Source organism: Schistocerca cancellata, chromosome 3, assembly GCF_023864275.1.
Source record: "Schistocerca cancellata isolate TAMUIC-IGC-003103 chromosome 3, iqSchCanc2.1, whole genome shotgun sequence".
Classification (NCBI taxonomy): Eukaryota; Metazoa; Arthropoda; class Insecta; order Orthoptera; family Acrididae; genus Schistocerca; species Schistocerca cancellata.
Genome location: NC_064628.1, coordinates 704152683 through 704296861, shown reverse-complemented (window position 1 = coordinate 704296861; position 144179 = coordinate 704152683). Strand labels below are relative to the sequence as shown.

At 43.3% G+C, this 144179-nt stretch overlaps 1 protein-coding gene across 1 annotated transcript; it reads right to left on the bottom strand.

The window, feature by feature from the left end:
- Positions 1 to 64305: 64305 nt before the first annotated feature.
- On the bottom strand, positions 64306 to 117373 carry LOC126175700 (uncharacterized). Its single transcript, XM_049922635.1, has 7 exons — positions 117092 to 117373; positions 115750 to 115907; positions 114585 to 114750; positions 114394 to 114506; positions 97917 to 98103; positions 86628 to 86764; positions 64306 to 74017 (listed from the first exon to the last, which is right to left on the bottom strand). Exons 2-7 carry the CDS (start codon positions 115896 to 115898, stop codon positions 71755 to 71757), a joined length of 3015 nt encoding a protein of 1004 aa, XP_049778592.1. The 5' UTR covers positions 115899 to 115907; positions 117092 to 117373; the 3' UTR covers positions 64306 to 71754.
- Between the last annotated feature and the right edge of the window lie 26806 nt (positions 117374 to 144179).

Sequence of the window (144179 nt, the reverse complement as noted above, 5' to 3'; positions counted from 1 at the left end):
GTTTGTGGGCTGACGGTTGATTTAAAATCTAGGCTGAGTCTCAGTCCACCTAAAGGTTTAGTAAGTACCACCAGGGGTGACGGTCATTGGATGGCCAACACTGATTTGATGATGTCACTGTGCTGCAACTCTGTGGCAACCCAGTCCTGTAAAGCATAAGGGACAGGGCGAGCACAGAAAAACATGGGCTGGACATTGTTTTTCTATGTCACATAGGCCTTGAACCATCGGGCCTTGCTTGAACTACCATGGAACACAGAACTGTACTTATCACATACTACATTAATATGGGCCAGAAACCCAGATGCATTAATTTGTGACACTGCCCATGAACTGAAACTCCAAAAAGGTCAAAGCTATCCATACTAAACATGGTAGTAGAAAGTGAGAGCACAGCACTTGACATAACACTGGTTTTTTAGTAACACGGAATGTGGCTGGTAAACTGCATACCTTAAGCTCTAGAACAGGTTGTCCATTGTATGTTGATGATGAGTTATGTAGCCACTGACACTGTGGGATACCAAACCATTCATACATAGTGCAATTGAGAAGCACAACAGAAGCATCAGCATCTTACTGGAAATAAGCACACTTGTTGACGACACACAAAAGAACATACAAATTTTTGGATTGCTGATTAATAAGTTCAGGGTTTGTGTCCTAGCAATCTGACAAAACAACAACAGGATCAGTGGGCTGTTATATAGCAAACAGAGTATACAAGTCATTAGAATCACTCTCTGTCATGGAATGTGTGGCCTCGTTTACCACATGAGAAATGCTTAGCATTGTGGCATGGGCACTGTGACCTATCATGTGTTTGAAATCAATGTGGATGGGACCTCCACAATTGTATAGGCTGCACTGTGACCTGATGGTGTGACTGATTTGCACATGACCTAGATGTTGGTGAACATCTGACCTGAGTGGGGGAGGGGTGTTGGCCCCTGAACTGTCTTACTCTTGACAACAGATATTGCAGGTGCTCAAAAATCATGCTCAGTTACATCAACAATGTCCTGTGACTGAATAATTGACAACATTGTACTGAAATCATGGTTTGGATGCTTTCGTATGGCAGCATGAATACGAGAATCAGATAAATTTTGAGGAATTGCATCTCTCATCATAATGTCACTGTAACTTAATCCACATGAACACTGAAAGTGACACTGCCTAGTAAGACCATAAAGTTCTGTTATCCACAATTTGTAAGACTGCCCTGGCTGTTGTTTTAATCTGGAAAACTTACAAGCAGCCACTACATGCAACTGTCATTTAAAATGATCTGACAGTTTGTCAGCTTACTCTTTGGAGGGGACCTCATGAGGCTGGAGGCTGACGATCTGGAAACAGTTTTACTACTAACTGGAATACATGTGAGCCTATGGAAGAAAGAAAATGATAAATACACTGGCTACCTGTTATACTGCAGGCATTGAAATGCATCATCAACTGCCCAACATGGTCAGTCCAGTCTTTGCTTTGCTCCAGAAACTCTCTGAATGTAGGCACTTAACCCTTTGTTGAGCTGTTTCCAATTGAACAGGCTGGGGTGGTGGTCATTGTGCTGCCATGATTCCTTGCAGTGATTGTAATAATTGTTCAATCCTTTTTCCCTGCAACTGTATAGCTTGCAATAAAAACAGATCTGGAAGAGACAATATAACAATACAAACAAACAGAAAATAGCACTGCTGCAAGATAGGGTTAGCTACACAATGTACCATAGTGAGTTAATTACAAGCTGCATCCTTGGTGTGACTTTATGTGTTGTGTCCAACTTCATGAGGACTGAGGTGGCTAGCAATAATACCATTAATTACAACAAAACTTATCTTTGCTCACCAGGCTTAGCTGTAGCTATGGCTTAGCTGTAGCTATGAAACTGCACACATGGGCTCACAGTTCAGAACACACTAAATGAGCCACAATTACAGAGTGGCACATGGAAACAAGTTCAGAATGGTTGTGCTGTGGTTTCACTGCACTCACTAGAAAATACAAGTTTGTAGCCACTTTTGACATAGTTCTGAACATGTTGGCATGTAAGCACAGTTCTCAGGAGACAAAAGTCTCTTCACTCCCCGACAATTGACAGGGGCTTTATCACAGTGAGTAGACAATACTCTGATAGGAACTTCCTAAAAGTCAGCAGGATCTGACCTCAAATAGAACTGCTCTTCTAGAGCAACACTATTTCAGGGAAGAGGCATGGTGGTGGTCCCTTGGACATAGGGGAGGCACAGCGTATTCCTAGCATCTCACTAATAATGATAATAATAATTTTATTGTCATTTGGCCATTACAGCAATAGATGATGTCATATATGTACTAAAATACAATTAATAGTTTGAAAGAAACAACAGGTTTGTTGTTAACATTATAGTATTATATTACAGTTGATAAATTCTTTTATATCATAGAATGGATGGAGGACTAGCCAGTCATGAATTGTTTGTTTGAATAATTGTTCGGGTAATTCTTGAACAGATTGAGGAAGATTATTAAATAATTTGTACCCCATGATTTCATAGCTGTTGAGTGACTTTGAAAATTTGTGGTAAGGAATATAGAGGCACCTATTCCTTCTTGTATTGTGGCTATGTACATTTTCTCTGGTTTTTATTTCTGGTAATTTCTTCTTTGTATAAATTAGAACATAGTATATGTGCATATTTATAACAGTCATGACTTTTTGTTCTCAGAACAATGGTTTACAGTGTGCCTTATATGCAGAACCAGTAATCATCCTAATAGCTTTTTTTTTTTTTTTTTTTTTTTTTTTTTTTTTTTTTTTTTTTTTTTTTTGCAGTATTAATATATCATGTACACAGCTAGAATTCCCCCACAAAATAATTCCTTATGTCCTTATGTTATTATACTTAGAAAGAATGAAAAATAGGATGTTCTAACATATTTTTCAGGAGCACAATCCATACGTCGCCTTAACAGGTAAATAACTCTTGGCAACTTACAACTAATATATTGTACATGTTGACCCCAAGATAATTTATCATCTATGTATACTCCCAAAAATTTGACATAACTTGGATCATCTGACAGAAGCTTATCTCTAAGACTACAAACCATCTGCTGTGTTTTGTTTTCAGTCAGCAGTAATCCATTTGCCTTGAACCAATAGGATGCTTGGTCAATTATCTTTGCTGCACAAGTTTTAAGGCTATTGAAATCATCACTAGCATGAAGGAATGTTGTATCATCTGCATGCGACACAGTGGTGGACTTGATAAATGATGGCAGATCATTTATCATTATTAGGAATAAAAAGGGGCCCAATACAGATCCCTGTGGAACACCTACCTTGACTTGTTCTTTACTTGACATTTCTTTCCCTACACAAACAACTTGCTTACAATTCTGAAGATATGATTTTATTAATTTAAGGCTGTTATGTCTAATGCCATAGAATTCCAGTTTTTCTAAGAGTGGCTTATGCTTTACACAGTCGAAAGCTTTGCTTCAATCACAAAATGTGAGTTGAGCATAGCCCTTACCCTCAAACACTTGATGTAAGTATTTGACTACAAAGACTATAGCAACCACAGTAGACAACTTTTTCCTAAAACCATATTGGGATTCACTAATTATTCCTAATTTTTCAAAATAAACAGATAGCTGTTGGTAAATTACACATTCCAGTATTTCAGAAAAAGCTGGGACTATGGAGATTGGTCTGTAACTGGAAGGTGAGTCTATATCTCCCTTTTTGTATATTGGAACTACCCTAGCCACTTTGAGTTCTTCGGGAAAATATCCATCAGATATGCATTTATTTATACAGAATGTTAAGGGGTACACAATATAGTCTATTACTTTCCTTAGTATATTACAGGATATGTCATATATATCTACACTGTCTGAACATTTCAACCATTTTACAATGCTTAGGACAAGACTAGGTGAGACCTCGGAGAACATAAACGTACCTGTGTCTGCTGGTGTCCTGCAAACATTTTTAGAAAGTAACTCTGATGCACTGATATCAGGTTTGATTATAGTATTTCCTACATCTTAAACAGATTTAATAAGAAATCATTGAATTTTTGCGGACTTACATTGATTTTTTTGCTTCTTACATCTTTAGCAGCACCGTTTATTAATTTCCATGCAGTTTTGCACTTATTTGTGGAATTATCAATGGTATTGAAATTGTGCTTTTTTGGCTTCCACAATGGCTTTTTTACACTCATTCCTGCATTTTATATAGGCTAATATGGCATGTTCTGTTTTCTGATTGCTACATATATTGTGCAACACCAGAACTTGGTTTTTCATGTTTGATAATCATTTAGTGTACCATGGATATTGTCTGTTTGTAGCCCTGTTTGTAAAGCCTTTGTCAGTTAATTTGCATTTCTTTATGGGGATGTTGTCATGAAATTGCGTCATAAATGTTTTAAAAAATCTCTCAAATAATAGTTTCCCTGACAAATCAGCACTAAGATTATAACTATACCATGACATTGGTTGAACCAGTCTCTCTCTGCAAGGGAGTTACATAGCTGAACAATTTTTTCATCTGTGACAGGTCTGGTGATTATAACTTTTGGGACAGGCTTAGGAATATTACTCTTATCAATACAGAACCTACTTGTATAGTTTAAAGATACAGAATCATGATTTGATGCCTCATGATACCTCATTGTTGTGTAGTATCTCCTTGGTGATCAACACCTCTTGTGCCGCTCTCGATACTTGACGACAGAGATATACATAATGTATAAGTGCAGGTTATGATACATGGACCTGTCATGTGGAAGTTTGAGTCTAACCTTGATTCATGCATGGATCGCCAAAGTCGTTAAGGCAACTGCTTGTGTAAAGTGGGAAATCTGGGTTCGAGTTCCATTCTGGCACAAATTTTCATTGTTGTCATTGCAATATACAAGGGTTGGAACTTAAATAGTGGCAACTATTTATTCACAACAGATACAAAAGAGTTACACGTTTGCACCTGTTATGTCCTTCAAAGTAGTCACCAGCGTTGTGTAGAACCTGTTGTCAGCGATGTGGAAGGCATAGTATACCATTAGCAGAGCCTGTTCTGTTGATGGTGCGAATGGAGTGGTCTAAAGTTATGGTGATTCTCATGTACAACTGTGATGGTGTTATCCTAATGCATTATGTTCCTCCACAGCAGACCATCAATGCACAATATTACTGTTCATTTTTGGAGCATCACCTGTGACCAGCTTTGCAAAAGAGGCGGCGACACTTCCTGCGCAACCCACCCATCATTTTGCACGAGGATGTGCGGGCGCATACAATGCAAGCTGTGGCTGCTCTGTTCAGTCGATGGGACTGGGAAGTACTGTACCATCCACCATACTCCCCAGACTTAAGTCCTTGTGACTTTGATTTGATTCCAAAGATGAAGGAACTACTTCATGGCATTCGCTTCAGACCTGTTCCAGAGATTCGACAGGCAGTAGACCAGCCATCATGCCTGTGATGCAGGGTGACTATAAGGCAGAGGCTGAAAAAATATGTTTTGCACTGTCTCTGCTCCTATTGGATCAACACTGCTACTCATGATGTTTGATGTCTATACATACATGTATGCTGCTTTATATATGTGGTTCCCTCCTAAGAGTTATTAGGTACATTTTCTCTGATGTTTCAGCAAATGTTTGCAATTTTGCTTTTTCAGTGTGTAGCTGGAGTCAGCCTAAACAAATATTGCTCTCAAATCTTTCTTGTGATGAGTGGTGTCAACAGAAAGCACTGGTTTGTTTCCCATTACAATCTTCATGAGTAATAACACCAACAGATGTTCATATACAGAGTAAACGTAAAGTCTCTATTTCTAGCTAAATCTGTTTTTATGACAGGTAATCTGACAGAACACTCAACAGAAGAACAAAATTCTACTATTTGTGCACATACAAACAGGTATGGAAGGATTTCATTTGTAGATTTAGAAAACCAGGTCTCACAAATTTTGTAATAAGGAATTTCATTAACAAATTCAAATATATGAATAATGTTGGTGATGAGGAATGTTATGGGAAGTTGTCCAGAATTCAAAAAATGGTGAGACACCTAGAGGATGCAATCACCTCAACCACTTTGCATCTACTGGTAGACTTGAGTACGGAGCTAGGTATTCCACAGTCCACAGTTTGCAAAACCATGCAATACATGATGAAGCCATGCATACAACACACAGATTCCACACAAGCTTAAAGCTGAATATTGCGCATCCTGACAGGCTGCGTATTATGATTTATTAAAAGCTGTGGAGAACAACAATCTCATTACATGTGTTGATTGGTAATGAAGCAACATTCCACACTTGTGGACACATGAACAGAGATAATTGCAGAATCTGTGCAACCAAACAGTCACACACACTGCAAGAGTAGCAACATGGCAATCCCAAAATGAATGTATTGTTAGGGATGACAGGTACTACTGCCTATGGCTCCTTTACAATTGTAGACAGAACATTTAATGGAGACATATACTTCGATATGTTGAAAACCTTTTTGGAGCCACAGTTGGTACAAGACAGGGTTAAAGAATAACTTGTTTTCTACCAGGATGGAACACCACCTCACTTCACCTCAGTTGTTCATGATTATCTGGATGTATGTTTTGTCCAGATTGTATGTGGTCCTCAAATGCTGTGAGCACCTCACTCTCCAGCCCTGAACCACTTAGATTTCCTTGTGAGGGAGTTTATCATGGCTAAACTGTACCAGATGAGGATTAATGGTGTAACACAACTGAAACAAAGTAGAGACACAGTTGATCAGATCTCTCCAGCTATGTTGGATAGAGAATTTTGTTCTGTATAAGAACACTGCCGGCTATGCCTAGACTTGTAGGGCGATCACATTGAGATGTATTGATTTGTGGTTCTATTGTGATTCACATTGTGTTATATATCACAGATGTGTAATAAATCTGTGTGTCCTCAGAAATATATAGAGACTTTATGTTCACCCTGAACTTTTTAAATTATTGTGAAGCAATAATTTGTAGCCAGAATGAAATTTTCACTCTGCAGCAGAATATGTGCTCATATGAAATTCCTGGCATATTAAAACTGTGAGCTGGACTGAGATTCGAACTCGGGACCTTTGCCTTTCATGGGCAAGTGCTCTATCAGCTGAGCCACCTAAGCATGACTCACAACCCATCCTCACAGCCTTACTTCCACCAGTACTTTGTCTCCTATCCTCCAAACTTCACAGAAGCTCTTCTATGAACCTTGTAATACTAGCACTTCTGGAAGAAAGAATACTGCCAGGACATGGCTTAGCCACAGCCTACAGGGATGTTTCCAGAATGAAATTTTCACTCGCAGCAGAGTGTGTACTGATATGAAACTTCCTGAAAGATTAAAAATGGGTGCCAGACCAAGACTCAAATTTGGGACCTTCGCCTTTCACGGGCAAGTGCTCTACCAATGAAGCTACCCAAGCACAAATTATGACCCATCCTCACAGCTTCATCCTCCCAAGTTTGAGTCTTGGTCTGGCACATAGTTTTAGTCTGCCAGGAAGTTTAATATCAGTGCACATTCTGCTGCAGAGTGAAAATTTCATTCTGGAAACAGCCCCCAGGCTGTGGCTAAGCCACGTATCCACAATATCCTTTCTTCCAGAAGGTTCACAGGAGAGCTTCTGTGAAGTTGGATGGTAGGAGACAGAAGATACTGACAGAAGTAAAGCTGTGATGACAGGTTGTGAGTTGTGCTTGGGGAGCTCAGTTGGTAGAGCACTTGCCCACAAAAGGTAAGGGTCCCAAGTTCGAGTCTCGGTCCAGCACACAGTTTTAATCTGCTGGGAAGTTTCAATAGTTATCTCCTATTGAAACAATCAAACTTTTGATAGTTAATGTCTAAACAGAATAAAAACTTTTATGGAGTGTATAGGGTGGCCAAAGATACTCCAAAAATTGTATTCAACATTTTTAGACAATGTAATCTTTTTAACCTTTCTCTTCATTTTATTATGCCTTTGTCCCATATCAGCAGAAAAGTCAGCACACTTATGAATGGATTTGTCATGGTTAGTTGGAGGTGTGGCCAGATGCCCATCATGTAATCACCCCATCTATCCCCAACCGTCCCCCTATGACGAAATATGTCTACCCCAACTGTCTGCTTGCAGTATGGTCATGTGAAAATGAACACAAGTTTTCAAAATATTTGTGAAACGTGAAACTGAGGCAGGAGTTGGGTACCAACCTAGTAATCAACTAATGGGATATGAGAGACCACCTAAAAACAACATCCAGGATGGTTAGCACTGCAAACCTCATCATTAATTCACTAGGCAGATTTGATGTGAGGCAAGCACCCCTCTCCATTCCAGAACTGGTGCTTAGCATGCACAGTTATCTGAGAGGGTTTTGTGACAATGTAATCTAAATACTGAACAGGATATTTTAAACTACAGTTCAATAAATGCATTCAAATATCAGAAAACATGTCACTATTTTTCAGTACTATGTGTAAAATAGTGAAGCAGCTGCAGCTATTGCAAAAGGCCATGGGAATTAGCGAGCTCAGCACTGATCAAATGCTTTATGTCAGATGCAGCAACCCCACTGGCTGAGTATGACTGCTCAATAGGCAAGAGGCCAGCACTGCAACAGTGGCTACATGACGGAAAGGCAGAATTAGCAGAACTATTGGAGAATCAGTAGCCTGGTTGCTACACATCCACACCACTGGCTTGTTAGGGGATATGTGGTAGAAAGTAGTGCTTTGCGATACAAGTACACACCAAGCTGGTATAAATACTTGTCACTTTAGTCAATGGTACCACAGCCTGGCTGCCACGATATATGAGGCTAATGGTTCTACTAATAGACATCATGAGACTTGGCCTCCACTAGCTGTAGGCCTACTGCTGGCTCTAAGTCCAGTGCTGTGGAATTTACATTTTCCGGCCACCTCTCAGCTCATGTCAGCCACATCCAGCCTTCTGCTGAGGGCTGTCTTCCTCCACAGGATCCATGGCAGGATTCTGTGCTGCCCAGTGTTACCTCCCTGAGCCGCAGAACTGTGCACAGATAGTACACATGCTGCTACATACTGTGCATGTCAGCATTCCTCCAAAGTCTCTGTCTTCACAGCGGATACATGCGGACACATGCGGACGTGCATTGTCCTGTTGGAACAGCAAGTTCCCTTGCCGGTCTAGGAATGGTAGAACGATGGGTTCGATGACGGTTTGGATGTACCGTGCACTATTCAGTGTCCCTTCGACGATCACCAGTGGTGCACGGCCAGTGTAGGAGATCGCTCCCCACACCATGATGCCGGGTGTTGGCCCTGTGTGCCTCGGTCGTATGCAGTCCTGATTGTGGCACTCACCTGCACGGCGCCAAACATGCATACGACCATCATTGGCACCAAGGCAGAAGCGACTCTCATCGCTGAAGACGACACGTCTCCATTCGTCCTTCCATTCATGCCTGTCTGCGACACCACTGGAGGCGGGCTGCACGATATTGGGGCGTGAGCGGAAGACGGCCTAACGGTGTGCGGGACCATAGCCCAGCTTCATGGAGACGGTTGGGAATGATCCTCGCCGATACCCCAGGAGCAACAGTGTCCCTAATTTGCTGGGAAGTGGCGGTGCGGTCCCCTACGGTGCTGCATAGGATCCTACGGTCTTGGCGTGCATCCGTGCGTCGCTGCGGTCCGGTCCCAGGTCGACGGGCACGTGCACCTTCCGCCGACCACTGGCGACAACATCGATGTACTGTGGAGACCTCACGCCCCACGTGTTGAGCAATTCGGTGGTACGTCCACCTGGCCTCCCGCATGCCCACTATACGCCCTCGCTCAAAGTCCGTCAACTGCACATACGGTTCACGTCCACGCCGTCGCGGCATGCTACCAGTGTTAAAGACTGCGATGGAGCTCCGTATGCCACGGCAAACTGGCTGACACTGACAGCGGCGGTGCACAAATGCTGCGCAGCTGGCGCCATTCGACGGCCAACACCGCGGTTCCTGGTGTGTCCACTGTGCCGTGTGTGTGATCATTGCTTGTACAGCCCTCTCGCAGTGTCCGGAGCAAGTATGGTGGGTCTGACACACCGGTGTCAATGTGTTCTTTTTTCCATTTCCAGGAGTGTAAATCATGATCAAGACTGTTTTTGATAGTAAAGAAATGAAATGTGTCTTGCAGTACTACATTTTATAACAATTCCTGCAGGCCATTCCTTATAACAATGTCTGAATGTTGTGCATTTGACTGTCAGTAAAACAGTTATTTGTTCATTCCCTGTAGCCATCACAAAAATGCGAACTGCCTCTTGAATGACAAAAACAAACATTCTTCTTGCACCAGGCACACCAGACAAAGGAAAAACTGATGCAGTCAGGCACTTAGCAGTAACCACTATTTCTTTTTTTTTACAGAACTGTGATTGAGTCAGAAATGGTCCTGGCCATTGTTCTGCATATTGTGCTGCATACCAGGCATACTTGGTCAAATTTGTAAAATGTGGTGAGGAAAACTGGTAATGTACAAATGACTGGAGCTTAAATATACTTCCTGTTCTGCTGATAAACCTGAAATGAGAAGAGGTAATGGAAATTATGTTGCCTAATAACTTCCTGAAAAATGCATTCCACTGTCAAAAAAATTCTTTATCGAGAGGTTGAATGGCACTAGTAGTTCCAGGCAGAATCCACATTACATCCACAGATTTTTGTCATCCTTCACAAAAACAGAGGCGTTGTTATATCCAGACCATGAAATCAACAAAAGCAATTAATTATTTTCCACATCTAGTAGGAATATGTTTGGAACGATGGAATGAAATGCTGGAAATTATTCTTTCCCATTTCTCCAAATTTTGCTATGTCGATTTCAAGATTTTTCCAACTCAAAAACCCATTTTTTATTTTTGGTCCTAATATGCCTTGCAGTTCTTGAAGGTAGATATACAGCTGCAGAAACAGTAAACCACTCATACTTATCACTGACATTATTGCTTATGAATGTGTCATTGCATTCATTGATGCATCTTTTTTTTCACCCTGAAATTATAATGCATGGTGTGCACGCACTTCTTTCAGGAAACCTGACTGATCAGCATTATAAACAACAGTTGTAGGAATAATGGCAAGTTTTGTCTTTATGTCTGTGGTATCGATGGAATGCCATGGCATAGGTGCAAGTTCATAGGTTGGCACTACGACACCAACGAAAGCGCCCTCTAGCTGGCACTGTTCAGCTCTACGAGTGCCGCTGCGGATTCTACCTATTTGATCAAGAGCAGACAGTCAGGACACTTGACTTCAGCTTTGCTTCGTATAGAGAGACTTTGCTCTATTTACGATGGGTCTAAGGCTTTGCACCTATGTACAAAGTTATGTATGCCTCTGTATATATTCAGGCACCAGTAAGCCACTTTTACTTACTTGCAGTACTGATGTGTTTTACCTCACCTGCTCCTACTCGCTTCCTTCATTTGGCCAACCTTTCAGTTTTTAGGAGCAGACCCATGCGCTGCCTTCCAGGCAGGATACAAAAACTGGGGACAAGGCTAATTTTTTTTTTCCCCTCCTATCATTTCCTTTTTTGATTGGTACTGCATTAACTTTTTTGTGATATCCCCATGTGACTGTGTGAGTGTATAACTCCTTCCACCTTTCGCTATATAGACTTTCATTTGTGTACACCATGGCTTTGCCACAGGAAGAGGCTTTGCTGTCCGATCTTGTACGTTTTCAGGCTCAGCAAGTGATGCAGCTGCTTGCTGCCTTAAATGGACTGGTCACACTACAAACTGCAGCTACTTTGGCACCTCTTATGCCACCATCTGTGCCGACATCATCACCGACGGCACCGCCATTTCGTGCCTTCAATCCTGACGTTGAATGCTGGCCAGAATACATTGCCCAGCTCGAGGCACACTTCGCAGCATACAACATACCAGGTACAGAATGGCTTGCCTTTTTCATTGCCAATGCAGGTGTTGTGTTATAACGTGTGCTTGTAAAACTGTTTTCCGCCACCTGCCCAGAAACTAAAACTTACAAAGAAGTGATTGATGCTTTGAACTCCCACTTCCATGACAGAGTAAATGTGGTACCTGCACACTACAAATTATTTCATCTCCAGAGTGGACCTTCAGGGACTAACTTCTGACTGCGACTTTAATTGTTTATGTGGATGCTCACATGCAGATATAATGATTAGAGATGCTATTGTGCAGAATGTGGCAGATCACCGCATCTGCGAGCAAATCCTCCAGTTTAAAAACCCATCTTTGCAGGGAGTAATGGACTATTCACAATATACATAAATGACCTTGTGGATGACATTGGAAGTTCACTGAGGCTTTTTGCAGATGATGCTGTGGTGTATCGAGAGATTGTAACAATGGAAAATTGTACTGAAATGCAGGAGGATCTGCAGCGAATTGACGCATGGTGCAGGGAATGGCAATTGAATCTCAATGTAGACAAGTGTAATGTGCTGCGAATACATAGAAAGATAGATCCTTTATCATTTAGCTACAAAATAGCAGGTCAACAAATGGAAGCAGTTAATTCCATAAATTACCTGGGAGTACGCATTAGGAGTGATTTAAAATGGAATGATCATATAAAGTTGATCGTCGGTAAAGCAGATGCCAGGCTGAGATTCATTGGAAGAATCCTAAGGAAATGCAATCTGAAAACAAAGGAAGTAGGTTACAGTACGCTTGTTCGCCCACTGCTTGAATACTGCTCAGCAGTGTGGGGTCCGTACCAGATAGGGTTGATAGAAGAGATAGAGAAGATCCAACAGAGAGCAGCGCGCTTGATTACAGGATCATTTAGTAATCGCGAAAGCATTACAGAGATGATAGATAAACTCCAGTGGAAGACTCTGCAGGAGAGACGCTCAGTAGCTCAGTATGGGCTTTTGTTAAAGTTTCGAGAACATACCTTCACCGAAGAGTCAAGCAGTATATTGCTCCCTCCTACGTATATCTCACGAAGAGACCATGGGGATAAAATCAGAGAGATTAGAGCCCATACAGAAGCATACTGACAATCCTTCTTTCCACAAACAATACGAGATTGGAACAGAAGGGAGAACCGATAGAGATACTCAGGGTACCCTCCGCCACACACCGTCAGGTGGCTTGCGGAGTATGGATGTAGATGTAGATGTAGACTTGCTAGACAGACAAGATACATTAGACTTGGCTACTTCCGCATTTGATGAGACTCCGGGTATGTGTACTGTTAGCGCAGCACAACATATGCCCTCCCGCCTGGCCCCAGCACAGCCAGCCACACCGCGCCGCTCGTGCACATGTAAACAAATTTCACATCTGGCACCTACTCAGAAACTGAAATCAGGTCCGAACTGCTTTCGTGCCCACCCACGGGGCAGTTGCCCATCCCGACAACCACAGTGTTATTTTTGTAGTAAGAAAGGACATGTGCAAGCTGCATGTAGTAAGAGGAACTCTAATTCAAAACATGTCTCCCACTTGCGTGACTCGCGTGGGCATCACTCCAACGGAAACTACCATGATCAGGATTCACACCAGCTTATGGACATAAATGGCATTTTTTCAAAGCCTTCTGCTTCACATGTGTCAACAGCCTGTCATGTGGATCAAGTTTTGCCACAAACTTCCTCTTCCATTCAGCACGATGCGAGGAACCTTTTTGTAACTTTGCACATTTGTGGACGTTCTGTTTGCATGGAGCTGGACACTGCTGCGTCAGTTTCTTTACTGAACAAATCAACGTATGACTTGCTTGGTTCGTTCCCACTTCATCGTTCGCCTTCCACACTGACTGCATTCACTGGACAGGAAATCTCAGCGCTCAGTGTGTGTAGTTTGCAAGCCACATATGGTGTAATGACACATACAGTGTCTTTCCATGTGCTTCACTCTAGTGATGCTACGAACATTTTTGGCATGGACGCATTTGAACTTTTTGGCCTCGAAATTCATGAGAATGAGAATGAGAATCCACACTAGTGCCCATGCAGACAGTGTTGCAGCACTGTGCGATGATTTTGCTGAACTCTTTTTCTGATGGCCTTGGTTGTGGCACAGACTTTGCAGCACATGTTGTAGTTAAAGACAATGCCATGCCTATTTTCCGGCACGCATGCCCGGTACCACACACAGTGCATGACGCTGTAGCTGCAGAAATTATGCATTTGCAAGGCAGTGGTGTCATTGAACCTGTTTCTGCTTCGCCATGGGATTCGCCTCTAGTGTGTGTGAAGAAACCAAACGGTCGTCTCCATATCTGTACTGACTTTAAGGCTACAGTAAATCCCCAGACAGTGGTAGGTACATTTCCCTTACCAGTCCTGAAGACATTTTTGATAAGCTTGGTGCGGGAAAATTCTTTTGCATGACTGTCTTGCAGGATGCATACTTTCAGATTACACTCAACGAACAGATGCAGCGCTATTTTGTGATCAACACCCACCTTGGATTGTTCAAGTTTCGCCATCTTCCATTCGGTTGTGCTTTGGTTCCTGCTATTTTTCGGTCTTATTTGCAGCAGTTGTGTGCCACAGTCCCTCATTGGTCCAACTATCTGGTCGATATAGTTGTATCAGTTCGCACCTCTGACGAACATTTACACAATTTGTGTGCCTTATTTATTGTACTTTTGCAAGCAGGACTGAAGTGAGACAAGTGCAAATTTTTTCAAACTGAGATTCAGTATTTAGGACATATGATTAACAGACAGCATATCTACCCCTCGCCATCACAACTCAGCGGAATTAGAGACTTGCCAGCACCCAGGAACTTGAAAGAACTTCAGTCTGTGTAGGGAAAAATTATGTATTATATACCAAATGCAGCACAGATTGTAGTGCCTTTGCATCACCTTTGGCGTAAGAACATTCCTTCCATTTGGTCTCCGGAATGTGACGCTGCTTTCCAAAAGCTCAAATCTGCTTTGTTGAGTGATCATTGTTTGATTCCTTTTGATCCCTCCAAACCAGCTGTTTTGGCTCTCAATGCATCTTCTCACGGCATCGGAGCAGTTCTCATCCACAGCATTAATTCTGCCGATCGCCCGATCACTTTTGCGTCCAAGCTGCCCAGCAAAACTAATCTCAAATCGAGAAAGAAGCTTTAGCTATTGTCTATGGAGTGACAAAGTTTCATGATTTTTTGTATGATTGCAAGTAAGTCTTTGACGTCATTGTTTCACCTGTCAAAGCCAGTTCCAGACTGTACGGCACAAAAGTTGCAACGTTGGTCCTTGTTTTTGTCTAACTACAATTACGAAATCTTGTTTTGGCCTACAGCCCAGCATGGCAATGCTGATGCTTTGTCTCGTCTACCTCGGTCCTGATGCAGTGTTTGATTCTTCTGAACTGTCATGCATGTTTATTGATTCACAAGATAAGGAATTAGCTAATGGTTTTCCGATGGATTTTCGTCGTATTGCTTCTGCAACTTCCACCGATGCTTCTTTGCAGATTCTTTTGCAGTATATTCATACTCAGTGGCCTCCATCTGCTACGCAGATTTGTGAACCACTTGTTCAAAGTTACTTTGCGCAGCGTCACAACTTGTTTGTACAGCACAGTGTTATCTTGTTACGAACTGACAATGATCAGTCTTGTGTGGTTGTACCTTGTTTGTTACAGTCAGAAATCATCCGTTTGCTGCACGCTGGTCATTGGGGTATAGTGTGGATGAAGCAATTAGCATGTCGTCACTACACTTGGGTCGGCATTGGTAAACATATTGAGAATTTGCTTGCTAACTGTCACTCTTGTGTAGAGCATCAATCTGCTCCCCACCAGCGCTTCTTTGCATTGCCGACTCCTACTGCGCCTTGGCAACACGTTCATATTGATTTTGAAGGTCCTTTTTGGGACACCCACTGGTTGATAGTTATTGATGCATACAGCAACTTTCCTTTTGTTTTACCTATGTCTTCTACTACATCTGCCAGTACTATTCCGGCTTTGACGTCTATTTATTGCATTGAGGGCCTTCCTGACGGTTCTCTGACAATGGCCCCCAGTTCATGTCCTCGGAGTTTGAAGCATTCTGTGCTGCTAAAGGCATTCACCAACTGACCTCAGTCCCATTCCACCACCAATCAAATGGCGAGGCTGGACGCTTTTTGTGTACGTTTAAGTTGCAGATGAGCAAGTTGCGCACCACGCACTCTCACAAGCACGCACTCTGGACTTTCCTTGTTTCATTCGCTCCCAGCTGCACAGTACCCATTCCCCAGCAGAATTGCATCATGGCCACACCCATCGGTCCCTCTTGTAGCTATTGCACCCACCGCCGTGCGCTCCCACTGCTTTGCCTAATTCTGGCTTGGCGCCACATGCTTTGGTGTTCTACTGTGACACCGGAACAAGATTCGTTTGTGCCGTCCTCGGTTTTCTGCGGCTGGTTGTTTTCCGGCAGAATTGGAGGCTTCGCGGCTCCTGCAGCCTCAGCCCACGACTCCACCAACGGCACCTCCACCGCTCGCGCCTATGCCGCGATTGTGCCTGCCGTTGTCTCCGCTGTCGGTCCGGTCACCTGCACCGGACGGGCACCTCTTGCCACCACCACTTGCCACCACCACGGCCCCACCTCTGGCTGCCACCACCGCCACCGTGTTCCTCCGCAGTGCCAGAACCTATGAACACTGAGGCTGCTGTCACGCAGCCGTCGCTGTCGCCCATGGAGATCGTTCCTCTGCCTCCTCATTCGAGCATACCCAGTGGCGGTTCATGGCCTGGGCAGGTTTTCCACAGGGCGTTTTCCTCACCCTCTCGTAAGGAATTCGGGGTCGTGGGTGGACAGCACATCCCAGCGGTTCCGCTGTCTGCCCCCTCAGCTGCACCGCCTGTGGGTCCCTCCACCCGCCGTCTGAAGCCTTACTCAACGACAGTGTGTTGTTTCAGGGGGGAGGAATGTGGTATCGATAGCTACAATGCCACGGCACAGGTGCAAGTTTGTAGGCTGCACTACGACACCAACGACAGTGCCCTTTAGCCAGTGCTGTTCAGCTCTATGAGCACCGCTGCAGATTCTACCTATTTGATCAAGAGCAGACGGCCGGGACACTTCACTTCAGCTTCACTTCATATAGATACTTTGCTCTACTTACGATGGGTCTAAGGCTTCGCACCTATGTACAAAGTTATGTATGCCCCCGTATATATTCTTGCACCAGTAAACCACTTATACTTACTTGCAGTACCAACATGTTTTACCTCACTTGCTCCTACTCACTTCCTTCATTCAGCCAACCTCAAGTTTTCAGGAGCAGATACATGCACTGTCTTCCAGATGGGATACAAAAATGTCAGCTATGAATTTCTCTATAGCATCAGCTATCACTGGTAGCTGCTCTACACGTTTACGTGACGTAAACTTGGTAACTTTGCGACATTCTATTGTAAACAATTGCTTGAACCTGTGCAGTAAGGTCAACGAAGTCTGGATATGAGCAATGTTCATGTCAGATGGAATTCATAGATCTCCAGCAGTAATAGTGCATAGCCTCTGACGAGCAGTTCTAAATCTTTCAAAAAGTTTTTCATTCAGGTGATTTCTGGTTTCTGTTTGGCGCATATTTCTTACTGCATGTAATTCATTCTTCCATTTGAACAGTTAATGCTCTGATTTTATGAAATGAAAATGTCTTTGCACATTACATAACTTCAAGCATTTTTTCCATCCTTTGTTTAACAAATACTTAACTGCCTTTTCTTTGCCACTGAAAGCTATTGAAATATGTGGTCTTTTTAGGCTTGAAAGGTATTCTTCTGTTACTGGCACAACTGATGTTGGCCGGCCGCGGTGGTCTAGCGGTTCTGGCGCTGCAGTCCAGAACTGCGGGACTGCTACGGTCGCAGGTTCGAATCCTGCCTCGGGCATGGGTGTGTGTGATGTCCTTAGGTTAGTTAGGTTTAAGTAGTTCTAAGTTCTAGGGGACTTATGACCTAAGATGTTGAGTCCCATAGTGCTCAGAGCCATTTGAACCAACTGATGTTGTCCAAGCCACAATTCATGGAATCATCACAATTATTTCCTATTCTTCTAATGTATCCACAATTATAAGTGAAATGTCAATATCATTCAAATGAGTGTCAAGGAAATCAACCAACAAATTACACATATGTACTTCCTCAGGAGAACTAAGTGATTTCAGCTGGAAACCACATTATTCATATTTCATCACTGCTAAATTGAGAATGTTAATTGGATTCCACATTACTGTGAAACTGGAAGAAAAAAATAGGTACTAATAGCAGATATGCCTTATGAAAGCACAATAAATATTAATTCAGCTTTATCTGTACTGTCAGTATTAACCAATACTGCAAAAAGCAAACTGATAATTTATAATAAACGTTATTTTAGTGGCTAATTCGAGAGAATAGTACCTGTGTACTGTAGTGTCAGTGAAACTATCAGTGAATGGTAACCTCAAATGTCCTTTACCAATTACGATCAGGTTGTGTCGTTTTTTTTTTTTTTTTTTTTTTTTTGTGGTTTTAGGGCGCAAAACTTCTATGGTCATTATCGCCCAGCCCGTGACTTAAGACAGTAAAAAACCGAAATTGAAAACCAGCAGCAATGGGAACAAAGTCAGAAAATTGGAGAAACTAAAAATAGAAGAATGCTTAAAAATCCACTACAGAAAGGGGATGGTTGTCCCCAAAAAAAGCTTCAAATGACTGACGTCATTTCACTGTCACTAATAAACTGGAGAACGCGGTCGGCTGAGCGCATGTCATCTGCTAAAATCGACGATAGATCAGGCGATAGCTGTAGACGGGAGCGTAACGGATTAAAATAGGGGCATTCAATTAAAAGGTGTCTTACCGTCCACAGCTGAGAGCAGTGGGGACAGAGTGGGGGAGGATCGCCGCTTAAAAGATGTCGATGGCTGAAAAGACAGTGCCCTATCCGGAGTCTAGTTAAAATTACCTCCTCCCGACGATGCGTTCGGGAGGAAGAGGTCCAAGCGCAAGGAAGGGCTTTCACTTCCCGCAATTTATTACGGGGAAGTGCCAACCAATGCGCATGCCATAAATGAGCAACTTGGTGACATAAACCGCTCCGTAGATCGGTGAAGGGAAGCGACTGAATAGCTGGCCGAGGAAGAGAGACTGCAGCCTTGGCCGCTATATCGGCCGCCTCATTCCCACAGACACCAGCGTGTCCCGGGAGCCAGAGGAACGCCACCGAGACGCCCCCCAGGTGGAGCAAGCGCAGACAGTCCTGAATCCGGTGGACCAGAGGGTGCACAGGGTAAAGAGCTTGGAGACTGAGGAGACAGCTGAGAGAATCTGAGCAGATAACGTACTGTATCCGCTGATGGCGGCGGATGTAGTGGACAGCCTGGAGAACAGCGTAAAGCTCCGCAGTATAAACCGAACACTGGTCGGGAAGCCGAAAGCGATTTGGGGTGTCGCCAACAATATAGGCACTCCCTACACCTAACGATGTTTTCGAGCCGTCGGTGTAAATAAATGTGGCGTCCGTCATTTCTGCACATAGAGCAGCAAATGCCCGATGATAAACAAGTGTAGGGGTACCATCCTTGGGAAATTGACAAAGCTCACGGAGCAGGCAGATCCGGGGACGGAGCCAAGGCGGTGCTGTACCCGAAGTTGTCAAGAAGGTTTTAGGAAAGCAGAAGGAAAGAGAATGGAGCAGTTGACGGAAGCGGACTCCCGGGGGTAGTAGGGAGGAGGAGCGGCCTGCATACCCTACATCAAAGGAGGCGTCGAAAAAAGGGTCATGGGCTGGATTAGCAGGCAGGGAAGACAGATGGCTAGCATAACGACTCAGGAGGACTGCTCGCCGATTGGACAGCGGAGGTTCAGCAGTCTCAGCATAAAGGCTTTCCACAGGGCTAGTGTAAAAAGCTCCAGACACTAAACGTAATCCACGGTGGTGGATAGAGTCGAGACGCCGAAGAATAGACGGCCGAGCAGAGGAGTAGACTATGCTTCCATAATCCAATTTCAAGCACACTAAGGCACGATAGAGGCGGAGAAGGACCACTCAGTCCGCTCCCCAGGAGGTACCATTCAGGACACGGAGGGTGTTAAGCGATCGCAGACAGCGAGCCGAAAGATAGGAAACGTGGGAGGACCAGCATAGTTTTCTGTCAAACATAAGACCCAAGAATTTAGCGACATCTGAAAACGGAAGGTTGACAGGACCTAGATGTAAGGAGGGCGGAAGAAACTCCTTACGTCGCCAAAAATTGACACAAACAGTCTTACTGGGTGAGAAACGGAAGCCAGTTTCGATGCTCCATGAGAGGAGGCGATCGAGACATCCTTGAAGACGTCGTTCAAGAAGGCTGGTCCGTTGAGAGCTGTAGTAGATCGCAAAATCGTCCACAAAGAGGGAGCCCGAGACACCAGGAGGGAGACAATCCATAATTGGATTTATGGCGATGGCAAACAGTACAACACTCAGCACGGATCCCTGGGGTACCCCGTTTTCTTGGGAGAAAGTATGGGAGAGAGTAGTGTTCACCCGCACCCTAAAAGTGCGCTCTGCCATAATTTCGCGAAGAAAAAGGGGCAGCCGGCCTCGAAAGCCCCAAGAGAACAGTGTGCGGAGGATGCCTGTCCTCCAACAGGTATCGTATGCTCTCTCCAGATCAAAAAAAATTGCTACCGTTTGGCATTTCCGGAGAAAATTATTCATGATATAAGTGGAGAGAGCAACAAGATGGTCAACTGCAGAACGATGCTTCCAAAATCCGCATTGGGCAGGTGTTAAAAGACCTCGGGATTCCAGCAACCAAGCTAAACGGTAATTCACCATACGCTCCAAAACCTTACAGACACTACTCGTGAGAGAAATGGGGCAATAGCTAGAGGGGAGATGTTTGTCCTTTCCAGGTTTCGGAACGGGAACGACAATAGCTTCCCGCCACCGTCTGGGAAAGGTATTGTCGGTCCAAATTCGATTATAAGGGCGAAGGAGGTAACGCAGACTATGGGTTGATAAATGCAGCAACATTTGGACATGGATACCATCCGGTCCTGGGGCGGAGGAGCGAGAAGAAGAGAGGGCATGTAGGAGTTCCCGCATGGAGAAAACAGTATTGTAGCTTTCGTGATTTTGAGAGGAGAAAGCAATATGTCGCACTTCTGCTGCACGTTTCTTCGGGAGAAACGCTGGCGGGTAATTTGAAGAGCTCGAAATCTCAGCAAAGTGCTGACCCAACGAGTTAGAAATTGCGACGGGGTCCACTAAGGTATCATGCGCGACAGTGAGCCCAGAGACCGGGGAGAAACTAGGCGCGCCTGAGAACCGTCGAAGCTGACTCCAAACTTCCGAGGAGGGAGTGAAGGTGTTAAATGAGCTAATAAAGAATTTCCAGCTTGCCTTCTTGCTATCGCGGATGACGCGACGGCATCGTGCATGGAGCTGCTTATAGTGGATACAGTTGGCCAAAGTAGGATGGTGACGGAAAATGCGAAGAGCACGTCGCCACTCACGTAGTGCGTCATGGCATGCCTCGTTCCACCAAGGAACTGGGGGGCGCCGGGGAAATTCGGAGGTGGGTGGTATTGAACGTTCCGCAGCTGTAAGAATAACGTCGGTAATATGTGTGACCTCATCGTCGACGCTGGGAAAGTGACGGTCATCGAATGTCGCTAGAGACGAAAAACGTGTCCAATCGGCTTGGGCAAATTTCCAGCGTCGCGAGCGCATATATGGCAGTGGAGGCTGCAGTCGAAGGACACATGGAAAGTGGTCACTCGAGTGTGTATCATCAAGGGCGAACCATTCGAAGCGCCGAGCTAGCAGAACAGTACCGACCGCAAGGTCCAAATGAGATAAATTTGACGTGGAGGCAGACAAAAGTGTGGGGACCCCAGTGTTGAGGCAAACTAGATCCGCTTGGTGGAAGACGTCTAGCAATAGAGAGCCACGTGGACAAGGATGTGGAGATCCCCAAAGCGGGTGGTGGGCATTGAAGTCCCCAACCAGCAAATAGGGGGGTGGAAGCTGACCAAGAAGATGAAGGAGATCAGCTCGTGCCATTGGTGTGGATGATGGAATGTATACAGTACAAAGAGAGAACGTGTATCCAGAAAGGGAAAGACGGACGGCGACAGCTTGGAAGGAACTGTTTAAGGGGATTGGGTGATAATGGAGAGTATCATGGAGAAGAATCATGAGTCCTCCATGGGCTGGAGTGCCTTCAACAGAGGGGAGGTCATATCGGACGGACTGAAAGTGAGGGAGAACAAAGCGGTCATGGAGACGCAGCTTTGTTTCCTGAAGACAGAAGATGACCGGCGAGTAGGATCGTAAGAGGACCAACAATTCATCCCGATTGGCTCGAATGCCGCGGATATTCCAGTGGATAATGGACATGGGGTGAACAGAAAATGGAGGAATGTGACCAAAGTTGCTGTCAACTCAAAGACTGCTCGGAGCTAGCAACTGACAGCATGGAATGGCATTCAGCCGAAGGCAGAAGATCCTGATCCATAGGTTGGTCAGGAGCAGCCCCTGCCACCAGCGATCGGCCGGTTGACCGGCCACCAGCAGTGCGCCTCGGTGACACAGAAGACGGCCGAGGGCGATTTCCGCCAGGTGGTGCTGTAGATGGGACACGCCTTGGCGGAGAAGGAGAGGAACTGGGTTTCTTTGTAGCCTTCTTGGAAGAATGATGTTTAGATGAAGGAGGAACCGATGGTTGGGAAGTTGCGGTACGTAAAAACTCTTCACGAGTATGCTCTTTTTTCGAAGACTTGGCGTCCGACTTTTGGGCTCGAGATTTAGCAGAACCCGACGAAGGGTGAGCCATAGAGTGGGCAGGCGAAAGTGGTGAGGTTGAACGAGCAATCTTTGCGCTGGCCGATCTGACGACCGTGGCACTAAAGGTGAGGTCGCAAGTCTGCGTGGCCGCCTCCTTTGTTGGCCGAGGAGAAGCAAGGACAGTGCTGTATTTTCCTATCTGAGGCATGGTGGCCTTGCGACTGGTGAATAATTTTCGAGCAGCAAAGGTCGACACCTTTTCCTTCACTCTTATTTCCTGGATGAGCTTTTCGTCCTTAAAAACGGGGCAATCTCGAGAGGAAGCAGCGTGGTCACCCATACAGTTGATGCAGCGAGGGGATGGAGGTGGACAAGCACCCTCATGGGCATCCTTGCCACACGTAACACATTTGGCCGGATTGGAACAGGACTGGCTGGTGTGATTGAACCGCTGACATCGATAGCAACGCGTAGGGTTTGGGACGTAAGGGCGAACGGAAATTATCTCATAGCCTGCTTTGATTTTCGATGGGAGTTGAACTTTGTCAAATGTCAAGAAGACAGTGCGGGTTGGAATGATGTTCGTGTCAACCCGTTTCATTACTCTATGAACTGCCGTTACGCCCTGGTCAGACAGATAGTGCTGAATGTCTTCGTCAGACAATCCATCGAGGGAGCATGTATAAACGACTCCACGTGAGGAATTTAAGGTACGGTGCGGTTCCACCCGGACAGGGAAGGTGTGGAGCAGAGAAGTACGCAGCAATTTTTGTGCCTGGAGGGCACTGTGTGTTTCTAACAACAGGGTGCCATTCCGTAATCTGGAACAAGACTTTACAGGACCTGCAATTGTGTCGACACCTTTCTGAATAATGAAAGGGTTGACCGTGGAGAAGTCGTGACCTTCATCAGTCCGAGAAACAACAAGGAACTGTGGCAACGATGGAAGAATCGTCTGTGGCTGAGACTCAGTATACTTACGTTTGTGAGCAGACATAGTGGAAGGTGAGGAAACCATTGCGGAAGAATCCCCCATGATTACCAGCGTCTCCGATGGCGCGCTCCTCCCTTGTGGGGGCCCTCTCTGAGGGCACTCCCGCCTTAGGTGATTGTTCACACCTCAGGTCACACCTCCCGACAAACGGACGGAGGGACCAATCGGCATTTTCGGAAGGTATCAGCTCGGGTAATCACCCCTCCCTGGGCCTGGCCGTTACCAGGGGGTACGTACGTGTCCTACCTGTCTACCCGGGGCAGGGAATTACGCGTTACCCCGTCACCGGCTACGCACAAAAGGCGTGGGTCGGCCTTCAGACACGCACAGGGAGGAAGAAAGAGAAAGGGAAAGGAAAGAAGAGAGGTCTCAAACGCCGCAGCGGAGAAAAGGGTAAAGAGAAGAGGTAAGGAAAAGAGAAGGACAAAGGAAGGAAGAAGACATAAAAGCAAGGAAGGCGAAGAATGCAGTACATTTACGAGCGTCCGTCTCCGGACGTAGGCACAAACCATACTCCCAGATGGGGAGAAAGGAAAGGAAAGAGCCAGTGGTGAGGGGAGGAGGGGCGAAGATAGGGATGGGGAAGGATGCGGAAAGGGAAGGTATGCAGCCCGGAAAGGAAGGAAGGCCACATTAGCTCGGGGTCCCGTGCTCGCTACGCACGTATCCACAAAAGAGTTGTGGACCCCCTGGGGGGGCAGGTTGTGTCGTGTTTCCTATTTACAAATGTACCTCTGGCCTTACCTCTGTGTGTGCGTGTGTGTTTGTGTTTAGTATGAGCGCACGCGTGTGTGCACACGTGCCTAGTTGCGCATGTGCAGTTTTCTGCAGTGCCATTAGGGGTGTACATTTCTACCACCGCCTGGTGTGCTACAAATTTGGCAATTTTGAGCTTTTTTTTTTAAATATTTGGTATGCCTCCTAGCATCTAAAATTTTGACAGTGCATTTCTTTCGTTGCCTTCTTCCGTCATAAAAATTTTCCGGTTAGGTTTTGACATGTCTTATTGGATAATTCCCTTGTCAGAGTAATGACAGCTAATACTACCTCCAAATGGACACTTCAGCCTGCCCACCCTTGGTCCTCCAACAATTGCACATGCATCCACAGAAATCTCAACATGAAACTGATACCTGGTCTGAAGGTTGCCAATACTGCAGTATTTCACTGCCTGTACCACTTTTAATCTTGTTTTAATATAATTCCTCTTTCAATAAAGATATCAGTCATTTAGGGTGTGCCTCATTCCATAAATCCTCCTTACAAATGCAAAATATTTATAGTAATCTCATTTATAGATTATGAAGCTTATTCTTAATAGGCATTCCTTCTCTTCCATATGTTGTTGTTATTGTTGTGGTCTTCAGTCCTGAGACTGGTTTGATGCAGCTCTCCATGCGACTCTATCCTGTGCAAGTTGCTTCATCTCCCAGTATGTACTGCAGCCTACATCCTTCTGCATCTGCTTAGTGTATTCATCTCTTGGTCTCCCTCTGCGATTACCCTCCACACTGCCCTCCAATACTAAATTGGTGATCCCTTGATACCTCAGAACGTGTCCTACCAACCAATCCCTTCTTCTAGTCAAGTTGTGCCACAAACTCCTCTTCTCCCCAATTCTATTCAATACCTCCTCATTAGTTATGTGATCTACCCATCTAATCTTCTTTCAAAAGCTTCTATTCTCTTCTTGTCCAAACTACTTATCATCCATGTTTCACTTCCATACATGGCTACACTCCATACATATACTTTCAGAAACGACTTCCTAACACTTAAATCTATACTCGATGTTAACAAATTTCTCTTCTTCAGAAACGCTTTCCTTTCCATTGCCAGTCTACATTTTAAATTCTCTCTACTTCGACCATCATCAGTTATTTTGCTCCCCAAATAGCAAAACTCCTTTACTACTTTAAGTCTCTCATTTCCTAATCTAATTCCCTCAGCATCACCCGATTTAATTCGACTATGTTCCATTATCCTCATTTTGCTTTTGTTGATGTTCATCTTATATCCTCCTTTCAAGACACTGTCCATTCCATTCAACTACTCTTCCAAGTCATTTGCTGTCTCTGACAGAATTACAATGTCATCGCCAAACCTTAAAGGTTTTATTTCTTCTCCATGGATTTTAATACCTACTCCGAATTTTTTTTTTGTTTCCTTTACTGCTTGCACAATATACAGATTGAATAACATCGGGGAGAGGCTACAACCCTGTCTCACTCCCTTCCCAACCACTGCTTTTCTTTCATGCCCCTCGACTCTTATAACTGCCATCTGGTTTCTGTACAAATTGTAAATAGCCTTTCGCTCCCTGTATTTTACCCCAGTCACCTTCAGAATTTGAAAGAGAGTATTCCTGTCAACATTGTCAAAAGCCTTCTCTAAGTCTACAAATGCTAGAAATGTAGGTTTGCCTTTTCTTAGTCTAGCTTCTAAGATAAGCTGTAGAGTCAGTATTGCCTCACATGTTCCAACATTTCTACCGAATCCAAACTGATCTTCCCCGAGGTTGGCTTCTACCAGTTTTTCCATTCATCTGTAAAGAATTCACGTTAGTATTTTGCAGCTGTGGCTTATTAAACTGATAGTTCGGTAATTTTCACATCTGTCAACACCTGCATTCTTTGGGATTGGAATTATTATATTCTTCTTGAAGTCTGAGGGTATTTCGCCTGTCTCATACATTTTGCTCACCAGATGGTAGAGATTTGTCAGGACTGACTCTCCCACAACTGTCAGTAATTCTAATGGAATGTTGTCTACTCCCGGGGACTTGTTTCAACTTAGGTATTTCAGTGCTCTGTCAAACTCTTCACACAGTATCGTATCTCCCATTTCACCTTCATTTACATCCTCTTCCATTTCCATAATATTGTCCTCAAGTACATCGCCCTTGTATAGACCCTCTATATACTTTTTCTACCTTTCTGCTTTCCCTTCTTTGCTTAGAATTGGGTTTCCATCTGAGCTCTTCTCTTCCATATATAAAGCAGCTATAATTTAATAACAAGACTATGTAAAAAAAACTGCCTCTCATCAATTACCTTACACCCAGTACTATTCATAATTATGATTATTATATCATGCTCTCTTCACATCCAGGTCTTTGTGAACTGTTAATAATTGTGAAATCCAAGTTCATCTAAGAATAGGTAAATCTCAACACTATTTTATTCTTCTTTTACTCTCTGAATCAATGTTATCATGATATTACAACTCATTACTTTGTTAACTTATCACTCTGTTAATTGATGCACTTTTTGCCCGACTATTCAACCAAGACTTACCCCTAATAGTTAGTAAAAGGCTCACAAAAATATACAAGATGCTAGCCAACTAGTCAGTGCAGTGCTTAGAAGAAAAACCTTACACGTTTGTCTGGTTCGCAGTCCTTCATTTTGAAAAATGATTTCAGTTCATGCTATATGAGCCTTTAATAACTACAGTATTAGATTCTTTTAGTTCTAGTGCTTTGGGACATGGGATCCCTTTGATTTTTAGTGGACCCTCATGAAGATGAAAAAAATTTCTTTGCTTCTTTTTATGTTTTGTACTTTTGGTGTGAGGTTGTATCATTACCACATCTACCACCTGAAATATTGGTTCCCTAGCATGCTGGTTGTGTTTACGGAGTCTCTGTTAAGCATTTGGGATCAAACAGTCATGCACTAGGTCACTTTGTACAATCATCTGATCACTTTTCATAAGACAGTCAGGCTATTACTGAAAGTAACAGCTCATCTATTACATTTTACCTACTATCTCTAACGGTGCCGATTTCATAATCAAGTGAGGCAGCTCATTCAAAATTTTATCAAAGTCTTACTTTAAGCTAGCCCACAAAGAATGTTTAGAGTAACAGAATGTTCTACAGAGATGGCCTAACACTTCCATTGTGCATGCTGCAGGGTCCCCTTGTGTGTAATATTTGGATACTAGTATGTGTTTAATGTCATGTTGATATAATATCTCTTTGAACTGGCTAATTAAAAATGTACTAGCACTATTGGATAGTAATCTTTTAGGAAATTACCAGTGCACAAAGTAGTTGCAAGTTAAACATTGAACTACTCCCTGCACAGTGACTCTCTCTTTGATGTATACAATTTTACATTTTACAGCAGCATTCTATAATAATAAATACATATTTATATAATAGAGGGAAACATTCCACGTGGGAAAAATATATCTAAAAAGAAAGATGATGAGACTTACCCAACAAAAGCGCTGGCAGGTCGATAGACACACAAACATACACACAAAATTCAAGCTTTCGCAACCAACGGTTGCCTCATCAGGAAAGAGGGAAGGAGAGGGAAAGACGAAAGGATTTGGGTTTTAAGGGAGAGGGTAAGGAGTCATTCCAATCCCGGGAGCGGAAAGACTTACCTTAGGGGGAAAAAAGGACAGGTATAAACTCGCACACACACACATATTCATCCGCATGTACACAGACACACTAGCCCACAAAGAATGTTTAGAGTAACAGTAGGTGTGTCTGTGTATATGCGGATGGATATGTGTCTGTTTGCGAGTGTATACCTGTCCTTTTTTCCCCCTAAGGTAAGTCTTTCCACTCCCGGGATTGGAATGACTCCTTACCCTCTCCCTTAAAACCCAAATCCTTTCGTCTTCCCCTCTCCTTCCCTCTTTCCTGATGAGGCAACCGTTGGTTGCGAAAGCTTGAATTTTGTGTGTATGTTTGTGTTTGTTTGTGTGTCTATCGACCTGCCAGCGCTTTTGTTGGGTAAGTCTCATCATCTTTCTTTTTAGGTATAAATACATATTTAGCTTCTCATAGGCTACTAGGAAGTGGACCAAAATAATCCACTGCTATTAAATACCACAATCCTTTTAGAAAAATAAGACACTCCATAGAAGAAAACATATCCTTCACCTTTGGACACACTAGACCTGTCTAGTATTGATCCTACTATTCTTGTCATGTTTTTAAAATAATAATGTTTCATTTACAACAAAAAGTGCATCTCTTGGAATGCTAAAATAAAGCACTACAATGCTGTGGTAAAAACAGAGTACCTGTATGCCAGCGAATGCCTCTCAATGAATTACAAGTTGGGAAAGCTGGAGATACTAGAAAGAAGAATATTACGGAAAATCAAGGGTCCAACACAGGTTGAAACTGCCTGGAAACTTCGGAGCAGCAATGAAATCTACAAAAAGGTGGAGAAAATCGAGGAGACCATAAAAAAGAGGAGGTTATCATTTCTAGGACACCTGTACAGAACAGACAGGAAACAGTATTAAGAGAAGTGAAATTACCAGAGGATGTACAGGAGTGGTGGAGTTATAATAGAAATGTAATTACAAAAGCTGGAAAAGACATGCTGGCTGTAACAGGAAAGGGACCACCAGAAGATAAGGAGGCATGGTGGTGGAATGAGGACGTCCACAAAGCAATAAAAGTGAAGAAAGATGCAAAAAAACAAAGGGACTTAACAGGAAGACAGGAGGATACGAAAACCTACAAGACTGCAAAAAAGATGGCAAAAAGAGCAGTTGAAAAAGCAAAGGCCAAGGCAATGGAAGAGGTGTATGAAGAGCTGGAAAGAGGACAGGATGGCAGGCAACTCGTATGGATTGCTTAAGCAAGAGATGAGGCGACCAAGGACATAACATCAGTGAGACAGATAAAGGATGAATCAGGTGTAGCATTACATGACCTTGAGAAAACCCTGAATAGGTGGTGGGAGTACTCTGAAAGGCTATTGAATGAGGAAAATGTACGAGAGAAGTATGAGGATGGAGATATAAATGAAGGAATGACGCAAGGTATAAGTAGAGAATAAGTCAAACACGAAATGAAGAAAATGAAAAATGGGAAGGTCCTAGGGGCAGACCAGATCCCAATAGAAGCATGGAAAAGTCTGGGAGAACAGGGAACTGGTATTCTCTGGGATCTAATGCAGAAGATCTGGAAAAGAGAAAGAATGCTGTATGTATGAAAAAGCAGTATACTGGTCCCCATATATAAGGGGGAAGGGGATATCCAAAACTGTGGCAATTATCGAGCGTTGAAACTGATTTACCACACAATGAAAATCTGGGAAAGGGTAATTGAGAAATGAAAATATGGGAAAGGATAATTGATAAGAGGTTGCATCTAGAAACTGAAATATGTGAAGAATAGTTTGGATTTATGCCGGGAGGAGGAACAACCGAAGCAATATTTGCACTAAGGTAACTGATGGAAAGGCACAGAGAAGAACAAGCCAAACTGCATATGGCCTTTATCGATCTTGAGAAGGCATTGAGTGCCACGGCAAGGGATGTGGAGATGTCTGAGAAGTAAATGCCTACCAGAAAAATATATCAGAGTGGTAGAAGACGTGTATGAAGGTGCAATGACACAAGTCAGGAGCAGTGCAGGTGGATCAAAGGCATTTCCAGTGAGAGTAGGACTACATCAGGGATCTGCCCTCAGCCCATATCTCTTTCACCTTGTCATGGACGTACTAGTCAAAGATGTGAAGCATGATGTTTGCTGATGATGTTGTAATCTGTGAACCCACCCAGGAGGTGGGAGGAGGGAGACAAGCTTGAACAGTGGAGAAAAGCTCCAGAGGAAAGGGGAGTGAGAATTAGCAGGGTGAAAACAGAGTATATGTAAACAAAGGATGCCAAAGATCTAAATATTAATCTGCAATGAGAACACCTGATGCTGGTCAAGAAGTTTAAAAACCCAGGCTCTTACATGCAAAGTGATGGAGGACTGGAGGCCAAAATACAGCACAGGATAAATAGTGGATGGATGAACTGGAGGAAACTGAGTGGATTACTGTGTGACAAGAAGGTTAGCTGCTGAATGAAAGGAAAGCTTTACAAGTCTGTGGTGAGGCCTGTGATGCTGTATAGCGCAGAAACTTGGCCAATTACAAAAGCCCAAGAGAAAAAGATGGAAGTGGCAGAAATGAGAATGTTAAGGTGGACGAGTGGGGTGACACAAAAGGATAGATTAAGAAATGAGAACATCAGGGGAGCAGTGAAAGTGGGGCCCATAGGGAAGATCCAAGAAAGTAAGCTAAGATGGTATGGACATGCAGAGAAGAGGGAAGTACTATGTGGGGAGAAGAGTTGAAGACCTAGAAATCAAAGAATCAAAGAGAAGAGGAAGATCGAAACTGAAATGGAAGGACAAGGTAGCAGAGGATCTACAGGAGAAAGGATGGCTCAGGAAGAAGCACTGGATAGGTATTTATGGAAGAGAAGGATCCAGCAAAGCAACACTGACCCAAAATGACGTGGGAAAAGGCTGAGATGAAGATGATGATGATGATGATGATGATGATGTACAGATTGGACAAAAGCAGACTAACCAAAAGAATATTTGACTACCTGTTGAAAAAGAAGACAACAATAACATAGGTTAAAGAAGCTCATAAAGATTTGGAAAGGTTCAACATTCAGAAAGTTCAGATGGTAAATAGGGATACATTTTGCACCATTATTCAAGATTTGGAAGGATTTCAAGTCGAAAGAATCAAGAAGACTGGAAGAGCCTGGACGGATGAACAAAAGCAACAGCACAGCATCCATATGAAGTACTAGAGAAAGAGGAAACTTCAGACAAAGAAGAAATGAAACTGTGGTGTGATCCTAAGTGGTCAATTTGCAAATAAAAAAATTTAAAAACAAATGTTTCATCAAATGTTTTTAATACAGTTTCTCACCCCAAAATGACCTTAATGTTCATGTATATATATGATTAATTCTTTGACTACTGAATAAGGTATACAGATTTTCCAAAATCAGTCTAGACGAAACTTTTAAGTAAAGCACAGTAAAGCATAAAACACCTCTTTACAAATGATCCCTTGTTGAGAAGAATTTTTCGTGCCTTTATCCTCCCTTATTCTCTGGATTATTTTTCCTAACTGTGGCTCGTTGATCTGCTCAGATTTTGTGGCAGCAGCAAACTGTCTGAACTTTCATCAATGAGTTCCAGTATTTAACAAATATATCTTAGTCCTTCAGTGGTTTTTGTATTACTCATGCTTACAGAAAGCAATGCTAAGGCAGCAGGAACACCATTCTAAGAAACTTTTAGGTAAAATACTTTGTAGTGGAGTTTCCAATGCTTAACTCTCAATGATCTGTCATCAAAACACACACTGAGCATTTATTTTAAGTGAATTGCATTGAATCCCTCAGCCACATCTAGATTTATAAAACAGTACTTACTTTGTTATTTTATTGGTGGCCTCATCTTCTATGGTATGTGCTGCTGGTCTTGAATCCTATTTTTTATATGAATAAACATTAAGTGGTGAAAGGATTCAGTTATTCAGGTGATTTCCAAAGGTCATTCAATGAAATAAAGTTTCTGAACTTAGAAACTGTTGGTAAGGCTAGAAACTATCATATGCTTAGGTAAATAATATCAGTTTAAGACTTACCACACTTACAATTAGAATTATTATCACAGTACAAATATGAAGACAAGATACAGAATAGATGGAAAAAAAAACAGAGAGAAGCATATAAAAAGGAAAAAAAGCTAAATAATAATTATTAAATTGTTATTATTACTTCAATAGCTCCCCTCCCCCTTCCCTAATTTCATAATTTTATTAGATATAAGCAAATTTCACTATCCCCATCTCCAGACAGTCTATTGAACTGTCCACTCATACTGAACATTCAGACATCCTTCGTTACACAGCTGATGTATGAAACTGTATTTAATATCCACATGCTTCAGCTGTCTGTGTCCCCACTCCTGTAATAGATGTGTACATGACAGATTATCTTCATAAACTATTTAAATTTTAACAAATATTTTAAATTCTTCAAGAATATCCTCCATCCATAGGGTGTCTGTTGCAACTTTTGCCAAAGCAATATATTCTGCTTCTGCTGAAGATAGTGAAACACAGTCTCTCTCCATGTAACCCAACAAACAGTATTTTCAAAAACCTGGAGTATGTATCCTGTTGTAGATCTTCTGTCTTCTTCACTTCCCCCATCTGAATCAACATAGCACAAAAGAACATTTGGATTTCTCTTTTTGTAACAGAGATCAACATCTAGTGTTCCTTTAATATACTGAAAAATTCTTTTTACACCTTTCCAGTAGCAATCTGTTTGCTTATTTTCAACCACGCCATCACAAGCATCTTCACTAGGTTTGATTTCCACTGGTGGTTTACATGATTTAGTCTTCCATGCTGAATCTTTTCAATATATTTTCAAGATAAACACATGACTAAAACACATTTTGCCATTGGTTTTTTATATATTATTTTAAGAAATGATTTTGGGGCTCCAAGTTCTTGCATTTGAAATTTTAACTTCTTGTTAATATCAGTGATTTCTTTTTACAATTGCCAGTAATTAGAATATTATCTTTATACACTAGCAAATAAGTATTATAATCATCAAAGCTTTCAGCATGGAGACATCTATCAACTTCAGATTGTAAAAACCCAATTTCCTTCATAAAACTATCAAATGTAGAGCTCCAGGCACTTGATGCATATTTCTTCCTAGCTCTTGACCTGCACCTCAAAGATGGCTACAACAGTATACCTCTGTCTATATCAAGCCTACTAACCACCAGCAATACCTCCACTTCAACAGCTGCCACCAGTTCCATACCAAGTATTTCCTTCCATACAGCCTAGCCACCCGTGGTCATCACATCTGCAGTGATGAGTGGTCCCTCTCAAAATATAACAAGGGTCTCCCTGAGGCCTTTACAGAACACAATTATCCTTCCAACCTTGTAAAAACAACAAATCTCCTGTGCTTTATCTTTCCAGTCACCATCATCTCCCAAAATCTCAACATTCAGCCACAGAGGAGTATTCCCCTCGTAACTCAGTATAACCCAGGAATGGAGCAACTGAATTACATTCTCCGCCAGGGTTCTGACTACCTCTTGTGGTGCCCTGAAATGAGATATGTCCTGCCCACTATCCTTCCCACACCTCCCACAGTGGTGATCCGCCGTCCACCAAACCCACTCAATATACTCATCCATTCCCACACAAGCCCTGCTCCCAACCTCTTACCTCATGGCTCATATCCCTGTAATAGACCTAGATTCAAGACCTATCTCATACATCCTCCCACCACCACCTACTCCAGTCCAGTCACAAACATCACCTATTCCATTAAAGACAGGGCTACCTGTGAGACCAGTCATGTTACCTACAAGCTAAGATGCAATCACTGTGCTGCATTCTGGAATATATGCTCTCCCTGGAATATATCTTACGTTCGTGTAACCTTCTCGTCTCAACCTTTTTTTAGTCATTGTCCTCACCCTTCTAGCCCCTTCCCTGTTCCCATTCCAGCACTACACAGCCCTCTATTCCACCAACACACTCAATCTTTTTTACTTCACACTTTTTCCACTCCCTCCACACCCACCCACCACTCCCTGCCATCCGTCTAACCTCCTGACTGCATCTAGCTGCCCTACCCTCTCCCCACCTAGTCCCTGCTTGTTCCCCAGCACCACTTCACCATTCCCCACCCCTACCCTACTATCCCCCCCTCTCCCTGCCCCAGCCTCCTCCTTACCCCCACCCAGTTGCCTCCCCTATCACGCACTGTTGCTGCTGCTCTTAGTGTGGCTTCACCTGCCAGAGACTGTGGTTATGTGTGTGCGAGTTGCATTTGCAAGAGAGAGAGAGAGAGAGAGAGAGAGAGAGAGAGATCTATTTTTGACAAAGGCCTTGTAGGCCAAAAGGTTATTTTGTGACAGTTGTTTTGTTGTCCCTATCTGAGACTCTGCATCTTCACTACATGGTGAATAGCAACTATTCTTTTCACAATATTGATACATTCTGTTCCTATAAAGCTATATTGAGTTTGCATACTGGTCCTTCCTTAATCTTTACACCTTGAGGAGCCTTCATAAACATTTCTTCAGCCATTTTTTCATGCGGGAAAGCATTCTGTACATCCATTTGTTCCATAAAAAAAAATCATGTTCATTCACCATACTAAGAAAATTTTTCAATGTTTTGAGTCGAGCAACTGGAGCATATGTCCCCTCATAGTCATGTCCTTTTACCTGAGCACAACCTTCAGTTCTTTGTCATGCTGACCCTTCACATTTTCAAAATTTTGAGGCAAGTTTTCCACAAATTCCATTCAAGACTAACACTGCATAATCCTTGCAAGTATCTAGGTTTTCTTGTTATTTGGCTTCCTTCAGTTCTTCTCAAGTCACAGGCTCTGAGTTATCTTCAACAGTTTGTTCAGTTCCCTCAAAGTTAGTTTCATTCTGATGTCCTTGTCTTCTGTAATGTTCTGCATTGAGTTGGCCATTCAGCCTCCTTCTATGTCCAATCATCACCATTTGCTTTCACCTTCAAATAGAAACTTACCTTCTTCAAAAATTACATCTCTTTCAAGTACAATCTTCTATTGTTTGAGACACCATAATCTGTAACCAATGGGATAATGAGTCATGAAACATTTTCATAAGCTGGTATCAGAGTTACCTGTCAATAGTTCCTTTGGAATGGGCAAGTAAGCAGCAACCCAAACACTTGTAGTTTGGTAAAACTGGATTTCCTTCGATGCAGCAACATTGCTGGAGTTTCTCATGTAAGGCTGAAGTAGGACTATGATTAATGATAAAAACAGCTGTCAGAATTCCTGCTGTTGACCGAAACTGTTTTTCAAGTTCACATTCAAAAATCATATAATTAGCCTTTTCAATGATAGCATGATTTAGATGTTCTGTCACTCCTTTTTGCTTACTTTACAGTAATTGAACTGCACTCCCTTTTACTCAAAGTGTTTCATCGTTTCATTTGAAATGTATCACAACCATTGCATGGTACACTTTAAAATAATGAAAAATCTCTAACTTTGATTGAAGAATATAATCAGTGAAAACCACTATACACTTCTTTCCATCAAAAGAAAAGAGGTGATAGTAAGCCAAACACTTAACTATGTATCAGTTCAAGTCATCATTTGATTCAAACTTGAGTCTGAATATACAGTAATAATGTTTGTTTAACCTTTATGCAGGTAAAAAATTTATTTACAGTTTCAGGAAACTTTACTTTGCCAGTCCCTCTGCTAGATAATGAAGTTTCTTCATATTTTTGAAGTTAAAGTGTTTATGCCAAAGGTCTACATCACTGTCTGAAACACAAGAACCACACACAGAACTCTTGGTGTGTTTGAACAAAAGACTATACGCTTATACATGCTTGAATCTTTTCTGGGACTACAGCTACAATTTTATCATCCTTTTGAATTGAACCATCTGGATTTTCAGAAACAATGCAGTATCCAGTTGTGGTGCCAAAGAGGTCGACACCAGTATCAATATGGGTATCATCTTTGAACTAAGCTATACATTATCTTTGCGCAGTTCTGCCATCCAATTCTTTGCAAGCCTTGTTTGTGTAAAGAGGTGAATAAATGAACTCCTGATAATAAGGTGTTATTTGGTACAACTGACCCGAGCACCCATCTCACTGGTGACCCCCAATTGTAACATCTTCTGTTTTTGCCGTTTTACAGTGTCTGCGGCCTCCGCGTCATTTATTTTCGCGTGTATTACATCAACACAACATTCGAACAATGGCTTCGGCCCATCGTCTAATGCCGGATTTTGTGATCGACATGCATCGTGTTGCGGGCGATGTACACCCGCCGGGAGTGCAACACGATGCCTCTCACTCGACGATTACGCTGATTTCGCCGGACGTTTTCGAGCCTGCAACAATAAGTGAGGTTAGGAGTGTGCATGACTCCAGCTATCAGACGCCTTTGTTCCCACCACATGTGCCCTCCCTTATCGACGGTGCAGTTACCTCTTACGGATCTCCGTGCAGTGCGAGACCAATGCCAATTTCTGCAAATGCTTCGTTGGACAACCTACCACCACCAGGACAACGATTTGCCATGCCGCAATCCGTGCAGTACCACGCGGATTCCTGCCACGTGGCAGGAACTGCTTTGTTCATAGTCAACCTCCTCAGCATCCAACAACGCCCGCACCTGCCTTGGTTCAGTATCAGCACATGCCTTCCTGCTTCGATACCTCGGCCTGCAACAGGAACAATAGCTGTGCCTGACCTCCATCTCCGTCCTATTGCTATGCCTCAGTGTTTTGTGCCACGACATTCACCTTATCCGCACACCGTTTTGAGTGGAGTGACTATGAACAGTGAACATTCACACATTCCGTCTGACGTTCGACATCATTTTCCACACTGTGCTTCTGAACAGCCCGCACCTCCACAGCCTCCCTGCAACACAGATGGCTCCGGCTCTGATCATACATCGAGCTTTCCGTGGACTAGCACGTGTTTTCAAACTTTTAACTTTTTCTCACCTGTCGCCCCTGCGCTGGCTCCAGTTGAGCTTCTGCTACCGTACTCGGCACATCTTGGTGCCTCATCCGTGTTGGTCTTCCGCGACATGTAAATCCACACACACCCACAACATGTTGACCTTCCGTAACTGCAATTGACACATTACGGTGTCTCACCCACATCGGCCTTCTGCGTCGCAACAGATGCGCTCAACCGCAACACGTCTCCTTCACACTGCCACCCGACCAGCCGTCGTCACCACATACCCTGGAGACACTCTCTCCAGGAATACTTCAGCAACAGCAGCTCGTTTCAGGCAGTGCCCCGATGAATTCAACTCAACCTGTTCTTCCAAACATTCTACAACGCTTACCGACGCTGCCGCCATTTAATCCCGACAGGCAACAACCTGGTTCAAAATTGTGGACGAAGTGTTCGACCATTACAAACTCGACGAGTCAACTAGACTTCTGTTCCTTATCACCCACCTGCACGACCAGGAGGACTTGATTGCTGACCTGGTTGAAGCCCCAGACTTAGCTACCCGGTGCACTCTAGCCAAAAAGACAGTTCTACGTCGGCTTGCGCACTCAACTGAGACAGCAATACGGCAAATGCTCCATGTCGAGCAACTAGGCAACTACAAACCTTCCCGACTCTGGAGACATCTCCGGGCCGTGGTCAGTGACGATCTACTCTCTGACACAGCTCTCCTCACCATCTGGTCAGATAAACTACCTCCTCACATCCGCTTTGCTCTGGCTCAGAGGTCTTTCGAACCTGTTGGGCAACGAATGAAAATTGCTGACAAACTACAAGATGCATCACTGCTCTATTTCGCCAGCCACTGCCTACCTGGCAATTCTCAGGTTCACGCTCTTCGTTCCATGGCCAGATGCAGCTGGGGCCATACTGTACCGACTGTTCTGCTCAGCAGTAAACAAGCAGCTGGGACGTCACCGGCTCCACCCACGGTCACGCCCCCTCCTGCTACTGAACCAGCTGTGGCCACTGAACCTCGGCCACCACCTCTGGCAACGAACTTTCCGCAGGAAATGCAACTGCACTACCCATACTGTTACTTCCACACACGGTTTGGTGAGGCGGCATGGAACTGCAGACCACCCTGCTGCTTCCAAAATGCCAATCACTGGTAGGTCCGGGTGCCGCCTTCTGCGCACAACATGACAGGCACCTCCCAGTGCTCCATTCTGTCCGGGAACAATCGGATAATTACAGACGACTTTATATTAAAGACATTTCGTCGGGATACTTTTTCCTATTGGACACAGGCACTGATGTTTCGCTGCTGCCTACATCCTTAGTGTCATTGAACATCTGCCCTCATCATACTTCACTGCAAGCCGAGAATTCAACTAAACTACAATGCTCAGGTTCAACCTCCCACGTCGTCTCACTCTCCACAAACTGCAAACTCGAGTGGACTTTTTTAGTGTGCATATTGAGGAACCTACACTAGGCATTGACTTCTTGCGACACCACAAATTTTCACCGGACCTAGTGTGAAACACCGTGTTTCATCACCCGTCCAAAACTCACTTCCCCTGTGCTCCATTGAGCAAACCCCCCGTGACTCATCCACACATGCTCATCTCTGTCGCCGACGTTACAAGAAACAATGCATAAGTGCCTAGTCGAGCTTGAAAACGTCGCTCGCCTATGCATGGAAAACTTCGAGCTCTCCCTCCGGCTCCACGAAACTCAGCTCCAGCTCTCCGATGCAGCAGAGGAGTTACAGACACTGTAGCAAGGACAAAGCAAGGTCAGTAAGTGCGCCGAATCTGCTTGTAGTCCCAGAAATCGAGCCTCCATGTGCTTACCTTCCACTACCCCTCACAACTGTGCTATGAAGTCTACCATAATGTGTACTGACAGTTCCACAAGACCACACCCCCCTAACACAGCAGCATTTGACGCTCGGCCGGACACGAGCGCGCATGCGCGACGAGCATCACCTGTTCCCAAACTGACAGCTCCTACCCCTTCCCTCGCGTACATCACCTCAAACTTTGCAACTTCGGCTCCTGCGCGCTGCCGTGCAACTGCCACTAACAACACAAACAGTGCACTCGCGCCTAGTGCTTCGCCCACAACTGTGCTGCCACAGGCCGTGCCCTCGGACAATGGACTCACTAACACTACGCAAGCTCTAGCGAGCTCACCCAACCACGGAGCCACTGCTTCGGGCAGTTGGCCATCTTGTCACGTTGACTCCTACGACACTTCGCTGCCTTGGCTCCCGTCGGATCTGCCGAGTGGCACCGAACACCACGACCACGCCTCGCCTGCCCCACATTGTAGACAAACCGCTTCCCGTGCCGCCGGCAACATTTCCGTCATCACCAATGGCACGGTTCACAAGCTTAGCCTCACGCTAGGCCCCCTGATCTGCAGTAAACCACATCAACTTTGTCCCGAGTGCCTCTCCGACCTTAAAAAGCAGATTTCTGAACTTCTAAGCTCCGGCGTCATTGAACCCTCTGCCAGTAGCTGGTCTATGCCCATTCATATGACACCCAAGAAAGACGGGTCCTGGCACATGTGCGGAGACTACCGTTGACTAAACACACAAACAATTATGGACACCTAACTCATACCCAACATTGCCGACTTTACCAGTTCCCTCGCAGGTGCAATCACGTTCTCTGTCATTGATTGCAAATGGGCCTACCACCAGATCCCCAGGGCTCCAGAACACATTGAGAAGACAGAAATTACCAACCCAATTGGGTTATTTCAGTTTCGATTCATGCCCTTCAGTCTGAAAAACACAACCCAGACCTGGCAATGCTTTTTTTATTTATTTTTTATTTATTTATTTATTGTTCCGTGGGACCAAATTAAGGAGAAGCCTCCATGGTCATGGAACGAGTCAATACATAAAATTATAACACGATATTAGAAACAGATAAAATGAAATATAAAAAAACATATTCAGGTGACAAGTCGTATGGTATAAATGAAGAAAATCAACAATGTAACACTGGAATTTGCTTAATTTTTTAGCTCTTCCAGGAGCTCCTCGACAGAATAGAAGGAGTGAGCCATGAGGAAACTCTTCAGTTTAGACTTAAAAGAGTTTGGGCTACTGCTAAGATTTTTGAGTTCTTGTGGTAGCTTATTGAAAATGGATGCAGCAGAATACTGCACTCCTTTCTGCACAAGAGTCAAGGAAGTGCATTCTACATGCAAATTTGATTTCTGCCTAGTATTAACTGAGTGAAAGCTGCTAACTCTTGGGAATAGGCTAATATTGATAACAAACAACATTAAAGAAAATATATACTGTGAGGGCAATGTCAGAATTCCCAGATTTTTGAATAGTGGTCGACAAGAGGTTCTCAAACTCACACCACATATAGCTCGAACAGCCCGTTTTTGAGCCAAAAATACCCCTTTTGAATCAGAAGAATCACCCCAAAAAACAACGCTTCACCAACAAAGTGCTATTTGACCTAAAATTCTGCTTTGCATACCTTGATGACATTCTACCCCCCATGAACCATGGACCTTGCCGTTGGTGGGGAGGCTTGCGTGCCTCAGCGATACAGATGGCCGTACCGTAGGTGCAACCACAACGGAGGGGTATCTGTTGAGAGGCCAGACAAACATGTGGTTCCTGAAGAGGGGCAGCAGCCTTTTCAGTAGTTGCAGGGGCAACAGTCTGGATGATTGACTGATCTGGCCTTGTAACATTAACCAAAATGGCCTTGCTGTGCTGGTACTGCGAACGGCTGAAAGCAAGGGGAAACTACAGCCGTAATTTTTCCCGAGGACATGCAGCTCTACTGTATGATTAAATGATGATGGCGTCCTCTTGGGTAAAATATTCCGGAGGTAAAATAGTCCCCCATTCGGATCTCCGGGCGGGGACTACTCAAGAGGACATCGTTATCAGGAGAAAGAAAACTGGCGTTCTACGGATCGGAGCGTGGAATGTCAGATCACTTAATCGGGCAGGTAGGTTAGAAAATTTAAAAAGGGAGATGGATAGGTTAAAGTTAGATATAGTGGGAATTAGTGAAGTTCGGTGGCAGGAGGAACAAGACTTTTGGTCAGGTGATTACAGGGTTATAAATACAAAATCAAATAGGGGTAATGCAGGAGTAGGTTTAATAATGAATAAAAAAATAGGAGTGCGGGTTAGCTACTACAAACAGCATAGTGAACGCATTATTGTGGCCAAGATAGACACAAAGCCCATGCCTACTACAGTAGTACAAGTTTATATGCCAACTAGCTCTGCAGTTGATGAAGAAATAGATGAAATGTATGACGAGATAAAAGAAATTATTCAGGTAGTGAAGGGAGACGAAAATTTAATAGTGATGGGTGACTGGAATTCGTCAGTAGGAAAAGGGAGAGAAGGAAACATAGTAGGTGAATATGGATTGGGGGGAAGGAATGAAAGAGGAAGCCGCCTTGTAGAATTTTGCACAGAGCATAACTTAATCATAGCTAACACTTGGTTCAAGAATCATGAAAGGAGGCTGTATACATGGAAGAAGCCAGGAGATACTGACAGGTTTCAGATAGATTATATAATGGTAAGACAGAGATTTAGGAACCAGGTTTTAAATTGTAAGACATTTCCTGCGGCAGATGTAGATTCTGACCACAATCTATTGGTTATGAACTGCAGATTGAAACTGAAGAAACTGCAAATAGGTGGGAATTTAAGGAGATGGGACCTGGATAAACTGAAAGAACCTGAGGTTGTACAGAGATTCAGGGAGAGCATAAGGGAACAACTGACAGGAATGGGGGAAAGAAATACAATAGAAGAAGAATGGGTAGCTTTGAGGAATGAAATAGTGAAGGCAGCAGAGGATCAAGTAGGTAAAAAGACGAGGGCTAGTAGAAATCCTTGGGTAACAGAAGAGATACTGAATTTAATTGATGAAAGGAGAAAATACAAAAATGCAGTAAATGAAGCAGGCAAAAAGGAATACAAACGTCTCAAAAATGAAATCGACAGGAAGTGCAAAATGGCTAAGCAGGGATGGCTAGAGGACAAATGTAAGGATGTAGAGGCTTGTCTCACTAGGGGTAAGATAGATACTGCCTACAGGAAAATTAAAGAGACCTTTGGAGAGAAGAGAACCACTTGTATGAATATCAAGAGCTCAGATGGCAACCCAGTTCTAAGCAAAGAAGGGAAAGCAGAAAGGTGGAAGGAGTATATAGAGGGTTTATACAAGGGCGATGTACTTGAGGACAATATTATGGAAATGGAAGAGGATGTAGATGAAGATGAAATGGGAGATAAGATACTGCGTGAAGAGTTTGACAGAGCACTGAAAGACCTGAGTCAAAACAAGGCCCTGGGAGTAGACAACATTCCATTAGAACTACTGATGGCATCAGGAGAGCCAGTCATGACAAAACTCTACCATCTGGTGAGCACAATGTATGAGACAGGCGAAATACCCTCAGACTTTAAGAAGAATATAATAATTCCAATCCCAAAGAAAGCAGGTGTTGACAGATGTGAAAATTACCGAACTATCAGTTTAATAAGTCACAGCTGCAAAATACTAACGTGAATTCTTTACAGACGAATGGAAAAACTGGTAGAAGCCGACCTCGGGGAAGATCAGTTTGGATTCCGTAGAAATGTTGGAACACGTGAGGCAATACTGACCTTACGACTTATCTTGGAAGAAAGATTAAGAAAAGGCAAACCTACGTTTCTAGCATTTGTAGACTTAGAGAAAGCTTTTGACAATGTTGACTGGAATACTCTCTTTCAAATTCTGAAGGTGTCAGGGGTAAAATACAGGGAGCGAAAGGCTATTTACAATTTGTACAGAAACCAGATGGCAGTTATAAGAGTCGAGGGGCATGAAAGGGAAGCAGTGGTTGGGAAGGGAGTGAGACAGGGTTGTAGCCTCTCCCCGATGTTATTCAATCTGTATATTGAGCAAGCAGTAAAGGAAACAAAAGAAAATTTCGGAGTAGGTATTAAAATTCATGGAGAAGAAGTAAAAACTTTGAGGTTCGCCGATGACATTGTAATTCTGTCAGAGACAGCAAAGGACTTGGAAGAGCAGTTGAACGGAATGGACAGTGTCTTGAAAGGAGGATATAAGATGAACATCAACAAAAGCAAAACGAGGATAATGGAATGTAGTCAAATTAAGTCGGGTGATGCTGAGGGAATTAGATTAGGAAATGAGACACTTAAAGTAGTAAAGGAGTTTTGCTATTTAGGGAGTAAAATAACTGATGATGGTCGAAGTAGAGAGGATATAAAATGTAGACTGGCAATGGCAAGGAAAGCGTTTCTCAAGAAGAGAAATTGGTTAACATCGAATATAGATTTAGGTGTCAGGAAGTTGTTTCTGAAAGTATTTGTATGGAGTGTAGCCATGTATGGAAGTGAGACATGGACGATAACTAGTTTGGACAAGAAGAGAATAGAAGCTTTCGAAATGTGGTGCTACAGAAGAATGCTGAAGATTGGATGGGTAGATCACGTAACTAATGAGGAGGTATTGAATAGGATTGGGGAGAAGAGAAGTTTGTGGCACAACTTGACTAGAAGAAGGGATCGGTTGGTAGGACATGTTCTGAGGCATCGAGGGATCACAAATTTAGCATTGGAGGGCAGCGTGGAGGGTAAAAATCGCAGAGGGAGACCAAGAGATCAATACACTAAGCAGATTCAGAAGGATGTAGGTTGCAGTAGGTACTGGGAGATGAAGAGGCTTGCACAGGATAGAGTAGCATGGAGAGCTGCATCAAACCAGTCTCACGACTGAAGACCACAACAACAACAACAACGATGACATTCTTGTGTTCAGCTCCTCCATCGAGGACAACATTCGACATGTGCAAAATGTTATGAACACTCGCGGCAGCAGGCATCGAGACCAACCAGGACACATTGCAGCTACATCAACCCACTGTCACTTTCCTTGGTTTTCGGGTCTCTGCCAACGGCATTTCACCGCCCTCTGAGAAGGTACAAACAATACTAAACCTTCCCACACCTGTGTCATTCAAAGAGCTCCGGCGCTTTCTGGGGACATTTAATTATTATCGCCGACATCTACCTCGGGTTGCGGAGATTCAGGCTCCACTGATGGACGCCTTGGCAGGCACCCACACTTCTGGATCTTGGACCGTTCCATGGACCTCTGCTATGACTGACTCTTTCACCGCCCTCAAAAGTCTTCTTGCCAAGGCAATATAGTTGCTGATCTCCTTTCATGAGTCGATGCCGTTCATTCGCTGTTAGACCTCTCTGAACTGCCTAACCTCCAACCCGCTGACGAGGACACACAAAACCTGATTTCAGACTCTACCTCTTCACTACACTTCATCCGCACCACCTTCCCTGGCATTTCTGGTGAGATCTGGTGCGACGACATTACGGGCACGTTACGCTCCCTCATCCCAACCACGCTCCGTCGAGCTGTCTTCAACGCACTGCATAATTTAGCCCACCCCAGTGTTCATGCGTCCGCCTTCCTCTACATCTACATCTACATCCATACTCCGCAAGCCACCTGACAGTGTGTGGCAGAGGGTACCTTGAGTACCTCTATCGGTTCTCCCTTCTATTCCAGTCTCATATTGTTCATGGAAAGAAGGATTGTCGGTATGCCTCTGTGTGGGCTCTAATCTCTCTGATTTTATCCTCATTGTCTCTTCGCGAGATATACGTAGGAGGGAGCAATATACTGCTTGACTCTTCGGTGAAGGTTGTTGTTGTTGTTGTGGTCTTCAGTCCTGAGACTGGTTTGATGCAGCTCTCCATGCTACTCTATCCTGTGCAAGCTTCTTCATCTCCCAGTACCTACTGCAACCTACATCCTTCAGAATCTGCTTAGTGTATTCATCTCTTGGTCTCCCCCTATGATTTTTACCCTTCACGCTGCCCTCCAATACTAAATTGCTGATCCCTTGATGCCTCAGAACATGTCCTACCAACCGATCTCTTCTTCTGGTCAAGTTGTGCCACAAACTTCTCTTCTCCCCAATCCTATTCAATACTTCCTCATTAGTTATGTGATCTACCCATCTAATCTTCAGCATTCTTCTGTAGCACCACATTTCCAAAGCTTCTATTCTCTTCTTGTCCAAACTATTTACCGTCCATGTTTCACTTCCATACATGGCTACACTCCATACAAATACTTTCACAAATGACTTCCTGACACTTAAATCTATACTCGATGTTAACAAATTCCTCTTCTTCAGAAACGCTTTCCTTGCCATTGCCAGTCTACACTTTATATCCTCTCTACTTCGACCATCATCAGTTATTTTGCTCCCCAAATAGCAAAACTCCTTTACTAATTTAAGTGTCTCATTTCCTAATCTAATACCCTCAACATCACCCGACTTAATTCGACTACATTCCATTAGCCTCGTTTTGCTTTTGTTGATGTTCATCTTATATCCTCCCTTCAAGATACCATCCATTCCGTTCAACTGCTCTTCCAAGTCCTTTGCTGTCTCTGACAGAATTACAATCTCATCGGCAAACCTCAAAGTTTTTATTTCTTCTCCATGGATTTTAATACCTACTCCGAAATTTTCTTTTGTTTCCTTTACTGCTTGCTCAATATACAGATTGAATAACACCGGGGAGAGGCTACAACCCTGTCTTACTCCCTTCCCCACCGCTGCTTCCCTTTCATGTCCCTCGACTCTTATAACTGCCATCTGGTTTCTGTACAAATTGTAAATAGCCTTTCGTTCCCTGTATTTTACCCCTGCCACCTTTAGAATTTGAAAGAGAGTATTCCAGTCAACATTGTCAAAAGCTTTCTCTAAGTCTACAAATGCTAGAAACGTAGGTTTGCCTTTCCTTAACCTTTCTTCTAAGATAAGTCGTAAGGTCAGTATTGCCTCACGTGTTCCAGTATTTCTACGGAATCCAAACTGATCTTCCCCGAGGTTGGCTTCTACTAGTTTTTCCATTCGTCAGTAAAGAATTCGTGTTAGTATTTTGCAGCTGTGGCTTATTAAAATGATTGTTCGGTAATTTTCACATTTGTCAACACCTGCTTTCTTTGGGATTGGAATTATTATATTCTTCTTGAAGTCTGAGGGTATTTCACCTGTCTCATACATCTTGCTCACCAGATGGTAGAGTTTTGTCAGGACTGGCTCTCCCAAGGCCGTCAGTAGTTCCAATGGAATGTTGTCTACTCCGGGGGACTTGTTTCAACTCAGGTCTTTCAGTGCTCTGTCAAACTCTTCACGCAGTATCGTATCTCCCATTTCATCTTCATCTACATCCTCTTCCATTTCCATAATATTGTCCTCAAGTACATCGCCCTTGTATAGACCCTCTGTATACTCCTTCCACCTTTCTGCTTTCCCTTCTTTGCTTAGAACTGGGTTTCCATCTGAGCTCTTGATGTTCATACAAGTGGTTCTCTTATCTCCAAATGTCTCTTTAATTTTCCTGTAGGCAGTATCTATCTTACCCCTAGTGAGATAAGCCTCTACATCCTTACATTTGTCCTCTAGCCATCCCTGCTTAGCCATTTTGCACTTCCTGTCGATTTCATTTTTGAGACGTTTGTATTCCTTTTTGCCTGCTTCATTTACTGCATTTTTATATTTTCTCCTTTCATCAATTAAATTCAATATTTCTTCTGTTACCCAAGGATTTCTACTAGCCCTGGTCTTTTTACCTACTTGATCCTCTGCTGCCTTCACTACTTCATCCCTCAAAGCTACCCATTCCTCTTCTACTGTATTTCTTTCCCCCATTCCTGTCAATTGTTCCCTTATGCTCTCCCTGAAACTCTGTACAACCTCTGGTTCTTTCAGTTTATCCAGGTTCCATCTCCTTAAATTCCCACCTTTTTGCAGTTTCTTCAGTTTTAATCTACAGGTCATAACCAATAGATTGTGGTCAGAGTCCACACCTGCCCCTGGAAATGTCTTACAATTTAAAACCTGGTTCCTAAATCTCTGTCTTACCATTATATAATCTATCTGATACCTTTTAGTATCTCCAGGGTTCTTCCATGTATACAACCTTCTATCATGATTCTTAAACCAAGTGTTAGCTATGATTAAGTTGTGCTCTGTGCAAAATTCTACCAGGCGGCTTCCTCTTTCATTTCTTAGCCCCAATCCATATTCACCTACTACGTTTCCTTCTCTCCCTTTTTCTACACTCGAATTCCAGTCACCCATGACTATTAAATTTTCGTCTCCCTTCACAATCTGAATAATTTCTTTTATTTCATCATACATTTCTTCAATTTCTTCATCATCTGCAGAGCTAGTTGGCATATAAACTTGTACTACTGTAGTAGGTGTGGGCTTCGTATCTATCTTGGCCACAATAATGCGTTCACTATGCTGTTTGTAGTAGCTTACCCGCATTCCTATTTTCCTATTCATTATTAAACCTACTCCTGCATTACCCCTATTTGACTTTGTGTTTATAACCCTGTAGTCACCTGACCAGAAGTCTTGTTCCTCCTGCCACCGAACTTCACTAATTCCCACTATATCTAACTTTAACCTATCCATTTCCCTTTTTAAATTTTCTAACCTACCTGCCCGATTAAGGGATCTGACATTCCACGCTCTGATCCGTAGAACGCCAGTTTTCTTTCTCCTGATAACGACATCCTCTTGAGTAGTCCCCGCCCGGAGATCCGAATGGGGGACTATTTTACCTCCGGAATATTTTACCCAAGAGGACGCCATCATCATTTAATCATATAGTAAAGCTGCATGCCCTCGGGAAAAATTACGGCCGTAGTTTCCCCTTGCTTTCAGCCGTTCGCAGTACCAGCACAGCAAGGCCGTTTTGGTTATTGTTACAAGGCCAGATCAGTCAATCATCCACACTTTTGCCCTTGCAACTACTGAAAAGGCTGCTGCCCCTCTTCAGGAACCACACGTTTGTCTGGCCTCTCAACAGATACCCCTCCGTTGTGGTTGTACCTACGGTATGGCTATCTGTATCGCTGAGGCACGCAAGCCTCCCCACCAACGGCAAGGTCCATGGTTCATGGGGGGGGGGGGTCCATGGTTCATGGGGGGGGTGAAGGTATGTTCTCGAAACTTTGACAAAAGCCCGTACCGAGCTACTGAAGTCTCTCCTGCAGAGTCTTCCACTGGAGTTTATCTATCATCTCCGTAACGCTTTCGCGATTACTAAATGATCCTGTAACGAAGCGCGCTGCTCTCCGTTGGATCCTCTCTATATCTTCTATCAACCCTATCTGGTATGGATCCCACACTGCTGAGCAGTATTCAAGCAGTGGGTGAACAAGCGTACTATAACCTACTTCCTTTGTTTTCGGATTGCATTTCCTTAGGATTCTTCCAATTAATCTCAGTCTGGCATCTGCTTTACCGACGATCAACATTATATGATCATTCCATTTTAAATCACTCCTAATGCGTACTCCCAGATAATTTGTGGTATTAACTGCTTCCAGTTGCTGACCTGCTATTTTGTAGCTAAATGATAAAGGATCTATCTACCTTTCTGTGTATTCACAGCACATTACTCTTGTCTACACTGAGATTCAATTGCCATTCCCTGCACCATGCGTCAATTCGCTGCAGATCCTCCTGCATTTCAGTACAATTTTCCATTGTTACAACCTCTCGATACACCACAGCATCATCTGCAAAAAGCCTCAGTGAACTTCCGATGTCATCCACCAGGTCATTTATGTATATTGTGAATAGCAACGGTCCTATGACACTCCCCTGCGGCACACCTGAAATCACTCTTACTTCGGAAGACTTCTCTCCATTGAGAATGACATGCTGCGTCCTGTTATCTAGGAACTCCTCAATCCAATCACACAATTGGTCTGATAGTCCATATGCTCTTACTTTGTTCATTAAACGACTGTGGGGAACTGTATCGAACGCCTTGCGGAAGTCAAGAAACACGGCATCTACCTGTGAACCCGTGTCTATGGCCCTCTGAGTCTCGTGGACGAATAGGGCAAGCTGGGGTTCACATGACCGTCTTTTTCGAAACCCATGCTGATTCCTACAGAGTAGATTTCTAGTCTCCAGAAAAGTCATTATACTCGAACACAATACGTGTTCCAAAATTCTACAACTGATCAACATTAGAGATATAGGTCTATAGTTCTGCACATCTGTTCGACGTCCCTTCTTGAAAACGGGGATGACCTGTGCCCTTTTCCAATCCTTTGGAACGCTACGCTCTTCTAGAGACCTACGGTACACCGCTGCAAGAAGGGGGGGCAAGTTCCTTCGCGTACTCTGTGTAAAATTGAACTGGTATCCCATCAGGTCCAGAGGCCTTTCCTCTTTTGAGCGATTTTAATTGTTTCTCTATCCCTCTGTCGTCTATTTAGATATCTACCATTTTGTCACCTGTGCGACAATCTAGAGAAGAAACTACAGTGCAATCTTCCTCTGTGAAACAACTTTGGAAAAAGACATTTAGTATTTCGGCCTTTAGTCTGTCATCCTCTGTTTCAGTACCATTTTGGTCACAGAGTGTCTGGACATTTTGTTTTGATCCACCTACCGCTTTGACATAAGACCAAAATTTCTTAGGATTTTCTGCCAAGTCAGTACATAGAACTTTACTTTCGAATTCACTGAACGCCTCTCGCATAGCCCTCCTCACACTACATTTCGCTTCGCGTAATTTTTGTTTGTCTGCAAGGCTTTGGCTATGTTTATGTTTGCTGTGAAGTTCCCTTTGCTTCCGCAGCAGTTTTCTAACTCGGTTGTTGTACCACGGTGGCTCTTTTCCATCTCTTACGATCTTGCTTGGCACATACTCATCTAACGCATAATGTACGACGGTTTTGAACTTTGTCCACTGATCCTCAACACTATCTGTACTTGAGACAAAACTTTTGTGTTGAGCCAACAGGTACTCTGAAATCTGCTTTTTGTCACTTTTTCTAAACAGAAAAATCTTCCTACCCTTTTTAATATTCCTATTTACGGCTGAAATCATCGATGCCGTAACCGCTTTATGATCGCTGATTCCCTGTTCTACGTTAACTTTTTCAAATAGTTCGGGTCTGTTTGTCACCAGAAGGTCTAATATGTTATCGCCACGAGTCGGTTCTCTGTTTAACTGCTCAAGGTAGTTTTCAGATAAAGCAGTTAAAAAAATTTCACTGGATTCTTTGTCCCTGCCACCCGTTATGAACGTCTGAGTCTCCCAGTCTATATCCGGCAAATTAAAATCTCCACCCAGAACTATAACATGGTGGGGAAATCTATTCGAAATATTTTCCAAATTATCCTTCAGGTGCTCAGCCACAACAGCTGCTGAGCCAGGGGGCCTATAGAGACATCCAATTACCATGTCTGAGCCTGCTTTAACCGTGACCTTCACCCAAATCATTTCACATTTCGGATCTCCGTCAATTTCCTTCGATACTATTGCACTTCTTATCACTATAAACACGCCTCCCCCTTCACTGTCCAGCCTGTTTCTGCGGTATACATTCCAATCTGAGTTTAGGATTTCATTACTGTTTACGTCTGGTTTCAGCCAACTTTCTGTCCCTAGTACTATATGGGCGTTGTGACCGTTTATTAATGAGAGCAGTTCTGGGACCTTTCTATAGACGCTCCTGCAGTTTACTATTAGCACATTAATACTGTTATTCCCTGTTGCATTTTGCCTACTCCTACCTTGCCGCGTCTCAGGAGGCGTCTTGTCGGGCCTAGGGAGGGGATTCTCTAACCTAAAAAACTTCCATGTGCACTCCACACGTACTCCGCTACCCTTGTAGCCGCTTCCGGCGTGTAGTGCACGCCTGACCTATTCAGGGGGACCCTACATTTCTCCACCCGATAGCGGAGGTCGAGAAATTTGCACCCCAGATATCCGCAGAATCGTCTGAGCCTCTGGTTTAAGCCTTCCACTCGACTCCAAACCAGAGGACCGCGATCGGTTCTGGGAACGATACTACAAATAGTTAGCTCTGATTCCACCCCGCGAGCGAGGCTTTCCGCCTTCACCAATTCCGCCAACTGCCTGTACGAACTGAGGATGACCTCTGAACCCAGACGGCAGGAGTCATTGGTGCCGACATGAGCAACAATTTGCAGTCGGGTGCACCCAGTGCTCTCTATCGCCGCCGGTAGGGCCTCCTCCACATCTCGGATGAGACCCGCCGGCAAGCAGACAGAGTGAACACTGGCCTTCTTCCCCGACCTTCCCGCTATTTCCCTAAGGGGCTCCATCACCCGCCTAATGTTGGAGCTCCCAATAACTAATAAACCCCTCCCCCCGTGTGCCTGCTCAGACCTTGCTGAAGGAGCAGCCACATGTCCACTCACAGGCAGAGCGGGCGATGCCACACGGCCAGCCTCCACATTGACCCTCCGCCTCGTGCGCCACGAACGCCTCTGAACCCGCCACTCCCCTTGAGGAGAGGGTGGCCCAACCACGCCCGGTACCCGCGAAGATGTCTCGACAGCAGGGACAGTGGGTGAAGCATGTAACACCTGGGGTGTACCATGCGACGCACCAGACTCCCCACTGTCTGCCTCATTGCGGAGCGCTTTGTGTGGAGAAATGTCAACAAGGACTGCCGGCAATGGGCACGCTCCTGCGTCACTTGCCAACGCTGCAAAGTACATAAGCACACCTCACCCCCCTTCAGAGCCTTTTCAATTCCTCCTGGGCATTTCCAGCATATTCATATTGACATTATCAGCCCTCTCCTACGGCTTTCGTTATGTTCTCTCGTCTATTGACCAAACAACTCACTGGGTCAAGGCTGTCCCCCTCCCCAATATTACAGCAGAAACGGTAGCTCGAGCTTTCATCTAGTTACGGGTATCGCGTTTCGGATGTCCAGCTACCATCACGACTGACCAGGGCAGACAATTTGAGTCAGCCCTGTTCAACGAGATCTGTAACAACTGCGGCATCCGGCGCGTCCATACCACAGCATATCACTCTTAAAGTAATGGGATAGTTGAGCGCTGGCACCACACTTTCAAGGTGGCTCTTCGATGCCACAAATCTCTATAGACGGAGGCCCTTCCCCTTGTGCTACTCGGCATTCGTGCGATCTATAAGGAAGACCTCAAGGGCACAATAGCCGAGTTTGTATATGGCCAGAACATTGCTCTCCCTGGCGAACTTGTGAGCCCTTCCGCTTCTCTCCCTCAGTCTGACTTACCTTCCTTCGTAGACCGCGTCAGACCCCACTTCATCAACCTCCATATCCCTCTGCCTGCCAGCCACTCCCGCCCTAAGGTTCACGTCCTGAAATCTCTTGACAATTGCGAATACGTCATGCTCAGAAATGACACTGTCCGTGCTCCCCTCCAATCTCCATATACCGGCCCGTACAGAGTTCTCCGGCACTCAGCCATTACCTATGACACCCAGATAAAAGATTCAGCTGTCACAGTCTCTATCAACAGACTTAAGCCTGCTCATGTCAAGCCTTCTTCTACCCCCCTTCAGGCCACGACGACGCCACTCACTGTCGTGGCTTACGACACTCCAACCACCCCCTCCAGTTTGGACTTACACACTCAATCGAGTAACCTCCAGAGCCATTCGTCGAGCTCTCCTCCTACCTCGCTCCCTACTCCGGTCTCACGCACTCTGTCAAGTGACCCCATGCTCCCCACGTCGAGCTTACCTATGATCACGCCCTCGCCGCCGGGCCCTTCGACCTCTCCCTCTTCACCTGCCTCATCCTGTCGAGGTTTCTCATGCCTCCCCATCTTGAACGTGCCCTCGCTCGAGGTGTTTGTGCCTGTTCCCACGACATCTCTATAATACTACGCGATGATACACTGTTCGTCGTGTGTTTCCCTTCATCCGGTGCTCATGACACAACCTTCGCCATTCCCTGCCACCTGGTGAAATGTATTCTCCTCTTGCGCGACGTCGACCTGGACATGCATCGTGTGTTCGCCACGCCCACCAGAGACATTATCATCATCACTCTGTTTCTCTCGCAAACTGCCGGCCTACCTGTCGCCACACGACCAGCACACCCAGTACGACGCCCGGCGCGCTTCAACGACTTCCAGGTCCGGTGGCCAGACCTTCCTTCACGACATCTACCCACACAGCTACCCGACGATGCTGTCGAGCTGACCATGGTCCAGCTCCCGCGGACCACCCCTGCCGACGTCATAGTCACCGCCCCCCCTCCCGGGCCTCTCAAGAGTACTCCGTACTGCAGAGGGGGGGGGGGGGGGTTGCTATGTTACACTAATGAGGTCGACACCAGTATCGATCTGGGTATCGTCTTTGAACTAAGCTAAGCATTATCTTTGTGCAGTTCCGCCATCCAGTTCTTTGTAAGCCTTGCTTGTGTAAAGAGGTGAATAAATGGACTCCTGATAATAAGGTGTTGTTTGGTGTAACTGACCCGAGCATCCACCTCACAGTCATTTCTAGTTTACGCACTGACAATTAATTATTTAATAAACCTGACACAACTAGAGCATCTTTTACTTTTATTTGAAATTTCTTTCCATGAACAACGCTTTCAATACAAACTTCTCCAATCTTTCTGGCAAACAAAAATATGTCTGTTTTGGCAACCTTTATACTTACTAGATTTTCCACTTCCTTCACCTTTGTCAAAGGAAAAGATTCATTAACTAAACGTTCTGTTCCCCGCAAGTCTATAAACTGCTCTACTTTGCCATCTGGAAAACTCCCAGTAACAGCTATGAAAGAAAAATTATTTTCACTTTCATCTATTTCTTGCATGTGTTTCTACATTTGCAGCACTGTTACTATTATATTTTTGTGACAATTTAACTTTACATTGTGCCCTAATATAACGTCGTTTCCCACATCTGTAAGAAATATATTTACACCAAGCTTTGGTTGCATTGTGCATACCTTGAGACTTGGTTGTCACTTGATGCTTCCTTTGAAATTCCTGCAAGAGAAATGCTGTACATGAAGACAACTCATTTGATGAGCTTTTGTTACCTTCAGGATTATTACATTTTGCTTCTTCACCTACTAGTCTACCCTTTGCAAATCTCAGTTTCAGTTGCTTAATTCACAAGATTTTCAGAGCAGTAACAACTACTTCATACTCTGGAGGCATTATTAGAAACAAACTGCACATTGGATCAGTTTCTTCAATATTAGTACTTGATGCTTTCATATAGCGTATTAACTTATCAAACTTCAAATAATAATTTTCAAGAGAATCATCATTTGCATTAAACTTCACGGTAAAGAGTGTGTTTCTTAATAAAAATTGATTAGCCATACTTTTTTACTCAAAAGTTTGAGTTAATGAGTTCCACAAATCATACAGTTTCATTGCCCTATGCATACTTCAAATCACTGCCTGAAATTGTTTGGATTATTTGTGACTTACACTTCTTATCACTTTTGTTAAGTTCTGCCAGAAGAGATTTCTTATGTGCATTTCGTTCAGCTGTGTCGTACTGAGTAGACTCTACCACTGCTGTGTAGGGCTTTTCCACAAAACTCAATAATACCAGCTCATTTAAGTATTTCAATCCTAAATTTAAAGTTGCTAAGGTTCAGACAGTGGTATCCTGCACTTCTACATCTCCTGAACCATAACTATCAGTTACATATTGAATTAATTAATTACTTTCTCCACTTTCATTTGTTGTACTGTAAAACCTGGCATGTTGACCCATAACCGGTTGTTAATGCTAGAAATTACCAGACATTTAGATAATTGACATCAATTTATTACTTATCACAGAAGCAATTACAACCCCAGTATAACCCTGAAAACATGCTACAGAACAGAAGAAAACACACACACACACACACACACACACACACACACACACACACAGATTTATTTATATATATATATATATATGGTTATAATAGAAGGAAACATTCCATGAAGGAAAAATATACCTAAAAACAAAGATGATGTGACTTACCAAATGAAAGTGCTGGCAGGTCGACAGACACACAAACGAACACAAACATACACACAAAATTCAAGCTTTTGCAACAAACTGTTGCCTCATCAGGAAAGAGGGAAGGAGAGGGAAAGACGAAAGGATGTGGGTTTTAAGGGAGAGGGTAAGGAGTCATTCCAGTCCCGGGAGCGGAAAGACTTACCTTATGGGGAAAAAAGGACGGGTATACACTCGCACACACACACATATCCATCCACACATATACAGTATATGTGTGGATGGATATGTGTGTGTGTGCGAGTGTATACCCGTCCTTTTTTCCCCATAAGGTAAGTCTTTCCGCTCCCGGGACTGGAATGACTCCTTACCCTCTCCCTTAAAACCCACATCCTTTCGTCTTTCCCTCTCCTTCCCTCTTTCCTGATGAGGCAACAGTTTGTTGCGAAAGCTTGAATTTTGTGTGTATGTTTGTGTTCGTTTGTGTGTCTGTCGACCTGCCAGCACTTTCATTTGGTAAGTCACATCATCTTTGTTTATATATATATATATATATATATATATATATAAAGAATCAAAGCATAATTATTCAATTGTCATTATCACGACAGAAACAACTATATTCCACAATATTTGCACAGTTTGAACTACACTATATATACATGAAGGAATTAACCATATGGGATGGAAATCACAATATGTTGTGCAAATGTGCTGAGGTACAGACAAAGAAATGATTACAATTTCAGAAACATTGAACAGTTTATTTAAGAGAAAGAGCTTCACAAATTGAGCAAGTCAATAATTCGGTCTACCTCTGGCCTGTATTCGGCTTGGCATTGATCAACAGAGTTGATGGGTGTCCTCCTGCTGGATATCATGCTGAATTATGTCCAGTTGGTGTGTTAGATGATAAAAATCCTGAGCTGGTTGGAGGGCCCTGCCTATACACCAAACTTTCTCAATTAGGGAGACATCTGGCAACCTTACTGCCTACGGCAGAGTTTGACAAGCACAAAGGCAAGAATTAAAAAATCTTGCAGTGTGCAGGCGGGCATTGCCTTGCTTGACATGTAAGCCCTGAATCGCTTGCCATGAAGGGCAACAAAACAGGGCATAGAATATCATCATCATACTGCTGTGTTGCAGGTGTGTTGCAGATGACAACCAAAGGAGACATGCAATGAAAAGAAAAGAAAAGGCATGCCAGACCGCTTTCTGGTTATAGGCTCGTATGGCAGGCAACAATCAGGTTAGCGTCCCACCACTGCCTGGGGCATCTCCAGACATTTCTTCGGTCTGGAATCTCACTGAATGGAGAAGAATTTTCTTCAGTGGTCAGTTCCACTTTGTACTGACCCCCAACGGCCACCAACTTGACAACCAGGAGTGATGTTCTGGGGTCCATTTCTTTTGATAGCAGGACCCATTTGACTGTCATCTGTGGCAACCTTAAAGGACAGCAGTATGTCAACAATACTCTGAACCCCCCCCCCCTCCCCCCCCCCCCCACACACACACGAAAGTTTCTGCTGCTTGTCTTCATGTTTGCCAAACCCTGCCTCAGTCACCCAGGTCACTGGATCTCTCCCAACAGAGAACGTTTGGGGCATTATGGACAGGGCACTGCAATCAGCAACTCTATCACTCAAAGCCAAGCCGAATAATTCCTCGCACAACGGCCAGAGGTGGAACAATGTGTTATCAACTTGCTCAATTTGTGAAGCTCTTTCTCCTGAATAAATCATCCAGTTTTTCTGAAATTGTAATCAACTGTTTGTCTGTACATGTACATCATAGCTAACAATGTCTGTCCCATTTGGATAATTTCTTCACAGTGTGTCTTTTTTTTAGTGTATGTAACTCAGTTTTAGGAATTTTATCACACGTATCTGTAAAGAGAAAGCATCTCCACCAAGACTCTGAGTAAATCTTTATACAGAGTGGTCCAAAAAATGTATACACTGTTTTAATTGCTCATAACTACAAAATTTAACTGACTGAAATGTCTCACTTTTGGTGAAAGTGTAGCATATCAGTGCAGTGCATGTATTCGAAGTGGTAACCATTAGCGTCCATAAACAGATTATGCTGCTGGACTGCTGATGAACTAACTACCGTAATATGTCCAGTTGGATATCTGCACCGGAATGTTAATGTTCCCCATAGGTAAAAGTCCAGAGGTATTACGTCTGGAGGACATGATGGATATTCAATACAACTGTCTTGGCCTGTCCGTCATGTGTGCAGATTTTCATTGAGATATTTCCTGATATGACTGTGGTAGTGCAGTAGGGTATCAGCTTGTTGAAAGCAAAATCTTTCATCTCCATACATCTCACTGATGGCAGGCAAAAGGTACATCTCATGGGTTACAATCTCATCAAAGATCACCCCAATAAGATAACTAATGTCACACATTCACTCCCACTAAATTCACAGGTTTGTACACATTGATGTGTGGATTTGCTGTGGCCCAATAGATGGAATTGCCACAGTTTTCTGTACCACTGAGTGTAAGTTGCACCTCATCAGTCCACACAGTCATCTGTCTAAGTACTCCATTGTCGCACACCATTCTACTAAACCACTCGCAGTACTCTATGATCTATGTCATCCTCATTTATTGTGTGTAGCAGTCTTGGGTTTAGCATTTAAACTCTGTAGTCTTCAAAATGCACTGAATGCTTGAGTGATTTGCCCTGGTTTCATGGGCACACTGTCTCACAGACTTCTGTGGTGAGTTAGTAAATTTTAACACTGAAGTTACTGGAACAGTTGCTGTTACCGGTCATCCAGATCATTCCTTTTTTGTAGATCAGTAACACAACATTCAGCTTACTATTTGCCTCAAGTGTACACAGTTGTTACATGTGCAGGTGGGTCTGTTGAAACCTCATCTCACCATTGGCGCTGAACCTCAATGTTAGCATGCTTACACACACATACACTCACACTCAGTCTCACTCACACTCTCACTCTCACTCTCTCTCTCTCTCTCTAATGTGCCATTTCAAAACTGGCTTTCTTTCATCAAATGTCTGCCTTACACCAGCCTTGTTTACTTGTGTAACAAATGCTCCTTCATACAGATCCACCATGCTTTGTAAGAAATTAAAATACAATAATACATAAACATTTTAGAGTAACAATACAAACAGAATAAATAAGACTTTCACATAAATACACATCCTTGTCACTATAGTCCTAGAGCTGCATACAAAGACATTAAAATTGTTGTGTCTAAGTTCTCTAGATGCTGCAAACTGGGGCATGATAAGATAATTATGATACTTACATATCATTTGACAATCAGTAGCTGTATGAAATATCATTCCAAATTATTCACTGAATGCAAATTTCATGACATCACCTGTGGTAGGTATACATGTATTACTAAAATGTGACATGTGACAGTTTGTGCCAGACCAGGACTCAAAACTGGATCTCCTGCTTATCACAAGCTGTTACCTTAAGGCAGATGTACATAAGACTACGACACAAAGAGAAGGACTGTGACATATGGAGTGGGGCTGGGGAGCCTGCATAGATAGCTGAAGTGGTTAAGATGAGCATTTGCGACAAGTGGGAAATCTGGTTTCAAATCCAGGTCTAGCACAAATTTTTATGTGTCACAACTGGGTAATACATCTTCGGCCACTGCAGCTAACTGCAATCAGTGAATAATTTGGAATGATAATTCATAGAGACTGATCATCAAATCATAAGCTGAGCTAGGGCACATGTTGATAAAAATGGTTCTCTATTCCTTTTGGTGGTGTCATTCTCCCTTTAAGTGGGGAACAAGTAATGCTGCTAGCTTAATGGGAGACATACATAAGAGAATGATATATGGGTTGCACCGGAAAGCAAGCACAGCAAGTGAAGGCCACCACTCTTGAGAATTTGGAAATCCGGGTTCAAGTCCTGGTCCAGCACAAAACTTCGTACATCACAATTCGGTAATACATCTACACCCACTGCAAATTCATATTCAACAAATAATTTTTACTGATAATTGTTAGACATTAACTGAAATATCCTGTTAAATGCTGTGACCTGAGCATCACACAGATGTAATGTCTGCCCAGAGCACTTCCTCTTTTGGAAGGCAAAGAAACCTGCAATAGTGGTCAACAACAGTCAAAAAGAGCTGTTACAGTATGGATCTCATTGGTTTCACCCTTCCTGAGACATAACTACTCTACCTCCCACTAAATAATTTTCCTCATTCATTTCTAGTTCAAAAACATTGGATTATGCACGAAGAGGGCAAGCTAGTTCTTTTCAGCTCAGAGAAAAGATTATTTTGTTTTATTGGGTATCTCTTAATTATTTAAAGTTGCAATATTATGAAAACAATAGACTGCTCTCTCTCTCTCTCTCTCTCTCTCTCTCTCTCTCTCTCAGGAGAAGCTATCTGGGTAGTGGAGGTAAGGAGAAGGCTGGGGCTGGGGGGGGGGGGGGGGGGGGGATAGGGATAGTAGGGTAGGGGGTGCAGAATGGTAAAGCGCTGCTTGAGGGAGCATGCAAGGATGAGATGGAGATAGGGTAGGGCAGTGAGGTGCAGTTGGGCTGTTAGACAGTGGGCAAGGGTGTGGGGGGCCAAGAGAGCTGAAAAGGAGAGAAGTACAGAGACTATGGGTGTGTTGGTGGAGTAGAAGGCATTGTAGTGCTGGAGTGGGAGTAGGGAACGGGATACATGGGTGAAGGATTGTGACTAATGAAAGTTGAGACCAGTGGGATTACAGAAACCTATGATATATTGCAGGGAGAGTTCTCACCTGTGCACTTCAGGAAACCTGGTGTTGGTAGGAAGGATTTAGATGGTGCAGGCTGTGATGCAGACAGTAAAGTGAAGAATGTTGTGTAGGGCAATGTGCTTAGCAACTTGGTGGTCCAGCTGTCTCTTGGCCACAGTTTGTCAGAGGCCGTTCATGTGGACAGATAGCTAGCTTGTTGATTGTCCCACGCAGAACACAACACAGTGGTTGCAGCATAGCTTATGCATTACATTATTGCTTTCACTTGTAGCCGTCTTTGATGGGCTAGGTGATGCTTGTGATAGGATTGGATTACATGGTAGTGAGAGGATCTTACGTTTGAGCATATTGCAGGAATATGAGCCATGAGGCAAGGAGTTCGGAGCAGGGGTGGAGTAGGAATGGATGAGGACTTTTTGTAGGTTTGGTGGGTTGTGGACTATCACTATAGGGAGGGTGGGATGGATACTGGGAGGGATATTCCCCATTTCAGCACACAACATATGAAAGGTTATGGGATGGGCCTTATCCTGTTGGATTTCTGGAATAGGTTCACTGTGCCAGGGTTTGTATGTGGACAAAACTGGCAAGTGGTGGAGTCCTTCCACGAGGTAATCCCTGCAGTTCGAAACTACAGTTGTGGAGCCTTTGTCAGCATGTAGGGAGGCCATTCCATACAGCCTAGTTACCCATGGTTGCCACATCTGTAGTGATGAGCAGTCCCTATCCAAATATACCCACAGGTCTCACTTAGACCTTCACAGACCGAAATTATCCTCCCAACTTTGTACAGAAATAGGTCTCCTGTGCATAATCTTTCTTGTGACTCAGTACCTCCCAGGACTGGAGCAACTGAATCACATTCTTTGCCAGGGTTTTGACTACTTCTAATCACGTGCTGAAATGAGGAATATTCTACCCACTGTCCTTCCCACCCCTCTCACAATGGTACTCCACTTCCCAACACATCTACAAAATATCCTAATCATCCCTACTCCACCCTTGGTCTGGACTCCTTGCCTCATAGCTTATACCCTTGCAATAGACACAGATACAAGACCTGTCCCATAATCCTCCCACCACCATGTACTCCAGTCTTGTCACAGGCATAACCTTCCCCACCATCAAAAGCAGGGCTATTGTGCTGCATTGTGTGTGGGCATGACAACCAATAAGCTGCACTAACAGCCACCAACAAACTGTGGCCAAAAGACAGCTGGACCACCAAGTTGCTGAGCATGCTGCCCAACACAAGGTTCTTCACTTCAATGCCTACTTCACAGCTTGTGCCATTTGAATCCTTCCTGCCAACACCAGTTCTTCTGAACTGTGCAGCCCTAACCTACTATTGGCCTCCTCTCTGCCCCAGCCTTGTCCTTACTCTCACCATCCAGATTGCTTCTCCCATGATGCACAGCTGCTTGCAGTCCAGCCTCAGTGTTTATTTCTGAGAGAGTTGTGCTTGCATATATACATGTGTGTTTACTTTTGAAAGCCTTTTGCCCACAAGCTCACTTTTTGAGCTGTCGTTTTGCTGTGCTTGTCTGCAGCTCAGTATCTACCCCACACAGTAAATAGCAGTCTTCCGTGTTCATAATATTGTCATTATTCCATCCTTAATTTTCCACTGATTTATTAAAAATTGCAGTTTACATCTCTGGCCTCAAAAGTATTCTTTTTTTTCTGTCTTGGGTTACATTTGTTTGTTCAAGCATTTGCCTTTTAACTAATGGTAAACCACCAATAAATTCAGTTGAGACAGCTAATTCTTATTCTTGGATGTATATTTCTCTTTGAAATCTGATTGTTCTAAACTATACAGGGTGTTCAGAAATTCTCGTTACAAACTTATAGGATTTGTAGTGGGGAGAGAGTGCAGAGTATTCTGACTAGGAACCCATGCCTGGAAAAGTACCATTTCCATGCTACAGCCATCTGAAAAAATATTTGCTAGGTATGTATGTATGTGACGTGTAGTCATGGTGGAAGATGGTTACATCTGATCGGATGAGGTCATTCGGCATCCATCCTACCTCTCTGATCCTCCTGTGAGTGTTAGAGCAACATTGTTGAGTACATGTTTGCAGAATACAACAAGATCCTTCCAAATGGCAAATCTCGTGGTAATGGAAGAGCTGCTCTTTGTCTTAATCATCACCATTCTCCACAATGTCTGACTCCATCAGATAGCCTTTTCCACCAGAATTATGCAGTAGCTTCAAAAAGGGTAGTACCTTCATCATCAGCAGATGTGACTGGTGCACCAAGGAAACACCACACACCCTAACTGGAAGAGGCCATATTGCATCACGTTTAGGGCCAGTCAACGAGTAAAAAAGGAATTTCTTTGGCTATTAATGAATGGGACTGTGAAACAAGTGGTGTACTGTGTCACAGGCAATCAATTACCTATAAAAGTGGCAGACTTGCCATCTTTTCAAATGGCTGTAGCACGGAAACTATAGTTTACCCTCTACAAGTACTAGAAGTTTGTCATGGGAATTTCCAAACACAATGTATGTACCTCAAGGGAAATATAGTAGAACCACATACTTCCTTTTTGGATGGTAACAGGGAGGGCTGTATCAACCCAGAAAGTATGTAGCAATATCCACACAATCTGGTCTGAAAACACCCATTAAAACTATAACCCCCCCCCCCCTCCCCCCCACTGCTGTGCACATATGAGGACAAGGGAACACCAGGAATGGAACCTGGATCAGTGGTGTCAGGCTCTCTTAACCGACAAGTTTACGATTTATCTGAGGCCTGAAAGTAATCACAAAAACGTGTGGAGACATGAAGGTACCAAAGCATGACTCAGGTATGTAGTCCCATGCATTCATCTGGGAGATGGATCTATCATGCTCTAGGCCAATATCACATACAGATGTCTGACATTACCATTATTTGCATGCTGTGCAGAACAAAGACAGGATCCTCAAACCTGCTGTTCAGTCATACAATCAACATTTCACCAATGGTTTGTCTTCCAAGGGAATAATACTTGAGTACACTGCATACCTCATGAATATCTTCCTGGAGAGAGAGGAACCAACCAAATAGAATGGCCTGCAGTATTGGTGATGTGAATCTGACTGGCTTTCAGCCACAGCCTTCATCAGCAAAAGATAAACTCCAATCATAAAAGTAAGCAATCACACTTCATGCATACGTAACCACAAACTCCAGCATCTCAGGCCATGTGTGCATAAGGTGTGCTTGCTTATGTATTTCTATTTAGCTATGAAGGCTGTGGCCAAAAGCTTTATGTGTGTGTGTAAATTGTGCCTGTCTGCAACTTAATGTGCCTTCTTTATGGTAATCAACAATGTCTTCCTACATTGTTGATATTCCTACCTGGAGTTCCAATTTTTTGAGGTGCAGATTTTTTGCAAGTGCAAGTGTAGATAAAGCCAAAAACATTTATTTACTGCAATGATACAGTAAACTTAATGTAATAAAGAGAGAGAGAGAGAGAGAGAGACACAGATATGGGGAGGAGGACGGGGGATGCATGCATTCACATACATGTTTATGTATACACTTGCACACAGCCTCTACAAATGACTGATGCATCCTGAGATCTGGAAAGATTTTTAGATGAATGAATTAAAAATTACTGTTCCAGGAGGGATCAATTTATGCTTACAGCATCACCACAAGACTCCTCCTCGGCCAATGGATTATCTAAGGAGGCCCTCCATCAAACAGCAGAACACACTTAGCAGCAGTCTCAACTACCTTTTGCACGGCATAACAATTGTTCAAGCAGGTTACAACACACAGGGTGGAGGAACATAGTACTGAATATTACCAAGCTGCAGATTTTGATTCCATAGATATGTAATTTCAAACAGACTGCCTCTATTATGGTTTTTGCTTTGGCTTCATTCCACAGTAATTTTTGTGTGTTTGATATAGCTTGTTATTTCCAGATTCCCTGGAATATATACCTAGACACATTTACAGATATGTAAGTAGTGTATATTTTTGTACTATATTATTTATATTTTATGACACAAAAATAGGACAAGTTATACTGTAATTTCATCAATAGATTACTGCTAGCAGCTAAGAACATAGAAATGACCTGGGAGAGGAGTTAAACATTTCTGTACAATGCCAACAGTGCTATACCACTTGCAACTGAATGTCTGTGAGTATTACTTACAAGCTCCCCCAAGATATTAGGCACTGCATCACAGTCAGTTTAATTAGTACATTCTCTACTTTTCAAATGACAAACTGATTGAAGAATTATTAGGTATTATGCATTTTTTTGTTCCTAGGTTGCAAAATTTAAATGCATTAACAGGGCTGTTGCTTTTGCACAAACACGCAGTCCAAACATGAGCAATGACACACAAGGACAGAAATTTTTCAACCACATTATTAGTACTTTACCAGCTTGCACATAAATAGGCACAACAGTTATTCAAGATAGTAAGTTTATAAACATACTTCTACGAGGCTTGATCAAGGAGAGGATTCTCTGCATAAAATGCGTTAGTGCACTTCACCAATTTTTATTGCAATGGCAGTGTTGCAGACAAAAATTAGGTTTAATCAGGAAACATTATCTTCACAAAATGATCCAGTTTGCATTCCATGAATCTTTATTACAATGGCAGTGTTTAATTTTTATATTACACATTATTCTCCATATCAAATTCTACCAATATTTACAATATGGGAAGAAGTCACATACATCTTGTACAAACATGATTTTGTGTATACTTGATTCCCTTATGGCTCACAGCATCATGATTCAAATCTGTTAGGAACTTAAAAGACAAATTAAGAGCTATTCCAATTAAGACACCCAACCTGGTACGAGTCTGCTGTGGGCAATGCAATAATGCAACTTCTTCATAAAACAGAAAAGAATAGTCCAAAATGGAACACACAACTTAGTGTAGAATAAACACTTACTCTGCAAATAATACTTAACTTGTGCTAGTTTATTTCATACATTCAACTGGAATACTAAAAAGGGCAGTCTAAATGTGCACACTAATGCTTTCTGAATCAACTGTCCTCTCATTTAATTCCCATCATTCACAAAAACATTTCAAGGAATCTCAGAAACTAGAGGGATGTCAGGAAACAAAAAAGGTAACAGCTTATCAAAGAACACACACTGTATGTTGGGGATAAGACACATACACTGAACACCTGGTTTCAGACCTCTGCAGTTAGCAATTATAGCTAAAAAGTTATTCTTTCCAAGTACATTACACCAATAAAGAAATTTATCTTGGGTGTTTGGTAAAAGGTTCCACCTTTTGAAGCTATAGTAAGAAGAACAAAGAAGATAGAAGGCTGTGGAAAAGGAATGTGATTAATAAATGAGGCCATCACATGACAAACAAGAAAAGTTGGATGGGGGGAGAGGGGGGAAAGAAGAAGCTGTGAGCCGGTTTTTTTCCTTTTAGTATCCCACTGTCAGTCTGCACAAGCCATAGTTTTCTTAACAGTACCCTCTCCCTCACCCCTAATTATATCTCATAAGTTATTTTTGTTTAGTTTTTCACCCCACAAATGATAATCGTAATTTCAATGTTTTGTCAATTACACAATTTTCACCTTGTTCTATTAGCATAGTTATATTGTCAACTATTTTTAAAACTGGAGGTAGTTTTCATAATGAAGTCTAAATGAGTTTTCCCATAAAGGTCAGAGAAATATTATTACTTGAGAGAATTGTGGTTATCTTCAGAAACAGTTATAAACAAAGTCTTGCATAGTGGACCATATTTGACCTACATTTTGCACACTAAGTAACTGAAGCTGGTCAAACTGCAGTGCTTTTTCAACGCATATTGCATATTTGTGGTGAAGAAATCTATCAGGTAACAATAACTTCATCTGCCTCTGCTTTTTAGTGCCTTTTCCTTGTTCTGTCAGGTAAAAGCTGTATTACTTCGGATGCTCTCACCAAAATGAGTCAATATGAGCAGTTTGAATTCTGTGCTGCTTTATAGTTGAAAGATGATAATTTTGTTGATTTTGCATTCATTTTTCAAATACTTTCAACCAACTAAGCACAATATGGTCACTATATGGATGGTGAAACCAAAAACCCTGCTGTTTAATTCTAAGTGGGAGCAATCAGCACATAGTGGCTGCTTAATATTAATGTAGAGTGATCACCAATTTTACATTATTTGCTTCCCTACACATTAAATTGAAACTTCTGATCTTTAGGACCACTAATACAAAATTTATATGTTATTGTTCTGGTATATTTGTGTTTCATATGAATGTAATTATCAACACAATTAAATCTGTAATGATATATAAGCAAAGCAAACCTACCCTCTGTCCCTATCTTTTTAGCAACGAAAGTCCATGCAAGGGGTTTCAGTCATTATTTCCCCCTAACAAAGTATGTTCTTACTTGCGCACTAATAAAATTTCACCAGTATGATATAGCTTCTGGCTACTCAGTAACAATGAGAATCTGTTTCTTGTAAGGTTACCCAGTGGTTGCACAAATTGTAATAATAAAGAAATCTTATACTTTCTTCTTGGCATTCATTTGGGACAGAACATGAATTCCTACAAGACTGTACAATAATGTCACTGAAAGATAACAATAAATTGCTGAAACAAGCTATGTGAATATTTGTAGTAAGTAGCCAATCTTGACATAATGATTACTACACAGTTGAAGCAACAATAAAACTATTTGACGTCAAGCAGCTTGTAGTCATACGTAAGTGAGTCAGCACAAACTGTGAGGATGGGAGAGGTTAATGATATATTCTCAAAGTTCTTTTTTCCACAATTCACAGTAAAATGTTACTGCTTGAGTTACACTATAAAAAAACTGTATCAGATTGTCACTGGCACAGGCAACATTTTTGTTGCTAAAGGAACAGTGGTTCCATAGTTACTTTTCAGTTACAAAAATAAAGTTAAATGTGGATCTGTCTTACAAAGGTAAACAAATGAATCAACAAAGAGCTAGAAACTCCTCAGCTATGCACTAAAGTGGAAGCGAGACTTCAACCCATTGTGTCAACTGTAAATAATTATATTGGGTACAGAAGACAAAAAAAAAAAAATGAAACACAGGAGACATAAAAGGAAAAACTATGGTCCTTATGTTGGCTCTGTCTCTTTATTTGGGTCCCCCAAGGCTTATATTTTACTCTTACCACTCTCCCCCCACCAAAGTACAAAAAAGTAAAATTAGTTAATCACTATACTTTTAAATATAGTAGAATTGTAGATGCGTTTCTTCTTTAACGTAAGCTTTGACTTTCAGGAATAGTCCCTCACACCTGTTCATCCAACATACAGAATATTTAATATGAGAAATAACATTAATAACAGCAGCATTTTCTTTAGGGTGTGTAAAATTGATCAGATGATCCACCAACATAATTTTCCCAGCTTGCAGAAAGTAGCCTGACTTTATCTGAAATGGAACCGTATGTCTATCATCTAATCATTCATTACAATTAGTGATTCCAGAACTCAGATACAGATGCACACAGAATAGAGAAACAAGCCCATCTCTGTAGTCACTGCACAACAAATGTGGAGTCACAAAGGAGCAACTCCAAACTATTTAACAAAATGCATAACACAATACTGAAAATTGGAAAACTTTGGCTCAACTATTTCTTACAAAATTAAATATCTCATCTACAGGTAAATTAACTGTACCCCAATGAAAATGTACCAAAATATGCAAAGAAACAGGGAGAGGGAGGGAGGGAGGGAGGGAGGGAACACCAGAAAGGAGAGAGAGAGAGGGAGAGAGAGAGAGAGAGAGAGAGAGAGAGAGAGAGAGAGAGAGAGAGAGAGAGTTAAATGTTTGACATCGTACCTTCAAAAAGCAGACACCACACTTCATTCTAATAAGGGAATTCATAGCTTCACAATTAGCTGTAATTCACATAACTTCCACTATATGTTTATTTAAAGTTGGAAATATATTTGTAAGTGGACAAATGTACAGAAATAAATTGCATTAAAGCTAATCATTATTGCTTCAGTTTTCCACATTTTGCTCAAATATATGAGAAGTGCTACTCTCTTGAAAACCGCTCACAAGTTTTTCTGTACCCACATCTTCTCTTCATAAAATAGTGAAGGTTTTCTTTAAAATTCACATGAGCAGAGTAAGCTTGCATAAGTAAGTACCAAAAACTAACATTCCACATCTCTGTGGGTGTTTTTCCCTTCCTGTAGACCAAGAGCTATTACATTTTGATTCTTTACATATTTCAGGCTTTGAAGTGTCCATCAAAATGAACAAATAAAACCAGATCAACAAGATTCATACATGCAATTTTTTTTCCTCTCTCATAGAAAGTATGATTTTTGCCCCAGCACAAAATGAAAAACAAAGCAGCAGATAAATATTATCCATACTACAATATCAGCTCCCTTGAAATTAAGGGAGTGCAATTAAATAATGTTTCAATAAGATGAAGTACTTGAATACTTAAAAACTAAACTATTTATTAAATACAACAACATTTAAAATAAGTGAGGTAAATATCACAACAGAAGTTAACAACCAACAAGAAAAGACACATGTTTCTTAATATGTAGCAAAGTAGCCTCCACCAAATACCAGTTACTTCAGCTTTAGCATTTGCAATCTTATTGCTATGTAAAACACTTGATTGTGAGTGGTGGCACAAAATATTGTATGACGGCCATACTGGACAAGAAAGATTAATCCATTCACAAATGGTCCACAGAAACCATAAGCACATGTGACATAAAACAACTTCATTTGCACATCATCACTGTTTGCTACAGAAAAAGGGCATACCATGCCTACAAAATGAAGAAACATGTATACTATTCAAAGACTTAACTATTTACATCTAAACTGACTGGCAGTTTTTGAAAATTATGTACTGACATACTTATATACAGAAGCACATGCACACGCACACACACAATATAAACACACTAACATTTTAACAGCCAAATGAAAATATTCCCACATTTTCAGGAATTCTTCATTCAGATGTGATTTTGATATATGTATATAAAGACCATTCTCTGCACATTTCAATCCCACTTGTATATACATATCAAGTAAATAAAAATCAATTTTACTACAAATATGCATGATGCATGTACTGATGAGGACATTGGCACATGAAGAGCTGATTGCGTCTTTTATTTCACTACAGAATGGAATGATTAATTTATGAACAGACAATTTCTTTAAAGAAAAAAGGCGACTCTATAATCATATTCAAGACCGTGCCAAGTCCTCTTCCATACAATGACAGCAACAACTCATGGTTACACATAGTTACATTAGTAACAGAATGTGGAGAAGCAAATGCAATTATATATCACCTAAAAGACTGAAAATAATAGAACTACAATTATTGGCAGTGAGGCTCTGGAAGTATAAGAAAAGCAAACAGTAGAGAAAATTGGAGGCCACATTCAATATTGTTGAAGTACTACTTCCCCTAAGCACCAGCGTGTTGCAGAAAAATATATTATCCATTCACATCTTACATCACTCACCATAGATAAGGGAGAAATACACAGGAAGACAAATTCGCATATCTTATGGCTATTTTTCAACACCTACAAATTAAGAAAATGGGGCTATTAATTTTATAGGTGGAATATGGTAATTCTATGCATTTGAGAATGCTGCCATAAACAAGTATTAATTCTGAATATATGTCCAGTGAATAACAAATGATTTATGCAATAAAGGGAACAAACTAGATACATCTGATCATGAGACTCAGCTGAACCTATATGTTCCATGTGCAGCTGAATATGCCTTGACAATGTAATACAGATAAAGAGAAACACAAATGGAAAAACCAAATAAATACAAAATCTTCTAACTTCTGACTTGAGACGATGATTGAGAAACTGAATATTAAGTTTTTATTTTTATAAAAACAAGAAACCTATCAGAATATTTTTAGAGACAATACTATATGCCAGTGCACAAGTTTTGTGCTTTCCATGATTATAACAACAAAATAACAACCATCTCAACATAGATTCACAACTGATGATGTAAGCACATATTTCTCAGGCATATTTAGTTGCTCAGAAGCACACAATTCCTCAGCTGTCTTATTTAAAAAGTTTTGACTAGAAATATTCACCGAGATAATTGTAAATGGATCTGCTGCAAAAAGATTACCCAAATCAGTAACAAAGGGGGTAAAAAAAAGGCTGAGCCACTGTGTATATGAAAACTTATCTATATAAATTTTAAAGTACCTAAGTCCATTATGTCAGGCACATTTCTAGAGCATAGTAATATTTAGTCACCATTCCAGTGTTAATATGTCAACATGAGCAAGAATAATATTAACCTAACTTTAGATAGACATGCTACAGTAACAATATAAGATAATAATTACACCTTTACAAGAGAAAACTTTAAAATTGTAGAATACCAGTACAGAAAAAGCAAGAATGAGTAATGAACTTGCACACAAAATGCCACATGATGGAATTCATATAATTAAAAAGTTATTATGTCACTAATTTAACAGGATATATGTAAGTGTGTTTTACAAAAGCAATGTTTTACAGTTGCTACAAGAATTTTCCAGTAATGTCCATGGACTGAAATTCACATGAGGCAACATAATGCACTATTTCATCAACTGAAAAAGTTTTCACATTTGACTTGCAACTTACTAATATTTCTTTAGACATGTCTCAAAACCACATAGAAACAAATTATATATCAATTAACAAAAACAGAAACTGTATTCATCACACAACAGAAATGAAAAAAAAGGAGAATTGACAATAAGGTAACACCAGACATACTCATAATAATTAAACATAATTCTACATAACCACTGACATGAACGGCAGTGTAATTGTTATATATGGTACTTTTATACCTCTAAGAGAATTGCGTGAACATACAAACACCAGGCACCTAATGGAGTACTGGGAAAAAAAGGGGGGAGGGGTAGATAAGATACATAAGCAACAACAATGAAATGACACTGGTCAGGTTGACATACTCAAAAGGCAGAAGTGTTTTTGCCCATTTGGAAGCAATGCAATATTCGAATCTGTGACTTTAGTAAAATTACCAATATTGTTCATTACTAGAACAAATACTGTTTATCGTTTTCTAAACACAATGATAATGAAACACTGTATAAGTCAAAGCAGGAGAGGAGTGCTTTTAACAAAGCATTACTTCAAACAAACATCATCCCCTTTTCATTTTAACTCTTAACTGAAATTTTCAATATTTTAGTTGCCATGAATTTTACAACTCACTGCATTTTAAAATATTAATCTCAACTTATAAACCAATATTAATTTCAACTTATAAACCAATATCAAACTTTGCACACTGTGTTTAGATATTTATGATGATACAAAGGTGGAAGATGATATAAAGGGCATTTGCAAACACACTGCCTTTTCATTTTCTTTACAATGCTAGCTAAGTTATACCATGTCTTAATTTATGTATCTTATTCAATCAAATTTCACACATGTACATGCCGCAAAACTTTTATGTAAATGACAGAACAGATTCAGAAGTGCATTATGTATTACCATCTGAGAAGAACAGAAGATCTACAACCACAAAACTTTGTGTGGCTGTACATAAAATGGTACGTAAATATGTAAAACACAAACCTCAATACAAATTTTAGAGAGTCAAATTGTCTAAGGCATCAATTATTACATAATTACTGTGTCAACTAATGGCAACAGATATTCTTTTATGAATTTCAATGCAAAAATATATCCATTTACAAGTAGAAACTTTCGATCACTCCATGAAATTACAACAGAAACCTCTTCTTTTTGCGCTTTGTTAGGCAAATGCAAAACTAGTTTTTGCATGTTAAGTTTGAATTTCCAATTAGGGTAATAAGCCCAACAAAATAGAATTATTAGACTTCTGCAATATTGTTCTGAAACTGTCAGACTAATGAAATCTTACTAAATACTCTTCAATTATGGGCTCCAATGATAACTCTACTGAGGGCTACCAGAGCCATACATTAATTGCATGAAAGACGTTAAACTCAAGTAATTTCAAACTAAGCTGATTTTGAAATGGGTGCTGTTGTGGCAGTAGCTGGTATATCAATAGTATGAGTCTCGTTACCTAATATCAGTCTTAAGCGTTTCATGGGCGGGCGAACGAAAGTTTCCACCTTGCTCGAAGAAGAATAGAAGCTGTTGCATTCACTTTTTCGAAAAATGTTATTTTCTTCGTTTATATCGTCAAAAGTTTGTCGATTCATAAGTTCTTTTAACCGTCTATGCTTCTTTTCTCTATCCTTAGATTTGTGCCTCTTCTTTCTATGAGAACCATTTTTATGACTCCCTCTCATAAGATTCTCATTTTCTACACCTTCAACCCTTAGAATTTCATACTCAGGAGCAAAACTGTCATCACTGAAATTTGATCCAGATTCTATAATTTCGTCCAACATTGGACTACGCTTCATGCGCAGTGTTAGTTTTAAACGTCCTGGCTCACTTGGTTTAGGGGGTGGCATCGGCGCACTTAATGATAGCGAATGTTTGGACATATTATTTTCACGAGCACATTCGGTGTCTGCTGTGTGGTGCACTTTTACTGATGTCTCTCTCACCTCACAAGAACTTTTATTCCAACATTCAATAGCACTGTTACACAATGTTTGTGATCTAACTGAATTACTACCAAGAGAATTACCTAACAACCTAGAACGACAAAAACGTTGGGGTTCAGCTAAATCACTATCTTCTTTGTCACTAAATTCATAGATATCCTTCGTCCTTTCTGTGTACTGGGTCACAGAACTAAAATTATTTTCCACACTGTTATTCACATGAAGCTCACTACAATGTAGGTTTTGATTAGACAGTGGTGCAACAGCAGGTTCTCCTAGAAGTTCACACTGGGAATCTACATTTATCGTTGAACACGACTGGCCACTTTGATGGCCGCTATCGTCTTCAAGAAAGCTCTCATTTGCTCCAGTATCAAATGTTGCAGTGTGTCCATTTTCCATACCAACATCTGAATCAGCACAACTATCAGTCTCATTCTTATTCGGAATATTTTCATCATAATCATCATCCACATCATCATCATTATCATTATCATCATTATTATTATTATTACTGAAAGACTGTTCTGCTTCCACTACAACATCAGAATACTCGTTTTCATTCTCTACAGTTTTATTATCAACAACTGCTTTCAATGGCTCACATGTAGTTTCTTCGTTAGTTTCCTGAAGGACTTCAAACATTGCTCTTTTATCCTCACATTCAGCTTGCGTAGTATTGCTGACTGGTGAATGCGACACGGGTGTCACTTCACTGAGTCTCTCAATAGTTTCATCTTGCCGTGATTCTGGCATCTGACATTCTACAACACAATTAGATTCCACCTGATGATCTATGCTACAACTAACAGCTCTCTCTGTGACAAGGCAAGCATCTACTGAAAGTTCATTCAACCTTTTGTGATTCCTTAAGGTGATCCCGCAAGTCTCGCCCTCAGGTGCATCAGCCCCTACCTGCATGTCACAGCAATCTTTCTGCCCATCACTGTCAGAAACTACCCCACTGTCATTGCTAAGGCTGCTAAGACTGCTGATGCAGCTACTGTTGCTATTGCTAGAGCAATTACTATTACTATTTTGAGTATCCTCTGTCAAAGATGATGAACTGCGACTAATTAAGTTTGAAAGAGTAACATTATCATCATCATCGTCAACCTGTGAAGAATTTAACTGCATTGTCTTTAATTCCGACCTCGTCTGCGCTTTGCGCAAAAGCCGTTGGGATCGACTGGAACCACCTGAGCGAACAGACTTTAATGAATGACAACCTGAACGCATAACTTCCCTTCTAGTTATCCTTTCACTACGTTCTTTTGCAATTCGTTCGGTGCTGGCCTTTCCAAGTGGTAAAGATGCAGCAGAAGATTCTTGCGTGGTGGACACTGCCGTCATCTTCTCAACTCCTCTACGTGTTCCACTGCTAACTGCATGTTCAATATCCGAAAATTTAGATCCTTGGGCTGCAATCAGCAGTTCTGCATCATATTTTGTTAATCCCTTTTGCCGTAGTTCCTTAATGCTTAAAGGAGCAACAATAGATGTTTTAGCTTCACTGCTGGCAGATGACCTGTTATTGACTGCACTGTCAATCAATTCTCTTTCCCCCACAAACTCTGGCTTTTGCACAGGGTTCTGTCGATGTTTTGTTCGATTTAAACGGTTATCAGTCTCTCTCAATCGGTAACCAGAGCTAAGTTCATCACTATTAGGTTTTCCTTTAGCAAATGCTCCAGTTCCCCTCCTGTAAATAAACGTAAGCAAAATAAACACCACAAACAACAACAGTTCAATAACAGGTGTCTTATAACACAGTGATACTAGAAGAACATTGATAGAACAATGTTTTTGTAGAATGATAATTTTTAAAAATTACAAGAGTATCAATAACCAATAACAAAATATTAATTTCTGGAAAAGTTAAAGAAAGGAAAAAAAACTATTTACACAGTATACTTTTTCCTTTAACGTCAGGTACAGCTAATATACAATACCCTCCTGTAACTAGTTTGAGCCCTATGGTGTTGAGATACTTTGCCATCTCTCCCACACCAATAGTAACCTGTACCATGCCTTATATTCCGTAATTCACATTAAAGCTGACATTAACTGAATTTCATTCATTAGTAACTCAGGCACAATACTAACATTCTTCAAAGAAAATAGCTTTGTGATTGACATTTCAGAAGTCAAGTGGTAGGAAACAGCCGCATGCTAATCACAGCTATTTTGTGAGCACCACGAGTTTTCTGTATTGCCTGCTTTGTAGATAAATGCAGAGCCTATTAGGCATGGTGATCCGCAAGCCAACAACAATGCCCTCCACATCCTGCAGGAAGTAAAAGTGTAAGTAGTGGACTCTCCTAGCATTTTTTGTAGTTTATTTACAAGAGAACCACATAATATGCATCAAAATACTCGTATCCTGATTTTACCTTGTAGTTTTACTTTTATCATGAAAAGTGCATTAAATATGGCAAAGTGTGTTTGAATATGGCCCTAACGACAAACGTAAACATTCTATGTTAAAAGTCAATATTTTACCACAAACTTTATTTGGCATTCAAATTTGTTGCACACTATGGTGCAGGTCAGTCCGTCACCATAACCAAGATCTTGGCACGCGCGCTGTGTGTGTGTGTGTGTGTGTGTGTGTGTGTGTGTGTGTGTGTGTGTGTGTGTGTGTGTGTGGGGGGGGGGGGGGGGGGGGGGGGGAAGTCTGCTACCACATTCTAGTCCTACAAATTGTTAATAACAAAGTTATTTCATTCAAGCTATGGTGGCATCTGACTGACCAAGTACTGGTTAATCATAGTATTTCCACAGATACATGCCAAGCAACAAATGAAGCACAGTACTGACATATCATATTTTAGCGATTCTCGAACAGTGTTATTCAATATCACTAACAACAGAAATAATAATTATCTGAAATTTACAAGTTGCTGACAGATTCAGGACCACTGAGTTTATGCATATCAAACATAGGGCACAGTAAATAAAAGCTGCATAAGCCAACTAAGTAGCTCTGTAAACTCTAGCCAGTATCGATACAGCATCTGCTATGCCTCAGGCCAGCTGCCATGTAGGGTTTTTCTGGCATTTGTAGTTGCTATCTAGTTACATTGAAGATATTACAGGCACCTACTGCAGCTGAGGGACAACTCATCACTTCTGCTCACTGTTTTAATACACAGACTGCTTTCACTAAATACAGCAAACTTCAGAAATTATGATCTTTTGGTGGTTCAAAAACTGAAGTGCCAGTTCCAACTTCAGTAGCGTATTTACTTGAATCTAAGCCGCACTTTTTTCCGGTTTTTGTAATCCAAAAAAACCTCCTGCAGCTTAGAATCGAGTGCAAAGTAAGCGGAAGTTCTGAAAAATGTTGGTAGTTGCCACCACAACTAACTTCTGCCGTAGAATATATGTAGCGCTACACAGGCATGCTTTGCAGTCACAAAGATAATACTAGCGCCAAACCCTCTGCGTCAGTAAATCAATTAAAAAAAAAATAAATAAATAAAAAATAAAATAATTGTGGAAGACGAGCTTTTTTCTCCCCTCGAGTTTCAACCACTGCATTTTCATACATTATCTAACGAAGTAAATACAAATTCCGTATTGTCCATCTTCGAATGTAGCAGCCTTTCAATGTACTACGAAAATCCGACTGGCAAGACTGTTTGGGATGTTTGTCAATATGGCCAACTCCACATTCTGAATGTTTTCCTACCTGTGAGGAGAGATGGTTCCTTATAGGAACTTCTATGAATTGTGAATCGCATGCAGTATTCTCTTCACCATAAGAATAAAACGAATGTGAACATTTTGCCATGTATTCTTTCGTGTTTGCTGCTAACTCATTTAAATCCTGTCTGCCTAATAAACTACGAAACTAGAGTGAGACAACAGCAAACATGGAAGAATATACATATCATGTCATGCTTATATTCGTATTATTCTTATGCCTAATAGTGATACAGTCAGCAATGAAGCGTGGCAATTGACTAGATTTTTAAATCTAAGATGACTAATTTCAGTGCAGAATGTAATGTACTAAAGAGGCGTCTGCAAAGATTTTCAAATGGAGAAAAATTTTCGCTAAACTCTCATTCAGAACATCTTCTATCATGCGCTGTCTATTATTTGGTTCTTGTTGATCATAATCAAAGAAAGCAGCAGTGTAAGTAACAACAAATAGCAGTCTCTTGCCATTGTTTCGCTAATGAGACGATTCCTCTCACTTTTTCAATTGTAACTGGCGGTAGCATGCACAAAAGCAAGCCATGCTGCGAGCGGTGACAGGTTGTAAACACTCATTATCAGAATGTGACAAACAATGCATGACAGTACAGTAATGCATTTTCAGCTTAGAGTGACGTAAAGACCTATAACAAAGAGATCGTCACTTATAAGATCAAAGAAAAATAAGCAATCAATTCAAACCAGACGAAGTACGTGAAAAAGGAAGGGTACTCGTATAAATATGGACGGAGCACCTGACGCATAGCAATGGCTACCTGGTAAAGCTTAACTGCTAAGCTTACGACTCGAACCAAACTACTGTAGCTGTATCGTCATTCATTTGACCTAAATTGTGTCTCATGTTACAATGGACCAACTTTGTTTCTATTTGGAGGTGCGGCCTAAAACTTTTCTCTCGCCTTGAATTTCAAGTCCATTTTTCAGGTGCGGCTTAGATTTGAGTAAATACAGTATGAGGGTGGTTTGAAAAGTTCTCAGAATCACCACAAGAGTCAGCACTAGAATGAGTTGTTCACGTGATATTCATTGGACTGTTGGCTGTAAACATGTCGGTTCTCTTGGAAGAGAGCTGTGGCAGTGGCGTGGCTCTGTTGTTGTTCCTGCATAGTAATTTGTGAAGGTAGGGGGATCAAGATTTGAGCAGTGATTAAGTACTTCATTCAGACAGGTATGGAAGAAAAAGACATTCACGCCGATTTCCAGAATACACTGGGGGACTCTGCTCCTTCATATTCAACTGCTGCCAAATGGACAAAAGAATTTAAATTTGGTTGGGAAAGCTTAGATGATGATCCAAGCAGTGGTCGGCCAAGATGTGTCACTACTCCAGAAATCATTGCATAAGTGCACAAAATGGTCATGGAAGATCATCTATTGACAGTACGTGAAATTGCTCACACTTGTCAGATGTCATCTGAAAGGGTGTATCACATTTTAACTGAAGAAATAGAAATGAAAAAATTATCTGAAAGATGGGTGCCACAACTCTTGATGCTGGATCAAAAATGCATGAGAATGGACATATCGGAACAATGTTTGGCCCGTTTTAGGAGAAACGAACAAGATTTTTTTGCGCCGGTTTGTGACCACAGATGAAACTTGGGTGCACTACTATACCCCCAGAGACAATTCCTTTGGCAGGGAAAGTCATGGCATCAGTGTTCTGAGATGCAAAGGGGGTTCTGTTTGTAGATTACCTCCTCACTGGACAAATAATTACTGGAGAAAACTATGCTAACCTCCTTGACAAATTGCAACAAAAGATATGTGAAAAAAGGCCAGGTTTAGCAAGGAAGAAAGTCATCTTCCATCAAGACAATGCATGCCTGCACACATGTGCCATCGCCATGGTAAAATCACACGAACTATGGTATGAATTGCCACTGCTGCCTTATTCACCTGACATGGCTCCATCAGACTTCCATCTCTTCCGAAAACTGAAAATTTTTCTTGGTGGACAAAGATTCACTTCAAACGAAGACTTGACAGCCAGAGTTTACCACTATTTTGCAGGCTTGGAGGAAACTCATTTTCGAGATGGGCGCAAGGCGCTGGAACATCGTTGGACCAAGTGTAAGGAGACTACATTGAAAAGTAAAAAAATTTCAAAGACTTAAGTACTTTTTTCTATTCCATTCCGACAACTTTTCAAACCACCCCCCCACGTAAAATACTTGAAGTTACTTTATATGCCAGGAACATTTATGACTGGTCATTAAGAGCCAACAAATTCACACAAAAGCTCTAAGAAAATTGTACCACATCAAACAGAAATCATACCATCAACTAATACAGGTAAGCAATAGCTGATTGCATATACCTTAACAAACATGGGCTGAAAAACAAAATAGCAGTGGTAGAGAGGATAATACATTATTGATGTTGAGTCTACAACCAGCAGTATCATACACAAAATAATTTACATTTACATTGTACGCCTTCTAACAACTGTTGCATTCAAGAGAATTGGAAATATCATCATCTATACAACAACAATTAATAGGACTGACATTGAGATGAAATCTGTTTCTTTAGAATAGACACCCCTAGCAAATGCAATAATTTTTTCTATGCTTACTATATCACAAGCCATCATAAAGTGAGTACAAGAGAGTACTTCTGGTGCCATTCATTTCTCCTTATTCCTGTCCACTTGCAATTAGTGGTTAGGCAGAACAACTGTCACTAAGCCTCCTTTCCGCTCTAATATCTCCATTTTTCTCTTTGTGGTCACTGTACCAAGTGTATTTAGAGGAATTATATGCTGTGTCTCTTCTTTGAAATATAATGTCAGTATTTCAACATTAACCCTCTCCCGAACACATGTTAACCTCTCTTATAGCACCCACCACTCTAGTTTGAAGATCACTTTTGTAACATTCTCACACTGAAAAAAAAAAAAAAAAAAGCTTAGTTAAACACACCAATTCTACTTTGGATCTTCTCTATTCCCTCAATTAATACTAAATGGTCAGCATCACAGACTTATGAACAATACTCAAGAATTGGACAAATGAGAGTTTTTGTAAGCTACCTGTTCTCGGTGAACTACATATTCATAGAATTCCCCACTAAGTCAGACTGACATACACTTTTTCTACTAGTAGTTTCATATGGTCACTCCACTTTAGGTCACAAAGGGCAGATACACATTTTGCAACTGTTAATGTTTAAATAGTGATTTATTGCCTACAGAGTAAATGAACAGTAATGGCTCTTTCCACCTATTCAGGTGCAGTATTGGTTGGTTGGTTGGTTTGGGGGGGATGAAAGGGACCAGACTGCGACGGTCATCGGTCCCTTTTTCCAAAAAAAGTAAAACCACCCAAAGAGAATAAAAAAAAAAAAAAACGAACAACAGGAAAGACGTCAGACGACACAGGACAAGAAATACTCCTACAGAGATCAGACGAAACAAATTAAAATCACACAGAGTGTGACAGTGGTTGGCCGACCATAGAGATAAAAAGGAAAAGCCAACCACAGAGAACACATTAAAAACTCAGCGTAAAATCGTAGGCCAATGGCCAGAATCAACACAAAAGAACAGAACAAACACTCAGAGTAAATAATAAAAACCCCCTGCCCGAATAAAACGGAAAACTAAGTCAGCCATACCAGGGTCATCACATAAGAGGGCAGGGAGCATATCAGGCAGCGCAAATGTCTGCCTGACCACAGCTAAAAGGGGGCAGGCCAACAAAATGTGGGCCACTGTCAAAGCCGCCCCGCAGCGACATACAGGAGGGTCCTCCCGGCGCAGTAAATAACTGTGTGTCAGGTGGGAGTGGCCAATGCGGAGCCGACAAAGGACGACAGAGTCCCTGCGGTTGGCTCGCAGGGATGACCGCCACACAGTCGTCGTCTCCTTGATGGCACGGAGTTTATTGGGCATGATCCGATTGCGCCATTCAGCGTCCCAAAGCGCAAAAACTTTTCGGCGGAGGACTGCCCGCAAATCAGTCTCTGGGAGGCCAACGTCCAGAGACTGTTTACTCGTGGCCTCTTTCGCCAGGCGGTCAACATGTTCATTGCCCGGGATACCGACATGACCGGGGGTCCACACAAAGACCACAGAGCGGCCGCAACGCGCAAGAGTATGCAGGGACTCATGGATAGCCATCACCAGACGAGAACGAGGAAAACACTGGTCGAGAGCTCGTAAACCGCTCAGGGAATCGCTACAGAGAACGAAGGACTCACCTGAGCAGGAGCGGATATACTCTAGGGCACGAAAGATGGCGACTAGCTCAGCAGTGTAAACGCTGCAGCCAGCCGCCAAGGACCGTTGTTCGGAATGGTCCCCTAGAGTTAGCGCATACCCAACACGACCAGCAACCATCGAACCGTCGGTGTAAACAATTCCAGAGCCATGATACGTGGCCAGGATGGAATAAAAGCGGCGGCAGAAGGCCTCTGGAGGGACCGAGTCCTTCGAGCCCTGTGCCAAGTCGAGCCGAAGGCAAGGGAGAGGAACACACCACGGGGGTGTACGCAGAGGCGCCCGGAAAGGAGGTGGAACTGGGAAAAACCCAAGCCCGCAGAGAAGCTCCTTGATGCGTACGGCGATTGGACAACCCGACCGGGGCCGACGGTCTGGCAGATGGACGACTGACTGCGGGAACAGGACACGATAATTTGGATGCCCGGGCAAGCTAAAAACATGGGCAGCATAAGCGGCCAGCAAACGTTGGCGTCGGAACCGCAGTGGAGGTACACCTGCCTCCACTAGGACGCTGTCCACAGGGCTGGTGCGGAAAGCACCAGTGGCAAGGCGTATCCCGCTGTGGAGAATTGGGTCCAGCACCCGCAACGCAGATGGGGATGCTGAGCCATACGCTAGGCACCCATAATCCAGGCGAGACTGGATTAACGCCTGGTAGAGCCGCAACAGGGTAGATCGGTCGGCGCCCCAGCGGGTGTGGCTCAAACAACGCAGGGCGTTGAGATGCCGCCAACACGCTTGTTTAAGCTGCCGGATATGAGGCAGCCAAGTCAACCGGGCATCAAAAAGGACACCCAAAAACCTGTGGGTCTCCACCACAGCAAGAAGTTCGTCGGCAAGATAAAGCCGCGGCTCAGGATGGACCGTTCGGCGCCGGCAGAAATGCATAACGCGGGTCTTGGCAGCCGAAAACTGAAAACCACGCGCTACAGCCCAAGACTGCGCCTTGCGGATTGCGCCCTGTAGCTGACGTTCAGCTGCTGCAATGCTAATAGAAGTATAGTAAAGACAGAAGTCGTCAGCATACAGGGAAGCGGAGACAGAATTTCCTACTGCCGCAGCGAGACCGTTTATTGCAATTAAAAACAGGCAGACACTGAGGACAGAGCCCTGGGGTACCCCGTTCTCCTGGACGAGGGAGGAACTATACGAGGCCGCGACTTGCACGCGGAAGGTACGATACGACAGAAAATTTCTGATAAAGATCGGCAGAGGGCCCCGAAGACCCCATCCATGAAGCGTAGAAAGGATGTGATGACGCCATGTCGTATCGTACGCCTTCCGCATGTCGAAAAAGACAGCGACCAGGTGCTGACGGCGGGCAAAGGCTGTACGGATGGCCGACTCAAGGCTCACCAGATTGTCGGTGGCGGAGCGGCCTTTACGGAACCCACCCTGAGACGGAGCCAGAAGGCCCCGAGACTCCAGCACCCAATTTAAGCGCCGGCTCACCATCCGTTCAAGCAACTTGCAAAGAACGTTGGTGAGACTAATGGGACGGTAGCTGTCCACCTCCAGAGGGTTTTTTCCAGGTTTCAAAATGGGGATGACAATACTTTCCCGCCATTGCGACGGAAACTCACCCTCGACCCAGAGACTGTTGTAAAGGTCGAGGAGGCGTCGCTTGCAGTCCACTGAAAGGTGTTTCAGCATCTGACAGTGGATGCGATCTGGCCCGGGAGCGGTATCAGGGCAAGCGGCAAGGGCACTCTGAAATTCCCACTCACTGAATGGAGCGTTGTAGGGTTCAGAAGCGTTGGTGCGAAAAGAAAGGCTCCGACGTTCCATCCGCTCTTTAATGGAGCGGAAGGCCTGGGGGTAATTCGCAGAAGCGGAACTCATAGCAAAATGCTCTGCTAAGCGGTTTGCAATGACGTCGGAGTCAGTACAAACTGCTCCATTCAGTGAGAGCGCAGGGACGCTGGCAGGGGTCCGATAGCCGAAGACCCGTCGAATCTTGGCCCAGACCTGCGATGGAGTGACATGGAGTCCAATGGTGGACACATACCGCTCCCAGCACTCCTTCTTGCCTTGGCGGATAAGGAGGCGGGCCCGCGCACGCAGCCGTTTGAAGGCGATAAGGTGGTCCATGGAGGGATGTCGCTTGTGACGCTGGAGCGCCCGCCGGCGATCTTTAATCACTTCAGCGATCTCAGGCGACCACCAAGGCACAGCCCTCCGCCGAGGGGACCCAGAAGAACGGGGAATGGCAGACTCGGCGGCAGTGACGATGCCGGCAGTGACCGATGTAACCACCGCATCAATGGCATCAGTTGAGAGAGGCTCAATAGCGGCAGTGGAGGAGAACAAGTCCCAGTCAGCCTTATTCATAGCCCATCTGCTAGGGCGCCCAGAAGAGTGACGCTGTGGTAGTGACAGAAAAATCGGAAAGTGGTCACTACCACACAGGTCGTCATGCACACTCCAGTGGACAGATGGTAAGAGGCTAGGGCTACAGATTGAAAGGTCAATGGCGGAGTAGGTGCCATGCGCCACACTGAAGTGTGTGGAGGCACCATCATTCAAAATCGAGAGATCGAGCTGCGACAATAAATGCTCAACGGTGGCGCCTCGACCTGTTGCCACTGACCCACCCCACAGAGGGTTATGGGCATTAAAGTCGCCCAGTAATAAGAAAGGTGGCGGCAATTGGGCTATCAGCGCAGCCAGGACATGCTGCGCGACATCACCCTCCGGTGGAAGGTAAAGACTGCAGACGGTAAGAGCCTGCGGCATCCACACCCTAACAGCGACAGCCTCTAAAGCTGTTTGTAGAGGGACAGACTCGCTGTGAAGAGAGTTAAGGACATAGATGCAGACGCCACCAGACACCCTTTCATAAGCTGCTCGGTTCTTATAATAACCCCGGTAGCCACGGAGGGCGGGGGTGCGCATTGCTGGAAACCAAGTTTCCTGCAGAGCAATGCAGAGGAAAGGGTGAAGGTTGATAAGTTGGCAGAGCTCAGCTAGATGGTGGAAGAAACCGCTGCAGTTCCACTGGAGGATGGTTTTGTCCATGGCTGAGAAAGGCGTGCCGGGACTGGGACGGCAGATTACGCCGCTGGGTCACCTGCTGCCTCCGATTGAGCACCCGTGCTAGTGCTATTGCTATTCACGGCATCTGAGGGACCGGCGAGATCGAGGTCCTCAGCGGACGCCAGAATCTCCACCTCGTCCCCAGACGCAGAGCTAGAAGGTTGCGATGGGGTGGCTACCACCGCGCGTTCCTTGGGCTTAGAGCTGCTCTTCTTTGATTTCTCACGCTGCTCCTTGGGTTTAACTGGCTGGGAGGGCTTCACCGATTCAGTCTCCGGGACTGAGGAGGATCGGGAAGCCCTTCGACCTGCAGATTGTGGGCACTTACGCCACTGTCGATCGTCAACCTTCCCGCCGGTGGAAACCTGGGAAGGGAGGGACCCAAGGGACCCCTTGCGAGCGTGAGAAGCCGAAGAAGTTGGACACTTCTCCGGCTTAGAAGCGGGGACCGACGTCCCCGATGGGGGGGATGGTGTTGCTCCTGAGGTAGGTGGCACAGGAGCAACCCGGTGGGTAGAGCCCCCCACTGGCAAGGGGGCAGGAGGAGTTGTACCACTCGTCGATCCGGCCGGCAGGCGCGAAACTGATGGGGCTAGCACAGGTGTTGTAGCAGCGGCGTAGGAAGTTGTCATTCGCACTGGATGTAATCGGTCGTATTTCCGTTTGTCCTCAGTATAAGTCAGTCGGTCCAGGGTCTTATATTCCATGATTTTGCGCTCTTTCTGGAATATTCTGCAGTCTGGCGAGCAAGGTGAATGGTGCTCCCCGCAGCTGACGCAGATGGGAGGCGGGGCACATGGAGTATCGAGATGAGATGGGCGTCCGCAATATCGACATGTGAGGCTGGAAGTGCAGAGGGAAGACATATGGCCGAACTTCCAGCACTTGAAGCATCGCATTGGGGGAGGGATATAGGGCTTGACGTCACATCGGTAGACCATCACCTTGACCTTTTCCGGTAACGTATCACCCTCGAAGGCCAAGATGAAGGCACCGGTAGCAACCTGATTGTCCCTCGCACCCCGATGAACGCGCCGGACGAAATGAACACCTCTACGTTCTAAGTTGGCGCGCAGCTCGTCATCAGACTGCAAAAGGAGGTCCCTATGGAAAATAACACCCTGGACCATATTTAAACTCTTATGTGGAGTAATAGTAACGTTAACATCCCCCAACTTGTCACAAGCAAGTAACCTGCGTGACTGGGCGGAGGATGCCGTTTGTATCAGTACTGAGCCAGAGCGCATTTTAGACAAGCCCTCCACCTCCCCAAACTTGTCCTCTAAATGCTCGACGAAGAACTGAGGCTTTGTGGAGAGAAAAGACTCCCCATCAGCTCTCGTGCAAACTAAGAATCGGGGCGAATAACTGTTACCTCCATCCTGGGACTTACGCTCTTCCCACGGCGTGGCCAGGGAGGGGAACGTTTTCGGATCGTACTTCTGAGCATTAAATTGAGCCCGAGAACGCTTAGAGACTGCTGGCGGCTGGCCGCCAGCGAGAGATGATGTACCACGCTTCATTGCGGGTCATCCGCCCTGATGCCACCTACTCCGACCAAGGGCCCTCCCCACGGGCGCCACCCAGCCACAGCAAAGGCCACCTGGCAGGATGGCCGTTGCCGGGAGTCCTGATACCCCAGGAGGATAGGCATCTACTCCTTGGCATACGTGGGGAGTTAACGGCGCAGGCATCAGTAGAGCGATCCTTGTGTTGTCAGGGGGCTACAACCAAGAGGGTACATGGCGGCCCCACCACAACGGACTGGCTACCGTGCTGGATCTTAGGTGCAAAAATGGCCAAGGTCATCGTCGCAGTTAAAAGAAACACTGCAGAGTGCAGTGTGGTAATCGCCCAAGAGATCGAAAACGAGCGGGACACCATTGCAACGACGAGAAAGACGGCTAAAGGTCTAATTGCACGACGGATACAGTGCACCATGTAAGGCGCCCTTCCCCAATTGGCTCGCTCTTCGGAATAATTTAGAAAGATGGAGGTCAAACCCGAGAGGGGACCATCACATAAGGCCAAAACATGTGAGACTCCTTTTAGTCGCCTCTTACGACAGGCAGGAATACCGCGGGCCTATTCTAACCCCCGAACCCGCAGGGGGGAGGTGCAGTATGTTACATTTATTTACATTAGGGGTTAAGTTCTAGTTACTGAAGTAATCATCAATATATCACAAGTTTTTTTGCGTTTTTTTGCATTTAACTGGTCTTCAATCTTGCAATTTTCCTACACACAACATCAAATCAATAACAATTTCCTGAAGTTTATTTTATATCTGAGGTTTCCATCTCATTAAGAATAACATGCTGATTTCTGTCTTTTAGGAGCTGTAAATTCAATCACAAACTTGCTGTGATAATCTGCAAGGTTGAATGTTGTTCATTAAGTAAATGTGTACTACGTATTTTTAATAATTTTAATACACAGTATTGAAAGTCTTCCAGAGGTAAAGATGCAGCATCAACTTTGGTGTTATGATCTATTTACGAAGTTAACCTGCCAGAGCAGATTTTAGTTCGAAAATAGTTTAGCACAGAATATGTTTTTTTAATTTTACTACAGGTAGAAGCAGCAAACAGCTTCCAATTATGTGCATCATTCTGGCAAATCAACTTGAGAACACAAATGACTTTCACCTTCTTCCAACCACTATGAACTTCTCGTTGTTCCAATGACCTACAATAAACTGCAGCCATAAAGAGAGCATGTCCTGTCACATAATCTAATAACAAATCAAACAAACACCTCATCAGGTGCACTAGCATTACTTCTGTGAATGATTTTGGTAGATTTCCTGTTCTGTGGTCATGTACCTCAGTACTTGCCATTTTTGCATTAGGAAGGTAGTTAATTGGGAGAACTGTATTCCAACCTTTCTTGATGGTGGGAGAGGGATACTGACAGATGAGAAATATCTTTAATGCAGTGCTTAATGTTAACTCCTCCTTGTAGCTGCCATGATGTAAGGTTTCCTTTGTCTTTACAAGCTTTGTGAGGGTCCACTTGAGGAAAACATCGAGTAATCCTGATAACCTGCTGATTTCACACAATCGGTTTATGGAAATTCAGTCTCATAAATGAAACTTGAGTCATTATAACAAAAATAAATTTAGAGAAGTCCACACTATAGTTGTGGAATGGTTAGCCAATGCCTTTCTAAAGAATAATGTTAAGATTCCACAGATTTTTGCACCAATTATTAAGAATATCTATTACCCATAATGTACTTAAATTTGATATCCTATAAAATATTTCCAGAAAAAATTAGTTATTTAAAAAGAATAAAAAAAGTATTGACACTAATACAACTCACCTCTCACATGTCTCGCATTCACAATAGCAATTCCCATCTCCAAAGAAATCCTCTCCATAGAAACATGTAATTTCTTCTCCAACTTCAATATCTCTAAGAACCTTCACACAAGCAGTATCCCTTCCAGTTGCCACAAACTGAGAAGAACAAAAGAAAAAAAAAAGATGATTTACTCTCAAAACTTCTACGTGGGGTACTTTCTATTGGTCTTGGATGTAAGTTTTTTTAGAAGATTAATAATTTCTTCACAAACCTCAATATTTCTTGACAGATACACATTCTTCATAGTACAGTATGTAAACCAGCACACACTCATTACAACTTAAGATATTCTCACTAAATAACTGTGTGGAAATAATACAATCTTACTGAAAAACTAAAATCACTATAAACAGTTAACATGTGAGGTCACTGTACAATGGGATACGAAGTCCATAATCAGCGAATGATATAAGGAAACAATAATTATGCTTCTGGTCCATAATCAGTCAATGATATAAGGAAACAGAATAATTATGCTACTGCTAATTCTCTCTCTCTCTCTCTCTCTCTCTCTCTCTCTCTCTCTCTAAGTGTCTGCACGTACACCTGGGTTTGTTTTGCTTTGCTTTAGGGTGTGAAAAACAACTAGGGCCCTATGAGCCCATAACAAAACTATAGAACATGAAGACAGGAGTTAAAAAATGACTATACATCAGTCCCAATTGACATAACAGAAGACAGCTAAAATCAGGCATGTGGGAAAAGGGCTAAAAAAGACACCGTACAGAAACAGAGGTCCAAAACTAAAAATTAAACCGCCTTTGCCATGTTGCTTTGGCAGATAAAAAGTAAAACGCGGTCCAAAGCCCGCGTGTCATTTGTTAAAACGGCCGACAACTCAAGACGGCAAACCCAAGCAGGAACGTAAACGGTTAAAAAATGGGCATTCCATCAGGAAGTGGCAGACAGTTAAAATTTGGGCACATTGTATACAAAGTGGTGGGGTACTACCACTTATTAAATGAAGATGGCTAAAAAGGCAGAGCCCAATACGCAGCCAAAGTTAAAATGACCTCCTCCCGGCGGGAGGGCCAAAAGTAAGTCATCTAAGTCACTGGGAGACGCTTAATATGGCTGAGCTTATTCCCGTGAACCGAGGACCACTGGCGATGCCAAAGGGACACCACCTCCTGACAGAGAGATCATTGGAGAGAATAAAGGAACTCGTGGGCTGAGGTACGATGCCTGCAGCCGTGGCAGCAGCCTCGTTTCCTGGCAGACCAACATGACCAGGAACCCACACAACCATCATACTGGCTCCACCAAGAGTGAGCAAGTAACAGTTTTCATGGACCTGCAGCACTAAGGGATCGATGGTGTACAGCACACATAGACTTCAAAGGCCACTGAGTGAGTCTGAGCAGAGGATACAATTGAAAAGTGTGTCACTGGATGTACTCCGTGGCCTGATACAGGGCAAAGGGCTCGGCTGTAAATACTGAGCAGTGTGCTAGAAGCAGATATCGAAAGACACTGGTGCCAATCACGAAGGCACACCCAACCCAACGGTCAGTCTGAGAGCCATCAGTGTATACAAAGGTACTATCGCAAACTTCCATGCGGAGGCCGTGAAAGTGTAGCTCACTTACTAATGGCAGTAAGTTGTCTATACTCGCCATACATGCCCTTGATAGCTGCAGCACTCTCCCACTGCCAGCTATTTCAAAAGTTCAGTTTCTTTTTTAACACAATTCAAAAATAACACAATGAAATTTCTCTTACAGTTATTTCTCACCTGTTCACTACTGCTGCTTTTCATTGAGAAGCTCTCTTTCTCAATTACCTGGCAATCAGTTCCATGCATGAAACTCTGCCATCCTTTCAACCAAAGACTGACCAAAAACTGGTTATCTTCTTCAATACTAATCACATTCGAAGCATTAACAAGTGCTATATCCCCAAGTACAAAAAAATGTATTTTCACTTCCGAACATGTGACAATTTTCCTTCATACTTTTGTAATTGCCTCCATTGATGATACAATTTTAGTTCACTTTTTCTCAGCTCCTGTGTTGGAATTCATGCTTTTTCCCAATAATCAAGTCAGTGCATAGACGCTTTAGTGTGTCATGTCCGTGGCACAGCAGGTGGCGTGAGGAGCACTCACGCAACCATCTCATACCCGAAACAACATTGTCAAAATCCCTAAGATGGGTGCAGAGTGCAGAACTCTCACTCTCACTCTCACTCTCACTCTCAGAGAAAGTATTAAAAAATTCAACCGTTCTTTCGTCATTGGCTAGTATCAAGGAAAAGGAATCCTTAAGGTCTTGCCTTCAACCAAGTGCTACACAAAGAGAGACTTCTGAGAAAGTAAAAAAAGGTGTGGCAGAAAAAAGACTAACTACATTTAAATGTACATTAAACAGGGTAAAGAGAAATGGCCACCCTAATTGGTGGAGGAGGTAAGGTCCAGGGGACCTAGGTCCAGCGTGCGACACAAGGCTCCCCAACCCCAACCACACTCATCCTCCCCAAAAGCAGTTTCAAACATTAGAGGACAAAAACCAGTTTCCTAGAGAAAAGTGGTTCTTGGAGGACAGTATGACTATCCAGAAGGCCGTGCTCAGTGTAGAGAGCAACAAATCAGATATGACCAAACATGGAAGTGACACAGCATACTGGGCTCGTTCCTGAAGGAATGCCATGGGGATGTAGTCTCCTCAACAGTGCAGGGTTTGCTACAGGGGTCAGTAGTCCACAACACATTGTTCCATCTTTGGGTGAATAAAGGAGTAACCTGCACCCACAAATCCTTGGGAGGGAATGTCAAAACGAATGTTGGGTGAGTAATCGCTAAACTCCTCAAACATTTGGCCCATTAATTCCTCAATATGTCCTCATGACTTGGAACCCTGAGAAAGACAACTGTGCAAGGATGATGACTAAGGTGAGAGAGAAGATCTTGCACAGCACATATTACAAGGCAACAAGAGTAATATCAACCAACAGCCTGGACATTGCTCACTGAGTCATTACAAATTAAAATGCAGTTGAAAGAGATCTCTTTATTAAAATATATGGTTCTGTTAATGCCTATCAGTTCTGCTACAAAGACAGCAGATGTTCCCAGCAACAGAAGTGCTTGCTGACCAGCAACAGAAGTTGTTGCTGACCAGCCGGATATGTCATACTACATGTAATTGATTGAGTTTTCGGTGTAAATGATAATAGCACTAATATTCCTGAAGAACAGTTGGGAAACAGTCAGGTGGATAAATTTCATGTCCTTGAAATAGATTGGGGTCCTAATTCGAAGTCTGAGTACTTATCAAGGAAGAGGCTACGGGAATACACAGGCAGAATGCTCTGAGGAGGATAGATGAAGGACCCAGTCTAAGGTCTACCAAATAGAAAATCTTCGACACTCAGTGTGGAAGAAACCTATGGTCCAATGAAGACCACTAGGCTCTTAATGTTTATAAGGAAGAAAATAATATTCAGCATTGAGCCCTGAAGATGTCTTTCTCTTGGACTTGAGCAACATACCTATTCTTATCTTAATCAGGAGAACAAAAATTTTATGGGGAAGTGAGCCTCAAACATTCCAGTCCTGTAAGATAAGTAAAATGTGATAACGTCAAGGAATGTTTTATGCCCGAATAGACGGTAATGATGCGTTGGCATTTAGAAAGAGCTTGTCAGATTCTGTTCCCAACCTAGCCAGATGGTCAGCTATAGACTGTCCTGACAAACGACAGTGATAGGGGGACAATATGCCCCACGGTCCGAGAACAAAGCTAACCCATCTGGCTACCATCCTTTCAATAGGTCAGTATCTGTTTAAGGGCTCAAATGACATTACCCCCTCATTGTGATGAGAAAACATCTTCTAGCCAAATATGGATGAAGATCCAGAGCAGATGGAGTCTGAGATATGCACTCAGATACTGAACCATTTGAGTATGAATAAAATCAAGGCCTGGGCCCTTATCATGAGACAAGTTAAGAGCCTGCAGCAGCTAATGTTCTTTATAAAGTTCAGGGTTATGAGGAGGGGAGAGAGGAAAAGGACAAAGGAATGTCTACAAGTTGTTTTTTGTGTGTTCAGAAGGCAGCTGTGTTAAAAAAGGAGACCGAAGTTGTCAGGAATGGGACTGTGAGATGTACTGTCAGAACTGCCAAACTGGTAGAAATATCACCATGAAGAAGACGACCTCAAACAGTTGTTGATCTTTAGTACACTAATGAGCTTGGCCCATGCCTAGGAAGACAGGTACGATTTTCCTAGGGGAGAGACTGAAGAGATTCCAGATTCCTTTATAACGTGAAAATAGGTAGCAAGCTGTTTCATGGATCTGCAAAGAAGTGCTGAGGGCAATCTGCGAGGGGTATCACTTCAGACACTGTAGAGACCTGAATAGCTGCTGCAACATTTTTGGTCCACAACATAATACCAACCACAGGTGTTGGGGGCCTGTACAAAGGCAGACAGAAATTTCAGTGGTGTGGGCAATTATGATGGAGATATCCCCAGTAACATCAGCAATATAGTCCAAGGGAGACAACCACCAGCTGGCCTTTTGGAGAGCCCAATGTGGTAACTGATTCTAAAGGAAGTGACAGTGTCACCAGAAAGAGATATATACCACAAAGATTGGCATTTATCAATAGCCGAAAAAGTGGCATGGGTACTGGGTAGCACTGAAGCATGTCGACACAGAGATCAAGACTGGAAAGAGAGAGACTCAAATCCCCAAGAGCGGGAAGGAGAGATCATAATAAGGTGGCTAAATAAGCAAGTGCCCTGCACAGGGGTAAACAAGAATTGCAAATAGTAATCTCTAGAGTGGTTTTTACACACACTGCTATTACTTCCAATTTAGTATAGGACACAATCACTGATGACAGTATGAGCCAACGTACAGCCACCTACAGACACTCTCACAGGGTCAGCATGGTAACCTCGAAAAGTTTGAGAATGATCGTCTGTAAAATGTGTTTCTTGGGGAGCAGCACAGATCAGGCAGCAGGACTAAATCAGGAGTTGAAGTTCTGGCAGATGACAGTCTCTACAGTGGTTCCACTGAATTAACTTAAGGACACACTGGTTACGCATTAAGAGACAAATATTACACATCAAGTTCCAGGATTCTGTTCTGTATGTCAGTGATGAGGAGAGGGAGAGAGGAGGGTGAAGGAGAGAGGAGGGTGAGGAGGGTGAGGGAGGAGGGTGAGGGGGGAGGGTGAGGGAGGAGGAGGAGGAGAGAGGAGGGTGAGGGAGGAGGAGAGAGGAGGAGGGTGGGGGAAAGGAGGGTGAGGGAGGAGAGGCCAGGAGGGTGGGGGAAGGAGGGGAGGGGAAGAGGTTGAGTAGGGCGAGGGGAAGGGAGGGCAGGGCAGGGGAAAGAGGAGCAGGAAGGAAGGGGACGGGGGAGAAGGGAGGGAGAGGACCGCAGCTGGGCAGGAAGGGCAGGCCACGGCAGGGGAGGGGAGAAGCCTGTCGAGAGTGACGGCAGGGGAGGGGAGAAGCCTGTCGAGAGTGGCAATCAGGGAGGGAAAGAAGCGGAGGTCTAGTGAATCTGGCGGCCGGGGAGAAGAAAGCAGTGAAGAGCATGGTAGGGCTGGGGACCGGGAGCGGAGCAGAGCAGAGCAGAGCAGAGCCGGCGGGACCGGGAGCGGAGCGGAGCAGAGCAGAGCAGAGCCGGCGGGACCGGGAGCGGAGCGGAGCGGAGCAGAGCAGAGCAGAGCAGAGCAGAGCCGGCGGGACCGGGAGCGGAGCAGAGCAGAGCAGAGCCGGCGGGACCGGGAGCGGAGCGGAGCAGAGCAGAGCAGAGCCGGCGGGACCGGGAGCGGAGCGGAGCGGAGCGGAGCAGAGCAGAGCCGGCGGGACCGGGAGCGGAGCGGAGCGGAGCGGAGCAGAGCAGAGCCGGCGGGACCGGGAGCGGAGCGGAGCGGAGCAGAGCAGAGCCGGCGGGACCGGGAGCGGAGCGGAGCGGAGCAGAGCAGAGCCGGCGGGACCGGGAGCGGAGCGGAGCGGAGCAGAGCAGAGCCGGCGGGACCGGGAGCGGAGCGGAGCGGAGCAGAGCAGAGCCGGCGGGACCGGGAGCGGAGCGGAGCGGAGCAGAGCAGAGCCGGCGGGACCGGGAGCGGAGCGGAGCGGAGCAGAGCAGAGCCGGCGGGACCGGGAGCGGAGCGGAGCGGAGCAGAGCAGAGCCGGCGGGACCGGGAGCGGAGCGGAGCGGAGCAGAGCAGAGCCGGCGGGACCGGGAGCGGAGCAGAGCAGAGCCGGCGGGACCGGGAGCGGAGCAGAGCAGAGCCGGCGGGACCGGGAGCGGAGCGGAGCGGAGCAGAGCAGAGCAGAGCCGGCGGGACCGGGAGCGGAGCGGAGCGGAGCAGAGCAGAGCCGGCGGGACCGGGAGCGGAGCGGAGCGGAGCAGAGCAGAGCCGGCGGGACCGGGAGCGGAGCGGAGCAGAGCCGGCGGGACCGGGAGCGGAGCGGAGCAGAGCCGGCGGGACCGGGAGCGGAGCGGAGCAGAGCCGGCGGGACCGGGAGCGGAGCGGAGCAGAGCCGGCGGGACCGGGAGCGGAGCGGAGCAGAGCGGAGCAGAGCCGGCGGGACCGGGAGCGGAGCAGAGCAGAGCCGGCGGGACCGGGAGCGGAGCAGAGCAGAGCCGGCGGGACCGGGAGCGGAGCAGAGCAGAGCCGGCGGGACCGGGAGCCGGCGGGACCGGGAGCGGAGCAGAGCAGAGCCGGCGGTACCGGGAGCGGAGCAGAGCAGAGCGGAGCAGAGCAGAGCGGAGCAGAGCAGAGCGGAGCAGAGCAGAGCGGAGCGGAGCAGAGCAGAGCCAGCGGGACCGGGACCGGAGGGGAGCGGAGCGGAGCCGGCTGGCAGTGGAGCGGAGCCGGCCGGGAGCGGAAGGGAGCGGAGCGGAGCCGGCCGGGAGCGGAGCGGAGCCGGCCGGGAGCGGAGCGGAGCCGGCCGGGAGCGGAGCGGAGCCGGCCGGGAGCGGAGCGGAGCCGGCCGGGAGCGGAGCGGAGCCGGCCGGGAGCGGAGCGGAGCCGGCCGGGAGCGGAGCGGAGCCGGCCGGTAGCGGAGCGGAGCCGGCCGGGAGCGGAGCGGAGCCGGCCGGGAGCGGAGCGGAGCCGGCCGGGAGCGGAGCGGAGCCGGCCGGGAGCGGAGCGGAGCCGGCCGGGAGCGGAGCGGAGCCGGCCGGGAGCGGAGCGGAGCCGGCCGGGAGCGGAGCGGAGCCGGCCGGGAGCGGAGCGGAGCCGGCCGGGAGCGGAGCGGAGCCGGCCGGGAGCGGAGCGGAGCCGGCCGGGAGCGGAGCGGAGCCGGCCGGGAGCGGAGCGGAGCCGGCCGGGAGCGGAGCGGAGCCGGCCGGGAGCGGAGCGGAGCCGGCCGGGAGCGGAGCGGAGCGGAGCGGAGCCGGCCGGGAGCGGAGGGGAGCGGAGCGGAGCCGGCCGGGAGCGGAGGGGAGCGGAGCGGAGCCGGCCGGGAGCGGAGGGGAGCGGAGCGGAGCCGGCCGGGAGCGGAGGGGAGCGGAGCGGAGCCGGCCGGGAGCGGAGGGGAGCGGAGCGGAGCCGGCCGGGAGCGGAGGGGAGCGGAGCGGAGCCGGCCGGGAGCGGAGGGGAGCGGAGCGGAGCCGGCCGGGAGCGGAGGGGAGCGGAGCGGAGCCGGCCGGGAGCGGAGGGGAGCGGAGCGGAGCCGGCCGGGAGCGGAGGGGAGCGGAGCGGAGCCGGCCGGGAGCGGAGGGGAGCGGAGCGGAGCCGGCCGGGAGCGGAGGGGAGTGGAGCGGAGCTGAGCGGAGCAGAGCCGGCCGGGAGCGGAGCAGAGCGGAGCGGAGCAGAGCCGGCCGGGAGCGGAGCGGAGCGGAGCGGAGCAGAGCCGGCCGGGAGCGGAGCGGAGCGGAGCCAGAGCCGGCCGGGAGCGGAGCGGAGCGGAGCGGAGCAGAGCCGGCCGGGAGCGGAGCAGAGCCGGCCGGGAGCGGAGCAGAGCCGGCCGGGAGCGGAGCGGAGCCGGCCGGGAGCGGAGCGGAGCCGGCCGGGAGCGGAGCGGAGCCGGCCGGGAGCGGAGCGGAGCCGGAGGGGAGCGGAGCGGAGCCGGCCGGGAGCCGGAGGGGAGCGGAGCGGAGCCGGCCGGGAGCGGAGGGGAGCGGAGCGGAGCCGGCCGGGAGCGGAGGGGAGCGGAGCGGAGCCGGCCGGGAGCGGAGGGGAGCGGAGCGGAGCCGGCCGGGAGCGGAGGGGAGCGGAGCGGAGCCGGCCGGGAGCGGAGGGGAGCGGAGCGGAGCCGGCCGGGAGCGGAGGGGAGCGGAGCGGAGCTGAGCGGAGCAGAGCCGGCCGGGAGCGGAGGGGAGCGGAGCGGAGCAGAGCCGGCCGGGAGCGGAGCGGAGCGGAGCGGAGCAGAGCCGGCCGGGAGCGGAGCGGAGCGGAGCCAGAGCCGGCCGGGAGCGGAGCGGAGCGGAGCGGAGCGGAGCGGAGCGGAGCAGAGCCGGCCGGGAGCGGAGCAGAGCCGGCCGGGAGCGGAGCAGAGCCGGCCGGGAGCGGAGCAGAGCCGGCCGGGAGCGGAGCAGAGCCGGCCGGGAGCGGAGCAGAGCCGGCCGGGAGCGGAGCAGAGCCGGCCGGGAGTGGAGCAGAGCGGAGTCCAAGTTGTCCGCGTGCACCAATCAGCAGCTATGCTGTAGTCCTATCATGTTGTCATGTGCTAGGGTAGTTGGGCGGGGGATCTTATTCATACTTTGTGTTCCGCTTATCTAAACAGGCAGACATGAGACTAGCTTAAGTTTCTGCATCTATTTCAGTTCACTTTCTGGCTTACCTGCACTCTGCATTTCAATACTATTCATATGTGAGCAACGCTGCGGGAGATTGCTGCATTGCCAAGTTGCAAACGACGCACGCGCCAAGAGAAGCAGCGCCATAGTATAGTGTAGTTCGCAATCTTACGTTTAGGGAGGAGCGTGTAGTTTATGAAGTAAAGAAGCCACGGCCGCATTAACCCTTTCACTGCTACAGAGACATGCTCCCTGCATTCCGCACTGTGGACGATTTTGTCATCACTGCACTGCTCGCCTGTGCTGACACACAGTGTTCTGACTGCTTTGACACTTATCATTCTATTTCTCAAAAACCATTTGGCCCAAAAATTTGATTTTTATACATCTTCTTGACTGATACCTTCCCCCCATAAATTACTTAATTTTGTTTCGATGTTCAATGCAGTTACTGTGCAGCATTAAATGTAGTAAACCATTGCACGAAATCTTGAAAAGTTTGCAGAGGTAAAGTCCATAGCGTAGACTTTCCATATGATCGATTTTAGTTGCCACAATATTGAGAATGAAATGTGGACATTGTACCTAAATTTCATGTAAAATTTGCTTATAACAATATCTCATTTAATTTAAATACCAGATACGTGTCATATGTAATACTGAGAAATATTCCGTCTTTCGCAACTGTAATAGAAGTTTTATTTATACCAGAGTTATTTCGATTTTTTTCTAAAAAGTTCTGATTAAAACAAAGTTGGCAAAGTACACAGAACTGAATTGTGGACAACTGAATTGTGGACATAATAAAACATAGAAAAAACTAAAATATATTTGTCAGTGAGGCACAGTGCACAAACAATTTGTGTTTGTCACAACGGACAGCAAATACTTGCCAAAACATAGATCAGTTGACGAAAACATTGAATATGATCATGTTGCCAAAGCAGTGAAGCAAAAAATTGCGTCCGACGATCAAGTAGCTCGGCAACGTATGGGCCAAAATTCTGCTCTAAATAATACTTTTTATACTGTCACAAAAGAACATATCTCAATATGAATAGTAAAACAGCAACTCCGGAAGAGAAGATATACAAACAAAACAGATAACATGAATATTGTATGTGTGCCTTTTAATTGTTTTTAATTGCTGTAAAAAGAAATATTGGAGGACAAAATTAGAAAAACCAAAAACTTATTATGATTATAAGAGGAGACAAAGCACTAGAAATTTCAAAAAATTACATTCAAACAAATAAAATTCATGAAGTAAGACACTTCGATATTGTTTTTAAATACAGAAAATATAAAGCACCGAACGAGGTTTGAACTCAGATCCTCTCACTTAGCAACTAAACACCTTAACCATTATGCTAACGCATCTTGTCATTTAAGAGAGCTCCTGGAGGACTTTAACATGTCACGCAAAATACAGACAAACACTGTTGGTAAGGCTATGAATTACTCACATTTTGTCGAAGTACAATAGGAAATAAACGATTACCGCTGTTCTTTATTGCGGAAAAGTTCGTGAGAATGATACAAACACCTTTCCTTGCTATCGCCTGAATTAGTGGGCTTATTGCTTATTTGGTTTAATTAATTAATAGAATATGAAGCAATTGGTATAAAGAATGCTTTTTCCAAACTTTCTGTAAAAGAAAGTCTGCTCTCAAGACATTGCTTTTGTTCAATTACTTTATTTATGACTGAACGTTTCTAAACTGAAGACACTCGTCCGTGCTCTGCACTGCAGTCGAGCTCTGGCGACGTCGTTCTCTGTTCATTGGCCGACTGCGTTTTGTGACGTCAGATGTGCAGAACTAACCTAAACTTGTCCGCCGTCGTAAATGATGCGCACTTTAGTAATCCTGATTACATGTAAAAGTTTGTTCAACAGTTTTCTCATAAAATAGTTAAAACAGATAGTTAATGGTACCAGAAATTTTAAGTTCAATTACTGCAATTTCCTTACTCACTAAATGGTATGTCTGAATGGGACTGTGGAATGAATTTTAACAACACACACCTAAAGACTTGTGTGACTGAACAGAAACAATTTATAATTTTGTACCATTATTACTATCTGTTTAGATGAAGAAAAATTAACTTAAAATCAGGCTGCATAAATCAATTATCAGAACCTCAATCACCGTCAAACTTTGTATAAAATAATGACTAAGACAAGTTTTATAATGTTGTGTGTTAAGGTGTTGTAGGACGCAGCATGAGGGACCCTGATCATAGGCAAGGTCTTCAGTATGTGAACACGAAAGGGTCGGAGAAGGGTGCGGTGGAGCTAACAGATGCAGAGCCAGATTAAAACTGGTCCTGCAGAAGTGAAGGACTCTGCCACAACAAATCTGATTTCCTCCTCATTTTCACTGACGAACACTACATTTGCACAGAAATGTTCATAAATGCAATGGTAGGTTCTTCATAAATGTTTTCTCCTGAGATGAAGTATGATACAGAGAAATTTTATCTTTAACTAGTAATACAGTTCTAAAGGAGTCAGTATAAAAATTGTTATCCTTACCTTACAATTTGCTCTACAATCATGATTTATGAATGCTGCTGGCCCAAGCCACAGTTGTGCACAATTCTTGCGGCAGCTGAACATCACAGAAAAATCATTTTTTCCTGGATGTAGCAGCATTGCTTCTTCTTCCTCTGTCAGTTCTGCTATACAACCAACCAAACATGGTATTTTTTCATTCTTGTACCTGTATGGAGGTATAATATAACAGAAGTAAATTTAATCACGTCAAAAATATGGGGCTGATGATCTATTCCCCAGTCCCAAGACATATACTATAAATATACAACAAGTACGGAGTACCACAAGCACTGTACGGAATGCAATGCGTCTGTTAATTCATCAAAAATACTATTTATGGTTAGAAATTGGCTATATATTTTACAGTACTTAAAAGGAAAAGATCTCAATGCAATCGTTACATCCATTACACTGAACATCAAAAATAAGTGTTGCTCCCAAAAACTTCTTAGCAGCTTTAACCCAAATCCAGGCTGGTGCTCAAACAGGTTCTTGCCTTTCCAAACTGCTCTTACAGAGTGAGTTGTCAAGGCACGTTCAAAGATTCAATTTGCTAGACTTCATATATAGAGGCAAAATTCACAAATTAAAACTACTGTTTAAGCTAAAGCAGCCTCTGTTTGACATTGACTGGCATAGTGAAGCTATATTATAAGGAAGCTATAATATAAGGTGCATTCAAAAAGAAACGAGCCGAAGTCTCGATTCGCAAACTGGTGACAGGAGACTAATCTCTTGACATGTGTAACGAGGTGTGGTCCCAATCAGAGTGTGGAAGTTCACAGCCTGTCGCTAGAGCGCATGATGCATGTCACATGACTAGACAGAGCTAGCAGCAGCATGCATCAATCGTCCAGCATTGCCAGTCGCATTGTAACAGGCGTCAACAGAAGAGCAAAAGGTGGTGTTCGTTTTCTGACAGCGGAAGGAGGAGGAGGAATCTACATTCATCAACAAATGTCACAAGTGTACGGCAAACACTGCATTTCCCTTGCAAGGGTCACGACGTGGCACAAGCGCTTCAGGGAAGGATGTGTGTCATTAGGCAATGATGCACGGTCTGGAGCATCACACTGAATTACCGATGTCATCGTCCAGCTGGTGGATGTAGTCATTACCCAGGACTGTCAAGTGACAGAGAGAGCCATAGCTGCCATGGTCGGATTGAGTGGCAGAAGTGATCACATCATCATGAAGGAACGACTGCACATGTGCAAACTGTGTGCCCAATGGGTGCCCCACAGTCTTCAACCACACCAAGAAGCGTATTGAACGGTCCACTGTCTTGCTCATCTGCAGCGCTCTGCTCAGGAAGGAAATGCCTTCCTGGCAAGAGAGGTGGCTGGAGATGAGTCATAATGTCATCACATCGAACCAGAATCAAAACGTCGTCGTCTCCAGTGGAAGCATCCAGGACCAGGACCAGGACCAGGACCAGGACCAGGACCAGGACCAGGACCAGGACCACCAAAAAAAGCCAAGGCCATCCATACAAGTGCAGGAAAGGTTATGCTGATATTCTCCTTTGATCAAGATGACCCATATCTGATTCACTTCCTGCAGCACAGGACAACAGTGAATGCCCAGCGTTACTTGCAAACCTTGACCACCCTTCACCAAGCCATCAAATCAAAACGACCATGCAATCTCACCCGTGGGGTCATTCTGCTCCATGACAATGCAAAGCCTCATGCGGCCAACAGTCGCAGCACTCCTGCAGACATTCAAATGGGACGTTCTTGGCCACCCTCCATACAGTCCAGACCTCTCTGTGATTATGCTATTTTTGGTCCACTTAAAAATGCTCTGAGGGGGAAAGGATTCACTGTACATGAGGAACTGGTTAACATCATAGCCCTGGGAATTTTATGAGACAGCCATTCACCGAACTGTGTCACAGTGGGACAAGTGTCTCAACAGCCAGGGTCAATACTTCTGATATACATGTACTGGTTTCTGTAATTATGCCTCCGGCTTATCTCTTTTTGAATGCCCCTTATATTATGACGAGTCTCTGAATAACTCAGCTGCTAGGAACACAGGCTACGAAAAGTCATGATCCATATTTGAGTCATGATACATCCTGAAATTTAATTCTGGCAGTATGTTTTACTATATGTTTGTTAATATCAATGACACTGCACAAAACAAGAACTACATAAGTATCGTTCACATCTACCAAACATTCACAATAACTTATTTATTCTGAATGGGTGGAGGCAGTATGTTGAAGAGCGGAGAGGGGACAGTTTATAGGTACAGACTGCATGGATGGAGGCAGTGTTGAGGGGTTGGCTCCATGTGTAAGGGGTGTGGGTGGGTCAAGGTGCAAGGACTCAATTCGAATTCATGGGTAAGGAGGAGGGGATTTGTTGAGAGGGAAAGCATCACAGAGGGAGAGGGGAATGGCCTGATGTGTTGAGTGACTGAGGCAGTTTGCTTGATTGTGGAAGTGAGACGTGGTGCTGGTTGAGGGAGAGGGTGCGTGAGCACATCTTGCTGGCTGATAAGAGGGGGAGGCACATGGTGGTTGAGGCAACATGGAGGGTCCTCATTTGGGGGGAGGGGGTTGAGGCAGTACCCAGGTTGAGGTGGTGAAACAGTGCTGGGGCATGTGTGGATTAAAGGGACTGGTTGAGGGGCATGTGCAGGTTGAGGGCATGGAGTTGAAGCAGTGGTTGACGTGCTGGAGGCACTGAGGTGTGTTGTGGTTGGGGGAGTTAAGGGATGGGTAGGTTGAGGAGTGTATGTGGGCTGAAGGAGCTTGGCAGGGCAAGTTGGGGGCTTAGTGGGGGGGCTGAGCAGGCATGTTAGGGGGCGTGTTGATGAGGCAGGTTGAGGGGGTTGAAGGGAAGTTTGAGGTTAGCATGTTGAGGGAGGGTTGTGTGATGCAGGTTGAGGGAGGCATCTTGACATGGCAGGTAGAGGGGAGGTTTGTTCGTTGGTTTGTGGGATTGAAGGGACCAGACCGCGACAGTCATTGGTCCCTTTTTCCAAAAAATTCAAACATCCAAACACAAGAAAAACGAACGATGGAGACGACACAGGACAAGAAAGACTCAGACAGAGACCACACAAAAGGAATTAAAATCACACAGAGTGTGACAGTGGTTGGCCGATCATAAGAGAGAAAAAAGGAGAAGGCAACCATTCAGAAACACACTAAAAAACCCAGTCTAAAATCATAGGCCAAAGACCAGACTCAACACAAAAAAAACTACAAACACTTAGATTAAGTGATAAAAGGTCCCTGCCCGAATAAAACGCAAAACTAAGCCTGCCATAGCGTTGTCATCTGTTAAAAGGGCAGGGAGCTTATCGGGCAGTGCAAACATCTGCCTGAGCACAGTTAAAAGGGGACAGTCCAACAAAATGTGGACCACCATCAAAGGCGACCCGCAGCGATATACAGGCGGGTCCTCATGGCGCAGTAAATGGCTGTGTGTCAAGCGGGTGTGGCCAATGCTGAGCTGACAAAGGACAACTGAGTCCCTGCGAGGGGCTCGCATGGATGACCGTCATACATTCGTCGTCTCCTTGATAGGACGGAGTTTGTTTGGTGTGGTCAGGTCGCACCATTCAGTGTCCGAAAGTGCGAAAACTTTGCAGCGTAAGACTGCTCGAAAATCAGTCTCTGGGAGGCCAATGTCCAGAGATGGTTTACTGGTGGCCTGTTTGGCCAGGCGGCCAACATGTTCATTGCCCGGTATCCCAACACGGCCTGGGGTCCACACAAAGACCACAGAGCGGCCGCAACGGGCAAGAGTAGGGAGTGAGTCCAGGATAGCCATCGCCAGACGAGAGCGAGGGAAACACTGGTCAATAGCTCGTAAACTGCTCAGGGAGTCGCTACAGATAACGAAGGACTCACCTGAGCAGAAGCGGATATACTCTAGGACACGAGAGATGGCAACCAGCTCAGCAGTGAAAACGCTGCAGCCAGCCGGCAATGAGTGTTGTTCGTAATGGTCTCCTAGAGTGAGAGCATAACCGACACGACCAGCAACCATCGAATCGTCAGTGTAAACAATGCCATAGCCCTGACATGTGGCAAGGGGGGGGGGGGGGGGGGGGAGGACGCTATGGGAGGCCGCAACTTGCACGCGGAAGGTACGATGCTCGTATCGTATGCCTTCCACATGTCAAAAAAGCGAGCGACAAGGTGCTGACAGCGGACAAAGGCCATACAGATGGCTGCGCTACAGCCCAAGACTGCACCTTGCGGATAGCGCCCTGCAGCTAACGTTCAGCAGCTGCAAAGCCAATGGAGCTATAGTAGAGGCAGATGTCGTCAGCATAAAAGGACGCCGAGAGAGACGTTCCCACCGCCACAGTGAGCCCATTAATTGCAATTAAAAACAGGCAGACACTTAAGACAGATCCCTGCGGTACCCCGTTCTCCTGAACTCTGACCGGGGGGGGGGGGGGGGGGGGGGGGGGGGGGGGACGCTATGGGAGGCCGCAACTTGCACGCGGAAGGTACGATGCTCGTATCGTATGCCTTCCACATGTCAAAAAAGCGAGCGACAAGGTGCTGACAGCGGACAAAGGCCATACAGATGGCTGACTCCAGGCTCATCAGATTGTCGGCAGCAGAGCGGCCCTTACGGAACACACCCTGAGACGGAGCCAGAAGGCCCCGGGACTTGAGTACCCAACTCCACCACCAGCTCACCATCCGTTCAAGCAACTTGCAAAGAACGCTGGTGAGGCTAATGGGGCGGTAGCTGTCCACCTCCAATGGGTTCTCACCAGGTTTCAAAACAGGGATAACGATGCTTTCCCGCCGTTGCGACAGAAACTCACCCTCGACCCAGATACGGTTGTAACGGTCGAGGAGGCGTCGCTGGCAGTCCACTGAGAGGTGTTTCAGCATCTGACAGTGGATGTGATCTGGCCCGGAAGCTGTATCAGGGCAAGCGGCTAGGGCACTTTGGAATTCCCACTCACTGAATGGAACATTGTAGGATTCAGGAGGACGCGTGTGAAATGAAAGGCTCCGACACTCGAACCACTCCTTAATGGAGCGGAAAGTCAGTGGGTAATTCGCAGAAGTGGAACTCTGAGCGAAATGTTCTGCTAAGTTGTTGGAAATTGTGTCGGAGTCAGTACAAACTTCTCCATTCAGTGAAAGCGCAGGGACACTGACGGGCGTCGGATAGCAATAGAGTCGCCGAATCTTGGCCCATACCTGCGATGGAGAGGTACGGAGGCCAATGGTGGAGACATACCGTTCCCAGCACTCCTGCTTGTGTTGGCAAATGAGGTGGCAGTCCCGCGCATGGAGCCGTCTAAAGGCGATGAGTTGTGGTAATGAGGGATGTCACTTGTGATGCTGGAGTGCCCACCTATGATCTCTAATAGCCTCAGCAATCTCGGGCGACCCAAGGCACAGTCCTCCACTGAGGGGACCCAGAAGAACAGGGAATAGCAGATTCTGCGGCAGTAATGATGCCGGTGGTGACAGAGTGAACCACCACATCAATGGCGTCATTGGAAAGAGGCTCAATAGTGACAACGGAGGAGAACAAGTCCCAGTCAGCCTTATTCATAGCCCATCTGCGGGACATTACCATCCGGTGGAAGATACAGACTGCAGACAGTAACAGCTATGGCATCCGCACCTGAACAGCGACAGCCTCTAAAGGTGTTTGTAGAGGGACAAACTCGCTGTGAGGGGAGTGGAGGACGTAGATGCAGACGCCACCAAATACCCTTTCATAAGCTGCCCGGTTCCTATAACAACCCCGATAGCCACGGAGGGCAGGGGTTCGCATTGCCAGAAGCCAAGTTTATTGAAGAGCAATGCGGAGGAAAGGGTGAAGGCTGAGAAGCTGTCAGAGCTCAGAAAGATGGTGGAAAAAATCACTGCAGTTCCACTGGAGGATGATATTGTCCATGGCTGAGAAAGGCGTGAAGGGACTGGGGAGGCATATTACGCCACTGGGTCACCGGCTGCCACTGACTGAGCACCTGTACAAGTGCTATCCAAGGTGTCTGAGGGACTGGCGAGATTGAGGTCCTCAGCAGACGCCAGGATCTCCACCTCATCCTCGCACGCAGAGCTCGAATGTTGCCATGGGGTGTGTGCCACCGCAAGTTCCTTGGCCTTAGAGGTCTTCCTCCGGGATGGAGGAGGATCGCGAAGCCCTACGACCAGCTGCTTGTGGGCACTTATGCCACTGTCTGACGTCATCCTTCCCGCTTGTGGAAACCTGGGAAGGGAGGGACCCAAAGGACCCCTTGAGAGCGAGAGTAGTCGAAGAAGTTGGTCACTTCTCCAGCTTAGAAGTGGGGACGGACGTCCCCAATGGGTGGAGGGTGTTGCTTCCAAGGTAGGTGGTGCAGAAGCAACAGGGTGGGTAGTGCCCCCCATGGGCAAGGGGGCATGTGGAGTTGTACGGCTTGGCGATCTGGCTGAAATTCGCTGAACTGATGGGGCTAGCATGGGTATTGTAGCAGCAACGTATGAAGATGTCATTCTCACAGGATGTAACGGTTCAAACTTCCTCTTAGCCTCAGTATAGGTCAGTCGGTCCAGGGTCTTATATTGCATGATTTTTCACTCTTTCTGTAACATCTTGCAGTCTGGCGAGCAAGGTGAATGATGCTCTCCACAGTTGACACAGATGGGAGACGGGGCACATGGAGTATTGGGATGTGATGGGCATCCGCAATCTCGACATGTGAGGCTGGAAGTACAGCGGGAAGACATATGGCCAAACCTCCAGCACTTTAAGCACCGCATGGGGGAGGGACATCACACTGGTAGACCATCACCTTGATCTTCTCCAGTACTGTATCACCCTCGAAGGCCAAAATGAAGGCACCGGTAACAACAATTATTCTTCGGACCCCGATGAACGCGCCAGACGAAATGAACACCTCAACGCTCTAAGTTGGCACGCAGCTCGTCATCAGACTGCAAAAGTAGGTCACTATGGAAAATAATACCCTGGACCACATTTAAACTCTTATGTGGTGTGATGGTAACGTTAACATCTCCCAACTTGTCACAAGCAAGTAACCTTCGTGACTGGGCAGAGGATGCCGTTTTTATCAAAACGGACCCACAGCGCATTTTGGACAAGCCCTCCACCTCCCCAAACTTGTCCTCTAAATGCTCTACAAAAAAACTGAGGCTTTGTGGACATGAAAGACTCCCCATCACCTCTCGTACAAACTAGGAACTGGGGCGAATAACTGTCACTGCTATCCTGAGACTTGTGCTCCTCCCACGATGTGGCCAGGGAGGGGAACGTTTTCAGATTATGTTTCTGAGCATTAAATTGAGTCCGAGAACACTTAGAGACTGCCGGGAGTCCCGATGCCCCAGGGAGATAGGCATCTACTCCTTGGCATACGTGGGGAGTTAACGGTGCAGGCATCAGCAGAGCGATTCCTGTGTTGTCAGGGGGCTACAACCAACAGGGTACGTGGCGGCCCCACCACAACGGACTGGCTACCGTGCTGGATATTAGGTGACAAGTATTCCATGTTTGTTGTCAGTGCAGAAAGCGGCACTGCACAGTGCATGGCGGAAAATGCACACAGGAACGTATCCATGCCCAAGAGTTGGAGAGCGGGCAGGACTGCAATGCAATGACGAATAAGCTGGCAGAAGGTCTCAATGCACAATGGACACAATGCACCAAGTAAGGCGCCATTCCCCAATTGGCTTGCTCTTCGGAAGAATTTTGAGATAAGGAGGTCAAACCCAACAGGGGACCATCACATGAAGACCGAAACGTTTGAGAGTCCTTTTAGTCGCCTCTTACGACAGGCAGGAATGCCGCGGGCCTATTCTTACCCCCAAACCCGCTGGGGGAGGTTGAGGGGAAGGTTGAAGGAGGGTTTGAAAGGGACATGTTGAGAGACAGATGAGGAAGTGGCTTAAGAGGGTGGTCAGAGTTCCTGTGCTGCTGACTGCTAGCCCACTAGCCTGTCAGGCAGGCTGGCCCATCAATGGGCCCATCTCAGTTCAGCCAGCCTGTATCCGTAATCCAGGGTGGCACCTTCAACCCAGCCAGACTACAGCTTGTGAGCTGCCATTTGGTGTAGGATGCAACATACACTGTGTGCTACATTTATGTCTGCACTGCAAGCTCTTGTCACCAACATCTTGAATGGGCATGAAGTTTCATGCAGTCAGCATAATGATTCCTGTAGCCTATTCAAGTTTTTAATAACAAATGAAATCTGCAGAAGAAATTAGCAATAGTATAATAAGAGTTTGAATAGAACTAATAACTATAGACATATCATAAACCTCTTTAACATAAAATACCTCAAATACTTAAACTTGTACAAGAAGCTAATTTGATGCAAGCTCTCTGCATCACATCTGTCCTGCAGGAAAAGGACTTATTTATTCATCCAGTACTTTCATGAAAAAACTGTAGTTTTGCAGCAAACAATTTTGGTAAGAACTTAACTATGTAACAATGTACAATCCAAACAGCGCCCATATCCTGAAACCTTTCTTCTGGAAGAACAAGTCCTGCATAAATGAATTTGCATTCAGCTGCAGCCATAGTAGCAGGAATAGCTAAAAATATTTATTGACAGCCTACAAGGATTTGGAAACCAGTGCCACTGCAATTTCCAATGTGAAAGCAACACATTTTGGAACTTAATTATGTGAATGGTCTGTCATTGCGTAGTCATTAACATCCTCAAAACACACAATAGCATTCTCAGATATGTTATCCTGTACAGTCTAGTCTTCAAATCTTCTTTTCTTAGGCCATGGGTTATTATTCTCCGATTTTCCTTTCAGTATATCTCAAATTACATCCAGATAACTAGGTTTACACGAAAACATGGTCAAATGAAAGTTGGAGGAATTAAGATGCAAAATTCATTTTAGCAGTTAACAGTGTGGGCAACAAATTAGATGCAACTTCAGGATTATTGAGAAAGTGTGTGCCAGACCAAGACTCTTTAACCTGGAACCTTCTGTCTTTCACAGGCTAATGCTCTGGCGACTAAGCTAACCATGTTCAACTCATGAAATGCAATCACCGTTTTACTTCCACCAGTACCTCTTTCTTAACCCAAAATTCACAGAAGTTCTCCTGTATACCTTGCATGACTAGTATTCCTCAAAGAAAGGGTACTGTGGGTGGCAGGGTACGTGTCCAATACAGGAAGGGCAAACAGTGTAAGGAGCAAAAGACATGTGGTCAGTGGGACAGTGGAATGTGTGAAAAAGAAAAATGATGATTTCCTTAAAATGGTCATGTGGATATTTTATTATTATTCTAAGTGACCGTAGTGTAAAGCTCCTACATCAATGAGGGTCATCGGCATGTGTCAATGTCATCAGAACAAGATAAATTATTTTACCTTCACAGCTGTATTATAACGTGAAAAAATGCTATCAAAAGAACATTGCCACTGTATAGTCCACTCCTTTTTGTGTCTGCACATAACTGTTATTGAATATAGCGGTTATCCTTTCCCAAAATGTATCCTTCTCCGACTCCATATGCTTAAGTGTAAAGGGCTGAATTTATAGGCCCTTGTCAACATCCCAACCTATCTTAATGCTCTTCCAGGAGTTAAGCACGGAATGGTGTCGATTTCTCTAAAGGTACACTTGTTCAAATCTTCGTGGACGAGAGAAAGCTAACTGCAGCAATTAAGTCTTTAAAATTCTAATATGAATGCTTCAATGTTTAACAAAGTCCAATGTGCCTCATATGCTGTCACAGTGTTCCAAAAAAGCCACTAAGCTGTGCAGCACTTGTTCGCATTGCTTAATTAGTTTTGGGAATTTGTTTTTCGAGTTATGTTCAAATGAAATGGTGAAGCATGACTATGAAATGTACATTTGAAAGTAGGGTGTTGTCTTTTCACTGAGATATACCTACAAGCACTGGGGTGGTGTGCAGATCGTGGTTAAAAATTACGTAACCACGCCAATGAATTATTTCCAGGAGGCCTGCCATCTAACATGATAATCGTAAGTATTTGCTACCAAGCACATGTAAACACACATCATCACAGCACACTTGATGCAATGATACATTATGAAAGAATTAATGACTCTGTATAAGCTTGTTAATAATTACTCTGAGTGTTACTGCCAAATATTCCATTACATAGCAATGATATTGAACTTACAAGACAGGGTGATAAAAGTGTGATCAGAAACTAACAGGAATTTTTGTTTTTCTTAAAGAATCTTTAATAGTTCATCAACACCAATTTTTCTGTTCCAAACTAATCCCCCCTCAGGCATCATACACTTGTGCCAGCACTTTCTCCAATCTCAGAAGCAATTCTTGAACTGACCTCTCGTTATGGTTTTAGCCCCTTCAGCGATTGTATTTTTATCTCATCAATGGTGGTAAAACAACATCCTTTCAGGGTTTTCTTCAGCCTCAACAACAGAAAGAAATCACAGGTGGCCATGTTCACTTAATACTGTGCCTGAGGCAACATACGAGTTTTGTTTTTATATAAAAAAGAGAGGGGGGGTGTGAAGAACAAGCACTGAGGGGTCAGGGAGAGCATTATCGTTATGCAATTTCCAAGAGTGGTTTTGGCACGCTTCTCATTGTTTTCTTCAGATTGTTTTGCACAAATGGCTCCTAACTTCTAGATAGTGTTCCTTATTGAAGTACAACCATAGGGCAGGAACTCATGTTCCACTAACCCATTGTAATCAAAGAAAACGGCGAGAATAACCATCAAATGTGATTAAACTATTCAAATTTTTTTCGGTCTTGGCTCCTCAGGCAGTTTTCATTGGGACGACTGGGCCTTGGTTCAAATGGCTCTGAGCACTATGGGACTCAACTGCTGTGGTCATAAGTCCCCTAGAACTCAGAACTACTTAAACCTAACTAACCTAAGGACATCACACACATCCATGCCCGAGGCAGGATTCGAACCTGTGACCGTAGCGGTCGTGCGGTTCCAGACTGTAGCGCCTTTAACCACTCGGCCACTCCGGCCGGCAACTGGGCCTTGGTTTCAACGTTCATCTTATTTCATCACATGTTTCTTTAGAAGTTCTGGCTTGTTGTTGACTTCATTCAGCAATTCCTGAGCAATGACTATGCAACATTTTTTACCTAAATTCAACAACTTTGGATCAAACTTTGCTGCAACACATATCACACCCAAAACATCCGAAAAAATTGCTTGGCATGAGCCAAAGGATATGCTGACATCATCAGCAACCTCTCTGATGATGATCTGGTGATTTTCCGGATACATTTTCATTACTTCTTTGGACATTTTCATCAATAATTGATGAGCTATTGGGTTTCCACGGCAGTCACCTCAAAGGTTCCCCCCCCCCCCCCCCCCCCTTGAAATGTTTATACTACTTGTCTTACTGATAGTAAATCTACCAAAAGCTACTGTGGACTTTTTGAATGCAGTGCTACACTTTACTTCATTTTTCAAGCAAAATTTAATTCAAATTCTTTGAGGCATTGTTTTTTCAAGTAAACATTAGCTGAGCACTCAAAAACACTTATGACCTTTTCAACAGTCAACAATACACTAAATATTCAAAACAGCTGAAAACTCAAATATACAACAGGAACATATGTGCCAAGAAGATTTAAAAAAAAAAAAAAAAACTGAAAATCGAATGTATAAAGCTCATAAAATTAAAAAAATCCAGTTACTTTTTTTTTTATCACACCATATTAAGTCTAGAACGAGAAAAATCAACAGCGTCAATAGTCAAGGTAAAAGAACTTGTTGGCATATTATTAAAACCAAACAGATCTATAACATGCAAATTATGGAAGGAAGGACATAACATCAGGGAGGAGCTCTTAGTATTTGAAACATAAATACGTGCACACACGTGGTGCCACTTGTTCGTCATTGAAAAATTCAGTCTATCAACTTACTAAACTGACTGAGTATTACTTGCTTGACCTACAACAGTCACATCACATACTATAAAGTATGTTTTCTGTGGCAAACAGTGTCTAACCTGATGTTAGCTAGTCCTCAAAAACTTTCTTAAATGCAGTTTTTTTTCTATTTACCTAAGGCGAGGTGGCGCAGTGTTTAGCACACTGAACTCGCACTCGGGAGGACATCTACATCTACATCTAGATCTACATCCATACTCCGCAAGCCACCTGACGGTGTGTGGCGGAGGGTACCTTCAGTACCTCTATCGGTTCTCCCTTCTATTCCAGTCTCGTATTGTTCGTGGAAAGAAGGATTGTCGGTATGCCTCTGTGTGGGCTCTAATCTCTCTGATTTTATCCTCATGGTCTCTTCGCGAGATATACGTAGGAGGGAGCAATATACTGCTTGACTCTTCGGTGAAGGTATGTTCTCGAAACTTTGACAAAAGCCCGTACCGAGCTACTGAGCGTCTCTCCTGCAGAGTCTTCCACTGGAGTTTATCTATCATCTCCGTAACGCTTTCGCGATTACTAAATGATCCTGTAACGAAGCGCGCTGCTCTCCGTCGGATCTTCTCTATGTCTTGTATCAACCCTATCTGGTACGGATCCCACACTGCTGAGCAGTATTCAAGCAGTGGGCGAACAAGCGTACTGTAACCTACTTCCTTTGTTTTCGGATTGCATTTCCTTAGGATTCTTCTGATCATTCCATTTTAAATCACTCCTAATGCGTACTCCCAGATAATTTATGGTATTAACTGCTTCCAGTTGCTGACCTGCTATTTTGTAGCTAAATGATAAAGGATCTATCTTTCTGTGTATCCGCAGCACATTACACTTGTCTACATTGAGATTCAGTTGCCATTCCCTGCACCATGCGTCAATTCGCTGCAGATCCTCCTGCATTTCAGTACAATTTTCCATTGTTACAACCTCTCGATACACCACAGCATCATCTGCAAAAAGCCTCAGTGAACTTCCGATGTCATCCACCAGGTCATTTATGTATATTGTGAACAGCAACGGTCCTATGACACACCCCTGCGGCACACCTGAAATTACTCTTATTTCGGAAGACTTCTCTCCATTGAGAATAACATGCTGCGTCCTGTTATCTAGGAACTCCTCAATCCAATCACACAATTGGTCTGATAGTCCATATGCTCTTACTTTGTTCAATAAACGACTGTGGGGAACTGTATCGAACGCCTTGCGGAAGTCAAGAAACACGGCATCTACCTGTGAACCCGTGTCTATGGCCCTCCGAGTCTCGTGGACGAATAGCGCGAGCTGGGTTTCACATGACCGTCTTTTTCGAAACCCATGCTGATTCCTACAGAGTAGATTTCTAGTCTCCAGAAAAGTCATTATACTCGAACACAATACGTGTTCCAAAATTCTACAACTGATCGACGTTAGAGATATAGGTCTATAGTTCTGCACATCTGTTCGACGTCCCTTCTTGAAAACGGGGATGACCTGTGCCCTTTTCCAATCCTTTGGAACGCTACGCTCTTCTAGAGACCTACGGTACACCGCTGCAAGAAGGGGGGCAAGTTCCTTCGCGTACTCTGTGTAAAATTGAACTGGTATCCCATCAGGTCCAGAGGCCTTTCCTCTTTTGAGCGATTTTAATTGCTTCTCTATCCCTCTGTCGTCTATTTCGATATCTACCATTTTGTCATCTGTGCGACAATCTAGAGAAGGAACTACAGTGCAATCTTCCTCTGTGAAACAACTTTGGAAAAAGACATTTAGTATCTCGGCCTTTAGTCTGTCATCCTCTGTTTCAGTACCATTTTGGTCACAGAGTGTCTGGACATTTTGTTTTGATCCACCTACCGCTTTGACATAAGACCAAAATTTCTTAGGATTTTCTGCCAAGTCAGTACATAGAACTTTACTTTCGAATTCATTGAACGCCTCTCGCATAGCTCTCTTCACACTACATTTCGCTTCGCGTAATTTTTGTTTGTCTGCAAGGCTTTGGCTATGTTTATGTTTGCTGTGGAGTTCCCTTTGCTTCCGCAGCAGTTTTCTAACTCGGTTGTTGAACCACGGTGGCTCTTTTCCATCTCTTACGATCTTGCTTGGCACATACTCATCTAACGCATATTGTACGATGGTTTTGAACTTTGTCCACTGATCCTCAACACTATCAGTACTTGAGACAAAACTTTTGTGTTGAGCCAACAGGTACTCTGAAATCTGCTTTTTGTCACTTTTTCTAAACAGAAAAATCTTCCTACCCTTTTTAATATTCCTATTTACGGCTGAAATCATCGATGCCGTAACCGCTTTATGATCACTGATTCCCTGTTCTGCGTTAACTTTTTCAAATAGTTCGGGTCTGTTTGTCACCAGAAGGTCTAATATGTTATCGCCACGAGTCGGTTCTCTGTTTAACTGCTCAAGGTAGTTTTCCGATAAAGCACTTAAAAAAATTTCACTGGATTCTTTGTCCCTGCCACCCGTTATTAACGTCTGAGTCTCCCAGTCTATATCCGGCAAATTAAAATCTCCACCCAGAACTATAACATGGTGGGGAAATCTACTCGAAATATTTTCCAAATTATCCTTCAGGTGCTCAGCCACAACAGCTGCTGAGCCAGGGGGCCTATAGAGACATCCAATTACCATGTCTGAGCCTGCTTTAACCGCGACCTTCACCCAAATCATTTCACATTTCGGATCTCCGTCAATTTCCTTCGATACTATTGCACTTCTTACCGCTATAAACACGCCTCCCCCTTCACTGTTCAGCCTGTCTCTGCGGTATACATTCCAATCTGAGTTTAGGATTTCGTTACTGTTTACGTCTGGTTTCAGCCAACTTTCTGTCCCTAGTACTATATGGGCGTTGTGACCGTTTATTAATGAGAGCAGTTCTGGGACCTTTCTATAGACGCTCCTGCAGTTTACTATTAGCACATTAATATTGTTATTCCCTGTTGCATTTTGCCTACTCCTATCTTGCCGCGTCTCAGGAGGCGTCTTGTCGGGCCTAGGGAGGGGATTCTCTAACCTAAAAAACCCCCATGTGCACTCCACACGTACTCCGCTACCCTTGTAGCCGCTTCCGGCGTGTAGTGCACGCCTGACCTATTCAGGGGGACCCTACATTTCTCCACCCGATAGCGGAGGTCGAGAAATTTGCACCCCAGATCTCCGCAGAATCGTCTGAGCCTCTGGTTTAAGCCTTCCACTCGGCTCCAAACCAGAGGACCGCGATCGGTTCTGGGAACGATACTACAAATAGTTAGCTCTGATTCCACCCCGCGAGCGAGGCTTTCCGCCTTCACCAATTCCGCCAACCGCCTGTACGAACTGAGGATGACCTCTGAACCCAGACGGCAGGAGTCATTGGTGCCGACATGAGCAACAATTTGCAGTCGGGTGCACCCAGTGCTCTCTATCGCCGCTGGTAGGGCCTCCTCCACATCTCGGATGAGACCCCCCGGCAAGCAGACAGAGTGAACACTGGCCTTCTTCCCCGACCTTCTCGCTATTTCCCTAAGGGGCTCCATCACCCGCCTAACGTTGGAGCTCCCAATAACTAATAAACCCCTCCCCCCGTGTGCCTGCTCGGACCTTGCTGAAGGAGCAGCCACATGTCCCCTCACAGGCAGAGCGGGCGATGCCACACGGCCAGCCTTCACATTGACCTTCCGCCTCGTGCGCCGCGAACGCCGCTGAACCCGCCACTCCCCTTGGGGAGAGGGTGGCCCAACCGCGCCCGGTACCCGCGAAGATGTCTCGACAGCAGGGACAGTGGGTGAAGCATGTAACACCTGGGGTGTACCTTGCGACGCACCAGACTCCCCACTGCCGCTACACTCCGAGGCAGCAGCCTGAAGACGGTTCAATCCCGTCTCCGGCCATCCTGATTTAGGTTTTCCGTGATTTCCCTAAATCGCTTCAGGCAAATGCCGGGATGGTTCCTTTGAAAGGGCACAGCCGATTTCCTTCCCCATCCTTCCCTCACCCGAGCTTGCGCTCCGTCTCTAATGACCTCGTTGTTGACGGGATGTTAAACACTGATATCCTCCTCCTCCACCTAACTGTGGGTTATAGGTATTTCACTACGACCTCCCATTACATTATGTGCCCATAACTTGGAATATTTAAAATAAATAAGTAAAATTACAGATGGTTGTTAATAACACAATGATACTGACACTGTTTACAAAACATTAGGAACCTTTACTTTCAACAGTAAATTTAATTTTTATTTACTGTGCTTCAGCCAAGACAAAACTGTTTACAGTCAAGACTGTCAAGTATTCAATTAACTAGAAGCATGACTATGTTTTCTTTAATGTTAAAGGAAATTTGTTTCCCCAACTGTAATAAAAGTTTAGGAGTGCAAACAATTCTATCTGAAAGTCATAGTGGAATACTTTCCATAGATGGGCATAGGAGATACCCTATAGCTGCAACATAATTCAATGTCAGAGGTTCCTAACGTCTCTCTTACGTTTACTCGGTCAATTTTGTACACATTGTTTATTTTGGGTACGGAATAACAAGATCTCTGTAAGATATAAACGTAAACAAAAACTTACCATTTTTTTGTGGCCGATATCTTTGCACCTTTCTGTCCTTCAAGAGAATATCGATAACAAGGCTCAATAATGAAACCAGAATCTTTGTCGAAGACTCGTAAATAGCGATATATCTGCAATTTAAAATGTCTGTTAGCTAATTCATTAAACTGGTTTACAAAAAATAAATAACTCTGTTACAATAATATTACATGTTCCTCTAAGCGCAGTTGCTGCTGCTTCGACTTGAAATGTGTCATCCGTGGCATCCATTCACCAGATATTAAACGATTATATGCCTTTTCATAATTTTGTGTCACTATGAACTCTTCTATAATTCCTTTCAATTCTTCTTTGTTTGCTTTTAAAGGTCTGTACCTGAAAACCAATGCAATACATGCATGTATTATTTATGTGGTCATGTTTTCTGCATCTACAGTACCTTCCATCATAGCTTAGTTTGTAAAAAGAATTGTTAATTACATCTGAGAACTGAAGTAAAAAGCAAGAAAGACAAAACTGTACAAATTGCAACTAGCCTTTCAGTATAAGCTTTTGTCATCTTTCTATGCCTTATCTTTTCACATTCCGAAGGCAATGAATAATTTTAGTAGTACCAACAACAACAACACAGGCCACAACATGGGTTTTAACTGAACTAAAGTAACAGTAAAAATTTAAGGCTGCACAGTTGCTAATGAGTTAAACCTTTGCCTTTCTACTAACAGCCTTCTTTGTTTCCCAGTTCTTTTACATATCAAGATGATAAGTAAAGTTTTATGATTAAAATACTAATTATTCAAATACTTCCACAAAAAGAATGTAAACAAGAGTTTAATTTCAGCAGTGGCTAAATAATGATCACAAGTTTCTAGGTCAAACAATTAATTTACGATATTTCTAAAGATAACTATGCAACAGTCCTCTTGCACAGATCAATAACACATTACACTGTGAAACTGCCATGTGATTACAGTATTCCCACCAACTGACATATCCTATACCCAAATCTCATTGCCTTTTTCAGTGAAAAGAACTTTTTCACAGTGCCAAAGTTGTCAGTGATTAACAAGTAATACAGACTACACCATAAACAGTGGCTGAGCATGATGAAACCAGTGTTAGGATTACACTGGTACAACCTGGGGAAATGTGTCAAATTCACAGTGAATATGGCCTACATTTGTAGAATAGCAAGCAATAATTTGCAAATGCAGATTACATTAAGCAAGGTGTGAAGTAAATTACAGCTGTTATACCTAGTGTTTACATTCAAAACTTGTAGGAACCTAACTATTTTGAAGAGATCCTTACTGAAAACTATTGCTTTCCACATTAAATAATAGTGGTGAGGAGATATCATGTTAGTTACTGTACCTGATGTTCATCTTGTGAGTAACAAAACCCAAATGAGGATCAAGAACTAATGACGTCGCCAAATCGTCATTCTCCGACAGCTCTTTTGGTGACATTCCTGTTGGCTGCATCTTGTGAAACAGATGTCGAGGCACCTGATCCACAACCATCCTGATTCACTGAAGCAAACAACAGTCCCGGTGATTCCACAGCACCACAGTGAAGGCATCTATTAACTTCATTACAACATTATTTGCTGCATCTGAGAAGCATTGTGCTTGCTACGTTTGCACAGAAATTAAAATAACTACAAATAAAACGAGGGAAATGAATATGACGAAAACAGAAAATGAAACTGAAAAAATATTTCCCCCAAGACACCTATTTAAAGTTACAAGGTCGAGAAAAGATACAGTGGTAACCATGACACAAAGTTAAACTTTTTTACGTACTAGCTGTAAAAGAAGAGGTTGGTGTACGAACACTTCACTTAGCCTAACTGAATACAATTCGATTACTTGCACTTACACACCGCCAGAACATGGGGTCATTCTTGATGACAGAAATGTGACAGATTAAAAAAATATGACAAGAGCGTTCGGCAACTGAGTCAGACGTAGGGTACAAAAAGTTCTGAGTCGCGTGCATAGAACTGGTGTCATTTGTAACCAAATACCGAATGTGAAATATTGAAACGAAAAATATTCTTGACACGTAATGCACAATTAATTCTATGCGCGTTACTTTATGCGTTGTAGTTAACTTTCTATATATGAAAACAAAACCGTCCTTGCCGATTAGGGCAATCACAAACACAATTATAATTATACAACTGAAGTTTCAAAAATTTGGATTATGGATGCGTAATACACATGAGCATCTCTCTTTTTCGCAGACTCTAGGATTTGTCAAACTAGTTCTCGAACATTTCAAAATGAGTGGCCTTAACAGGACTGCACACGGCGCAGCAGTATTTCTAGTTGTCCAAGCACCACGAGTAATGATACTGTGTACAGCTGATACTTCCTATATCGTATCTGCATAACATTTATAAAAACAAACTCAATGACACGCATGAAGCTATTTGTTACAAACGACACTCCCCCATGGACACAAAAGATACGCGATGGAATGATGCTACGTATTCCACACATATGCGCCACAAATACAAAAGTGTAATATCGTCACATACTGTGTTGTCACTTCCAAAACACAGAATTTTTAGATTTACTGCAGACAGAGGAAAGAAACATTGCGAAGTTCATATGAAAACCGTTAAAAAGTTCAATGGCTAGCTGCATGGTTCGGCATCAATTTGGGTCCAAGCACATGACAAACATGTACTTCAAACACATTTCCTTACCTAATTACAAAAAGAAATATTGCAGAACTATGTTTGTCAGTCAGCTCCCCACTAAACTACTACATAAGGTGTGTCTGTTGCACATTATGCGAAAATCTGTACACTTCTTCCCGATAGACGCTTCGAACCAATCATGGCAGACAAGGATTCACTCAATACACGCCTACAGCTGACGTACACCACTGTATACTACCGAATCTCCATTTAATTTTCTAGGATAATACAAAGTTCGTATCTAATTTAAAAACGTCAACTACAACAACATATTAGCTGCCATTCCAATCGTTGCTCCAACTCCGGAACTACTTATGACTTCGCGGAGGAATTCGTATAACGGTGGTTCTACTACAATAAGGTCTATTTTGTCGTTTACGTGTCCATGGCCTTCTTGAATATTAGTGAAGCTTGCTTACATTGTTGGTTTGCAATATGCTGGTGATGATTAGAGAAGGGACGATAGGAGATATAATATTTGATCATTTCCCAGGAGTAAAATACGTATTGGAAAAGAAAATTGCAAAGGATCGTTAAATAATAAAAAAAAAACAGTGCAAAAGGATTCAGGGTAGGAGAGAGAGAATGTAAATGACGGGATTTAAAAAAATTACACCGGGACTCGGTACCATTGGGAAAAGTGTAGTTTTGGAGTCGTTGGGATCAAAGTAAAGACAACGAATACATTTTATAACTCCCTGCTTTTCATACATATTTCCGTACAGACTACATTTGATGTTTCAACAGATCTCTATAAACGCCTGCATGTAGGTGGACCTAATATCTCATTCGTATGTGTACTTGGAGTTAGTCTCATATTTTATTCGTATTACATTTTTTGTATCCGATCAACCTGCTATTACAGTACTTAGGCCTATGTAAGTTGTGTTTCACACTGTAAAGTTGTGCTTCACACTGTAATTGATACTCAGACGTGAGATTTATATAACCAAAAACACTCGGACCAGTTCTCTACGAGATTGCCCCAGTTAACTTAGTCGGCATCTTCCGTTTTACATGATTCCTGCCATAATGTCTTACGACTTTACACTCCATTGTTCACAGTAAAGCGATCAAACAAACGTAGTGGTTACCCATTTTCCTACTTAACTTTTTGTGTATGACATATGCACTAAATCATATCAAGAAAAGAAATCCAGCTTGATTGGAAACTGAAGGCTCGTGATTACTGCTACTTTTATTAGTGCATAAAAACCTAGTCACTGAATCGGAATTATTATTTATCAGAAAATTGGGGAAAGGAGGCTCAGATTTGCGTAACTTCAATAGAGGGGATGGGATAGTGATTCTGGGGAGCGGAAGGGAATAAGAAAAAGTTGATGGTGGAAAAAAAACATTTTTTTTAAATATATAAATGACTGGAGGGAAAAATGGCACACCTTTGTTACATGCTTCTTGATATGCTCAGCATTTCAATTGAGCTTCTAGGAAGTAGTTTCTGAGAGTGAATGATGGACTGTGGTAAAACAGAGAAAGAAGAGAAACAAAACATTTCAGATGTGGTGTTATAGATGTTTTGAGGCAAAATCAGCTTAAGTGGCAGAAATGGAACTTAAGATAACTGTACAAAACTCGTGGACCCAAGAAAAACACTACAAAAACAGGGTAAAATGTGCTTTTGGCAAGAACCTCTTCGTTCACATTTAGGGAGACTTCAAGACAGACTCATCTGAGACTTCTGTAACACTTTCAAATAAACTCTCTGCTAGTGCAGTCTCCCATGTCTGCACTTAAGGGTCCCTAAGTTGTGTACAGTAAGAGCAACTGTCATATCCTGGTAAATTATTTCAAATTCTTGCTTAATTTTGAGGGCCCAAAATCCAGTTTCAAGTTCAGAAACAGCACACCGTTCCATCCTGGTTCACTACTTCCCACAAGAGATCTTGGACAACTCATTCTTTCACAAAAGAAAAATAGGGCACCAGGGGAAGATTTGAAAATTGCTGTGAAAGAATGCAGAAGAAAAGGGGGCTGATGAACCGAGATAATCCACATCTGGGAAACAAGAACATCCATGTCAGCAGTTCTCCGCATTGATCCACCCACTTCACAAGAAGGTTGACAGACTGAATGTAAACAATTACTATGTCATCTTTCTTCTCTTAATTACGTACAATAGCCTTTCCAGAGTGCTTCAGACTAGGATAGATAAATAAATGGACTCGCAATTGGGTGATTGCCAAGGAGGGGTCAGGAAAGGATGTTTGTGTAATGAACAAATCATAAATCTTAAACAAGTTCTCCCTTACCTGAAACGCATAAGTAACGAAGTCATAGCGACATCTCTTGATTTAAAAAAGGCTTATGATTTATGTGACTGAACGAATATTCTCAAAGAAAGGTCTGCTATCCAACAGCCTCTTACAGACATCAGATCCAAAGTCAAATTTATGGGTGAAATTACAGATGCTTTTATAATCAGGATGAGAGTCAGGCAAGAACATTATCTCATCCACTTTGCATTCAAGAAAGCTATCAGCAAATGGTGGAAGGGAATGAGAAACAAAGGTGTAAGAAATGGGGTCGGGCTTAGCTATAGAAATATGAATTTTTCAGATAATTGTCTAGCTGTAGCCGATGAACTTATGACTTTTTCTGGTTCATTAGACATATCTGCAGTACAAATAAATAAATTCAAGGCGTGAGCAGCAAAGGCAGGATGCCAGACCTTCTTTGAGAATACCAAATTTTTAAACATTATCAGATCTGCTCCCAGAGCACTAGAGGCAAAAGGGTAGGAAATCAAACAGATGTGTATTGTGGTCTTCAGCCCTGAGACTGGTTTGATGCAGTTCTCCATGCTACTCTATCCTGTTCGAGCTTCTTCATCTCCCAGTACTTACTGCAACCTACAACCTCCTGAATCTGCTTAGTGTATTCATCTCTTTGTCTCTCTCTACGATTTTTACCCTCCATGCTGCCCTCCAATGCTAAATTTGTGAACCCTTGACGCCTCAGAACATGTCCTACCAACCGGTCCCTTCTTCTTGTCAAGTTGTGCCACAAACTCCTCTTCTCCCCAATTCTATTCAATACCTCCTCATTAGTTATGTGACCTACCCATATAATCTTCAGCATTCTTCTGTAGCACCACATTTCGAAAGCTTCTGTTCTCTTCTTGTCCAAACTATTTATTGTCCATGTTTCACTTCATACATGGCTACACTAAATACAAATACTTTCAGAAACGACTTCCTGACACTTAAATCTATACTCGATGTTAACAAATTCCTCTTCTTCAGAAACGCTTTCCTTACCATTGCCAGTCTACATTTTAAATCCTCTTTACTTTGACCATCATCAGTTATTTTGCTCCCCAAATAGCAAAACTCCTTTACTACTTTAAGTGTCTCATTTCCTAATCTAATTCCCTCAGCATCACCCAACTTAATTCGACCACTTTCCATTATCCTCATTTTGCTTTTGTTGATGTTCATCTTATATCCTCATTTCAAGACACTGTCCATTCCATTCAACTGCTCTTCCAAGTCCTTAGCTGTCTCTGTCAGAATTACAATGTCATCGGCAAACCTCAAAGTTTTTATTTCTTCTCCATGGATTTTAATACCTACCCTGAATATTTCTTTTGTTTCCTTTACTTCTTGCTCAATATACAGATTGAATAACATCAGGGAGAGGCTACAACCCTGTCTCACTCCCTTCCCAACTTCCATTTTGTGCCCCTCAATCCTTACAACTGCCCTCTGGTTTCTGTACAAATTGTAAATAGCCTTTTGCTCCCTGTATTTTACCTCTGCCACCTTAAGAATTTGAAAGAGAGTTTTCCAGTCAGTGTTGACAAAAGCTTTCTCTAAGTCTACAAATGCTAGAAACGTAGGTTTGCGTTTCCTTAATCTTTCTTCTAAGATGAGTCGTAAGATCAGTATTGCCTCACGTGTTCCAACATTTCTACGGAATCCAAACTGATCTTCCCCGATGTTGGCTTCTACCAGTTTTTCCATTCATCTGTAAAGAATTCGCGTAAGTATTTTGCAGCTGTGACTTATTAAACTGATAGTTCGGTAATTTTCACGTCTGTCAACACCTGCTTTCTTTGGGATTGGAATTATTATATTCTTCTTGAAATCTGAGGGTATTTCGCCTGTCTCATACATTTTGCTCACCAGATGGTAGAGTTTTGTCAGGACTGGCTCTCCCAGGGCCTTCAGTAGTTCTAATGGAAAGTTGTCTACTCCCGGGGCCTTGTTTCGACTCAGGTCTTTCTGTGTTCTGTCAAACTCTTCATGCAGTATCATATCTCCCATTTCATCTTCATTTACATCATCTTCCATTTCCATAATATTGACCTCAAGTACATCGCCCTTGTATAGACCCTCTATATACTTTTTCCACCTTTCTGCTTTCCCTTCTTTGCTTAGAACTGGGTTTCCATCTGAGCTCTTGATATTGATACATGTGGTTCTCTTTTCTTGAAAGGTATCTTTAATTTTCCTGTGTGCAGTATCTATCTTACCCCTAGTGAGATAAGCCTCTACATCCTTACATTTGTCCTCTAGCTTAGCCATTTTGCACTTCCTGTCGATCTCATTTTTGAGATGTTTGTATTCCTTTTTGCCTGCTTCATTTACTGCATTTTTATATTTTCTCCTTTCATTAATTAAATTCATTAATTAATTAAATTCATTAATTAAATTCAATATTTCTTCCATTACCCAAGGATTTCTACTAGCCCTCACCTTTCTACCTACTTGATCGTCTGCTGCCTTCACTACTTCATCCCTCAGAGCTACCCATTCTTTTTCTACTGTATTTCTTTCCCCCATTCCTGTCAATTGTTCCCTTATGCTCACCCTGAAACTCTGTACAACCTCTGATTCTTTCAGTTTATCCAGATCCCATCTCCTTAAATTCCCACCTTTTTGCAGTTTCTTCAGTTTTAATCTACAGTTCAAAACCAATAGATGAGAAATTTAAATACCTAGGAGAGTGAATAGAGTCAAACACCTCTGAGAAAGAAGCCTTTGCATCACAAATCAGGAAAATGGAAACAACATATCAACTAAATAAAACTGTCAACAAGAAGAAACCAATGTCCATTAATAACAAGGTATGACATTACTGCACTGTAATGTGACTGGAAGCTTAGTATGCCATAAAATGTCCTGTAATGAATAGGAAAGGTCTGACCAAGAAATTAGAAATAAAGGTAAAACAGATGAAGTCAAGACTAGTTCCAGTCAAATAAAATGGTGATTTCAGAGCACAACACAACCATGAACTTTATGCACATGTAGGAAAGATCACGGATACTATTCGAAGGATGAGGAATTTTCTCTGTTGCCCATATTGCTCATCTTACTGCTGCCAGGTTGAGCAATCAAATCTGCTGCTACTTTCTCAGCAACAAAGCAAAGGAGTTATGGTTCACTGAGGTAGCAAAAGACCAAACATGCATTCTCTTCAAGAGTAAACTCCAACAACACTTTGATTTCCATGAAAATCCAAAGCTATAACTGGCCAAATGTCGACTAAGGCAAGGAAGGAACAGCACAGGCAACAAACATGAGAATACTGAAGTAAATATAAGGAAAAGTATAGTGTGGTCCTTAGATGACTGATACAAGAAGAACATAACCATACAGATGGGCAAAAAATTTCTCTTTTTACCGAGTCATAAATTTCATTAAGTATGTGTACTGTCATACAAATGGTTAGAAAATAGGCTAGTACAAGTTTCCAGCTTGTGGCTAGCTGTGACTTTCAACTGCTGCAAAACAGAGTGTAAGCAGTTTCTGATACTGATGTCCTGTAAACACAAAATTTTATTATTAAAGGATATTCAGTGAAGTCAAACGTTTGAAATTCTTAAGGCTGAAGATAGATGAAAACTGTAAGAATAATCTCCACTGTCAATGACACTAAAACATAGTATCTGTATCTCTAAAGGAACTGCAGCAGCTACTCAGTGAATGCTAGAATGGAGAAAAATGATTTGCCCTTGGATAATCTTTCTTGAAGTGATTACGTAAGCTTTCCCGGCGTAATAAGTCTTGAAAATCTTTTCGGGTTTGCTGCCGGATCCTAAAATCAACTTGACTCGATATTTCGGCGATCCAACTGTTCGCCATCTTCAGGAATGCTGCTTCTGCTGATGAGTCCCGCTGAGAACTGACGCAAGATTGCAATTCAACGTCCTATATAGGCCACCGTTCAGTACACGGCGCGTGCGCCGCCCCTCACGGTTTCTACCTTTCAAAACAGGGAGGTGGCGCCGCCCTTGGTGAAACATTGCTGGCAGCGATATATCGCAATCCATGCCGAACCGAAGAACGTTCAGTTTTGATACGAGATAATACGGGATTCCACGTTTTGCTGAGAGGAAACCCATTGTCTCTGTTGATTAAACTATCAGCTAACCTAATTTCAATCGCCTCTTTATATACACTATCCCAAAATCCGGAAATGTTGGCAATCACAACAGTTTCCTCAAATTTCATTTTGTGTCCCTCATTTAGGCAGTGTTCTGCTACGGCCGATTTTTCCGGCTGTTGTAGCCTCGTGTGACGGTGATGTTCCACACACCTGTCATGCACTGTGCGAATAGAACGGCCAACGTAAGCTTTCCCACATTGACACGGGATTTTATACACTCCGCGTTTCCTAAGTCCCAAATCATCCTTCACAGAGCCGAGAAGAGCCCCAATCTTAGAAGGTGGACGAAACACACTCTTAATGTTAAAATTCCTTAAAATTCGTCCAATCTTAAACGATAAGCCTCCAGCATAAGGAAGAAAGGCCACAGACCTATGTTCCTCTTCGTACGCCTCCGGAGATGGTCCAAATTTCCGACACAGACAGCTTAACCCAAGAACTTGAGCATTTGATGACTGTTTTTAAGGAAAATGGATATACAGAGAAACAGATTCGTCGGGCTATGGAATTTGGACCATCTCCGGAGGCGTACGAAGAGGAACATAGGTCTGTGGCCTTTCTTCCTTATGCTGGAGGCTTATCGTTTAAGATTGGACGAATTTTAAGGAATTTTAACATTAAGAGTGTGTTTCGTCCACCTTCTAAGATTGGGGCTCTTCTCGGCTCTGTGAAGGATGATTTGGGACTTAGGAAACGCGGAGTGTATAAAATCCCGTGTCAATGTGGGAAAGCTTACGTTGGCCGTTCTATTCGCACAGTGCATGACAGGTGTGTGGAACATCACCGTCACACGAGGCTACAACAGCCGGAAAAATCGGCCGTAGCAGAACACTGCCTAAATGAGGGACACAAAATGAAATTTGAGGAAACTGTTGTGATTGCCAACATTTCCGGATTTTGGGATAGTGTATATAAAGAGGCGATTGAAATTAGGTTAGCTGATAGTTTAATCAACAGAGACAATGGGTTTCCTCTCAGCAAAACGTGGAATCCCGTATTATCTCGTATCAAAACTGAACGTTCTTCGGTTCGGCATGGATTGCGATATATCGCTGCCAGCAATGTTTCACCAAGGGCGGCGCCACCTCCCTGTTTTGAAAGGTAGAAACCGTGAGGGGCGGCGCACACGCCGTGTACTGAACGGTGGCCTATATAGGACGTTGAATTGCAATCTTGCGTCAGTTCTCAGCGGGACTCATCAGCAGAAGCAGCATTCCTGAAGATGGCGAACAGTTGGATCGCCGAAATATCGAGTCAAGTTGATTTTAGGATCCGGCAGCAAACCCGAAAAGATTTTCAAAATCTTTCTTGAACATTGTATAGCAGGGTTCCCCTTTCACTGTTATTCCAGGAGAACTAAAAATGTGAGGGATATACTCCAAAGTTACAAATAAAAGTAGAAATGTCTCCTTGTGACAAATGCCCATTATTTCACACGGGGATTACTCATGGTGTGTTGCATCCTATCACTGTATAGTGTTCATGTACTTGTACACAGGGTGAATAAACTAAAACATGCACTGCAAATATAGAGAAATGGAAGTGCATGTAATAGAGGGAAACATTCCACGTGGGGAAAATATATCTAAAAACAAAGATAACGTGACTTACCAAACAAAAGCGCTGGCAGGTCGACACACACACACACACACACACACACACACACACACACACACACACACATTGTTTGTTTGTGTGTATATAGAAATGGAAGTGCTATTGATATGTGGTTTTCACGTAATAGATTGGTAGTCAGGGGCGTGTATTGTTGTAAAATTTGAAATTTTCCCAGTGAATCAACTGTTCAAAGAGATTTCGGGCTTGCAGCCGCTCGTCGTAAACTACATTCCATGATATTTCAGCTAGATAACTGCCAGCCATCTTCAGGCGAGCTGAACAAGGACTGACGAACACATTCTCCATTCCAACTTATATAGTGCGCTGATGGTATTGCCGCACAGGCGTTGAAGTCGCAAGGACAGAAGGACCACACTGCCCAGCGACAGCGCCCTCACTGGTGGAAGACTCCACTGCCGTCCGTATTGTTGCTGGCCACAGCTATCAAAGTCTTCTGCCATCTTCATCTCATGCAAATTTCGGAGATGACGGGATACCACGCATTATTCAGTTGGTAACCACTGTCATGGTTCATTAGATTTTCTGAGATGCATATTTCAACCGATTCTTTGATAACGGAGTCCCAAAAGGTTGTTGCTGTGGCCAAAATCGAAGTTTTGTCATACTCCATTGAATGTCTGTTCGAAATACAATGTTCTGCAACTGCAGACTTACTTTGTTACAGTAGGTGAGTGCATCATTGATGTTCTGTACAACGCTCTTCTACCGTACGCGTTGTCTGTCCTATATTGGTCATACCACATTGCCACAGTATTTTGTAAATTCCCGCCTTCCGCAGTAACAAATCATCCTTCACCGCTCCCAGCAAATCCAAAATCTTAGAAGGTGGACGAAAAACCACTTCCACATGAAAATTATTAAGAATCCTCTCTATTTTGAAGGAGATAGTTCCAATGAAGGGAAGAAAAGCTAGGGGCTTGGCTGGCGTGTTTTCCTCTTAATTCACTTCCTGGTTCCTCACTTTAGCTGAGAAGGCCCTGTTAATTTGCTGGGTTGAATATCCATTGTCTCTGAACACCATCCTTAAATGTGCAAGTTCCTTAGGCAAACTCTCTGCATCCGACACCACATGTGCCCTGTGCACAAGGATTTTAAGTACACTCATGGTTTGGGATGGGTGCTGGCAACGTGAAGAATTCCAATACAAATTAGTGTGAGTGGGCTTATGATAAACAGAATGTTCCACCGAACCGTCTCTCTTCCGTTTAACCAAAACATCCAGGAATGGAAGGCAACCATCTTTCTCTAGTTCCATAGTAAATTGAATATTCTCATGGATGGAGTTAAGATGATGAAAAGACTCCATTAAATTTTCTTCTCCATGGGGCCACACTATGAAAATATCACCGACATATCTCCAACAGACTGGGGGCTCTCCACTTAAGTAGTTTAGATCGTCTAGTGAGTTTTGATGTATTTTTCCTTTTCATAAAAATACCTCTTGTGGATTCCTTGATGCTAATTGGTCAACAGTTTGAATCGGACATCACTGCTTTGTTTTGACATGCTCTTTCCTCAACTTATTTTATGTTTAACCAGGAATATTTTGAACAGTCTGATGGTGTCACCATGGGCAGCCCTCTGTCTCCTCTGGTGGCTAACTCTTTTATGGAAGATTTTGAGGAAAGAGCACTTGAATCAGCGGTTCGTAAACTGATTGTTTTTTGGAGGTATTTATTTTCAACCTATAGCTCAATACATAGTATCAATACTAGGAATAAGAACAATCTCCATAAAGACCTAAAATCACTTACCTTGGTCCAAAAAGTAATCCAGCATTCAGGAACACACATTTTCAATAAATTGCCAGCAAACATTAAAAACTTGGTTTCAGATAAATCACAGTTTAAACAGAGCCTGAAAGACTTTTTGATAGCCAACTCCCGTTCTAGAGATGAAAGTCTTAACAAGGACTGTTAGACCAGATTCAGTAAAAATATCTGTTAGATTTCAGTTTTGACAGCAATTTGTCACAACAGTCAGGATTAAGTATTATGTGTATGAAAAATTTATTGAAAGTGCATAACTATGTTTCATTCTGACAGTGTATTAATTTGGTAAACATTAGCAGTCCCAGTTTACTGTAATGTATTTCTCTATTTTGACAATCTCCTGACAAATAATCAGGGTAGTGAGTATTATACTCAAATGTTTTATGTTTTTTATGTTATCCTTTCTGGCTTGTTACACAACCATGAGAATCACCTCATTACTGTGTATTACCAGAGAGGAATTTGTGGCACAACTTGACTAGAAGAAGGGATCGGTTGGTAGGACATGTTCTGAGGCATCAAGGGATCACCAATTTAGTATTGGTGGGCAGTGTGGAGGGTAAAAATCGTAGAGGGAGACCAAGAGATGAATACACTAAGCAGATTCAGAAGGATGTAGGCTGCATTAGGTACTGGGAGATGAAGCAGCTTGCACAGGATAGAGTAGCATGGAGAGCTGCATCAAACCAGTCTCAGGAGTGAAGACCACAACAACAACAACTGTGTATAAGGAACGAAAACAGAATCTAATCCAATCTAGCAGCAGCTGGCAGCAATTCATTGTATGCCGACAGGTCATCCTGCAATTAATGGGGCTGGCCTTCCATTGGCATCACTGATATAGATGGAATGATCAGACTCTGAGCACTGAATGGAAAGAAGGGGAGAGCTTAATAGTGGTAGATGACATGATTCCCCCATACAGAAGATCAAATGTGCCCCAGTTTGTTGAACCTATCAGCATTCTCTGCTGGACTAATGTTTACTTTACGGTGTTCTTGTGTGGTGTTTAGGTGCATTTACTTATCACCTCTGGTTAAAAGACTATCATTAGGCCACCTTTGCAATGATGTCACAATGCTGAATCAGCTATTCCAGGCACTGTCTCTTGCACAGTCTGTGGCAATTCACTCCTTGCTTTTTTATGTTCCAGTGCCCCCGAATCTTTATACTCATTATGCAACCATTGCATACCGGGTGAGCATGCTACATTTGGATGCCATTCCTGACAGCTCAATAATTTTATTCTTGATTCTAATAATATTTTTCTGTGCAACAGTTGTAACTGACACTGTAAAATGTAAAGTGTGAACTCCTCTACTTGTTTATTAAAAATAATCCATTAAATTTCAGTTAAATGATAAATACTGTGTTTACCAAAGTATAAGACAACCCTGAATATGAGACAACCTACCCCAACTCTTTTTTTTTAAAAAAAAAAAAAAAGAAGCTCCTTTAGAAATATTTATTTTTAACTGATACAGATGCTGCATACAATGTTTTCTTCTCTCTTTTCATGACAAATTTGGAAATCTGCTTTCCAAAAAGATTAGTTAAAATCAACTCATCTAGCCATAGACACAAATTCTTTTATCACATCTGGCATTAAAAACTCTTCCAAGACTATGAAAAGAGTAAACTCTGAAATGAAAACTAATACTGACCCTACTTTTTTTTTAAAAAAAAAGTTAGTTATTACAGAAAGGTATATAGAAGGGTAATTAATCTAGCAAAAGTATTGAGTAACAACAGATGAATAAGGAAGTCAGACAATAAATCAAGGACCACATGGGAAATTGTTAAAAGAGAAATAGGAAAAAGCTCTAAAGACCAGGATATTGATAACATTGAAATAAAGAAGGAAGTCTTGCCCAATTACATTAACAACTACTTTCTAAGTGTACCTGATGAGTTAAGCTAGAGTTTCACCAAAGAAGAAAAAACAACAGCACCAAAAGTAGTCAGTAGCATGATAATAAGTCCCTCTAGTTGTTGTTGTTGTGGTCTTCAGTCCTGAGACTGGGTTGATGCAGCTCTCCATGCTACTCTATCCTGTGCAAGCTTCTTCACCTCTCAGTACCTAATGCAGCCTACATCCTTCTGAATGTGCTTAGTGTATTCATCTCTTGGTCTCCTTCTACGATTTTTACCCTCCACACTGCCCTCCAATGCTAAATTTGTGATCCCTTGATGCCTCAAAACATGTCCTACCAGCCGATCCCTTCTTCTAGTCAAGTTGTGCCACAAACTTCTCTTCTCCCCAATCCTATTCAATACCTCCTCATTAGTTACGTGATCTACCCACCTTATCTTCAGCATTCTTCTGTAGCACCACATTTTGAAAGCTTCTATTCTCTTCTTGTCCAAACTAGTTATCGTCCATGTTTCACTTCCATAAATGGCTACACTCCATACAAATACTTTCAGAAATGACTTCCTGACACTTAAATCTATACTCGATGTTAACAAATTTCTCTTCTTCAGAAACGATTTCCTTGCCATTGCCAGTCTACATTTTATAACCTCTCTACTTCGACCATCATCAGTTATTTTACTCCCTAAATAGAAAAACTCCTTTACTACTTTAAGTGTCTCATTTCCTAATCTAATTCCCTCAGCATCACCCGATTTAATTTGACTACATTCCATTATCCTTGTTTTGCTTTTGTTGATGTTCATCTTATATCCTCCTTTCAAGACACTGTCCATTCCGTTCAACTGCTCTTCCAAGTCCTTTGCTGTCTCTGACAGAATTACAATGTCATCGGCGAACCTCAAAGTTTTTACTTCTTCTCCCTGAATTTTAATACCTACTCTGAATTTTTCTTTTGTTTCCTTTACTGCTTGCTCAATATACAGATTGAATAACATCAGGGAGAAGCTAGAACCCTGTCTCACTCCTTTCCCAACCACTGCTTCCCTTTCATCCCCCTCAACTCTTATAACTGCCATCTGGTTTCTGTACAAATTGTAAATAGCCTTTCGCTCCCTGTATTTTACCCCTACCACCTTCAGAATTGGAAAGAGAGTATTCCAGTTAACATTGTCAAAAGCTTTCTCTAAGTCTACAAATGCTAGAAACGTAGGTTTGCCTTTCCTTAATCTTTCTTCTAAGATAAGTCGTAAGGTTAGTATTGCCTCACATGTTCCAACATTTCTATGGAATCCAAACTGATCTTCCCCGAGGTCCGCTTCTACCAGTCTTTCCATTCATCTGTAAAGAATTCGCGTAAGTATTTTGCAGCTGTGACTTATTAAACTGATAGTTCGGTAATTTTCACATCTGTCAACACCTGCTTTCTTTGGGATTGGAATTATTATATTCTTCTTTAAGTCTGAGGGTATTTCGCCTCTCTCATACATTTTGCTCACCAGATGGTAGAGTTTTGTCAGGACTGGCTCCCCCAAGGCCTTCAGTAGTTCTAATGGAATGTTGTCTACTCCCGGAGCCTTGTTTCGACTCAGGTCTTTCAGTGTTCTGTCAAACTCTTCATGCAGTATCATATCTCCCATTTCATCTTCATCTACATCCTCTTCCATTTCCATAATATTGTCCTCAAGTACATCGCCCTTGTAATAAACCCTCTATATACTCCTTCCACCTTTCTGCTTTCCCTTCTTTGCTTAGAACTGGGTTGCCATCTGAGCTCTTGATATTCATACAAGTGGTTCTCTTCTCTCCAAAGGTCTCTTTAATTTTCCTGTAGGCAGTATCTATCTTACCCCTAGTGAGATAAGCCTCTACATCCTTACATTTGTCCTCTAGCCATCCCTGCTTAGCCATTTTGCACTTCATGTCGATCTCATTTTTGAGATGTTTGTATTCCTTTTTGCCTGCTTCATTTACTGCATTTTTATATTTTCTCCTTTCATCAATTAAATTCAATATTTCTTCTGTTACCCAAGGATTTCTATTAGCCCTCGTCTTTTTACCTACTTGATCGTCTGCTGCCTTCACTACTTCATCCCTCAGAGCTACCCATTCTTCTTCTACTGTATTTCTTTCCCCCATTCCTGTCAGTTGTTCCCTTATGCTCTCCCTGAAACTGTCTACAACCTCTGGTTTAGTCAGTTTATCCAGGTCCCATCTCCTTAAATTAGCACATTTTTGTAGTTTCTTCAGTTTTAATCTACAGTTCATAACCAGTAGATTGTGGTCAGAGTCCACATCTGCCCCTGGAAATGTCTTACAATTTAAAACCTGGTCCCTAAATCTCTGTCTTACCATTATATAATCTATCTGATAACTTTTAGTATCTCCAGGATTCTTCCATGTTTACAACCTTCTTTTATGATTCTTGAACCAAGTGTTAGCTATGATTAAGTTATGCTCTGTGCAAAATTCTACCAGACGGCTTCCTCTTTCATTTCTTCTCCCCAAACCATATTCACCTACTATGTTTCCTTCTCTCCCTTTCCCTACTGACGAATTCCAGTCACCCACTACCTGAATAATTTCTTTTATCTCATCATACATTTCATCAATTTCTTCATCATCTGCAGAGCTAGTTGGCATATAAACTTGTACTACTGTAGTAGGCATGGGCTTTGTGTCTATCTTGGCCACAATAATGCGTTCACTATGCTGTTTGTAGTAGGTAACCCGCACTCCTATTTTTTTATTCATTATTAAACCTACTCCTGCATTACCCCTATTTGATTTTGTATTTATAACCCTGTATTCACCTGACCAAAAGTCTTGTTCCTCCTGCCACCGAACTTCACTAATTCCCACTATATCTAACATTAACCTATCCATTTCCCTTTTTAAATTTTCTAACCTACCTTCCTGATTAAGGGATCCGACATTCCACGCTCCGATCTGTAGAACGCCAGTTTTCTTTCTCCTGATAACGACGTCCTCTTGAGTAGTCCCCGCCCGGAGATCCGAATGGGGGACTATTTTACCTCCAGAATATTTTACCCAAGAGGACGCCATCATCATTTAATCATACAGTAAAGCTGCATGTCCTCGGGAAAAATTACAGCTGTAGTTTCCCCTTGCTTTCAGCCATTCGCATTACCAGCACAGCAAGGCCGTTTTGGTTAATGTTACAAGGCCAGATCAGTCAATCATCCAGACTGTTGCCCCTGCAACTACTGAAAAGGCTGCTGCCCCTCTTCAGGAACCACATGTTTGTCTGGTCTCTCAACAGATACCCCTCCGTTGTGGTTGTACCTACGGTACGGCCATCTGTATCGCTGAGGCACGCAAGCCTTCCCACCAACGGGAAGGTCCATGGTTCATGGGGGGAAGTCCCTCTAATAAATATGAAATATTGAAAGTGATTAACAGTATGAAACCCAAAATGTCTGCAGGACTGGATGAAGTGCTAGTGACAATAATAAAAAAAAGTCACCTCACAAATCTTGGAACCACTGGTACATAATGCCAATTTATCATACAGTGAAAGTGTGTTCCCCCAAAGGCTGAAAATTTCTAAGGTTAAACCATTATTCAGAAATGGGGATACACATAAGATAGAAAACTATAGACCCTCCTTCCATCTTTATCAAAATTTTTTGAAAAACTGGTGAAAATTAGACTCATAATCTACCTTGACACCTTTAATCTTCTAAATTGTAATCAACATGGTTTTTGTACAGGACACAGCATAGAAACAGCTATACAGGCCTATACGGAAGAAATTATTAGAAATTTAGACAATAACAAATATGTGGTAGGAATCAACCTAGATCTTCCCAAGGCCTTCGATGCAGTAGATCAATTTTCTTGACAAACTGGAGGCAATAGGCATCAGAGGAATTGGGGGGAAATGGTTTGAATCCTATCTCCAAGATAGAAATCAGGTTGTGGAACTCGTTTCATTTCAGAATAAGCAATAAATAAAGTGGGTATCTGATGCTAAGAAAGTGGCAGTAGGTGTCCCTCATGGTAGTGTTCTTGGACTCCTATTATTCCTAATCTGTATAAATGACATTTAAAGGCACAACAGATCATCAAAAATTATGTTATCTGGAGATGATATAAGCATAATTATAAGTGGTGACAGCAAATCCTTATTCACTACAGCTGAAAAAGTTCTGAAGAGTGTGCAACAATGGTTTTACACTAATAAGTTAACACTCAATTTAAATAAAACAAATTACATAGAATACGGTAAAGTAAATGAGCAGGATGATCACCATTTATTATTGGCGACCATGAAATAGAGAAAGTCTGCTCTACAAAATGTTTGGGCCTGTACACCAATCAGCACTTGAGCTGGAAAGACCATGTCACATACATATTCAAAAAATTCAATTCAGCATGTTTTGTACTGAGAATAATTTCTAGAGTTTGCAGTGCAGAGTGTACAAGATTAATGCATATGGCTTATTTCGATCCTGTATATCATATGGAATAACATTCTGGGGTGCAACTAAATGCCACTTGAGAGAGGTTTTTAAATTACAGAGAAGGCCCATTAGAATTATTACACACATCTCTCCACAAACACACTGCAAGCCCTTGTTCATGCAGCTAAACAAACTTACAGTACCATCTCTGTACATTTTAAAAAGCATACTGTATACAAGAACACACTTGAGTAATTTACGTGTAAATTCAGATCTTCGTGACTACAGTACACTTACCTGTAAGAATCTGCATGCAGAAAGAGCAAGAAAAATAAAAACTCAAAAACATGTGAGCCACTATGAAATAAAGCTTTATAATGCTCTGCCACTCTGCATCAGGGAAACAGAACGTGAAGGAAAATTTAAGTCAGAATTAAAAAAGTATCTGATAAATAAATGTTTTTATAGCATAGAGGAATATTTTGAATCCTTAAATCACTAACTGATAGTTGTATTGTCAATATCGTGTTGTTCTCATTATCAGTTCTATGTCTCGTTAATACTCTTTTAACTCTAAATTATGTGTAATATGTGTTTTCCAAAATGTACTAAGAATAAATGTACTAATATAAGAAAAATGAATCGAGTGAGCAGCAGAAAACCATGCAAACCTTTCTTTAAAGATCCTACCCCATGATTACAGTACCAGGTCAGACAGTGACATACATGTTAATCATTGTAACACCACATTATGCCAAAAAGGTGTATATCATGCAGGAACAAAACTTTACAACAGATTACCAAGATATATAAAATCTCTTCCTGAACTACAAAGCTTTAAAAAGTGTGTGACAGCCTACCTTCTGAAAAACTGCTACTATTCAATCTCACAGTATCTTATGCAAGAAAAAAATGTAATTTGTATCTTTAATTGTAGAAATAAGTTATAAATATACAGTATTTCAGAAATTTGTAATTATTAACTGTATAGATCTAATTTGTCATAAAAATTTAAATAATGTATGTTTGACATTTGAAAAGCCAATAGCTAAAATGGTTTTCTGCCCAATATCCTGTGTACAATATATGTACTGAAAAAGAGATTTATATGGACAAATAAATATATAAACTCATCACATATGGTACATGTTATAAGAGCATTTAAAAGAACAACCCATTAATTCAATGTTTTAATTTTCAACATATTATATAATGTTAATTTTATGTGTTTGATAGAAATTTGTAATATTCTGCTGTGCATATTCTGGACAGTATTATGACAATTCCTATATCATGTAAATGATGCAAAGGATGATAATAAATGAAATAACATAGTCTGACTAATCAAAATTACAAACTGTTTTATTGACACAAAGTGTCTGCAAAAAAGTTAACATTATACCTATTCTAAACTTATGCCGTTAGTTGATTGTCTACATACTGATAATACTAGGAGAAATAAAACAAACAAAAAGAAATGGTTTGCACTAACTTTTGGACCATTTTCTTTTTTTACCTTTTTTGCTTACTAACCTTGTTGTCCGTGGTATTACTATTTTTAATCATCGTCATTATTATTCTAATAGCACAGTTACAAAATGAATATCTTCATTGTCACAAGTATTTGGCTGTTTCTTCTGAACATGTTCCTATTTCTGAGGTTGTCATTATGGTGGGATATGAGAACACATCTATTTTCTTTTAGATACATACCACATTTCATTTTTATACTTTTGCTTCTAAATATGTCACCTGCCCATTGCTCCCTCATTGCTTGTGTAGAACCAGCTGACACATGCCCTTTTATCCCCATTATGTGTCACAGTGAGTGTCAACAACATTGTAGCAAGAAACACATATGTACATCACTGGCCTCTATCTAGACTTTTACTGCCTCCTGAAGAAATGAGTACTAGTATTGCATATCGGTCCAATTTTAAAGTCATTTCAGTTTTGACTATAAATGGACTCAAATAGAGTGCAGTTTAAACATGATAGATATTCACAAAAAACCAAAGTACACGTTAAGAATTCCTGTGGTCGGCAACATGACAAAATTTGCTGCTTGCTCACTGCTCTCCTGCCCACAATCACCCTAGCTATCAGCCAAGCTGGTATCATTGTTCCCCTTACAACCCTTCAATAGTGCTGAACTTGCACAACTGCAATAGTGTGCAAGTCATACATAACAACACCAACATAAATAAAAGATCACAATTATGATTCAGTCCCATTCTCTAACTTCCTGTCATCCCATGATCTAGTGACATCTTTTGGTACTGTCTCAATGATGAGTCTTGCCACTGTAATTTATTCTTGCATTAACAATTACAGTCTGTTTATTGTGATATATTTCCTTTATCATTTCATTCTGGATTAATTTTCCTTCTTGTTTCAACTGAATGTAACCATCATGTTCCAAAGCTGATCAAAAGCTGGTATGTTTTTACCCAGTATTCTAATACATGAACAGTGACTGAATTTTTCATTTGCATCCACTTTGTAAATCATTACAGTTTCTTAAAAGCTAATAAAAAATGAAAGAAAGAGAAGAGTCATAAAGTGGAATGGGGTGGTGGGTGAAAGGCTAAGGTTGATAGGAGGGATAAATGTCAAGGTGGATCTCATTGTCTGAGAGAGGGAGTTGGTTGCAGTTGTGTTGGGATGTGACGTGGAGAGTGTGTAGGTGTAGGGAAGGAGGGATGTGTTTGTGAAGGCACAGCAACATACCAGGATTGGTGATCAGAGATGAGACAACAGCATTATTTGAATCTAGTCTGTGGATAGTATAGAAGATGTGGAGTTTTCGATGTGGATGAGGAGGGGTGGTAATTTGATGAGATGATAGAGGATCCATGTGGAGAAAGGTAAATACATGTGAGAAGTGAGACATGGCATTTGAGTGTATGGAGGGACTTATAGAATCTTGGTGAGGAAGATATCCATGCAACATTTGTTTAGCAGAGGATGACTTGGATCTGGGTTTTTGTAGGTGTAGAGAATAATGGACGGGTGTAATCCCAAAGTTCGGCCTGGTAGTAATTTTAGTCTATTGCGTACTTTCTGTTGGGTGCTTAGCAAGTGAAGTTTCCGCATTAGTTGCCACTCAAGGGTTACTCCAAGATACTTTAGTGTGTTAATGAACTGGATAGGATAGTTGTAAATAGTAAGTTAGAGGTCATGGGGGCAAAATGTGTGGATGGTTCATCCTATAACTATTGCCTGGGTTTTGGAGGGGCAGATCTTCAGGAGCTATTGATTACAATGGGAGATAAACTGATTGAAGTAGATTTGGAGGGATCATTGGGATTTCTGGAGAGTACAATAGAGGGCAAGGAAAGAGGTGTCATCATCATATTGAAGAAGTTGGACTGGAGGGAGTGCTTCGGGCATATCCACAGTGTAGAGGAGATAAAAGAGGGAAGAGGACAGAACCTTGGGGCACTCCTGCAGTGAAGGTACAGGAATTGGTACTGTTAATAATGACAAAGGATGAGTGATTAGATAGGAAGGATGCAACAAGGTGGACATAGTTAATTGGAAGTTCATACGTGTGCATTTTGAAAAGGAGACCAAAATGCCATACACAATTGTAGGCTTTTTCTAGGTCAAGGGAGGCAAAAATAACAGATTTATGGAAGTTGAGTTGGTGGGGTAGGAGATGCGTGAGGTGCAGGAGCTGGTCATCAGAAGACAAATTGGATCAGAAGCCACACTGGTTAATGGGAAGATGGTGGTGTTGGTTCAAGTATTGATGAATGTGTTGGGAGAGGATGGGTTCAAAGACCATGCTAAACAATGAGGTGAGGCAGATGGTGCTGTAGGAGGAGGTAACAGTAGGAGGTTTGTGTGGTTTGAGGAAATGTAGGATTTCTGATTATTACCAGAAATTAAGATAGTTACCTGGGGAGAGGATAGTTTTTAAGGGGTGGCAAGGGTGATGGTAAAGGAGAGGGTGCATTCTTTGAGTTGTAGATGAGTAATGCAGTTGTGTCCAGAGGAAGTTTTGCATTTTCTTTTGGAGTACCTGTTTTATATTTTGTGCTGTAATTGGTGTGTTTAATTCTGTTTATGGTATGTTGTCAAAGTATTGGAAGCTGGGAGCCATGGGTGGGAGTGGAATTTGTATGTTCATGGATGGTAGAGAAAGGTGTGTAATCAAAATGTGGGTCATCAACAATGGAGAAGATGTTAGACAGATAGGATGCAAAATGGTTAACTTTGCTCAGGTTATCACATAAGGGATGGTTGTCATGAAGGAACGGATAGTGAAGTATTGCGCTACTGACAGTGAGTTCATGGAATGCTTTCCAGTATTTTTTTTTTTTTTTTTTAACAAATCTCTACTATGTCTTTGTATCTGTCTGTGGCATGTGAGTGTATTCCGATCATGAGGCTGCAAGAAGGAGCAATACATGCAACAGGATTCATGGAGGAATAGCAGGGTTTGTGAGGAGAGGATATATGGTCTTGATAGGAATGTGGGTGAAGATAGAGTCTGGCAGGGTCTGCTGTAGGAACTATGTGGCATAAGGGATATCGCCAGGTTGCTGGAAGCATAGGCGGTCACTTCCAGTCTAGGTTTCTGTGGGTTCCCAGTAGACATTCAAATTGGTGCAGAAGTAGTCTTCAATAACTCTTGCATGAAGATTGGGGTGGGGTGCATGGAGATGAGGTTATATTTGGAGATAGTGAGGAGTGCAGGTACGTATTTACTTCCTGTCAGATAGAGGATCTCTGCAGTGATATATCCAAGAAGGTTGGGAGATGCTAGGACAACATCAGATGTGTTGTTTTCAGGATGGGTATGGTGTGGGATGAGAACAACGTCACCTTGCAGGGTACTGGTAAACTGATAACCACTGGAGTTCTGCGGCAGATCTACTATGGATGTTGAGGTCAGTGGCAATAATATAGGTGGAAAAGGTATGATCTATGTGGATGAGCAAGTAGGGTGATTAGGACAGATCTAAATCGTGGCACAGGTAATGGTTGGCTGTGGAAAAAGGTGGTAAGCATAAGGTGTTCAATGGGAGAGGCTTTGGGACCAAAGCTAATGTGAGGAATCTTGGAGGGGAGGGCAGCATGGAAGTTGGGGTTCAGGGTCTTTAGTAAGACAGAATATTTTCTTGGGATGATTTCTTGGGTGTGGAGGCCTGGTGGCTATTTTTGGATTTTGGGGTTGAGGGCTTTGGGTTTAAGGGACTTTGGGTCTGGGTTGGAGAGGATGAAAGTGGGGATGATAGGGGAAGTAGTTGAAGGAGGAGTTGTACCATATGCTGAGTCTCATCATGTTCAGTTGCCGGTTTTTTAGGTGTGGGAATGGGAGAGATATCAATGTTTTGATGTTTTGTATGTGTGGTCCAGGGGTAGTGTCTTTGATTCATAATCAAAACTTCTTGGGTCCTGGGTATGAGTCCCACCGCTGCTTAAATTTTGATTAATAATCAGCACTGGCAGCCAAAGACTTCCAGCATAAGAAGTCACCCTCATTCTGCCAATGGCCTTGTCAAAGAGGGCAGAGTAGCGGACAGGGGTTCAGGGCACTCTCTTGACCTAGGGGTGGGAAATTGCCCCTGAAGGCGGAAGAATCAGCAACGATCAACAGCATAAGGATTCAGAAGGGAATGGAAACCACTGCATTAAAGACATGTAATGTGTATCCACAGGACATGTGGCCTGTAGTTGAAGAAGTGTCATGATGATCTCTCCACTGGCAAAAGATTCTGGAATAGCCCCCCAATTGGATCTCCGGGAGGGGACTGCCAAGGGGGAGGTTACCATGAGAAAAAGACTGAATAATCAATGGAAGGATAATGTTCTACAAGATGGGGTGTGGAATGTCAGAAGATTGAATGTGGTAGTGAAACTAGAAAATCTGAAAAGGAAAATCCAAACACTCAATCTAGATATAGTAGGGGTCAGTGAAGTTAAGTGGAAAGAAGACAAGGTTTTCTGGTCAGATGAGTATAGAATAATATCAACAGCAGCAGAAAATGGTGTAACAGGAGTAGGATTTGTTATGAATAGGAAGGTAGAGCAGAGAGTGTATTTCTGTGAACAGTTCAGTGACAGGATCATTCTTATCAGAATCGACAGCAAACAAACACCAACAACGATAGTCCAGGTATACATGCCAATGTTGCAAGCTGATGATGAAGAGATAGAGAAAGTGTATGAGGATATTGAAATGATAATACAGTATGTAAAGGGGAATGAAAATCTAATAGTCATGGGGGACTGGAATGCAGTTGTAGGGGAAGGAGTACAAGAAAAGATTACAGGAGAATATGGGCTTGGGACAAGGAATGAGAGAGGAGAAATACTATTCAATTCTGTAACAAGTTTCAGCTGATAATAATGAATACCCTGTTCAAGAATCACAAAAGGAGGAGGTAAATTTGGAAAAGGCAGGGTGATACAGGAAAATTTCAGTTAGATTACATCATGGTCAGACAGAGATTCTGAAATCAGATACTGGATTTTAAGGTGCACGCAGGAGCATACATAGACTCAGATCACAATATAGTAGTGATGAAGAGCAGGCTGAAATTTAAGACATTAGTCAAGAATGTTGTAGTTTATGTAGATTAACACAGCTAAATGACAGGTAACAACTATTTAAGGTACAAAATAAACTTATGCTTTATTCACACAACACATATTAATACATTTGTTTACCAAAATTATATTTCGTTGCCCCATCAACAAACATGGAACATGTCTATTCCCCAGAGTCTAATGTGCTCTGAACATCATATCTTGTGCACGCTGAAAAATGTTTGCTCACATAGCCCCAACAAGGAAGAATCAATATGCAAAGAAGTGGGATACGGAAGTACTAAGAAATGATGAGATATGCTTGAAGTTCTCTAAGACTATAAATACAGCAATAAGGAATAGCTCAGTAGGCAGTACAGTTGAAGAGGAATGGACATCTCTAAAAAAGGGCCATCACAGAAGTTGGGAAGGAAAACATAGGTACAAAGAAGGTAACTGCAAAGAAACCATGGGTAACAGAAGACATACATCAGTTGATTGATGAAAGGAGGAAGTACAAAAATGTTCCAGGAAACTCAGGAATACAGAAATACAAGTCACTGAGGAATGAAATAAACAGGAAGTACAAGGAATCTAAGACGAAATGGCTGCAGGAAAAATGTGAAGGCATTGAAAAAGAAATTATTGTCGGAAGGACAGACTCAGCATACAGGAAAGTCAAAACCTTTGATGACATTAAAAGCATTGGTGCTAACATTAAGTGTGCAATGGAAATTCGACTGTTAAATGCAGAGGAGAGAGTGAATAAGTTGAAAGAATACGTTGGAAGCCTCTATAAGGGGGAAGATTTGTCTGATGTGATAGAAGAAGGAACAAGAGTCGATTTAGAAGAGATAGGGGATCCAGTATTAGAATCAGAATTTAAAAGAACTTTGGAGGACTTAATGTCAAACAAGGTGGAAGGGATAGAATTTCTAAAATCATTGGGGGAAATGGTAACAAAACAACTATACACATTGGTGTGTACAATGTATGAGTCTGGCAACATAGCATCTGACTTTCAGAAAAGCATCATCCACACAATTCCAAAGATGGCAAGAGCTGAAAAGTGGGAGAATTATTGCACAATCAGCTTAACAGCTCATGCATCCAAGTTGCTTACAAGAAAAATATACAAAAGAATGGAAAAGAAAATTGAGGATGTGATAGATGATGATCAGTTTGGCTTTAGGAAAAGTAAAGGCACAAGAGAGGCAATTCTGACATTGCAGCTAGTAATGGAGCAAGACTAAAGAAAAATCAAGACACTTTCATAGGATTTGTTGACCTGGAAAAAGCATTTGACAATGTAAAATGGTGCAAGATGTTCGAAATTCTGAAAAATTAGGGGTAAGCTATAGGGAGAGATGGGTCATATACAATATGTCCAACAGTCAAGAGGAAATAATAAGAGTGGACGACCAAGAATGAAGTGCTCGTATTAAAAAGGGTTTAATACAAGGATGTAGCCATTCGCCCCCACTGTTCAATCTGTACATTGAGGAAGCAATGATGGAAATAAAAGAAAGGTTCAGGGGTGGAATTAAAATTCAAGGTGAAAGGATATCAATGATACGATTTGCTGATGACATTGCTATCTTGAGTGAAAGTGAAGACAAATTACATGATCTGCTGAATGGAATGAACAGTCTAATGAGTACACAGTATGGACTGAGAGTAAATAGAAAAAAGACAAAGGTAATGAAAAGTAGAAGAAATGAGAACAGCGAGAAACTTAACAAGTTATATATATATATATATATATAGAGGGAAACATTCCACGTGGGAAAAATATATCTAAAAACAAAGATGATGTGACTTACCAAACGAAAGCGCTGGCACGTCGATAGACACACAAACAAACACAAACATACACACAAAATTCTAGCTTTTGCAACCAACGGTTGCTTCATCAGGAAAGAGGGAAGGAGAGGGAAAGACGAAAGGATTTGGGTTTTAGGGAGAGGGTAAGGAGTCATTCCAATTTTAATTCCACCCCTGAACCTTTCTTTTATTTCCTTCTATTATAACCATATATATATATATATATATATATATAGTTATAATAGAAGGAAACATTCCACGAAGGAAAAATATACCTAAAAACAAAGATGATGTGACTTACCAAATGAAAGTGCTGGCAGGTCGACAGACACACAAACTAACACAAACATACACACAAAATTCTAGCTTTCGCAACCAACGGTTGCCTCGTCAGGAATGAGGGAAGGAGAGGGAAAGACAAAAGGATTTGGGTTTTAAGGGAGAGGGTAAGGGAAAAAAGGACATATACACACTCGCACACACACCCATATCCAACCGCACATACACAGACACAAGCAGACATTTGTAAAGGCAAAGAGTTTCGGCAGAGATGTCAGTCGAGGCAGAAGTACAGAGGCAAAGATGTTGTTGAAAGACAGGTGAGGTATGAGCGGCGGCAACTTGAAATTAGCGGAGGTTCAGGCCTGGCGGATAACGAGAAGAGAGGATATACTGAAGGGCAAGTTCCCATCTCTGGAGTTCTGACAGGTTGGTGTTAGTGGGAAGTATCCAGATAACCCGGACGGTGTAACACTGTGCCAAGATGTGCTGGCCATACACCAAGGCAGGTTTAGCCACAGGGTGAACCTCATTACCAACAAACACTGTCTGCCTGTGTCCATTCATGCAAATGGACAGTTTGTTGCTGGTCATTCCCACGTAGAAAGCTTCACAGTGTAGGCAGGTCAGTTGGTAAATCACGTGGGTGCTTTCACACGTTGCTCTGCCTTTGATCGCCTGGAAATATCACTTTGCCATGAAGAAAAATGATCCTAATGCTACTCCTAATGATGCAAATCCCCAAGACACTATCCAAATTGAACCCTGCCCGGAATAGTTCCGTCCTCCGTCACAGCAGGACCCACCTCCTCTTCCTCAAAATCACCCTCTCCAAACCTTCCAGGAATTTCTGACTTCCAGCCTTGCCTCTCAGTCCTTCTTAAAAAACCTTAATCCTACTCCCAACATCACCACTGCTGAAGCCCAGGCTATCCGTGATCTGAAGGCTGACCGATCCATCGTCATTCTTCCAGCAGACAAGGGTTCCACGACCTTGGTACTTGATCATCGCGTGTATGTGGCTGAGGGACTGCATCAGCTTTCAGACGACACCACATACAAAGTTTGCCAAGGTAATCCCATTCCTGATGTCCAGGCGAAGCTTCAAGGAATCCTCAGAACCTTAGGCCCCCTACAAAACCTTTCACCTGACTCCATCAACCTCCTGACCCCACTGACACCCCGCATCCCTACCTTCTACCTTCTTCCTAAAATTCACAAACCCAATCATCCCGGCCGCCCCATTGTAGCTGGTTACCAAGCCCCACAGAACGTATCTCTGCCTACGTAGATCAACACCTTCAACCCATTACATGCAGTCTCCCATCCTTCATCAAAGACACCAACCACTTTCTCGAACGCCTGGAATCCTTACCCCATCTGTTACCCCCGGAAACCATCCTTGTAACCATTGATGCTACTGCCTTATACACAAATATTCCACACGTCCAGGGCATCGCTGCAATGGAGCACTTCCTTTCACCCCGATCATCTGCCACCCTACCTAAAACCTCTTTCCTCATTACCTTAGCCAGCTTCATCCTGACCCACAACTTCTTCACTTTTGAAGGCCAGACATACCAACAATTAAAGGGAACAGCCATGGGTACCAGAATGGCCCCCTCGTATGCCAACCTATTCATGGATCGCTTAGAGGAAGCTTTCTTGGTTACCCAGGCCTGCCAACCCAAAGTTTGGTACAGATTTATTGATGACATCTTCATGATCTGGACTCACAGTGAAGAAGAACTCCAGAATTTCCTCTCCAACCTCAACTCATTTTGTTCCATCAGATTCACCTGGTCCTGCTCCAAATCCCATGCCACTTTCCTTGATGTTGACCTCCATCTTTCCAATGGCCAGCTTCACATGTCCGTCCACATCAAACCCACCAATAAGCAACAGTACCTCCATTGTGACAGCTGCCACCCATTCCACATCAAACGGTCCCTTCCCTACAGCCTAGGTCTTAGTGGCAAAGGAATCTGCTCCAGTCCGGAATCCCTGAACCATTACACCAACAACCTGAAAACAGCTTTCGCATCCCGCAACTACCCTCCCGACCGGGTACAGAAGCAAATAACCAGAGCCACTTCCTCATCCCCTCAAACCCAGAACCTCCCACAGAAGAACCACAAAAGTGCCCCACCTGTGACAGGATACTTTCCAGGACTGGATCAGACTCTGAATGTGGCTCTCCAGCAGGGATACAACTTTCTCAAATCCTGCCCTGAAATGAGATCCATCCTTCATGAAATCCTCCCCACTCCACCAAGAGTGTCTTTCCGCTGTCCACCTAATCTTCGTAACCTCTTAGTTCATCCCTA

Bases quoted from the DNA above. Each gene is read 5' to 3' on its own strand.
- LOC126175700 (XM_049922635.1), bottom strand. From the start codon at position 115,898: ATGGTTGTGGATCAGGTGCCTCGACATCTGTTTCACAAGATGCAGCCA. The intron at 86,765-97,916 runs GTAAGGATAACA...TGTTCTTCTCAG, and splicing joins ATTGTAGAGCAAATTGTAAG to TTTGTGGCAACTGGAAGGGA. The intron at 74,018-86,627 runs GTGAGTTGTATT...GTTTATTTACAG, and splicing joins GAATGCGAGACATGTGAGAG to GAGGGGAACTGGAGCATTTG.